The sequence below is a fragment of the Bacillus rossius genome, chromosome 1 (assembly GCF_032445375.1).
Source record: "Bacillus rossius redtenbacheri isolate Brsri chromosome 1, Brsri_v3, whole genome shotgun sequence".
Taxonomy (NCBI): domain Eukaryota; kingdom Metazoa; phylum Arthropoda; class Insecta; order Phasmatodea; family Bacillidae; genus Bacillus; species Bacillus rossius.
Genome location: NC_086330.1, coordinates 188,637,654 through 188,781,832, shown reverse-complemented (window position 1 = coordinate 188,781,832; position 144,179 = coordinate 188,637,654). Strand labels below are relative to the sequence as shown.

Here is a 144,179-nt window from a genome sequence, read left to right as displayed (position 1 = left end):
TTTTTATTTCTGGTAAAATGCTATAGTCAATATTAACCTAAATTGCTCAAAAACCCATTGTTGTGCAGTAGTTCCTTGTAATCCCTAATATGTCAGTCAATTATTATCGCATAGGGTAGAGTGGGGGAATTCCGATCACTTAAGCAAGATTGTCCATATTATGACAATTTGTTACGGAATGGAGGTGTAAAACAGAATATATATTCTCCTATATTATGACTTGACTTGTGGGTATTAGAAATAAAGAAATTGTTATTGGTTTGGGAAAAAAAATTTTTTAATAAGTCATATGTTTGGTCGGAATTACCCCGACGTTTGGGTAATTCCGATCATTTATATTCACCAATATATTTAAATTATTTTGGACATATGGCTGTCACTTAACTAATACTTAAAGCACAAATAAATGCATAGCACACTACAAGCAAATGAATTAAAATATTTTGTGTGAAAAAAAAATTGTTCAGACAAAATAAAAATTATGTAAATTATAGCTGATAAAATCAACTCTTAAGTGATTGGTATTTATGACTTCCAATAGTCACAAATATAATTGTCTGGTGAATCAAAACCAGTGCACTCTGCATGAGCCCACTCTGAACACGAAGTGCACCTATACCAAAGTTTATTGTCATGTCCTTCATCTCCACAAAGAATGCAAAAGTCTTTGGCATTGCTTATTGTTGGTTCTATGTCATCACAAGGATCAGCAACTGCATCATCTTCTGAGGAACTAACTGGAAGTATCTTTTTATGACTGTTTCTTTTTTGGCCGGGAATCTGGGCCTAATTCTCCATGAAGTCCTTTCTTCTTTCTTATTCGAACTTTTTTTTTTGCAACAGCCCTTTTTGCCCTAACATCTTCAAGACATTTATTTTGCGGAGTTGAAGTTAGGATCTGAGAATGCAATTTTTTCTTCTAGGCCTTGTCTTTGACTCTATTGCGACCCGAGAAATTATTTTTGGCACTGGAGCCACATCCTGGAAAGAACACGAAGGACCAGCACAACTGGAATGTGTAAAATCCATATTGTGCGAGACAATTCTGTTCCCAGTAGTTGAACTTGAAATAAAATGAGAAGTGACAGTGGTAACATTTTCAATTCCTCCTTCTATGATAGACCTATCCACTCTTGCAGGTTACTGGGAAAGAATTCCTCTTCAGAAAAAATATCTGGATCTAGAGGGAAAATTTCAGTTTTCCGAAAACCATTGACTGCCTTCTCAATTGTTGCTACCTTCATAAACGCAATGTTAAAGAGTCCTGAAAGTTCATCTGGACTGAGTTTTTCGTGGGGATGATTTACCATCCATCTTCTGCATGCTTCGTGGTAGGCCTTCTTCAGCGGTGCATAGAAAGCAACATCCAAAGGCTGGATTCAATGGGATGTTTGTGGAGGCAGAGACAGCATGATTATTCCATTGTGATGACAAAATTCATATGACTCGTGAGATATGTGGCTGGAATGGTTGTCCAGAACAAGCAATACTGGATTGTTAGGATCTGGTTTACAAAAGGCACTGAAATGTTTTAGCCATGCTAAAAATAGTTCCTCGTTTATCCAGCCTGACTTCGAACACTGATACAAAGAACCTGAGGGACCATCTGTGATTTCGGCACTTACGCCCTTATTGCCTTAAAAAAGTATGAAGCCGGCATCTGAGAGATGGGGACTTTTTAGGATCAATTTTTAACACCCAAAGGAACGTCTGTGCCAAATTTCAAACTTTTTTTTTTTTTTTTTTAGGTTTGCTCGATTTTTCCCCTAAAATGCCTGGGCTATAAGTTTTGGGTGGTAAATAAACCTACACATGTGTAGATCTAATTTACTATTCACTGTTATTTAGAATGCGTTTCTATATTAACTTGCGGTAAATTATACTATCTTGTTTTTACTTGTAAAATTAACTCTGTTTATTTTTGCACCTTACATAATATATCTTTGAAACTTGTAACTTAAGTTACTTTGCCCATACGTTTATTTCAATCAGTTTTCGTGTATTTAATAAAATGTAGAAGTAACTTTTAAATACATCTTTCATTGTGTGAAAAACTCTAGGCGTTAGTTATTCGCGCGACAATTTTTCACCCAGTGTAGGCCGACTTGTTTACTTGGAAAGGAGGGCTCCCTCCCCGGCAGACTTCTCTCTCCTGCCCTGGGGGTGCCGCACAGCTAGTACGACTTTCATGCTCCATATTATGTCTGTTGTACTTTTTAACAGATTAAAGCGGCTTAGCCCACCCATTCACGTTAGTTTATACAGTTTACATTTATTTTTGATAAATGTTTCGTTGGGTGCATGGTTACACGATTTGTTGATTAAGTTCTGTAAAGTTACAATTACGCCTAACAAAAGCTGTATGTAAAAATTTGTTAGAGACTTGACAATGACTGTTATTGTTGTTATTATTATTAGGTACGTATATAGTCTTAATAACAGCTTCAAATTATTATTGTTATGATTATGTATATCGTCATAATAACAGCTTCATATTCTAATGTTAAATGCATAATTATTTAAAAAAATAATCTTTTTGTAACAAACATTCTACAGGCGTAGGTAGTTTCGAAGTAACTATTCTTCTGGAAATATTTTTGAAACTTCTATAAAATCCTAGAGCATTTTAAGAACTTAATGTAGCTGACATAAATGCCTATCTGTTCGCCAATCTTCAAAAAGGATTGGTGTAACATATTCTCATATTACATGAAGCGAAAATATTTTGAATGTTTTTAACTTAATGTCTTAAAGATATTCATAATATGTCTACTAAGGTAGTCATTAAATTATTTTTGATTTTCAAACACTGTTTTATATATCTTACACTAATGTCATATAATTTTTTTTCGGACAAAGGTTTAAGATAATCTTAAGATTGTTATTAATAAATTCCAACGAAATTGATACTAAAAAATTTACTTTCTTTTTAAATTTCGAACCCTGTTTTTATGTTAATAGTTAGTTTCATCAAATATTATTTAAACCAATTGTTTTAGATAAAACTTAGGAATTTTTACAATAAATTATATTTAATTTGATAGTAAAAGTATTTAAAGAAAGTAATGTATTTTTGTTTTTCTACCCTTGTTATTTCCAGCCCTTGAAGTATTGGTTTGTATTATCAAAAATTGTTTCAAACTAAAGTTTTAAGTAACATTATATGATTAACAAACAATTTGAACGGATTTGAAAGTGCACCATTAAGGGAGTTATGAATTTTTTTTATTCTGCCCCTTATTTTTTTAACCCCTTGTAGCAATAGTACTTCCAATCAATTTTATTGTTTCAGACAAAGGTTTTTGATAAAAATTATAAGGTTTACCAACAACTTGAAGAATGTTATATTGTAACTAATGAGAGTTATGAGTTTTTTTTTTAATTCTACCCCTTATTTTTTCAACCCCTTGCAGTAATGGATGTTCCGATCGAAAATTGTTTAGACAAAAGTTTTAGATAAAAATTATATGATTGATACACAATTCGTACGAATTCTATGTTGTACCTACGAAGGAAGTTATGATTTTTGCCACCAACCCTTGTTTTTTCAACCCCTTGAAGTTGTGGTTGGTCGTATAAAAATTTATTTCAGATAAAAGATGTACTGAATACTTTAAGGTTTCACGATAAAGGGATTTATGAGTGTACATGGTGCATTATGATTTTTTTTAATTCAACACCTTTTTTTTTTCCACCCCCTGCAACAATGGTTCGACATATAAAAAATAATTTCAGACAAAAGTTTTAGATAAAAATTATAAAATTTACTAACAATTATAACGATTTTGATGGTGTACTTACTGAGGGAGTTATGAAATATATATATTTCTTAATTTTTATCGTTATTTTATTTACTACATTACTGCAATGGTTCGTCTAATCAAAAATTGTTCCAGACAAAAGTTTATATAGAATTTATAAGAAAAATACATAATTAGTACAAATTTGATGCCTTACCTACGAACACAGTTATGATTTTTTTTGTCCGCCAACCCTTGTTTTTTCAACCCCTTGGAGATACCGTCGGTCGTATCAAAAACTTATTCAGAGAAAATATTTTGGCATTACTCCTAAGAATTTTAATAAATTCAAAGGATGTGATATTTTCCATATTGCGTGATTTAGAACGATTTTTCTGTTTTTGAAAAAACCTTCCCCATTTCTACCCCTTTCTTCGGATATTGCTCATTAACGAACTCGATCGAGATTTTCCACATTTAGATTTTCTATATTAGTTTGGAATTGATTTGAGAAAAATTAGGACAGTTATCGCGTCCACAAGAAAGTGATATATATATATACACATATGTATAAATATACAAGCTTTTGAGTTGACGATGGTTTTGGGGTCTATGGACCATGAAACGAAAAACTATGTAAAAAAAATTCCGGAAGTCGCACCTTCGTAACGGCTACAATAGGTAGTACCTATTTCTTTGAAATCTACCTAAAATACGTAGGTATTAAAATTCTTCTATGCTAATGCACAAAGCTGTTTCGAATTGCTGGCTCCCTTGAGTCACGCGAGACAATTCATATGCTCCTGGGGTTCTCCTGAAACAGTAAAATCTGCAGCTGTGTACATCAATTTAATTTTACCAAAAGAAATGCATTTACCAGTGGTGATTCTACTTTGTTTCTAATTTCATTTTTGGTCAATGTTACTGCAGAAAATATTCTTTCAGTTGCTGCGTATGAATGAGGCAAGCATAGCATGGCTTTAACAAACACTGTTATAGAAGGGAACATTTGGTCTCCTACAGCATTTTTCATTCCAAAAACTGTATTCCAAAAATCCATTATATTTCTTCTCTACTGTAACTTATAGGTAGCTATATTGTGTGTAGGTGTTGACACTGCATTAATAATTCAATTATTAACTTAATTTGATTGTTAGGTAAAAAGTGTAGGACTAGGCTATATGTATGTACAAATCCTTATTTTACTTAAAAAACACAATAAACATTTATTCAACACAACACAGTACACTATAATGACACAAGGATTTCCAACAATAAAATATTAGAATTTTTCTTCCTAAATTTATATATTAAAATTATTATTTATATGAATATAATATCACGGATGAGTCAGAAGTAGATGATGTACACCCAGGACAATACGTTGAGCACTATTAGATAGAACTCCAGTCAACAATACAATATATGAAAACAAACAGGAAATCGATTAGGAAATATTCACAACATAAAATTAGTGTTATAAATTAAATTAATCATATATCATTTCCAGAGGTAAATACAATTTTTGGGTTATGTCAAGTGGCTTTAACTTGGTTTGTTCAAATTTCTATTACAGATGTTGTTGACAGCTTTTAAACATGAATGCATGTAGTTAATTGGCATTTAGACTGAGCATAAATAATAACAATCAAACGAAATAGTATGGTAAGAAAATAAATAAATAGTACTTAAAATAAAATCTGTGTGGGTCATTGTTACCGCACACCATAAATTTGTCGTCTTTCTTCAGTGCTTCAACAGTCTTTAATAAACGCCATTCCCTATCCAGGTTATCGAAATATTTTTCTTCAATAACATTAAGAAAACATTTGGCAAGTGGCATTATACTGTGATTGTCATCTGATTTATACTTTTCTGGACTCAGCAAGGCTAAACCTTTTAGAACAGAGTCATTAAAATTTATTTGTTTTAAAACTTGGCTCCAAAATACAACATAGAAGGCCAAACAATTAACTTTCAATAGTGTTAACCTACATCACTTGGTCTAACTATGCTCTTATCTAATCCCATCAAAAAGAGCTTCCACTCTCGCTCCTAGATAAACTTTGCTTATGTCTAAAACTGGCCGTTGTCAGCTGTATTTTCTTTTTCAATTGGATTATTTGAAACATATTGATGTTTCATGTAAGATTTCATTGTCAGTTTCATTTTTTCTCCCACCGATGAAACCAGAACATGAAAACGATATTAGTACATTGATAATCTAAATTTAAATTAATTATTACTGTCGACAGAATAAAAGCCAGGAACAAAAAATATGACTTAATTAATGCCGAACGACCGAATTGAGTTCCTGACCTGACTCGTCGTCAACTGAAAAATTAGATTCCCTTCCACTCCTGTGTGTGTTTGAATAACACTTAATAATAAAACAATTTAGTGTAAACATAATATTATATTCAAGGCAAAAAACTCGAAAAAGTACTAGCTGGGGACACCCTGATTGTGTCTGAGAGTTGGCGTACTTATGTTGTTCTTCTCCTGGTCACGTTCCCTTTCCCCTCTAGCTACCGGCCAATGGCAGCGAGGGGGCGGGGCTAGCAGTGATTCTGACACACTTTTCTCTGATACGGTCTAATGACCATACGGTCAAGCGGTGTCGCCCCACTAGCGACCTTCCCCCACCCTGCTTCGGGTACTGTTGTGTATAGCCTTTTGTAACAAAAAATTAATTAACTGATAATAAATACCACATTAAAATCAGTTGCATTTTTCAGAAGAAGTAAGCGGAAATAAAAACAAACGCGTACAGCGACACTGTTTTATAGATATTATATAGAGATAAAAGCTTCCTTGAGTAGATACACAAGAATAAATGGTAAATACACCTACACTACATAATTAAATCACTACACCCGTGCGAAGCAGGGCAGGATAGCTAGTAATTCCACAAAAAACGTTTCAGTAACAGTAAGTAGTAGGTTACTGACGAACAGTAGGTAGTAGGTTACTGAGAGTAACAGTAGGTAAGAAGCAACTTCTGCTGCTGCCCTGAAGATGGAGGCTGCAACGCACTCCGAAACGTCAGAAAGAACTTCCATTGTGACGCGGCTAGAACCCAGAAGACAAGAACATTTATTAAAATGTTTCTAGTTGATTTGATTACTTAATGTATTTAAGTAAATTCTTGCTTATTGCCATAATGTTCCTGATTTGTTATGAAATCGCTTGAAGTCTCGATTATCAGTGACTCCGACATCTTATCATGTTTATCATCGGCCAAACATTATTACATTTGCAAGAGGAATTACCTCACAAAATGTGCCAGCCAATTTCAAACTTACCATACATAGTTTATCAAATACAGACACAAATGCAGACTTATTAGTACCTATAAATAAACACATGATCTTTATACAAGCATTCATTTTTCAATTATTGTTTTTATACATTCTAGATAAAATGGCTTCTTACATTAAGTACTGGTTGAAATACACTCAGCCGAGTTAACACTGATATTGCAATTATCTTTTATTTAAATGTAAATACGAATAATGTTAAAGGAATATATCGCACATATCTATCGAATATTGGATTATTTCATATATACAATTTTGAGACTGAATCTCTCCCCACACAGTGCTGAAATAGCAAGTTAGAACACATCAAACGTATACTTAGTGCAAAATGAAACCTTTCTTACAAGCAGAAACACTTTCCCAAAATGTACATGTTAATAATTTATGCAAAACTTGATACAACGATTTTATCTTTAGTGAAATTCTATCACATGCAATGTAGTAAGCACATAACTAATAAGTTACACTATCGCACTGAAAATGTATGTATGTAGTTAAGAACTGAACAATGCATAAAATGACATACCCAAAAACAATACAGCTATATCATGCGTTTGTACTAAAGAATCAAATGCAAACGTCTTGTAAAGTTCAGGTGAGTGTAACATGTGGTATATTTATAATGACTTACATGAGACGATTTCATTATGAATAGTGATAAATCATATTCAAAAACACAAATTTCTTCTTGTCTTCTTTGATTCGGGTTCATCATTGTTGGCAATAGCTTGTACACTTTTATTTCTTCTGGAATTTGATGGTTTCTTGACACTAAGTTTGTGTTGTCTTGCAGCAAATTCGTTCATAGCCTTCCTTTGTAATATAGTCAAGATCTCGTATGGGCAACGACCGCGGTCGTCGCGGGTCTACAAGTTCTGGCAGCATACAGTTTAAGTAAAACTTTGTCAATTGCTGATCCATTTGATCCTTCCAGAACAGATAATCTCTGTCAATACGTGTGGTTTTAATTCCATTTGGAGTCCAGAGCCCGAAGATGCAGTAATTACGCCTTGTCACATGAAGTTGCCCTTGAACTTGGTAGAAAAAATGGTGATTCTTATTAATGTCTGTAACAGTTTTTTTTTTGTCTCGAGATATGTTCCAAAATGTGCATTTCCTTTTAAGAATTAACTCATCAGGACTTAGAACTTCTGGCTTTACTCCAGAAGATGGACATTTTACTTCCACGATACGATCTCTTTCAATCAGTCCATCTGGGCTGGCCCCTAGAAATTGTATTTCTTCATCAACAAACAGTCCACATGCCTTTACTTGTACATCACAAGTCTCTTCCAGATTTTTCACTACCTCTTTTTCGTGATCTCTAACCCATATCATAGCATCTGTATCGAAATCCTCATACAACAATGTAGCCACCAATTTTTGGCATGAAGTATGTGGTTTACGCCTACAAATAGTGCCAAAATTAGAAGATGTCAACAATTTTCTCCTAGTTTATTTCCACAGGCCGCACTCCCTTTGTAAAAGGGTACCATTCTGCATTTTCTAACGCTCTTCAAATGTAGAGGGTAAGGATTTAAAAAATCCTTCCTTAGCTAGGTTGTAACCTTCGTAAGTCATGTCTGGTTTTTGAGATTGGGGACTTTCAAAGGGAAACCTTGAGGATTTAGAGCTGTAGGTGGTAATCTTGCGCACATACTGGGTTATTAACATTTTGAGATTACAAGTGAATATAATGTCATATGTTGAGCGGACATAGGACTGAATTGTATATTTAGTTGTGAAGCCCTTTCATAGCAAACATTATATAAAAGCTATATTCAAGTTAAAATCTCTTAAATATGCTTTTATGGTATTAAAATGACATTAATTTGTGTAGCATAGGGTAGTAACATGTTATTATTATTGGTGACTGTAAGATATGGATGGACGCTGTGATAGTGTGAGTATGCGGAATTCCCCCGACCTCATATAAATATTTACTACACCTTCACGGTTGTACTGAAATAAGCTAAATGAGTATAGTTTCAGGTACATTGCGTATATATTACATTGATTTATAAGTTCTTTATTTATATTTAGCTCTCCGACTATTCCACGTTTTCCTTGTTTTTCTCGATGATGGACACAATGATTCAGCCACCTTGAAATAATTTTTTCTGTGTTTTGTTTTCAGATAGAATTCCTGAATAACTTTTCATTGAAAACCAAATTTTTTAACAGCCATTTGCTCTGATTTTTGTAATGACTCCCAACATAGATATTGGTGGAAAGTGTGTCTCATATTGTACATGTACACATGAGCATGTGTGTGTTCCCTATCTCTCTCTAAAGCTATCAAGTGTACATAATGGGAGTGCGTCGTTTGCCCTACAGGCGTTTGCCCTAAACGCATTTTCAAAGCATATTCTCGCAGTCCTTATTCCAAACAGGCGTTTGCCCTAAAAGCGTTTGCCCTAAAGGCGTTTGTCCTAAAGTCGTTTGCCCTACAGGTGTTTGCCCTACAGGCGTTTGCCCTAAAGGCGTTTGCACAAAATGTTTGATAATCACATTCGGACCAAGCTCCGGCATTTGCCCTAAAGGCGTTTGCCCTAAAATAAGTTTTTCGACAGTCGTTTGCCCTACAGGCGTTTGCCCTACAGGCGTTTGCCCTAAAAGTTTGCGAATTTTCAATAATCCGAAAATAAATGCTTGCCGGCGTTTGCCCTAAAGGCATTTGCCCTAAAGTCGTTTGCCCTACAGGAGTTTGTCCTACGAACCTTTTCGAAGATAGATGTCCTTACGTTTGTCGCCCCTGTTGACAAATATTGGAACCATTCTCCAAATGAGTACAAAGTACAAAATTCAAAAATTAGATGGCAGCACATACGGTTTGCTTTCCCAAAGTTGAAGTCTAAGAATGCAGCTGGTAATTGAACCTTACAACAGATGGTGCGCCAATCTCAGTGACTGGATTGTGTTTTTTAAATCATTTTTTAACACAGAGGTTGATCATGTAATATGTTCCAGGGTGGGGGGGGGGGGGAGTGTTAACTAGCGAACAAATTAACTTAATTTAATATTGCTGCTATATATAAAAACAAGCGTTAACGAAAGTAGCTTACAAAATTTTATTATCCTTGCCTGCTGGAATTTTCACTTAAAGTTGTCCTAAAAAACGATGACCCTAAAATAATTTAAGGCAGAGGATTATGCATATGCATTTATAAAAACATTTTTAGTGTTTAAAAGTTACTGTTAAAATAGCCTCCGAGACCTTCATGCCTATTTTCAATTTTTATATAATATGTGCCTAACTGAATCTGTCGTTTTATTAATATGTTTGTAGAATGCGGTGAAAATACTTCCATCGAGAGAGTGCATATTTTGCTAATTCGCCCAGATCATCTATAGCTTAACCCCTAATAAGTTTTATGGGAACAAGTGAAGTAGGTATAATAAAAGACTGATTTAATGTGTGACAGCCAATGAAATGTACAACTTTTCAAAATGCATTTAATCATATCATCCATATTGCCACAATATTTGAATGAATGTCATAGGTATGAGTGTAAACTAGGAACGATTTTGATATGTCGTGGAATGTACAATAATGAATTACGTAAAAGTATAATACACAAAGAAAGATCATTAAATATAACTCTGTTTCATATGCTAATGAATCAGCATATTCGCAAAAAAAAAGTGCAATTTTAGATAACATATTTTCAAAACAATTAAACAAACAGAATTTACTGGAAAATATGTTATTCATAACTTAGTAGGAGCAAGTGACGTCTATTCACCATCACCTATGTTTAATAAATAAATACGTTATTTGTTATTTTTGTTTTGTCTCATTGCTATGTACATGCTGTGCTGAAAGACTATTACTTCTAGATTTCAATGACAGTTTTTCTTGAGCGCGCGGTGTATGCCATGTCTACGTGTCGTCTTTGAAATCGTACAAATGACTTGTAGTTTTTATTAGTTTAGTTTCATATTTTGACATGGTTAATGAATCAAAACAAAACATCAATTTGTATACAACCTCAGTACACATAACATGGTAATTGTATGGTTTCTCAGCCGTATTTATAGTTATATGCGATTACGTAATGGAAAAGGTGTTTTCGTGTATGCTGCTGAAAGAATTCACTCCTTAAAATTTTATTTATGTGCTATGTGATAAATGCCCCATTGTGATACTTATGTAGGCCCTACCCAGCAGCCTAGTATCGTGAGCTGGGGTGGTTTAGCATTGAGCTTGAAACCATTGTCAACAAATCCCACTCGCAGAAAGCAGTTTTTATTTCGTTCTTATTCATGGACACTATTACTAAAATTATTTATTACCGTGAATTGTAATTTTTTTATAAGTATACATAAAGGTTTTTAATTTTTTAATAAGACATTTTTTTGTGACAGATATCTCAAAGAAAACAAAACCAGTAATTCGGTATAATTCTATACGAGCCTCGTTGCCAAATTTAATGGACGCAAAATAATAAATTACCTACACATAGACACAGCGTAAATGTTACATGGCAGGACAAGATTCAAGAAAGGTTTAGCTTGGGAGAAGAGTCCTTTAAAAAAAATGTCAGGTAGGAGCCCTGGTTCAATACACAAGAAAGTCATTCGTAAAAAGATTCGACACTGCACAACTCGGCGTAAACTGGCTTACCAAGAAGATAGTCGGATGAAACTAAAACGGCGTGAACTCCAATCGACTAAACCAAATGTTAACTATGGATCCTCATCAGGGCAAGCTACGGATGTACAAGGGTGTGATCTTCCTGAAAATGAACTATTAAGTAAGTGTGAACATCACATCGCGTCACTGCAAGTCACTTTGGAAGAAGGAAGGAATATTGTGTAACAAACAAATATGCATACAATCCCACAAGGAAAGTCGTTCTGTGTGCGGTGGACTAAAGTCACATTATTATTATTGAGAAATACCATTACATATCTTCATTATTTTATTTTGGGAATATAAGTGGAATACACTATGGGAATATGGGAAATATTAAGGATAAATTCAGGGTTTTCTTTCGCTTAAAACAGAGCGAACAGCCAACTCTGGAAAGGCAGCCCATCAGGATTATACAAACTGTATGCGTACAAGGAAAAAACCTGAAAGGCGGCCTTTCCGATGGGGCACAATTCAGGGTTTTCTTTCGCTTAAAACAGAGCGAACAGCCAACTCTGGAAAGGCAGCCCATCAGGATTTTACGAACTGTATGCGTACAAAGAAAAAACCTGAAAGGCGGCCTTTCCGATGGGGCACAATTCAGGGTTTTCTTTCGCTTAAAACAGAGCGAACAGCCAACTCTGGAAAGGCAGCCCATCAGGATTTTACGAACTGTATGCGTACAAGGAAAAACCTGAAAGGCGGCCTTTCCGATGGGGCGAAATTCAGGGTTTTCTTTCGCTTAAAACAGAGCGAACAGCCAACTCTGGAAAGGCAGCCCATCAGGATTTTACGAACTGTATGCGTACAAGGAAAAAACTGAAAGGCGGCCTTTCCGATGGGGCGAAATTCAGGGTTTTCTTTCGCTTAAAACAGAGCGAACAGCCAACTCTGGAAAGGCAGCCCATCAGGATTATACAAACTGTATGCGTACAAGGAAAAAACCTGAAAGGCGGCCTTTCCGATGGGGCACAATTCAGGGTTTTCTTTCGCTTAAAACAGAGCGAACAGCCAACTCTGGAAAGGCAGCCCATCAGGATTTTACGAACTGTATGCGTACAAAGAAAAAACCTGAAAGGCGGCCTTTCCGATGGGGAACAATTCAGGGTTTTCTTTCGCTTAAAACAGAGCGAACAGCCAACTCTGGAAAGGCAGCCCATCAGGATTTTACGAACTGTATGCGTACAAGGAAAAACCGGAAAGGCGGCCTTTCCGATGGGGCGAAATTCAGGGTTTTCTTTCGCTTAAAACAGAGCGAACAGCCAACTCTGGAAAGGCAGCCCATCAGGATTTTACGAACTGTATGCGTACAAGGAAAAACCTGAAAGGCGGCCTTTCCGATGGGGCGAAATTCAGGGTTTTCTTTCGCTTAAAACAGAGCGAACAGCCAACTCTGGAAAGGCAGCCCATCAGGATTTTACGAACTGTATGCTTACAAGGAAAAACCTGAAAGGCGGCCTTTCCGATGGGGCGAAATTCAGGGTTTTCTTTCGCTTAAAACAGAGCGAACAGCCAACTCTGGAAAGGCAGCCCATCAGGATTATACAAACTGTATGCGTACAAGGAAAAAACCTGAAAGGCGGCCTTTCCGATGGGGCGAAATTCAGTTCCCACAACGATCTAACGAAAACTAAAAATTTCTGAAAGGGAGCCTTTCCGATGGGGCACAATTCAGGGTTTTCTTTCGCTTAAAACAAGGCGAACAGCCAACTCTGGAAAGGCAGCCCATCAGGATTTTACGGACTGTATGCGTACAAGGAAAAAACCTGAAAGGCGGCCTTTCCGATGGGGCACAATTCAGGGTTTTCTTTCGCTTAAAACAAGGCGAACAGCCAACTCTGGAAAGGCAGCCAACAGGATTTTACGGACTGTATGCGTACAAGGAAAAACCGGAAAGGCGGCCTTTCCGATGGGGCGAAATTCAGGGTTTTCTTTCGCTTAAAACAGAGCGAACAGCCAACTCTGGAAAGGCAGCCCATCAGGATTATACAAACTGTATGCGTACAAGGAAAAAACCTGAAAGGCGGCCTTTCCGATGGGGCGAAATTCAGTGCCCACAACGATCTAACGAAAACTAAAAATTTCTGAAAGGGAGCCTTTCCTATGGGGCACAATTCAGGGTTTTCTTTCGCTTAAAACAAGGCGAACAGCCAACTCTGGAAAGGCAGCCCATCAGGATTTTACGGACTGTATGCGTACAAGGAAAAAACCTGAAAGGCGGCCTTTCCGATGGGGCACAATTCAGGGTTTTCTTTCGCTTAAAACAAGGCGAACAGCCAACTCTGGAAAGGCAGCCCATCAGGATTTTACGAACTGTATGCGTACAAGGAAAAACCTGAAAGGCGGCCTTTCCGATGGGGCGAAATTCAGGGTTTTCTTTCGCTTAAAACAGAGCGAACAGCCAACTCTGGAAAGGCAGCCCATCAGGATTATACAAACTGTATGCGTACAAGGAAAAAACCTGAAAGGCGCCCTTTCCAATGGGGCGCAATTCAGCGTCCCCTCTAGTTTGTGGTCGGCAAGTGCAAGACGAAGAAGGACATTGAACATGGCACTCGTAGAGAGTACTTTTTTGAAAAACAAAAAGGATCGATAATTACTGGAGCATTAGTTCTATTACAAAAAAGATTGACTTATAATTCCTTAAATATACCTTCACATATTTACTATAATAATTAAATTGTGAACACATTATTCATAATAGATTCAAAAAAAATACATTGACACAATAAAAAAAAACTTGATGTGTTCAAACATTTAAATTACACATAATTATAATTATTACAACTTCGTTCAGAATTAACTTTAAATATTTAAATAACACATTACCATTAACAAATACCAATATAGAATACTGAAAACGTGTGGAAACCAATTCGCCCAAAAAAAAAAAAAATTATAAATAAATAAGTTGAGCAAGTGCCACCAAAATTACAATGGCACAGAGCACATTACTTTCTACCCTGTAAGGCTATGTGTATCGTACTTGTTTTTGGATGGTAGTATTAACACGTTTACATAATGATTTTTAATACATTCAGTATTAAGGTTTTATAAATACTGTTAAATTAATAGTAAACACACACACAAACATAGGTATATAACAGTTTTACGAATAATGTAAAAGTTCCAAAAAGTAGTCATTTCACACAAAATTAAACACATTTACAAAGCTTCTAAAATAATGCAAAAAATTTTAAATTATGAATTTCAGTTTCCGTTCATTTAAAGTTTATAAGCTTGGCAAGATTTTGACGGACGAATATAATTTTTCTGGCAATCTGATTGGCTGTAGAATTCCGGACGAACGTACGTGATTCACTTTTGTAAATTTGTAAAAACAACTTTAAAAATTAACTTTCTCTCAGAAGTTAGTTCTTTTTCATATTTAATTATAAAAAGAATAAACATCTTTAAAACGATTTTTACAGTGTGAATGTCTTCGATATCATTATATAGTTTCATTAAATATTTCGGTTATCATTTTCTTTAATTTTACCAAAAATTCATTATTGGCAAATAAAATCGTTTTTTGGGACTAACAAGAATGTTGGAAAAGCACTGAAGCATTAAAAAATAATGGCAGAAAAATTTTAAAGATAATTTAGAAAATCCCCAGAATGAAAATATCGATGAAATAAATAATTTCTGTTTCTTGAATGACAAGATCACCATGGTTTTGACATCATAAGTCTTCGTCAGTTTTGATACAAATTGAGTTATTTTAAACAACATTTAGTAGTGTGAATGTGCATTCATTAGATGTACTGCGACAATATAGTGTATGCACAGATTTGTCTTACACAGTAGTATTGTTTAAAGACAGCAAACGACGTATCGCAATCTCTTGTATTTGATGCTGAACGTTTTCCTTGGAATTTTCCTTTGGCCACTTGCTCTCTTTCTTGTGCTTCTCTAATGTAGTCTGGATCTCTGCACCTTAGACCACGGCTGTGCCTGGAATCAGCTATTTCAGGTAATACACATTCAAGATAAAACCTTTTAGCTTCGAGAGCATTTCATTTGACCAAAATTTCAAATCTCGTTCCTGTTGGTATTAGTCAATTTTGACGTGTATGGGAATTTGTCTTTATGTTTAATGCTCAGTTGGTGGTACTGATTTGTGTATTACCTTGGACGAAGTGATGTTGCATTAAACGCATTCTTGGTGAAAGTTACTTGTCGTCTACATGTCTGTTTTGTGCTCCGACTTTCCCATAACAGTGGTTATGGGCCCAGACAAGCTTAGTGGCTGTGACTGCTTGAAAGTCGCAATGCATGTCAGGAGTATAATTTCCATTGCAGTGGTCGGTATATTTGCAATTGCTGCTGTTTTTTGTGATCGTGTGTGGTGTGGGCCATGTTTCCTGCAACAGTTGTAGGATTCCCACAACTTACGAATACTAACTTCTCCAATTGGCTATGGAGAGTAGAGACGTTTTTGACCAAAGAGGGAGTAGACGACGTGATAAATATCTCGGACATCACCAAAGCGGAATTGTCAGCGGAAGAAAGACGACAGTATGATGTGCGTGATAAAAAGGCTAAATGGGTCATAGCTCAATGTGTATCAGATAAACACCTGGAGATAGTGAAAGGGGCAACCTCAGCTAAAGAAATGATGGTTTCTTTAAATGTTTTTGCCCGGAAGAGCCCCATATCCAAATTATTTGTGATGAAGAAACTCTTGAAATTGAAGTTTTACTCAGGTAAGCTGCAGGAACATTTCCTCGTAGTTGAGACTATTCTTAGTGAGTTAGAAGCATTGGGGGCAGTTTTAGACGAAACAGATAAGGTCTGCTATCTATTATTGACTATGCCGGAGAAATTTAGCAGTGTTATCACAGCCATTGAGACGATGACTTCAAACATAACTTTAGAGTTCGTGAAGGGACGACTCCTGGATGCAGAACTTCGAATGGTGGATGATCATATGTCACCATCCCAGGTGCCTGGCTGTTCGTTTGCGGCGAAGAGATCAAAGGTGAAGTGTTTCGGCTGTGGTGAATATGGTCATTACATGAGACAGTGTCCAGTGTTAAAGCGGAGAGGTTCACTTTCCTATACGCCTCGGAAGGGTTTCCGTGGCGGGAGACATGATTTCCAAAACGTAAACGTTGCAGATGGAATGCCACCGGTAAGTGCTGAACAGAATGATGTGGTGTTTATAGCTTCAACCTCTTTGATGAGTAACGATGAACAATCTCACGCCATTACTTTTGTGTGTAAGGGCGCGGTTACACGGGAGTCTGAACTACTTCAGGTGAACATGTTCAGCTGTTGAGTGCGGTTACACACAGTCTGAACATGTTTCGTTCGAGGCCATTTCCCATTTAACTTAAACAGGTTGGCAAAGTAGTTCAGATCGACATATCTTCTACATTAGCCTCTGATTGGCTGTTTAGAATATAAACAGTCTTTTGCAGAAATTCAAGATGGAAAGTGTTTCTGGCACAAGTTCGAGTAATATTTTACCGAATGCAACATAAAAAATCAACAGATAATTATATATATATATAAATTAATCCTGACCTTAATTTTCTTAAAACTGAGATATGTACTCTCGCTCAAAAATAATAATAAAAAAGTTTAAAAATTTTACTGTGCATGTTGTTTGAATTTCCGATTTGTAAAAAAAAATATTGAGCAATATGAAAACACATTCCATTTCTGCTGATAATGCTGTATAAACAAGTGAGAAAATCCCGCGTTTTCTGGATACAATTACAAAATAGAGATCAACAACACAGTCATTCGTTGACAGTAGACAATCGGTTTTAGAGCTAAACACACTTTTCAGCAACTACCGTGTAACCGTACACTTTCGCGTTTGTAAACGTGTTTACTTAAACATGTTCACCTGAAGTAGTTCAGGGTCCCGTGTAACCGCGCCCTAACTCTGGTGCATCCGAGCATATGATAAATACTGATTATAGGTCTCTCATGACAGGCATTGAGACATTAAAGGAACCTGTTGCTATTGTTGTAGCAGATGGAAGTAAAATGTTCGTTGCAAATGAAAAGGGAAATATTGTTTTTGATACATGTACATTGACAAATGTTTTGATTGTAAATAACTTGAGATACAATCTTCTTTCTATATCAAGGGTGTGTGCAGTTGGGTATCAAGCAACCTTTCTTAATGATAAGATTATAATAAGTAATGAAAGTATACCTGTTCTCGTAGGCCAAAAAATTGGTAAACTGTATGTAGTAGGGCTGAATTGTTCGGTAGTTGGAAATGAACCTGTGCCCAGTGTAGGGATGTCTACTTGGCATGAGAGGTTAGGTCACCCAGGTGAGGAGGCAATGAGAACATTGGGTAAGATGACAGGATTTAAAGGTATGGAAGCAGTAAGAGATTGTAAAGTATGTATTGAGAGTAAGTTGACTAGACAACCATTTAATTCGATAAGTCCTAAAGGAAAAAGGTGTCTTGAGATAATATGCAGTGACTTGTGTGGTCCCATTAAAGCCTAATATGTTTGATGGGTTTAATTATTTTCAGACTATAACAGATGCATATTCTGGTTTTTGTATGGTGTTTCTGTTGAGGAGGAAAGATGAAGCCTGTGAAAATGTGAAAAGCTTTATAAAATCAGCAGAAAGGCAGTTTTCTTCTGATAATTGTAAGGTTTTGAAAATACGATGTGATAATGGGGGTGAATTTTGTTCTGCAAGTTTTCAAGGCTGGTGTTTAAGGAAAGGTATTCAGCTGGAATATACTCCTGTCTATACACCTCAGTTAAATGGACAAAGTGAGAGAATGAATAGAACTTTGTTAGAGAAATCCCGGTGTTTGATAGGAAACTTACCTAAATACCTGTGGGGGGAAGCTGTTAGGACAGCAGCATTCTTGTATAATAGAACCCCTAGGAACAATGGCCTAGTACCAGCTGAAACATGGTATTGGGGGAAAGTCAATTACCATAAGATTAGGTTGTTTGGGAGTAAAGCTTTCATTAAGGACAATCATCCATCTCTGGGGAAATTGGATAAGAGAAGCATTGAGGTTTACATGGTAGGGTACGCTTCAAATGCTTACAGGTTTTTTTGATCCAAACAAGAGACAAATTGTAGTGTCAAAGGATGCAAAGTTTCTGGAGGATGAGACGTGCTATGAATCACAATATGATGCAGAATCATTGAAAGTAAAGGTAAACGGCGTGGACAGGTTAGAAACAGTATCATGTGATATTCAAAAGGAGAGAATGTCTGATGAGGGTATAGAGGAAGGAGGAAGGAGATCAGAAAGAACTAGGGTACCTCCAGTGTGGCATAAATACTATATTACTGAGGACTATACAACGCAAATAGCATTGAATGCATGGGGGTTTCTCGATCCTAATGTTCCCTTGACAGTGTCTGATTTGAAAGATAACAGAGACAGGGAGGCATGGGAAGATGCAATGCACGAGGAGATACGTGCCCTAGAAAAGAACCACACTTGGGAGTTAGTTGAAAAACCAAGTGATAAGACAGTAATAGACTCCAAATGGGTTTTTTCCAGAAAAAAAGGTAAAAGGGAAATTAATTAAGAAGGCAAGATTAGTTGCCAGAGGGTGTTTTGCCCCTGTAGCTAGGATGCCTACTATTAGAATTTTGTTATCACTATCATTACAGATGGGCTGGGTTATTAACCAATTAGATGTCAGAAGTGCATTTTTGTATGGAGAACTAAATGATCCAGTTTTCATGAAAGTTCCTGAAGGGATTTGTGGGTCTGAAAAGAATAAATATCTTGTTTGCAAATCAAGGAAGGCTTTGTATGGTCTGAAACAATCCCCCAGATGCTGGTATGAAAAATTAAGCAAGGAACTATTAAGACTTGGTTGTAAGCAATCAAACTCTGATCCTTGCTTGTTTTTAAAGAAGGGCTTATACATTTTGGTCTATGTTGATTATCTAATGGTTTTTTATGATGATAAAGAAAAAATTCAAAACCTTATAGTGACTTTAAAAGAAAAATTTGAAATGAAGGAAATGAGTGAGGGAACTGGAGTTTTTAATTTCCTTGGGCTCAAAATTATTTGTACAGATGAATGTATATATATTAGGCAATGTAAATTGATTGAGAAAATATTGGAAAGATTTCAAATGAAAGAGTGTAAATTCTCAGACTTACCAATGGAAATTAAATTAGACTTGCAACCTTCAGATGAATGTGACAATAATGTGCCGTATAGAGAACTTATTGGGTGTTTGATGTATGTAATGCTGGGTACTCGACCAGATTTGAGTTTTCCTATTGTATATTTCAGTAAGTTTCAGAATTGTTTTGGAAATAGTTATTTTAAGTATTTGAAAAACATCCTAACATCATAAGATATTTAAACAAAACAAAGGAGTATTGTCTTAGATATTCTAAACAAGTGTGTAATGTGATAGAGTCATACGTAGATGCAGACTATGCAAATGATAAAATTGTTAGGAAAAGTATTACAGGATACTTCATTAGGATATTTGTTAATAATGTGATATGGAAATGTAAAAAACAGAGTTGTGTTAGTCTATCCAGCACTGAAGCTGAATACGTAGCCTTGGCTACTGCTGCTACAGAGTGTATCTTTGTGAAAAAGATGTTGGCAGAACTTTTAGAATTAAAGAATATTGAAGTGATTATGTATGAGGATAATCAATCCTGTATAAAAATGGCATGTACTCTTGAGACAAAAAGATCTAAGCATATTCATGTGAAATACAATTTTATAAAAGAGCTTCTACAAGAGAATATTGTAAAACTTGTGTATGTTGATTCAGATAACCAAATAAGTGACTGTTTAACCAAACAGGTACCCTACTGTAAATTTAACAGATTTGTTTATGAGTTAGGGTTGTCAAAATTAGGGGAAGGTGTTGGTATTAGTCAATTTTGACGTGTATGGGAATTTGTCTTTATGTTTAATGCTCAGTTGGTGGTACTGATTTGTGTATTACCTTGGACAAAGTGATGTTGCATTAAACGCAGTCTTGGTGAAAGTTACTTGTCGTCTACATGTCTGTTTTGTGCTCCGACTTTCCCATAACAGTTCCAAAGAAATAGATTCTGTTTTGAAATCACAAAATAAAACAAGAGTAGGTAGTATAATTTACACCACAAATATTGAGTTGCCTCTGCAGATGATAGAAATACGAGCTGTTCTTGTATGCTACACCAAGCATGTTCTATTGTCTACTGAAAAAGAGTGTGTTGACCTTCAAACAGGTTTCATCTGTATTCTCCCGTCTCCCGTTCGTCAACAATAGAGGGCCGACGCAGGGCGGAGTCATGGAGGTAATAGTCTATGGAGTGGAAGCAGGTGTACTTTTCAAGGGTAATCAATGAAGCCTGTACCCGAAATAAAATCTTTGAACTGCGTATGCGCACGACGAATGTTTACATGTACCGCCATATTGTGGGTGGCAAAAGAATAGCAGACAGCAATGTAATTTGTATGACGCTTTAGGAAATGTGTGTGCAAAAAATTTAAATATGAAACTATTCTTTTTATATTATTAGTAATAAATAACCACGCAGTAGGGCTAGCATAGCTTCCACATTTAAACGGTACCTATTATAAGTGATTAATTACGAACGATTTAATTACAGACTATGAGTGTATGAACTGCCAATACCACATCCATGTATTTACGATTCTGCATGTTTGTTTAATACAATGAGCAACTATAATACTTGGTTTTTAACATTGTATTGATATTGTTTTTTACTGTGAATATTATTATTGATGTACTGCGACGACTGATGCGAAGTGTTATGAAATCGACACTATACTTTAGATTACAACTAACGAATGTTCAATTCAAACGATTTTTTGGATTCCACGAAATGCTATGCTGCAAACTGTAGTCGAATAAAACATTTTTTTTAAAAACAGTTAATGAGAAAATTGTACAAAGGTTGCGAAAGTGTAGAGTAAGTCACAGTGTGTGTTGCTGTTTACATGTATGCTATATACTTCTCAAGATTCGTGCATTGTGAATACAAAAACATGCTGTTTTAATATTCCTTAAAATTTAATTTAAATCAACAGTTGAAAGTGCTTAGGGTAGGCCAACATGATTTTATGCATACTTAACATTGTTCATGCGCACATTAATTTGCTAATCAACTTACCTAGTACAAATGGTAAATATGTGGAGTAGCGGTATTTGCGAGAAAAAAAAATTTCTAAAAATCCTAAATTACTTTTATTATATGCTCTTTCACTTCCTCTTTTCATTAAAACTGGCAGAGATAAGAAATTCCAAATACTTTTTTGAAACGTTTTTGTCACTAATAGCTATATTAAAGCGGTAGACATTGACATATGCGGCGACTCCACCCAAAATGTAACAGTAGACATAGTCGGTGCCTCCACCCAATGTGTAACGGTGGGACATACTCGGTGAATCCACCAAATGTTGCGGTATGTCCTACCCGGCAAACTCCACCCAAATGTACGTGGGACATACTCGGTGTCTAAACCAAATAAGGGGGGGGGGGGTGGTAATCCGTAACTCTTAAAACCTACACTCGCTTGGCAATAAAAAAATAGGGTACTTTATAATCAAAACTATTCACAACCCGGGATCTTAGGCTCTGCCCCCTGTACAGGAGGTCTGGAGAGAGAAGGAATTACTTCAAATGAATTAAAACTTAATTCTAAAGAAAGTACGTTTATTACACGAGCTCTTAAACTCATACAAAAGTACATTTAAACTAAATAAATAAAAATCAAGGGCATTCTGAAAATCAGTCTTATTATTTACTTTACAATCTACTTTAACTTGAATGAACAAAAAGGGGACCTTCATTTACAAATGCTTTGATCAACAAGCAGGTAGAGGGTATCAAATCCTTTTACGATGTTACAACTCATTCTAAGTCCTTAAAGTTAACTTAAACATTATTTTAAACTATCTAAGATCAAAACGTAAAACTATACGTCTAGCACAAGGTCAACAACATCTGCTCAGGTCCAGCCTCTTCAAAAACAACTCAAACATTACTCCCACGACCCCAATCATCTTTACGGGAACGTATTTCTGTTGTGAGGCTTAACCTCTGCCTCAAAGAGCCTAACTTCCCTAACACCCTAACCGACTCGTTACCACAGGAGAGAAGCATAGCCTCCCCCTGAGTGAGCCTAACATCCCTAACCTCCTAACCGACTCGTTGCCACTGGCGAGAGGCATAGCCTCTCCCAGAGTGAGCCTAACATCCGTCAGATCCTAACCGACTCGTTACCACAGGAGAGAAGCATCGCCTCCCCCCTGAGTGAGCCCCGAGCAACCTCCAGCGGCTGCTTATAAACCCTCTCGGCCCCGCCGACCCTTCCAGAGAACCTTGGTTCGCCGACGTTTCCAGAGAGTCCCGGCCCGCCGATGTTTCCAGAGAATCTCGGCCGCCGCCCCCAAATTTCGCAATCAGGGCCCGAGTCCGCTGAACGAGCACCGCGCTGCGACCTAGTTACGCCAGCAGGCCGCCGCTTCGCGAGGGCCGATGACCCACGCGCCTCATGAGGCCGCTTCTCGCACGGACGCAGTGGCCCTCCCACAGCTCGCGTCATGAAAGACAGAAATCCGAATTCGGCCACACCGAGAAATTTCTGAAACGTGACAATATCCATGGCGGGCTATCTCTTATGGGAAAACAGCTTACAGTGTAATTAGTTTGAGGTACACCCACGTAAGTGCATTTGAGCACTAGTAGTCTGTTTTGTTTACGTTGACTGACATTTTTTCCCGCTTAACTGCTTATGAACTGTGCACAGTTTGGGTTAGCTTATTCCTGTTGATCGTGTAATTTATATTTAGTGTTTTTGTCGTACTTTCGTTATATCAGTATGTACTACACTAAAAACTGTTGTGTGCCGGGTTGTCAAAACAGGACAGAAACCCGTCACAGATTTCCTCGTGTTTGTGACGTGGAAAGATTTCAGCACTGGAAACGTGTGATTGCTTCGCTGAAATTAGCTCTCATTAGTAATGAGCATATTTACAAAGTCTACAGGATATGCAACAGTCACTTCAGTGCAGATTGCAAATGGGTAGGGACTGTAAACTTGAAAATTATGGTAAAGTAATACACAATAGTGATCAGATTGCATTAGAATTCAATAGGTTCTTTACAAACGTAGCTGACACACTAAATGTAACTAACAACACTCAATTAATTACAGCCATTGAGAACTTTAAAAGTAGGTGCCCTTCTAACAAAAAAAAATATTTATTTACATCTTACATCGATAAAAGAAGTAATAAAAGTCATAAAACAGTTGAAAAACTCAAACTCGACAGACGTATATGGTATATCAAACAAAATTATAAAACTTGCTGTGTATCAGATTGCAAAACCGTTATCAATCTTAATCAATGAAGCTTTCCTTGAAGGTGCAATGCCAGATTGCCTAAAAAAAAGCTAAAATACTACCTATGTTTAAAAAGGGAAATCCTCTAGACGTAGCCAATTATCGACCCATTAGCTTATTACCAATATTGGAAAAATATTTGAAAAAGTGCTATATAGTAGACTAGCATCATTTCTTAGAGACTGTGAAATTCTTAATAGTAATCAATATGGCTTTCAAAAAAACAAATCAATGCTAAACGCAATACACAACTTTACTAGTCAAATTCTAGAAACTCTGGAGGGCGGTAATGCAGCAATGGGAATTTTTTGTGATTTATCTAAAGCTTTCGATCTCGTAAATCACAAGATATTATTGGAAAAATTGACTCATTATGGGATCAGAGGTAAATTGCATGATTTATTGAGTTCATACCTGCTAAACCGTAAACAAAGAGTTGAAATAAAATCACACAGTAAACTAGATCTCTCAGGCTGGAGTGACATTAAACATGGAGTTTCTCAAGGAAGTAATCTAGGTCCACTCTTATTCTTAGTGTACATTAATGACTTGCCTTCTCACATTTTACAAGGGAGCACAGTTCTCTTTGCTGATGATCTTCAATATTAGTGGAGGGAAATAATGTAAATAATGTCATACCAAAAGCTAATCTAATACTTGGACAACTAAACAATTGGTTTGAAGCTAAAAAACTTGTTATAATCCATCCAAAACCAACTGTATAAATTTTAGTAATAAACATTGTATAGCATGTGATAAAAGCATTAATTTGAAGTTCAACGACAATGTCATCGGGAGTCACAAAGGTAAAGTTTCTGGGCGTAAACTTAGATGAAAAACTAAAATACAATGATCATATTAACTCAATAGTAAGCAGGCTCAGTAGTTCATGTAATGTGTTAAGACGACTAGCGGATACGGTAGAATTAGAAACGCTGAAAACAGTTTACTATGCCCAATTTCACTCTGTAATGTCGTATAACATTGAAATCTGGGGCAATGCAGTAGGAGTTGATAAAATCGTAAAAATACAAAAAAGAACTATCACAATAATAACAAAAGATAAAAAATAATCTCACTGTAGACCAAAATTCAAAAAACTTAAAATCCTGACTGTCATAAATGAATACATTCTGAGAAACCTTTTATTCATTTATAAGGAAAAAAACCAATTAAAGAAAACATAGATATTCACACATATAACACCAGAAATGCTAGTAAATTGAGGATAGTTGAACATAACACTAGGCGATTTGAAAATTGACTAAATTACATGGGAGTAAAACTTTACAACTTAATATCACAAAATAACTAACATAAACAGTTTACCAGTATTCAAAAAAACAATAAAACCTACTCTCTGAAGGAATTCTTTAATTTGATTGATAATAGAGAAATTGAACTGTTAATTTGTTGAATGGACTTGTGATAACAGCTGCTTCATGTTTTCCATAAAATATTAAGTATCACTATACAGTTAAATTGGGTAACATGTTCTGTATTTTTTTTTGTAACTTGCATCATGTAAATATTAATGTCTGCACATACATATTTGTATGTAAAGGGAACTACATGTATAACTTGACATGTTCTATATCCCGGAGCCTTGACTCCATGTGGAATCAAAGGAACAAAAATACAAAATAAATAAATAAATAAACTCCAATTCTGTACCAACCCTCCTATTGCCAGGTTAGTAATATCAAGTTATGCCCTAGTATTATCTGTTTCTGTTACTACAAATGTATTCGTTCATGTCGGCCTAATAAATGTCAATACAAATTGAGGGTGTACCGGTGTTACGATCTGAATAATTGGTGGGAATAGATAGCGCCACCACGTGACCCGGCTTGATACTCTTACTCAGGGCATTACGTGGCTCGTGTTTGCACGTACTTTATTACAAAAACATAATATATTAATAAAACAAAAGACACTCACTTACTGTCTTTTCGTGACATTATTTTAGGGGCGAAAAGAAAAGGTTACAATATTATTAATTACAAATAGGGGGTGCGGCGCACTGCAGCTAAGCGCCCACTTGCTGTAGTTCGTGGCGTGCAGTTTAAATCTCACACGACTATGTACGTCCTGGTACAAATTCCGGGTAGGAAAGGTGTGAGAAAGGGAACGGAGGATGATCAGGCTCATGGGGCGATGCCCCGGCTGACGTCAATTGCCCCCCCCCCCCTCGATTAGCCAGTCATGCCGACGTTTCCTTTGATGTCTGGTGGGCGTGGTCGCTCCTGGTGTGCGCCCTACCTTCCAATGTCCGTATCGCACAACAGCTGGGTTCCCGCGCGGGCACGCGGGTTCGCAGTTGGTATCGCGGCGCCGGGACTGGTGTCTCTGACGCGGGGTCCACTTCCTCCCTCTGCGCCATCTCGTCCTCCTGCATTTCCTCCACTGTCACGCTGAACATAGAGTCCACCAGAGAGAAGTGTAGCGGCCACAGCGGCTCGTCTGGTGACTTTGGTCTACCCCCCGTTTCCTCTGGTTCCCATATGAGTGGCTGGGGCTCTGGTTGGTCTGCCATTTCGGCCGTGTCACTGAGGAACCCCTTGAAAGGTGAGGCCCCTTCCCCCGAGTCCTTGAACAATCGTCTCGGCCGGGTAGTCCTCTTTGCCGCGGGCGTCTCCCGGTCCGCCTCTACTTCCGGGAAGCCCCTAAACCCGCCCTCGTCCGTGTCCGTTGTTGTGGACGTGACCGGTTGTGCTGCCGCTCTGTCTTCCAACACGTTCTCCACCTCATCCTGCCGCGTCACTCCTCCGTCATCCGTCACGCCCGCCGTCTCATCTCGCCGCGCCGCCGCTCCGTCGTCCGCCACATTCTCCGCCTCATCCTGCCGCGCTATCCTGATGTCGTCCCGATGGTATTTTGTGGCCTGGCCGGAGGGTAGTTTTATTACAACTGCCGTGGGTCCCACTTTGATCACCGTCACCGAGCTGAGCCACTTTGGCTCTAGTCCGGCGCAGAAGTTGCGACGGCCGGAGGAGAGTGGGTGAAGTCGGGCGTACATACCATAATTGTTTGACTATTTAAAATCATACTTCTGGAGAAATGTACTGAGTGGAAGCAGTGTAGTTCACAATATATTAACTCATTTTACACGGTGAGTTTCTCCAAGAGGCCTATTATACCATGCTATTTAATTTTCTAACTACTACTACTCCGTAGCCTGTGTAGTTTCTGGATGTCTGTAACTACATACTATGTCATGATTACAACCAACAAGTCCTTGTTAGAATCTTGAAGTATACTAAATTGTAAGCAAGGAAACTCAGTTCCAAATTTTGACTGTTAAGAGATATTTCCCAATGGGACTAAATTGGGCCAGGGAGATAAATGACCCAATTTGAAGTAATTGTAACAGAATTTATGGGTGGACTATTTTAATGTATACTTGTTGCCTTAAAATAAAATTCACATAAATAAACACTGTTGATACGATTCATAACACTGTCACCAAAGTTTGAAATTTTTATCTACTCTCTAGAATTACATTAATAAATGCAAGAAATGTAATACAGGAAAAAGTAACAGTAGGCTGACAACTTCAAAAAGAAAATTATTGCCTATGTAGGTGTAAATGTTTAACAGTTATTGTCAAGCACAAATTTTAGTTATGTATAACAAAATTTACAGCACATTTTCTGAACATTGGTGTGAGTACATAACCTTATGACAACCCAAAACTCGCACTTCTCATTATATTCCTAACACAAATCCTAAATTTTTAACATACACATCAATATTTAAATGAGCTAATTTATGTATAAGAAGCTGAAATCAATCATCATTGTAATGATTACTTTTGACATATCATTTTTTTTATTATTATTTGAAAGCTCAGATTACATTTGTCGGATTTTTAAAGTAAACAAATATTTAAAAATTAAGATAACTCCTAAAAGAAAATACACTTCAAAAATTATATTTTGAAAGTAAATTCAATCAATTGAACACATCTGTTCATTCATCACGTAATTTTACATAATGAACATAATTCATACTGTATTATTACTGTCAACGTACGTCGTCTGCTAAAGCCCGCCACACACGGTACAATATTCCTTACAATATTGTATGCTAGGAGTCGTACTGGCTCTACTACTTGTTTCTTCACTCGAATTCAAACTGGATACTAGTATTTTTTTTAAAATCCTAACCTAACTAAAACTAAGTGTATTTGGGAGGGGTTCGGGTTAGGGAGGGACCTAAGTGTGTCTCAGGCCGAAGCCTATACGCCTTAGTCATGCTGGGATTAGCCATGCAGAGAGAGGGTCGCATGCATCGTGTGCTAGGAGGGGATTGGCGCCATGACTAACTCCCCTCACTCTTAACTCTAGACTAAACTACTAGATAAGTTGGGCCCAGGTAAAATCTGCATAGACACAGGGAAAACCCTGGGCACTTTTATGCGGGATGCCAAATTTCATGCATTAATTTCAGGCAGGGTAATGCGGTAGAAAGAAGGATGGTTCAGGAAGAAGAGGTGGTCAGAGCAGAAAGAGTCTACCATGTGGGGTTTGGGCGCTTGGACTTAATGTCTGCATTGTTTGTTGTTCTGTAGTTCTGGATCTTCTGACCAGGGACACGAGCGCCCTTGGTGGTGGCTGGCCACACCGGGCCACCCACTCTGCCTCCAGTAGCACCTAAACTAAAAGAAGAAAATTAGAACACCTTACTTACTAAACATACACAAACAGAACATATTTCACTATGTGTACGCTCTGCTAGTGCGCAGCGTAGGCTACATTATTTAAGATATTTTAAAGCTAATAACTTATTATGAATTAAACTATTATATTTTTGGTATTTTATTTTTTTTTTTTTTAATTATTCTCTCTTAGGGCCGGTTTCACCAAGCAGGTTTAATTTTGTTACAAAACGAGATTTACAAAACTAGATGAAGTATAATCGTAAGTTTAATTCCGACGTGTGTTTCACCATCGTTACACAAGTTTAAATTAATCGAGATTTCCAAAACTCGATTTATAAATGCCTTCCACAAAAAAACGCCCATTACCTAGCTAATATACCCGAATATCTGTCGGAGATACCCGAATATGTATTTTTTCCCCTCTTGTAGATGCAGCTTTTGGCCGAGCGTAATTTATGATGGCCGCATCAACCTAAAAAGAAAAACTTTTAATTTTTTTTGAAAAATTAGTAATACCGTGTAAATTGTCATATCGCATATAAACATGATTGGCAATAGTGCAGTTTCAGCTGTAATTAAAGAAAAGCGACAAAGAAGTCGAAATCTTTCGACACATGAGAAGTCAGTTTTGTTATATCAGTCTATGTGCAGACTGTTTCGACAGACGGAAATGGGTTCTGAAGTCCACTTCATCATAGTTTTCAAAATAATTACTCCTTTCGCGAATTGTACGAGGTCGATGCAAGGGAATAAAATCATCTCCATCCGAATCTTCTTCAAATATAACATTGCAAGCTGCTCGAGCCATTTGTTTACCTACTGACGTCGACCCAAGTGTCTCCTCGGCTCCTTCAGGCCGTTATGCCTCGTCAACGTCCTCCCTTGTTTCCCCAGTGCAACATCGGCAGTGCATCGGCCAGGGACGCACCCGCGTGCGCCCTAGCATGCCAGTGGCTTCTTTTGTGCAATAATAATTCTGTGTTTGTGTATTTTCCCAAATGGTCACGGGCCTCAAAAAGTATGCAAATAATGTAATCATAATTTATTAATTCTGTAAATTTGCTTGTGATTAATGTTTCGTTTAGCTGTGTAAATATTCTGTGTTTTCTCAAGTGTGCTAGTATGTATTGCAGCCTGGCACGCCGTGGAGCGGGACCTCTCCCACGCCGGCCGATTTCTCCTCCCCTCCCCCGCAGCCCGCGGGCTCCAGCCCGCTGGCGGGCGGGGAGAGTCAGTCGTGTTCAGGGCTCGAACCGAGACAGTCGTGTACGCCGCTCCGCGCTGCTCGCGAAGCGCGTACCTTGAGCTCGTGGCCAGTTATACGTTTTAGTTCACGGATTGTCGCGGCAGCCGAGCTGCCTCCGCGAGTCATTCGCCGTCTTACTGAATTTACGAGTCTTTCGAGGGACGTTACCAGTCGAGAGTTCCGGAACGTGGACGTGCAATTAGGGGTCTCTGAACTTTCGTCGTCTATACGAAACGTTACGTAACGGGCCGCGCACGCATTGCGCTTCTTCGCAGAGTGTAACCTTAAACGGGATCAGTACAGTGAAACCTCGTTAATAAAATACCGGTTATTTCAAAGTTCGCGTTTATTCGAACACTTTTATTTCCTCCTCAGACTGGGATAGCATATTTAATGTCAATCAATACGGTTAATACGAAATATTCGTTATTATGTATTACGAAGTAACCTCACGTCCGCTCACGTAGTGTACTATTGTTTTATTATCGGATAAACCGAATGAAATTTTAGAACAAGAATCGCACACTTTAATCACGTGCACGCAACTTCACTATAATTCTGTTAACGGCAAATAATTTGTACGGTAAATGGTCTTCAGTCAAACCTCTATCTATCGAACTCGCATGTATCGATTGTCCGTGTTTATCGAATACTTTCTACGGTCCCGGCAAAATTGCCATACAACTAAGGTTAAAAAAGTCCGCTTGTACCGATGATCGAATTATCGTTTTGTCCGCATTGATCGTACAAAATATGTGGTCCCGTCACTATAAATTATAATAGATGATCGTTTAACCATAAAGATTTTGCAGAAATAACCATTTCTTAGAAAGAAACTGTCATAAAAACAGTAACGATAGTATACAGTAGTAAAAATCAACTTAAATCTGCAGCCAAGTAATGGAGCACGTAAATATGAAGAAAAGACAAATGAACAACAACTTACGAAGTAATTGGATGATGTACCATAACTACAGTACAAACCCAATTGTTATCCTAAGGTAATTACCATAAAAAGAACTAAAGATTCTTTGTCGATAACATAATTACTACAGGGCCCTATTTCATAAACACAGTAATAATATTAGTTCCTAAATAGTAGTGAAATAAAAAGTAGTTATTAGTGTAGAAATTTGTGTTTCATAAAAAAAGTTGAAGGACTGCTAAAATAGTTCACTAATTTTATTAGTTTAATAGTCAGCTGATGTTGGTGGGTGATATTTTGATGTTTACATTTTTGAACATTGTGTAAAAATGGCTAAAAGAGAACTTAAAAACAGGAAATATGAAAAAATTTAGAGAATAGAGATGTTCTGTTTGGTGCATTTTCTGGCACTTTAACAAAAGATGTGAAGAAGTTATGTTAGACAGAAATTCGTGATTATGTAGTAGCAATCGGTTTAGTCACAAACGACAAAGACTAAGCCAATTGACCTACAGACAGTAGCTTTTTAGAAACATTGTGCATGTCTGCTATGCAGTGGTATTGCACACCACTACCAAGCCAGTGTAGTGCTATTTGCAGTGGTTGCTTAGGTGAAAGTGCCTGGTTCCGTGCTGTTGGATGGAATAAAAAAGGTTAAATCCTTGTGAACACATAATTAAAAACACTACGTGTTAACCTAAAACGTTCATTGTACTCATATGTTTCCTCTAACTACATTTAGGTTTTCCTTTCTTGAAAATGTCTTGGACGTCTTACTATTACATCATCTTCACTTCCACTAGAATCTGAAGATTCCATTTTCATTGTTAAATTTTTGTACTTCACAAACAGATACCACTGCTGTTCTCTAAAAATTGATGACTCTTAAAATGATTTATTACAAAGCCAAGATTGATAAATTTCAGTGCTAATAATCAGTGAAATATATTTGTGTTTGAAGTTTATGAAACACTCTTGATTTTGAACTCATTTTATCACTGATTATTAGGAGTCCTACACTACTAGCTACTTTTTTACACTACTAGTTTTATGAAACCAAACTTATAATTAGCTGCTACTTCTATGACTCCTGACTCCTAATTATGAGACTAATAAGTTTTATGAAATAGGGCCCAGAAGCACGATAGCTACCACATTTGCACTACAGTTACCGTAACAACCGAGATGTATATTTACCGTGACGGTAATGTATTTATTTATGACATATTAAAAATAAAGAACATTATTGAAAAATAGGATGTTAAATTTTTATATGTACGTTTGGCACATGTTGGGAAGAAATAATGCGATCTGAAAAAATGCAGTACTACTACGAAAAGCGAAAAGGGTAATCGTGGATTTTTAGGTTATGGCAGTCTCTCGTTTTTCAGTAATATCGGCCGAAAATTAACAAGCGTATCGGAAGTCGGCAGAAATGCCGATTCAACTAAATATTGGCAAAATCGGCTTCTTCAGTACAGCTCTACATTTGATGACATGAGTAAACATATTTCAGACTTCAGGATATTGAAAAAGACTTTAATTTCCATGTTTTTTTTTGCAAGTGTAAATTGAATTAAGTAAAATACTTCCATTTTTATTTATTTTTCAACTGATGTAACTGATATATTTCTGACATTAATTTTGAGATTGAAATATTTTTTAAAAATTCTTAGAGTGAAGTCCACTTCAGCATTAATTGTCTTGGAAAATGTTCTGGCTGCTAGTGATGTAGACACTGATGTCTTGTCTTCCTTCGACAAACTTTGCAGTGCAGTAAAGGACATTTATGTAACTAAAAAAGTGCAGAAAAAAATCAATGAATTTTTCAAGCCTCTTTAATTCTCTATTTGACTAATTTTCGAGTAAAAAATCAATACTTGATATTGCCGATTATTATTAATGTGAGCATATGCACCTGTTAATACAAACCTCGTTAATACAAACTGCAAAATTTTAGGTCCCTTCAGGTTTGTATTAAAGAGGTTTCACTGTATTACGTTGGAAAATTCCCAATCCGAGTCAGGACGTCTTAACGGACAGTACGGTCTTACGGGAGTCCGGGTCGCCGCGGGAAGGGCGCTTGTTCCGCAACGGTTCCGCCAGGCTGCGGCAGGCTCCAAAACGTCAATAAATGAGGCTCGTGAAATCGTCAATGCTGAGTTATCCTTGGAACAGCCAACCACTATTCCTCCTCACCTGACTCTCCCTCCAGGTCCCGTATTTCCCGGTCCCGGCCACGTCGGCCTGGACCCACACCTCACCGACGAGAGCAGAACGGGCACAACAGGACTATTACGTAAACGGGGAATCAGAGACCAGAAGCCGAGGGACGACAATACATTAAGCCAGATTAGCTGCGCAAATTTGGAAGAACTTGGCCAGTTAATATAAAATCTCGTTTTACTCTGGAAAATCGAGATTACGCATGTAGTGAAACGCACACTCGACTAAACGAGTTTACATTGAAACTAATCGAGATTAATTTGCTTAAACTACGTTGGTGAAACCGGCCCTTAGCCTAATATATTATATTACTTTATTTAGTATCTTAATATCTACGCACTTAAATAGAGTGGTAGAACTGCCAACATATATAAAGTCACAGGCGAATGGGAACAGAGCACTCGTATTATTGTTTTAAATAGCAGTGCTACCCATCGGAAAGCAACATGCCACTCGTATCGGCATCCCCAGCTCGATCGGTGTTTATTTGCACTGACAATCCGTGCAAACACGTATCAAAGGACACGACTTCTACCACTAATTTTAAATTATATCGTCGCGACGCACCACAGGCCTACCATACCCGGCAGCAAGCAGCATACCACTCGTATCGGCATCCCCAGCTCGATCGGTGTTTACTTTCACTGAATGCGAGGGCAGAGGGCAGGTTCAATGCAGTACGACACTCTTTGTCGCTACGTTTTGTAGCCTAACTATTTATTATTGTAATTAAGTATAAATTAACATGAAGTTACGTTGTAATTCGCGAGGAGTATTTTCATTGGCCGGACGAGTCGGCCAACCACAGCGTAGCTACGGGGGCCTGTGAGCCAGGATTGAAACCGGCATTTTATATTTCCGATGCAAATTCGGATCTTTGTCGCCAAGGGAGGAAATAAACAGATTTTCACTTAATTTACATTTATCATAGAATTTCTGAGTAGTCCTAAGATAATAATCCTTTAATAATTCGAGTTTTAGCTCCCTATGCATGGCCCTGACCGGACAATACACAGGTGCTTCAGTCGCGATACGAATGCTCTTGTTCTGTATTCTCTGTAGCTTTTTCAGATGGGATTCTGCTGCTGTCACCCACACTGGTGCCGCATAGGTAATAATGGGTTTAATTAGCACGTTATATATGGTTAATCTGTTTTTAACTGAGCTACCTCGTCGTCGACTCATGACTGGATAGAGTGTCATTAATTTCGTGAATGCCGCCTTTCTTTTTGCTTCTATATGATCGCATCATAGTAATTTACGATCCATATGTACGCCTAAATATTTTACTACGTTTTTGTGCGGTATTTCTGCATTGAATAGGGTTAATTGCGGCCTATTTTTTAGTGGCGGGAGATGTTTCCGAGTAAAAAAAAATGGCTTCGGACTTTGTAGGATTAACTTTAATTCGCCATTTCGTGCACCAATTTCTAGTGAGTTTAACGCAGTTTGAAGCATTTCTGTTGCAAGATTTAAGTTGCGTGACCTACTAAACAATACTGTATCGTCGGCGTATAGGCCAAACTGTACTAGGTGATTTTCAGGTTTAGGCATGTCGTGTATGTAAATGTTAAATAAAACGGGTCCCAGTATGCTACCATGCGGAACGCCTGCTCTGATTCGTTTCTCGTCTGACAGTGCCCCCTCTGTAGTGACTCTGAACGAACGATTGGCTAAATATGAGGCTAATAATTTTATATAGCAGTCGGGGAAATCGGCTTGGTATAGTCTATAGATTAAGCCTGCATGGAAGACTCTATCAAAAGCTTTCTCTACATCTAGAAACGTTGCTACATTATAACTGTTCCATGTAAATGCTGTTACTATTTCTTCCGTCATGCCTACTAGTTGTTGCGTAGTGGAATGCGCGCTGCGAAATCCGAATTGTTCTTTCGGCAATATGTTGCGTTCTTTAATTTGAGTATTGAGTCGTTGCAAAATTATGTACTCAGCTACCTTGAACATTATACTTAGTAAGCTAATTGGCCGATAGTTTTGTGGCATTGTTTTATCTTTACCAGGTTTATGAAATACCATTACATTGGCCTGTTTCCATTGTGAAGGGAAATATTGCAATTTAAACATGGCATTTATTAATTCAGCTAAGTACTCTAGAATTTCATCAGGCAGTTTCTTAAGGACAACTGCCTATATGCCATCTATTCCCAGAGCTTTAGGCGGTTTCATACGTTTAATAGCCTGCTTAACTTCCTGCAATTGAGTTAGGTAAGGCTCTGAAGTTATAGGCTGATTTAGTTTTATTCTTAATTCCCTATATATCATTGTATTAAATATGGGGTCGCAGAGCTCGATATTAGGTTTAAATGCTTCTTCTAATGTGTTCGCGAATGCCTGTGCTTTATCTATTGGTGTATAAGTGACTCCAGTGTAAGTTTGTAATGGAGGAATTTTATCTGTCTTGTGGAGGAACCGCTTTGTCATACTCCAGGCGCTACCATTTTGCACCTGGAGCTGGGAGACTTTCGCCTCCCATTGGCTGTCCCTCCACAGAGTTATCTCATCGGAAATTATTCTTTGTAATTCATTGATACACGCTTTAAAGTCACGCTGTCTACGCCTAGTATGTTCGCGCCTCAGTCTACTTTTCTGTGATATTAAGTCCCTTATGTATGCCGGCAGCTCTCCCTGCTTAAACTTAACCTCCTTTTCTGGGATGCACGAGTTTATTGCAGTTTGTATATTTACTGTGAGTTCTGTTACTGCTGTTTCAGTACATTCTTTAGTTTCTAGGTTGGCAGCATCGGCTGCGGGCACGTTATCTAATAGATGCGTCTGAAAGCCTCGCCAGTCAGATTTTTTATAGTCTTTGATTTTTTCTCGGCGGATTGGTGTCAGTGTCCGCGTCATCGAATATTAATTGTACTGGGAAGTTGTCAGACGACATTTCATGGACGACTTTGAGTTCGAAACCCGTTTGGACTCTCTTATTTAAAATGATATCTAGTATGTCGGGGTTTTGCCTTAGTGCTCTGCTATCGTGCGTGGGCTCTGAGGGAGCATAAACTTGATAATTTTTATTAGACTCATGCCGTTGCAGCAGGAAGCCATTGGCTGTGTTGCTCCGACAGTTCCAATCCTTATGCTTGGCATTAATATCGCCAAATGCTAAAAATGCAGGAGCTGAGCCATATAATATGTCCAGCTCATTCAAAGTGAGAGATCTACCCGGCCGTGCATACATGGAAATAAGTACTATGTGTTGGTTGTTGATTTTAATATTTATTGCAACAGTTTCTTATCTATTAAATGCAGGTAAATAAAATTCTGTGTGCCTAATGCTTCTGTGGACCACTAAGGCCACCCCTCTGCTTCTGGTGTCACGGTCGCGCCTGTAAACATTATAGTTTAATATCGTTAATCTATCTGTTGGTATTAGGTGTGTCTCATTGATGGCCGCGATTTTAATATTATATTTTTGTAAATGATCTGTAAACTCGATTATTTTGTTTCTAATTCCTCGTGCATTCCAGTAGAGGATGGTACCTAAACTACTGTCTATGGGATTAGTGTTCGCGACAGGACCTAAATTAGGGGTGTGTGGCATTGAAGCTGGCCGCTAGTGTCTGCACGAAGCCCATGGTGGCTTGTATCTTTTCCTCAAGGGACATGGCCGCGTCGCACCATCTGGCCATGAGTTGGCACATCGGTTCAAGGGCCTGGGACAGGTTTGGGTCCTCAGTAAATGTTTTGGACTGGCCCACGACCTTTAGAAATGCCTTAGGGTCGGGACCTGGCTTACGAGTGGAGCTGGGCTGCAACGGAGCAGTTGGCAACACTGCAGGCGCTGACTCAATCTGCATTCCAGTGTCCTCGTGCTCGTGATTCACCCGGTGCGCCACTGGGATTGGCTTCGTGCGTGGTGCGATGGGGGGGGGGGGGGGGCGGGGTGCTGCGGGGCAGTCTGTACCTGCCTTGGAGCAGGCTGTTCCTCCGGGGCCCTCTTCCCCTTTCCATTTTTATGTCCCGAATTGTGTTTTTTCGGGGCTCTCTGGGGCTGTGGCTGCCCTCTGGACCTCCAAGAGTTGGCCACAACAGGTTATTCCAACTCGTACCTGTTGTCCAGCACCGAGTACTGGTTTGGGCTCTGCCACTGTTGAGGAGCAGGGCAGCTTTGGCCGTGCCATACCTGTCTGGGTGGCTGGGGCTGGTAACTGGACGAGCCAGCTTGTTGTGGCTGAAATTGTGTTTGTGCCGCAGCTGCAGCTCGCTTGTTTTCGCGAATTGCGCGCTTTGACTGCAGCTCCCTTTCCTTGTGTTCCTGCTGCGGGAGATAGCGCCAGTTTTCACTCTTGTAAGCCTGGCACCCTCTGTAGTTGGCGCAGTGCGGGCCCTTGCAGCTCGCGCACTTTGCCTTGTTCCTGTCCCCTCCCTCGGGGCAATTCTCTGTTTTATGTCCCTTGCTGCACCAGCGGGACACAGGGGATGCTCTGCAGCCTTTCGTGGGATGCCCAAAATGCTGGCAGTTGCCACACTGAAGGGGACCTTTCAGGTGGCGGTAGGCCTCGACACGAATGCTGAGGTTACAGAATGTTTTTATGGCGTAAATCCTATCTGAGTTTACGGCCTTCGGGAGCTCGACCACAAGTTTATTTATTGGCTGCCTTGTTTGCCTGTTGCATAGGAACCAGAAGTTCTGTACGGGCAGGCCCATTTTTACGAACTCTGCCTGGATAAATTATTTGTCGATGCTGCTGTGCACCCGACAAAAGACGAATTTATTAGGGATCTCGTCTGGCTGCAGTAGAACAGAGTGCTGCACACCTGCCTGCTCTAATGCCTGTACTGCACGATGGTAGTCCTCTATCGTGGCAGTGTGGATCATTAATTGGTCGTGTCCTCGACTTACGCACATCTATGTCATATGGAAAGCTGCGTCCAGTGCAGCTTTGATGACCGGGTAGCTGTGGCCTTAATCTACAAATACAAACAGGGGTTTTACCTGTACTTTCTTTGCCTGAGGGGCAGGGTTCTGTGGCGCAGGGATCGTGCCTGTATCAGCACTCACAGTCGGCTGGCTGGCTGAGGCGCCACCCTGTCGCCACGGTTGTTTACGCGCACGCTCAGCGTGCTGGCGCGCGATGGCTGGGTTGGTGAGGGGAAGACGCAGCCTGTCGCGGTTTTCTCCTCTTTTCACCTTCTTGCTCGAGACAGTGATGAATCCGTCATCGCTGCTCATCTCTGCCTCGTCCTCACTCGGCAAGGGCATAATTATTCCTTCCATCTGTATCTCTGTACTGTTATCTCTCTGTACAGTAGACATCCTACAACACACTCGCACTCACTGACCAACAAACTTGAAATTAATCGAGGTTTGCGGCTAGGCTGTAGGGGCAGCTACGCCCCGGGCGTTTTGTGTGCTTACACTCTTAGCCTATATTCTCTATACCACCTCTGGCCTGTGTACAAGTACACAGGCTATACTTGTGCGCAGAGCTCCTCTTCTCACGTCGGTCCTCTCTCGCGTCCCCCCTCTGGATACTAGTAGCTGTACTAGCTGGGCTACTGGTTTTGCGTAATAGACTGTGTCCTATTTTCGTTGCTTGCTGTGTTACAATATTTAAGGAGTGGCCAATCAGAACTCACGAAAACAGCACAAGGGATTGTTTACACTTTTAAGCGCGCATGTCGTGATAAACATAGACGGAAAGAAGTGGACTAGTGACCAAATTCTCATTTTAATAAATGCATACAAAGAAGAGCCTTGTTAGTATGCAGTAAAAATGTGAATTATAATTAAAATTTGTTGTGGAGAATATTCTCTTATCAAAACTAGTAAGGCAGCTAGAATCGTGTGCAGCAGAAACTTGTAGTGCGCCTAGTGTTTCAGCTTGTAGCCTACACAGTACAGAAACCACTAAGCATTCTAGTAAGCAAACTAGTAGAAAATATTGTACAATGTGCGGTGGGCTTAACAAAGCACTGTTTGCCCACCATTCTGTCAAATTCAATTGGAATCAAAGATGGCCTCCCACTAGCAGTCTATATATCTCTAGGTCATTGGTTTCTGTGCATTGTGGAGGTAGTAAAAATATGATTAAAGCCCACCGCACACAGTACAATATTTTCTACTAGTTTGCTTACTAGAATGCTTACTGGTTTCTGTACTGTGTAGGCTACAAGCTGAAACACTAGGCGCGCTACAAGTTTCTGCTGCACACGATTCTAGCTGCCTTACTAGTTTTGATAAGAGAATATTCTCCACAACAAATTTTAATTATGATAATTCACATTTTTTACTGCATACTAACAAGGCTCTTCTTTGTATGCATTTATTAAAATGAGAAGTTGGTCATTAGTCCACTTCTTTCCGTCTATGTTTATCACGACATGCGCGCTTAAAAGTGTAAACAATCCCTCGTGCTCTTTTCGTGAGTTCTGATTGGCCACTCCTTAAATATTGTTACGATCGCGCTTGGCTGCAGTGCTTGGCGTCGCCGCGCTCGTTCGGCTTGTCTGCGCCCCCTTCCACCCGCATCCTCTCCCTGGTATCTCGTGTCATACTATCTCGCGACATCCTGACCTTCGCAGCGCGCACCTGCACTGCGGCATAAAAGGACTCAGACATGTTTATCGGCGCGTTCTGTGGGAACCCGATGCTTGATGCGTTTATCGGCGTTCTTTGAGCAGCCGCCGTGTCCTTCGACAGGACTCACCACGCGTTTCTGGGCATTTCGACGGCGAAGGTCGCGCGATATCTCGGAGACACAGTGGCGTAGCGTGCCATCTCGGCGCCTGGGGCGGGAGACCCATTTTGCCGCCCCCCATACTAAATTCAATGAGTGCGAAAGAGAGGCATCGACACGAGCCGACGCGTGAAACAAAAGATTTTGTATGAGTAATTAACATAATAATGAGTGCCGCTCAACTCGGCTCGCGCGCGCCGGGCGGCGCGGCGTGATGCGATGTTGCCGTTCGTATGTAAACAAACAAACGTTATAAAGAGCTCTGTCAGTGATTTCGCAGTTTTTCTTTTAAATAAATATTAAAAAATAGTTGGTGCGCAAAATTTGAGATAAAAATGGAACATTATAGTGTGTCTGACATATGTAATGAATGAATCATAGATCAGATCTCAACCCGCTTCACCGGCGACCCGCCCCCGCGGGCTGCCGCCCGGGGTGGGCCGCCCCCTCCGCCCCACCCACGCTACGCCACTGCGGAGACATGCCCGATTGTTCTGGACGGGAACCCAAGGGCTATATAAGGAGGTTGGGCCGACCTTCGATTCAGTCTGAGCAGTGGCGTAGCGTGCCATCTCGGCGCCTGGGGCGGGAAACCCATTTTGCCGCCCCCATTCTATAGGTGCTTAATTAAAATTAAATTTCACATGCAATGAGGTACCTTTTATTGAAGTTAAAATAGGATGAGCGGTTTTACAAGCGGATTCTACGGGCCTTATGAGCAGCGAAGTCAGAAATAACTTTGTCAAAATCAATATTAGCAGCCAATTCTTGTTCAATCGACAATATAGTCAAGTTTGATAGTCTATCGGAGTTATGTTCTTATATATTTTTAACGCCTTTTTGGTAATTATATTTAATTTTCGGAGCTCCGAAGTATATGATCAAATTATAATTTTTCGGGGGAATTGTTAAAGTATTTTTTTAGTATTATTATATAGCTATTTTTTATAAGTAGTAATAGGGTATGTATTTTATGATGGATGCACCGATTTGTGATGAAACGATTTTATGATATATATATATATATATATATATATATATATATATATATATATATATATATATATATATATATATATATATATATATATTAAATGTTGTCATATAAATTTTGTGTCTTTTTAACTTGCTGCCTCCTCTCACTGTTCGCAACCTTATTAGTATTTTTTAAGCCTGCTATTAGTTTGGGTTTTAATATTTTTTTGGGTTTACCTGCGCTCGCGGTACGGGGCAATATATGAGTTTTACTGTGTCCCAGTTTGCGGAAGTTGTTTGGTTTGCCCTGGGTTAAGGTCAAACTTTACAGTACAATGCGTAGTACTAAATTCAATGAGTGCGAAAGAGAGGCATCGACACGGGCCGACGCGTGAAACAAAAGATTTTGTATGAGTAATTAACATAATAAGGAGTGCCGCTCAACTCGGCACGCGCGCGCCGGGCGGCGTGGCGTGATGCGATGTTGCTGTTCGTATGTAAACAAACAAACGTTATAAAGAGCTCTGTCAGTGATTTCGCAGTTTTTCTTTTAAATAAATATTAAAAAATAGTTGGTGCGCAAAATTCTAGATAAAAATGGAACATTATAGTGTGTCTGACACATGTAATGGATGAATCATAGATCAGATCTCAACCCGCTTCACCGGCGACCCGCCCCCGCGGGCTGCCGCCTGGGGCGGGCCGCCCCCTCCGCCCCACCCACGCTACGCCACTGAGTCTGAGTCAGTCTGAGTCTGAGTGAGTGAAATCGGGAGTTCTCCCGCAGCGGAGTTTCCGGGCGATAGTGCCGCGGGTGCGGCAGAGTGGCGAAGTCCTTGGACGAAGGTTCCAGGGCAGGGAGTAAGTGAGTTCAGTGGAGTCGGGAGTTTTCCCGCGACGAAGTTTCCGAGCGATTGAGTCGCGGGCGCGGCGGAGTCCCGAGTGAAGTTGCGAGCAAGGCGTCGAGTGGGATCCTCGGCGAAGGCAAGTCTCGGCGGCGGCGGAGTGTGGCGATGGAGTCCCGTGGCGGAGACCCACGAGGGGTGCTGCGGCGAGAGTTGCGCCAGAGGTGCGGCCCAGCGAGGTGTGTGGAACGAGTGACTGGGGAATTGACATTTCTTTAAGTGTAATTAATTATATGCCAATTTAGAAGATTATTTGTAAGTGACAAGTAGTGGCAATAAATAAAACTATGTGTGTGATAAAAATCTTTAATTGCTCTATCCTTTACGAACCCCCGCAGGAAAATCGTAACAATATTGTAACACAGCAAGCAACGAAAATAGGACGCAGTCTATTATGCAAAACCAGTAGCCCAGCTAGTACAGCTACTAGTATCCAGTTTGAATTTGAGTGAAGAAACAAGTAGTAGAGCCAGTACGACTCCTAGCATACAATATTGTAAGGAATATTGTACCATGTGCGGCGGGCTTTAGTGTTCCAAAAGTTCCATCTCCGCTACGTGGTGATTCTCCGATTCGGTGCTATTGTAGAACGCTAACTCCATGGTAGAACGCAATGACATATATATATACGTCGTTGGTAGAACGGATCTAAAGACGGCTCGGGGATGTAGAGATTTTTTTTCTTTACGTACACTCCTGTGATAGTGTGTGTGTTTCGATAAACCACCATTGCGAGCATGCCATCCACCTGGATTGCGGAGTGCCGCAGTGACAAGCGAGTGCTATCTGTGGTATTATTTACCCATTGTTTACCTTTCCTGACCACGTGAAAATAGTAGTAGGTATATAAGATTTTTGCACAAGAACTAGCTAGAACTGTTATTTCAGACCAGTACAATATAAGTCAAGAATTTTTAATGGATACAACATTTTTATGAAATTTTTGTAAGTATAGCACCATTAAATTCAAATTAATTTAATTCTGGAGAACCTGTATTTTCGAAAGAAAAAAAAAATAACTAATTAATTTAGAATTGTTTGTTTTTATTTCCTGGGATGTTTTGGAATTATTCTGTGAAAGTGTTATGTTAAAGTTGTTTACCTTTTTAACGAGTGGTTAGGTTAGGTGTATGTATTGTAATTTCTGTGATGAGCCATTCCATTTCAATTCAGGCAGGAGCGTGTCAGGTCACCATCTCGGATTTGCTTTAAAAAATTACAGCAGTTACAACCAGTGCAGACAAGAAGTATGCCAAAAGGATTTTGTCCCAAAAAATTTTTTCCCCATGTTATAGCCTTTTGAAGTTGGTTCAAAATCAAAAAAGGTGGAAAAAGGGGTGTTTTTTAAATGAGCGGCATTTCAAAACTATTATACTGATTTTGTTGATTTTTTTTTTATTTTGTACCTATTATAGTGAACTACAGAGTGGAATAGTTCCAATGAGCCCAACGACAATATCTTTAAGGGGGGGAAACTAAAGAATTTGGCAAAAAATTTGAATTTTTTTGAATTTTCAAAAAAAAAGTTTTATGTGGAATAATCAATTTTCATAAAAAGTAATTCTGGTAATATGTGGACCTATTACAGTAGTTTTACAGGAAAAATTGTTTTTAATTCTATGATGCATGGAATTATTAAAATTTAACTTTAAAATTTTCAAAATTTGACAAAAGTGCCATTTTTGATTGAAAATTACTCAAAAATCCCATATTTTAAAAATCTGAAAATTTGTAACTTTGTAGTCCTCACCTTTAGTAATAGCATGCACTTTGTTGGATAGTGTGTTTTTGCCTGTAAACATTTCTAGAATTTTTTGAAAATGTAATTTTCTTACATTTTCTAAGGTCTGCACACTCAATTAACAAATGTTTTGTTAGTTTCCAAAAAGTGAGATGTAATTTGTAAATTGGGGAAACCTTGGGAATTACAAAAGGAGAGTCTGTGTATACATTATCACATTAACATAATATGCACAATACATATACACACATATAATACATATGCATACTCTTTAACTTGCATGAAAACCAAAATTTCAAAGTAAAATTGAAACCAACAATATGTACCTATAATTAATTATATGTAGACTGCTTACCCTTCCTCAACTATATGTAACATATATTGACAAACTTCCTAAAATATTATTTGGCTGATTAAAGACAGTAGATCTGCTGGATCTTCATCAACTCAGCTTTGTCGAAAGTGTGGAGTCTTGCTGATTGTCCAAGTGGAGTAGGATTGCTTACTGCTAACAAAACATTTTGTAGTGGTACCGGACATTCATCCTTCTTCTTTCCAGATTCCTGTGGCCACTGAAACCCTTTAGCTGGACCATGGGGATGCATAAAAGACACTGTCATGTCGTTCAACTCTTTAGATATACCAGTGATCTGTCCCATCCACCAATTCTGATCGTATACACAAGCAACGAACTGGCCTACTTGGAAATCATTTATTGAATAATGTGTTTTAATCTGGTTAGATTGTACAACTATTTCTATTTTATCTTTAATTGTGTGTCCCATGTATGTCTCATTTTTAATCAGCCAGTAATGTTTAGATTGTATTCCAACAACTGGTTTTACAGTAGCCCATTCTTTTTCCTTAGATGACCTATACATTTGAATTGTTTTACTTTCAAGAGCCAATAGAGTTATCTTTGGTACAAGGTTACCTACTTCAGCAACAAATGAAGCAGAATCTCTAATGGCATTAACACACTCTGCCCGAAGATTGAACTTAGTTGCAAAGTGTTTACACAAACCACCTATTGCATCACATGCACTTTTGCCATGCCCTGTAGCAGAAAAAATCCATTTTTTTTCAACAGTTTGAGTATTTTTACATAGTTCATACAGCTGAAACCTATTTTTGAAATGTCCAGCTGCCCCATCTGTAATGTACACTATTGAACTCAAAAGTTCTAACTGACAAAATTTTGAAATTTCCAGTTTTATAACCTCTAAAGCACAGAGAACGTGAGCAGAGTCGTGAGCTATATCATCAGATACTATAACAAAACTTCTTATTTCCGCACCAAAGTATGCAACACAGGTAAACAGTGAAAGCTGATCAGTTTGCCAGTGGTAAGTTTGGATTTCATCAGGCAATACAACTGACCAGTTCTCAGCAAAATCAAAATGTAAAACAAGAGCATTATTTTGTTGGACAGAACTTCTTGCTTCAGCTATTCCTTCCCTTTGTATTTTCCTAATGTAACTGTGAGGAATAGCTTTTTTAACCCAATGCCTTACATGTTCCAGAAAATTATTTACAGATACAGTTTTTTTTATGAGGTCACCATGTTCCCAAATCGCAAATGTAACTTCTTCCCCTTCATCCAAGCCAAAGTTTTCAACAGTTAATGTTTCTGTGCCAGGACAGTCACCACACTCCTCGAGCCAGCAATCTTCATTCCTTGTTTCGTCACACAAACACTTCAGTAGAAGATAGTCTTCATCAATTTGGTTATTTGTTACATTTCGAAGAGCTACACAGATAAGTTGCATGTTACTGCAGTAAATACAAGAACACACAGTCTGTTCTGGCTGAATTTTCACCCATCTTGGTCGTAAGGCATAAAACTTTGAAAGACTAATTTCTATAAGAGGATTATCTTTTTTGAATGCTTTGTATGCCTCTTTGATGGACCTTGTCATGAATCTTTTAACCTTTTTTACTTTCTGGCCATTACCATCCTTAATGCAAATAACATCTTTTTTGTTTGGACTTTCCCTTGAACAGTCTTTACTATCTTCTAGGTAATATGATAATGCTAGATCTTGTACCTGTGTAGGTAAAGGATGTCCACTATAGGGGTCAGGTTGAGCATAAATTCCCTTATTTTTTATAACTGTGCGACATTTATCAATGAGGTACTTTGACACTGAAGGTAATTTTTCCTTCAATACAGTTTTACTAAATGTTTGTGGTACCAATGTTAGTAGCTGTACTTTTCCATTGTAGTTACAAGTATGAAGAGCTGAGTCAATATTCGAAAACCATAGACTACAATTGACACACACAGGCATTTCATCATCAGACTCACTTGAAAGATGCACGTGATATATGTCTTGTAATTTGTTCACAGCAGAAGTTTTTAACTCATCAACTATTTAATTTTATCTTCTTTTTCCTCGCATAACCTTCTCTCCTATCCAATCTCACCTCTGAAGGGGATTTCAATGGTGATACTTCTACATTTAATGTTTTAATGAGACTGCTATTTAAAACACTTACTAGTTCATCCTCCGGAATAAAATTCTCTGATGTGGATGTTTCTTCTGCATCTTCAGCAAGTTCCAGAAATTTCTTTTTATAAAAAGTAACACAGTTGCTACACAAAATATCATTTTTATTTACTGAAACAGATACACCCACAAACTTTTGAATATCATCTGCTAAATCATTCACCTTACACATCCTCACACATTTACTTTTATACACACTTTTTTTGTGCCTTTTAATGTAGTCCACACATTTAATTCTCTCCGTACTATGAAAGTCAGACATGATTTAGTTCACTAGCTGAACATCACCCATGAACACACACAACACAACTGTAACAGCAAAAGTTTGGGAATTCCCTTGTAGTCTTGTAGTTGATTCCCCCTATGGTCACCAGGGATTTCCCTCAAGCTACCAGGGATTCCCCTTACAGCAAGCGCCTGGGAATATTCAGATAGGGACTCCCCCTTCATATTTCCCAAGGTTTCCCCTCATACAAAACCAGTTACAAATTATCACATACTATTTAGATACCAACAAAACATTTATTAATTGAGCATGCACAACATACAAAAGGTAATGACATTACATTTTCAAAAAATTCTAGAAATGTTTACAGGCAAAAACACACTATCCAACAAAGTGCATGCTATTAATAAAGGTGAGGACTACAAAGTTACAAATTTTCAGATTTTTAAAATATGGGGTAATTTTCAATCAAAAATGGCACTTTTGTCAAATTTTGAAAATTTTAAAGCTAAATTTTAATAATTCCATGCATCATAGAATTAAAAACAATTTTTCCTGTAAAACTACTGTAATAGGTCTACATATTACCAGAATTACTTTTTATGAAAATTGATTATTCCACATAAAATTTTTTTTTTTGAAAATCCAAAAAAATCTAAATTTTTTGCCAAATTTTTTAGTTTCTCCCCCTTAAAGATATTGTCGTTGGGCTCATTGGAACTATTCCACTCTGTAGTTCACTATAATAGGTACAAAATAAAAAAAAAATCAACAAAATCAGTAAAATAGTTTTGAAATGCCGCTCATTTAAAAAACACCCCTTTTTCCACCTTTTTTGATTTTGAACCAACTTCAAAAGGCTATAACATGGGGAAAAAATTTTTTGGGACAAAATCCTTTTGGCATACTTCTTGTCTGCACTGGTTGTAACTGCTGTAATTTTTTAAAGCAAATCTGAGATGGTGACCTGACACATTATCTTGCTAACTGCCTGAATTGAGGTGGAATGGCTCTGATATTGTAAGAATTGACGTTTGGGTTAGGTTAGCTGTATTTAATAATTTTAAAATAGTGTGAATGGTTGGTTAGTTTAGTTAATATCCTTTACCAGGAAATGTCTGCCAATTAAATTTGATTATAATTTAGTCAAAACTTTAATTCTCTAATCCTTCACTCTAAAATTCCTGGAGTTATTTTAGATTCTTAATTATATTATTATCAACTTGCAGATTACATAATTTCAATTTCCCAAAGTTAATTAAATACATCATTTTTTATTCTACAAATTCTTTTCAATTCTTTCACAATGTAGCATTAATTGGGTAAAATTAAAATACTTAATTTCAAGTCAGTGAAGTTTATTACATACATCACTTTTTATGCTACATATTCTGTTCTAATCTTTTCACCATTTAGCATTAATTAGATCAAAATTAGAATACTGCTCTGTAGTTTAAAAAAAAATTGTTGCATTCAAATAATAGCTTAAAGCTGGAATCACAATGCAATTGCAAACACGACACACAGAGATTTAATCAGAGGTTTGCTATGTCTGCATGATTACATGGCAACCTGGTGAAGCCTTTTTTTTTCACCTCATGGCCTGCACCATGTTTGTTATCCGCCCAAAACATTTGGTTAAGTGTACTTATGTGTTGTGTTGTGAAAACTGTTATAATTACTTTATTTTATAGAAGTGATCATGGCAAGCATTGGAAATTCAATTTGGGGACTTTTATTAGCTATATTTTACAGTAATAATTTGGAACAAAATTATCTCGTACTAATACAACTCTTCAAAAAACACGTTAAACATATCAGTGTATTCGACCTGCAAATTGAGTTTAGTCACATAATAAGTATGATATGTCTTTTTCTCCAGTGTTTATCATGTTACATAATATTTATAACATGTGCCGGATTCCCAGGAATGATATTTATGTGAAATAAGATTTAAAAACCATCTACATGAGCCTGCCAAGATTCAAACACCCTCAATAGGAAATGCAGTTTATCACAATCACATTTACGAAACTTCTTGGTAATTATAGAAAAAGATTCATAAAAATATTTTTTTGATACTTATTAATTATGTTGCTAGTAGTAACTATCTCTGCATTATTTGTCTTCAATGAAGATTTTCGGGTTCGCCGGATTGATTGGTGTTGAAAGGAACTTAGTCCCTACTTTCCATACATATAAAACGAGCATATGCGTTATTGTGGGCTCTGTTAAAAAGAACTAAGTCCATGGACTTAGTTCTTTTTAATGCTGATTATTGATTTTGGAGTTAGTTCCTTTTATGGATGACAGGCTTGTTGATTGCAGCACATTTCAATCTTGCATTGCTATATGATGCATTAGTTACACTTTCTCTGTTAGATGGCTCTGCCTGTCTAGTTGATATTGCAAGTTTTATTGAACATCATAAGATTTTATGTTTTCCACCTTCTTTGTCTATGGATGTATTGTTTATATTTGGTATTGTTGTGATGTTGAATGTTTGATGATGGAGAAAAAAGGAAAGAAGAGGAGTATTAATACTATAGATTATAAGAGAAATAAAGTTAAAAGTGCTCGTATAAGCGGAGAAGAATATGTCAGTCATGGAAAAAAGGTTGTTGAAGCAAAGAAAACTGGAGATGATTGCGGGTATGTTTATTGATGTGACATGCAAATTAATTTGATAATGTTTTCATTAAAAATGTTTCTAAATAAATTTTTTTGCTAAACACTTCACTAATAATAACTATTGATAACATAACAGATATTGGTAAAAACTAATTCTTAATAGATTATTTTATAGGTTATAAGCCATATATAATCAAACTTAAGAGTTATATGATTATGCTTATGAGTACGTAAAGTAGCTGAAAGCACACATAGTTGAAGAGATGTGTTTTGTCAGCTGCAGGCTCCAATGCTTCCAGTAAATAAAAGAAGAAAATCGTATCACTATCCTTTCATCCTTCTTGGATCTTGAAAACAAAAACCACCAAGACCTTCATCTACAGCGACTTATATAGTCAAAACCTATTCAGCTTCGGAGACCAAGGATTGTAAGTGATGAAGGAAGGATGAGGAAGCAAAGAAATGGGAGTTTTAAGTTTCATGTCATGAATGGAGATACAATAGTAATGGTATGTAGAAAGGCTTTCTTAAGGTTGCATGCTGTGTCTTAGAAGAGAGTATTTAGGTTAGCAGCACTGCTGCTGAAAGGAGAGACTCCTAAAGATAAGCGTGGTTTGAATCCCAATCCCAAAAAAAATGTCAGACACAGTAAGAAATAACATCCAGCAACATATCAAGTCATTCCCAGTGAAAACTACTCATTACTCAGGCAAAGAGTGAAGTATCTTGATGGTAAGTTAGATGTTAAGCAAATGCACACCCTTTACGAAGATAAATACCAAAACACAAAGGTGTCTTACAAATATTACCTAAAATATTATAATGAGAATTTTCGGTATCGCTTTGGAAGACCACAAATCGACGTGTCCCACACGTGTGAAGAACTGACAACAAAACTGAAAAGTCCTCATTTTGCGGAAATTGTAAAACGTGCCGCTGAATTGGAGTTAGTTGTTCATAAACGCAGAAGCCAAAAATGTTACAAGTCTTTAAAACAAACTGAACAGCTATGCAAGGAAAATACCCATGTGGCAGGAATAGTTTTTGACTTCATGCAGAATCTACCCTTACCCCACATTTCAGTCCAAGAAATATTTTACCTACGTCAGTTATGGGTAAACTGCTTTTGTTTACACGATTTAAAATCCCATCATTCGTGTTTGTATGTATATCACGAGGGCGTGGCCAAGAAAGGTGCCAATGAAGTATGTTCATTTTTATTGGACTACATAACACACTGTGTGTCTAAAGATATAACAGACCAATACTTGTACTCTGATGTCTGTGTTGGCCAAAACAAAAATCATTCAATGATCCGCATGTGCTTAGGACTGGTGCAAAATAAAATGTTACAAAATATTGTACATTGTTATCCTGTAAGATGACATTCATTCCTTCCCTGCGATAGGGATTTTGGGTTATACAAAAAGAACATTAAAAAATGTGATATAATCTACATTCCAAAAGAATATGTTAGTCTGTTAGTACACAGTAAGTCAAACGTCACAGTAAAGATGGTGGAGACTGAAGACTTCAATACATGGTGGCCTCGTTTCTTCAAGAAAAACTGTGTGGTTATAGAATGTGTGGGAAGAGATACTCCTCGTGATTGTAAAGTGAATTTTACTCCTTCCTCTTTCAAGGAGTTCAGATATTCAGCAGCAAGGCCAAGAGTAGTTGAGGCATGTCCTTTTATTGGTGGACTTGTTACATACATCTTTCCTTTGGCTCAGCCCAGCATTAATAATCATTTCTCCGTGATTAAAGCATACCCTGCAGGAAAGGTGCCCATTAATCGTCTAAAGCTGCAGGACATCCAGAAAGTTGTAAAATACGTCGTGGGTGACACGAAAAGGCTATCATTTTATGAAGACATTTTATCATGGCCAACAATTGCAGAAGTGGAGAACGAATGACTGTAATAATTTCCCAAAAATGGTTGTTTAACATTATTGAATTTAATAACAATCATTGACTGTCTTATTATATTTAAATATCCGTGTTTACTTTTGTAAAATGCAATCATTTACATAATATTTTCAGCATTCACTGTTAAAAGGAACTAACTCCAAAGACTTTAGGTTTTATATATTAGAAACTAAGTGTAATCTGAGACATGACATCAGTTTAATACGTTTGTTAATGATAGAAAGTGATATATAAAAAATGTTAACATCATGACAGTAAAACATTTTGTTTAAAACAGTTTTAATTACTATCCCACAATTGTGATTTTTGGACTAAGTGCGTTTTTACAATGACGGATTCAATTATAGGAAGATGTGATTTTGTAGAGTAAAAAAAATTTGGTTAATGGTATTTCTTTTAGCACTACTTGTTCAATTACAGTGCTTGAAAAATTCCTCATTGGTTTTTAAAGTGTCATTTTCAGATGGCACATAAATTCTTCCAGTTGGTGTCACAGGATTTACTGTACATAACACATCTGTGAGAGGAATCCATAATACATCTGGTTTCCCTGGATAAGAAAAGGATGGTGATGGTCCAGCAGGTTGGAGAAATGTTACTTTCACTTCATAAATTTCTTCGTTTTTCTCCATAACATAAGCTAGCCACCAGTTCTTGTCATATACAACTGCAGTATAACCCTTTACATCTCCTATTTGCGGTTTGTCTAGTGATCTGGTAACAGTTACTTGTGATAAATGTGTAGCTCCAGAAAATATTTTCACAGTAATTTTTGATGTGCTTGAGTCAACAGGTATAAATGCATGATATTGCTGAGTTCCTTGGATGGTAATTGCCTGATTGAAACTATCTTTTAAAAATATTTCTGGCTCTATGTAATCCTCTTGTGTAGTGAAAGTGAAATTAATACCAGAAATATTTTCTACTGCCCATTCATAAAGCTGGAAAGGGGTCAAGATCTGGTTTTCGTAGGGCCGTTGCAAGCTGCTAATCTCTTAACCGTACCTCCAACTCCATCGCATTTACCGTGAGCTGTGACTGAAAAATGCCATTCAGCTGATATGTTGAAGTCTTGCTTGTGAAAACACAAATTGATGAAATTTTTCTTATTTTTATATTGGGCAGCAGACCCATCTGAAAAGTAAAAGAACTTATGAGGAACGTTTTTAAATTTTGTAATCAAAAAAGCAACCAAATTTCTTTGAAATGTGTAAACAGCAACTGTATTGTGCTCTAGGCAGTCAGAAATTACAACGCAGTTCAAATGTTCAATTCTTTTTTCTCCTTTATAATATATCACAAACGGGTGAACTGTGGCATGCCCCTTAGTTCAGTGTTAAGTCTGGGCTTCATCTTGTTCAACCATACTGTAGTTTTCTGAAAAGTCGAGTGTGATGGCAAATTCAGATTTTTTAAATTTTCCTTTAAGTGATTCATGAAAGAGGTCTGTTTTGCAATAAAGTCGTGGAGGACTAAGAGTGACAGCTTGCCACAGAGTAAATCTATGAAATCTGCTGATGATTTCTGCAGTGTCTCTAAATTGCAACGGTCAACTGAAATCCACTGCCGAAATGTGATCTTTCGTATCAGGTGCTCTTCAGATGACTTCTCAAGGACGGTCTGTATTGCTGCAGTACCAGGACAATATGTACAATGTCCAATATTGCAATCTATTGTTGGTGGATTGCATACCATTTTTGGTAGGCAATGTTTGTAGGTTTTGAATTCTCCATTTGTTAAATCATATAGTCTTGCATTTTCAATCATCAATTTGACATTTTGATGGATTGTACATACACACACTGCATGTGTCCCACTAGAACCCGCTAAAATACAATGCTTTGGACGAAGCTCCGCAAATTTTGAAAAACCTATTTCAATATTTGGAAATTTCTCCTTGAATAAAGTGTATCCCTCTTTCAGATTGCACAAAATAAGTCTTTTTGATATTTTTGATTTATTTTTATTAGGTTCAGTGACTGTTATGCAGTCTTTAACACCAGGCATCGCTCTACTGACTTCATCATTTTCATAAAATAAATGGACAGCTTCAACTACATCTTCTGAGAGGTGTTTGCCTGTTTTGGGGTTAGGACTTTCCAACATTCCTTTTTCAGCCAAGAGTTTTTTTGATTGTCGTACCATGTAGTTTGGCGCATCAAACTCTCACATTATTTTTCTTACTCCCCAATTTTGTGGTAAACAGGTTAATATCATTAACTTCTTGCTCCTACTAGTAGAACTCAAGAAATTGGCTTTGCAAAACTGATTCCTCTAAATCTTCAGCTATTAATAGGAGATTCTCCTAGCCCTTGTAGTGAAATATTTAATGAACCAATCACCTCTGAGGATGCAGAAAAACTGGGATCTTTATCAGAATCTGAACTTGATTCATTATCCTAGTGAGTATAAAAAGAAGAAGCAGCAGCAGCAGTTTGTAATGTTGTAATTTCTATTCTACAGCTATCACAAATTTTTGCTCCAGTTAGCAATCCAGAAAACAAACTGCACATCCAACTAGTAACATTCCTTAATTTTCTTTTTTCCCTAATGTTGTGATTGGTTTTTTTTAATGGATTAAAACACTGTAACTTCAAAAATGATTCACTGAGGGCGATTTCTTACCGTAAACTGCCCACCTTTTCATAGGGTTTCAGTCACTATCATGATGAACACATTACCTTTTTAAAAATAAATATCAACATTCTCAATTCAGAATGCATAAACTCCACTTAAAATATAAATCAAATGGTCACTTTTTATATAGGCGTAGCACTGATACTTGTACTAACAACTTTGATACTACATCAGAACAATACAGACTCCTACATAAACTAGCTGAAACCACTACTGTACAGTACTTTGAAAGAGCTAGGGGGGAATCCCAGGGCAAAGCAAGGGTATCACAGAGCTAAGGGAATCCCAAGGCAATGCAAGGAGAATTCCAAAGCTAGGGAAACCCCAAAGCAAATTGAGGGGAATCCCCAGTAGCTGGATGCTTGTCTGAACTAATCTTTGAAATCCTATATCAGAGACAAGCAAAGTGTAGCACTAGAATTAATTACAACTGTGTTATTAGTGATTTTTAATCAATTTTATGTGTTTATACTTCCAACATAACTTATAATTATAAAAATGGTTAAATATCATAATTGGGTAAAGTAAAGTATAAATATGGTTACAATTACCAATTAATTTTCTATGAACCCATTAACTCTCCACTTTGAAACTTTGTAGACAATTTAATATTTGTACAAAAAAATTTATAGAATTTTTTGAAAAAAAAATTAAATAGCACTTTTTCCAATATTTTAAATTTAAATTATAAAAATTATTTTGTTCTAGACATTATTGTGTTACATATCACATGAAAGGCCATACCGGTACCAAATGCTGCAAAATGACACCTGTCTCACCTTTCTAACTTAATTTGGAGAAGAGTTAGGGTAATTTTAAAATATGCCTGTCGTGCGATTTTGAGTGTTTTTTCGAAAATTTACAAAGCAATATTTTCAAAACGGATGGATATATCATTCTAAAATTTTATACTTTTGTTAGTCTGTATGGAGGTAACATCTGTGCAAAATTTCATCAAAATCTGAGATGGTGAGGTTTACTGCTTTGACATAGAATTACCCACATGCGTAGATAGTATTATGTCGATGGAAACGTTCATTGAAGAAGTACGAGAATAAATATGTTTATGCAATAAATCAATAAAAAAATATAGAAAGCAAAATATGTGAGATGATGACTGGGATTTGATTTCATTGGAGGTTATTAAGGAAATAATAATTATTGGTTTGAATTCCCTTTGTTCTTAATTTTCCTTTTATTTAGTTGACGATTAATCATTAAAGATTAATATTGTCATGAAATCATTGTTTACTGACCTCAGGCAAATAGTCAAATGTTCTGCTAAAATGAATGCTTTCCCTGTAATTTAGATTTTTCTTCTCAATTTTATTCTTGATAAATAAAATGCTATTAAAATGAGTTGTATTTATTCGGAAATAATCCATAAATTTGGCTTCGTCCTTGCGCACCTGCTTAATAAAATTATGAAATTCTTCAAATTATTTTCTTTTTGAATTGACTTCATGAACCCAATTCTTTTATACATTTACATACTGCGAGAGACAGCAAAATATTATCATCGACAGAATCATCACTCAAATCCCACAGCATATGTCTCAGACATTGTGAGTTACACTATCTTGTGTGGCCACCTGGCGCAGCGAACATAGCAAACATAGCATAGCTTTCTGTGTGGCCTTGCCTTTAGTGCATGATTGAAAATCAGGTAAGGAAATGTTACATAATGTAATAATTTTTTTCAGAAAATTGACTTCCATACAATTACCCTAAATTTATATTCTATCTATATCTCTCCAAACAAATCATTTTAATCTAGAAATAATTTTTAAATGTTCTTAGAATTTACCAAGCATGTATTGACATCAAATGGGCCTGCGCCCCAAAAGCCTGGTCATCCTCCGCCAACTTTCCCCTCAACCTGTCCCAATTCCCTCACTGGCAGTCGCACCATCACAAGTACGTAATCGTGTGTCCAAATAGCGCGCCACGAACTACCTGAAGAGGGCGCTGTAGCTGCAGTGCAACGTCCCCCTAAATATGTAATAATGTTATTGTAAAGCTTTTTTATTTTTTCCCCATTTGTTTGTGTTTCCACTGACGGGCGGGAGGGCTTTTGTTTTGTTTAGCATGTAAGTTAAAGACGTTGCCGGGCGGACCCGAGCGGACCCGAACACGAAGTTGACTTGTATACATAATTTAATTAATTAATAACTCTAGGTTAAATAGTAATAGAGCTGTGGGAGAACGTGTATTAATATTAGTAGTGTTTTTGTATTTCTTTATATAAGATTACAAAGCACTTAATCGGAAAGGTGTAACGGTAAACTGGCAAGGCGGGAAGGCGCCATGTTGCTTCGAGGGAGCCCGGCGCTCGATCAGTATTACGCCGCCAACGACCGAGGTAAGACGCTACCTTCCGCACCCAGGGACTTCACTCTTTGCTCACTGACTATTAATTCTCTTTCACGTATCCCCAGGGCCTGCCTCAATCGGGGGACTGTTTAACGTAATCAATTTTCAACTCTTAACGAGTCTTTTTACGTTCTAAGTAATCACTTGTGCAGGCCACGTGTGTGGGCCTTATTTCTGCGTTCCGATTAGGTGCCTGGGATCTTGGAGACGCACCTCATGACACCGTGTATTGGAGTACGCGCACGTATTAAACGTATTAATTCTAATTGTCTCCTTGTATTTTTTTGCACCGACCACGTGGCGACCTATACCTCATGAGTAGGGGTATGCACTTTTCGTGTTTATTTGTTCACAGAATTCGAGGTTATTTTTCTGGAAAATCAGTGTTATTTTTCTCTGAAAGAGAGGTTATTTTGGCTACCAAAATGGATAACAGTAATACCAATTTCATATCTCAAGTGTCATGAAAATTGTTTTAACACTTACTTAATACACACCAAATACTAACTACTTAATATTAAAAAAAGATGACATTAAAAAGGTATAATTGAAATTGAATGTCCAGTATTTGGAGAAGTATGAAGTCATTTCTCAATTGTTATTTAAATACTTACTGTAGCATGTTTCGGCATTTTTGTCAACAAAAGTAATTACGGTAATTAACACATTTTTGTTAAAAATATTTATTACTTCGGATAAGTATGTAGGCCTACGCCACGTAAGTATTAGAGCACAACTACCACGCCACGCAAGTTCAATTCATACAGTTTACAAGTTTGTTGTATTCAACCACGCGCAGGCACGGCCGTAAACAGCTTTGTTTTGTTGTGACTTTGTGTGAGTGTGCGTGAGCGTGACTGCGCGCGCAGCCTACCGGCTGCCAGTTGCACTGCTGCTGCTGATTGCATCATTGTGTGAGCTCAGCGAGTAACGTGTTGTGTAGCTACTGCGTATTTGTTTAAAGTTTTGTGTACAAGTGTATCAAACTATACTCACGTCTTTGTTTACATCGTTCAAGTTATTCAAAACATTCAATTTTGCCTCTATATGCCTACATGTTTACACCGTTTTTCGTACCATAAATACTAAAAACATCGTCACATGTCCGCGTGTGAGAGGAAGCAGCGCATCGTACTCTAGTTGAATTATGGCGGCCGTGTTGTGTTTACTAATCCTGTACCAGGTTAGGCCTACGTTACGGACTTCGTCAGAAGTACTTAATTTTAGCATAGTTTAATCAAATAGTTATGAATATCGGGTTTATTTATTTTCAAACGTTAAGATTCGTTTAAAAATGGTATCCTATAATGTGAATATCGGGTTTATTCGTTTTAAACTGTTAAAATTCACGTATAAATGATTTTTTGCAAATTCGTGATTATTGGCTTTAAAATGTCAAAATTCACGTAAAAAATTGTTTTATCGCAAATGCGAATTTTGCATACCCCTACTCATGAGCAGGCATGTGGAACGCCTGGAAAGCCCACTATTACGTGTTATACCATAAGCGTGCCCGACGCTAAGAGCGGGTCAGGTCTGAGTGTACTACGGGAGTTAACCGAGGGTCCAGTCTTGCCTCACACTGGCGACGTCACGCCCTGAGATGGATCTTAGCGGGGTCCATGTGCCCTTCCACGTGGTGGCGCCCACTATCAAACCACACCGTAGCGACCCTCTCGAAACCCCAACTGCAACAAATGGCGCCCAACATGGGACAAGACGTTAGCTACCGTAGTTGCCAGACCTGTACAAGCGAGCATGCGAGATAGGCAGTAGTGCACCGGAGCGTGAAGAGTTCCAGACGGACGGCGCGGATAACGGGAATTCCGGCAGACCACGTGACCGGCGAGCGCTCGTTTCCTTGAAACTTGCAACGAGGAACCACGTGACTCGCATTCCAGGTGCGGCGGACTGTTCGCAGTGTGTGTGTGTGTGTTGGAGGGTGTTGGTGTGTGTTTTGGAGACAATAGATCGGCCTTACCACGGTACACGGTCATGTTGGACAGTAATCCGGCGCGATGCAGTACGGGAGACCACGTGGCCACGACGGCGCCAACACAAACGAGACTAGCGGGACTGAAAAACTGAACCAAGTCCCGAACTTTGCAGATCAAGCAAAAGTCAGACTCATTCCATTAGGCCACGTCGAAAAGCCTGAGTTCGCCGGACGTACCAGCGACGACTCGCGAAAATTTGTAAATTCATGTCGGAAACGGCTTAGCCGGTACGACGTGCCAGACGGCGAGTGGTCAGGTCGCGTTGGGAATGTCCTCCAGGGCGACAAAAAGACATGGTGGGACATAGTGTACGAGTATGACATGCCCTGGGCGGAGTTTGCTAGGCGATTTGAGGCCCAGTTCGCGGACATTAGGGCGGTAACAAAAGTGCGGACGGAACTGTACTGCCTCGAGCAAGGGCAGACTGAATCGGCCGAAGCTTTTATCGTAAACAAAGTTCGTCTGTATAAGCGGCTGTTCCCTACAAGTGAACCGGCAGAGATGCTAGAGGGGGTGGTGGAGTTGATGCACCTCTCCACCCACACCTATGCTTGGTGACGCACCTGTCAGCCGAGCGATTCATTCAGCACGCCCGTGCAGTAAAGCAAGATCTGAAGGCCGCGAAACCCAGCACGATCAGTGACGCGCCGCCAGTCAAGCTGGGAGCAGTGATGTCAGCGGAGGAGAAGGCGCTTTTACTATACGTCCGACCTGTCAACACTCGACACGGCGAGCGTGATCCGAAGAACTGCTCACCGCCAGCCTGGCAGACACGCCATTGGCGAGGGCCCCCCTCCTCAGTGCCACACGTGCCCGGCAGGCACACGCCACTGGCACGAACACTGCCCAGTGCGGAACCAGAACCGACCGGACTTCACGACACCGCAGACGTCAGGAAACAAACAGCAGGGGGAGGCAAGCTAAGTCAGCCTACCACCCACGCCACACCCAAAGAACTGGAACCAGCAACGACAGGACCTCTTCTGGGACATGTGGGCGCAGCGGAAGCCGAGCTTCTTCGGATACCGGTGGTTGTTAACAGGTGCCCTGTCAAATCCCTTGTCGACACCACCGCCAGCTACAACTGCGTCGCTGCGCTGCTGGTCGACCGCACCAGTTTCGAGCCCCGACTGGGGCGACTTCACCTGGCCACTACGGGAGACGCCTGCCTCATGCAGGGCGCCGCGACGCTGGACGTGGACGTGAGAGACCAGTGGTCTACCACTACTGCCTTGGTGGTGGAGTACCTACGGGACGACGTCATCCTGGGGCTGCCATGGCTGTGCGACCAGGATGCGGCCATCGAGGTACGAGCCGGATGCATGCACGTCGGCACACAGGGACGCCGGACCATCTACGGACTCGGACGCTCAACGCCTCAAACTACCGCCCAGGTCAGTCTCGACGAGTTCCGACACGGAATTCCTCCTGAGTTCCGTGCCGACATCCAGACCTTAAAACAACAGTGTCACGTGTTCATGTCCGCAGACCCGTTAAAACGTACCAACATAACTGAACATGCCATTCCTACCCACCCTCACGAGCCTATGTTCACACTACCCACTAGCGGACGTAAATTCTCTAGAATTTCTACCCTGACGCCAGACGTGACTCTATGCGCTATCGCCACAGAGCCACGCCCACTTTACCGCCAGGCACTGAGCTGGATGACCTGGACGCTTACGTGCGAGCTGTACAGCTGACGGACGCTGGTGAGCAGGCTTTAATACACAGATGCAGCTAGGGGGAATGTGAGGGATATCGCATGGTGGACGGCAACGTAAAAGCGGGACCCAGAGGAACGGATGGACCATGGTGGATATATGCGCCTGTCACCACGCGGCACGAAGTGTTTAACATGCTGCATGTAAACAGACTCGCCAGACACCCAGGGGCAGACAAAACATTACGAGGCATCTGATCAGTGAGCTGTTTTATTGGTCAGGCGTAAACAAGTACAAAAGGGACTGCGTGCGCAGCTGTAAACACTGCCAGAGACGTAAGACGTGCCGGTCAGACGGAAACGCATAACAGCTACCAAGGCAGCCAACGAAACCCTTTCATACAGTTGCTCTTGACTTGATGGGCCCGTACCCGAGATACCCACGAGGGAAAAGGTTCTTGTGGTGAAGCTTCGTTGCGACTCCGTTGCAACTGTCTCTGAATAATGAGGAAAATATGGAAAAATACTAGGAACAGCATTTTCACAAATACGAACATGGCCCAATGACAGCGTGTCAAAGTCATCTTCACAAAATTGCTGTGAACAAGTATAGTAGTATAGTAGTTTTATTGTCCAAGTCGACTACAAAAATATACAATTATATTGTACTTGTAGTATAGGACTCGTCAAGAATATTAAACATTATGAATACACATTTAAGTACAATCATATACACATAAACAAAAATAAAATTAAAAAACAATAATGTACTACATCATATAATAATAATAATAATAATAATAATAATACATTTTTAGCATAGTTTTGCTTCCATAAAATCATTAATAGAATAAAAACTGAATTCCAACAGCAAATTTTTCAGTTTTTTTTAAATACACAAAGTTGGTTTTCTGATTTAAAATGTGGTGGAAGTTTATTATAAAAACATATAGCACATTATCTCGGACTATTTGCAAAACATTTGTACGATGTTGTAATATATGAAAATTATTTTTTGTTCTAGTCAAATAATTATGTAAATTGAAATTCTGCAGTTCATTCAATTGTGAATGAGCAAGTAATTCATAAATGTATAACGATGGTAATGTTAAGACACCTAAGCTTTTGAAAAGTTGTCTGCATGAGGTACGATAATTTACATGCATTATTATTCGTACAAATCTTTTCTGTATTTGAAAAATTGTAGATGAGTCCGTGGAATTACCCCAAAATATTATTCCATAACGTGAGGTTCAACATAACCAAAGTAAATAATTTTGAAAGCATTTAGATTAGTCAGTTTTGAAAATGTTCTCATAGCAAATAATATTGAGGTCATTTTTTTAGTTAAATGAGCAATATGAGATTTCCAATTAAGGTTCTTGTCAATATATATACCTAGTATTTTGGTTGAATTTGATTGAGATATATTATCACCATTAATCGATACAGTTGGGTCTTGCAAATTGTATAAGTTATTAAGTTTAAAATGCAGCCACGTTGTTTTTGTGTTATTAAGAATTAATTCATTAGCCTTAAGGGCGTTGACTGGTTGCCAAGAACTCCAGTAAAATATGAAAAATTGCCTATCTAAATGCACAGATGTATGACAAGTAGCATCTAATATTCAGGCGAATTTGGCCGTATAATCCACCTTTGTCCCTCCAGGCTAATGACACACCTTGCTGACCCTCGTCAACACAGCTGGGCGCTTCACTAATGGGGATTATCGTAATCCCTTGTTTGAAAAGAGGAAAGGAAGCATCTCATGCTACTTGTCCTGGGGCAAGTCGAGGTGTTATGGGAAGCTCAGGAAAAACAAATGGTGGAATTTGTGAATTCAATAATTTAATTCAATAAGTTATAGATATCAAAATGCTACACAGAATTTAAAAATAAATACTTTGATATTGTGAACTCTGAAAAGTGGTACATATAATTAAGTTTTCACAGTGCCATATGTGTTTATTTTCTCTTGCTTGTTTGATAAACTTCTCCGTTGAACATGCCTGTAAAAGGCGTCGTACACATTCTATGTGCGACATCATTTGAAACTAGTAGGTCTTTTAAAAATAACACCAAAAGTTCGCGCAGCGACATTTAGGCCCTACATAGTCTGCCTACCGATGTTGCAGTAAAATAAATCGTAAATAGTAATGGAAGGTAACGCATACGTGTATTTATTTATGTAGGGCCTATATCTACGCGTACCTACAGTTTACCTTCGGTATTTCTAGCATTACTGAGTATGTCTCCGTGTATATCTCCGACAAAAACAAGTTATTGTTTGAACGCAGAATCAAGGCTTGATCCCTGTGTGTAGTCGAGAAGCTTTCAAAGTCACGTGGAGTACACATTTGTACCACAAATAAAAAATTAATTAATGGGGTTGGGATTTCTAATTTATAAATGCATCACAGTTGCTTATAATAAAAGCGTCGTTTTTAAGGCCACACTAATTGAACTATTTAATTAGCAGTTTTTTCACATGAAAAGTTTATTCAAATAGTGGGGTTTTTCTTTCGGTCACCATTCGATTTATATGCATAATGTAGTTGCCTTGAGTAAGATATACGTTTTTTTTTGCTTTGTGGCATAATTAATTTTGCATGTCTTGCTATGATGTGTGATATCCACTTTATCAGTTTTTATGCCACGCAGGTGGCATGGATTTATCACCTAGTTTCCTGTCTGGTTTCTTAGCATCTTTCGCATTTGACCAATAATACTGCAGTTCTCTGTCTAAGGTGCATCCGTGATCACTATAATACTGTACTCGTACTTTTGACAAAATGCAATACATGTTAAATTTCCAGCGTCTGTGAGATTGAAAGTAATTAATGTGGCATTAAGGTATGTCAATACTAAATTACCACATATAATTATGTAATATTTAGTGTAATACACAACAAAAAATTATTGAAAATAATTTTGAATTTTATTTGACTTTAATTGTAAATATGTCGCACGACTGTGGTATTAAAGTTTTTTATAGGTGCCGCAATGTAACCTCAACTTTTTTGTAAGATATACTTCTGGCTTAGATCTACTTTGATGCGTATTTTGCATTTTCCGATTGAAAACATTTCCTTGTGGTAGTCACATGGCATTTTCTGCATGGCAATACTATTGTTAACGTTTGGCGGAATTATACATCATTGGCCTGAAAAAAATATCTAAACCAGAAGCAGATATACCACAAAGGCTGAAATTGCCATGTGGTATGTAAAGCGTGAGTGAATATTCCACCACTGGATTTTTATAAATTATTACTGGTGAAATAATTGTGTGTGTAAATAAATATTCAAACACTTCCCCTATTTGTTTAGTCCGTAGGCTGACTTTTTAGAAGGAATGAGGATGGCTTAGTAATCAAACAACATCAACCTGACATTAACACTCCCACCACGCTCATGCATGTCTCACGAGAAACTCGAACCCATGACCCCACCCTCCGCAAGCTGGTGAGTCTTCTACAGCGAAACGTATTTCAGCACTGTAATGATCCTTCTGACACTAGCAGAGATGACTAAAAGATCCGTAATTTTCTGTACCTGAACCAAACTCTACTTCGTACAAACTCCCACCAAACATCAAGTTAGATGAGCACGTACGTACTGTGCTGTAAATGTTATATTATTTACTATATTTTTTCATAACTGGTCATCCAGATATTTTTCGTAAGCCTATCTGTAAATACTAAGCGTTTGTAAGTATCGTTTAAGAATAAAAGTAAACAATAGTACTAAACTAGTCCCCAAATATATATAATACTTGAATAGTTGAAGTCGTTTACGTTTTATTGCACATTATAGGCATTTAACTTCCGAAATTTTGATTTGAATGTAAAGTGAAGACATTGAACAATGAAGCCTTCCTTTAATCCACAGTCAAGTTAATGACAACGTTGTTGGTTTGGTTATATCTTCTTGTTGTATATGTGTACTTGAACGTGGGGAAGGATACAAATGGGCAGGGACGCACTAACTTTCTTGATGACTTATGACGAGCGAGCTACATATCAATATCCTACTATTAAAACGGCATTGTTCATGTTATAATTTTCTATTTGAATTTGGAAAAATGTTGTTTTCTAACTTTACATGACAAATGCGACTTCTATTAATCCAATAATAAGTGTATTAAATTAGTGAAAATGCACAAATTAAGTGAGGATTTTTTTTTGTTTCGTGAAAAACAGTTTTAAATATTTAATACAATAATTTATTCAGATATGAGCTGCCCTAAAATTTAAACGGACGGAATTGCGATTATGCAATAGCACTGTGCATTCAAAACCACATATAAGAAATAGGCAACTGTGTTATCATTGTATGGTTCACGAGAGTAAAAAAATAATTTGCAAGCTGAATAAATTGTACAGTATGCAGCATACATATAATCTTTGCAATATTATTTTAACCTTTTATCATGATTATAATTACACTAATATATATACTAAATATATATAATTATGTAATTCTAATAAACTTGCATTTATACTGATATTGTACGTATATTTATTATACGAGCATACTTCAAAACGGTTTCGAAGGTCACCATAATGAGCAAGAAATTTCTTCGCTAGTAAATTTCCCTTTTGGTGAAATTCTTATGCCTTCGAAACAAAAATAAATACGCCAACGTATTACAAAGTGTGATAAAGTAATTTTTAAATTTTTTTTCATTATTTTTTCTGTTAAAAAAATTACTGTTCACACCTGTAAGAAACATAAATCCTTTCTCTTACCACAGACATAATCTGAAACACTTGCACGACCTAAGCCAAATATGTGTACCTAGTAATCGTTATTCCGAAGTCGGTAAAGCCTGAAGAAATCTACTTTTAATTGATAGAAGCAAATTATTATTTTATATTGATTTAGAACGGCTTGTTTCAAATAGTTTTTAACCGAAAATGTTTTTACAGAAGCTGATCAGAGAATGTGTGATGTAAAAAAGGAGAGAGAGAGAGAGAGAAAGAGAGAGAGAGAAACACGTAGGCTTTTAAATTGCATTATTAGTTACTTTATCTGTTGATAACCTTTTTTAGGCCTTCAAAAAAAGACATACCTACAATATCCACAATAGGCCTACATATCTGTACATACAGTACACGCATATCTAAGCTACACATTACCTTCCAAATCACATCAAATACTTTTTGTTCTTGTTTTATGTTTGTCAAGTTACAGTTTCTTCTTTGCATCTTGATCGTATGGCGGATCTTTGATGCTCAGCCCTCGAGCTCTCCGCGAATCTATTATTTCAGGCAGAAGACACTTTTTGTAAAATGTCTGAAGTTTTGGAAGCATTTTACTCAACCAAAATTCTCTACTTCTGACTTCGTCGATCAGTAAACCTGTAAAATAATTCATATTTTTAATATGAAGATGACTTGTGTTATGAGTGCAACTCAAACATACATGGGACTTGCAATTTATCAGAATAATGGCTGTTAATTGTGATTAACCAAAAAAATTCAAATATAATAATTTCATACTATATATTGGCCTACTATAAATAGGGTAAGCACTATTATTTTTAGATTAAGAAATATAAATTAAAGTTTAAGTGAGTTTTTTTATTATTTGTATGGCGTATGTCCAAAAGACATTACTGAATCAAGATTCCCCATTGCATCAAACATTCAATGAACGTATTATTTGTATAGTTTAATAACTTTTGTCTGATGAGATATTCACTTATTTTATTACCTTTGGAGGTCCAAACAGCAAATTAGCACAAATGTCTTACCGTAATATTTATATTTAATATTTAACCTGGTAGAAGTAGACGTGATCCTCCCTGAGCCTAATCTTTTCATCTTGGTTGTGTAAGAAGTTTAGCTTTCCTGCAGAATATGCTTCTTCTGGCGATAAATCTTTTATTGATGCAGGACATTTAATTTCCACAATTGCGCTGTCTGCAATGAGGCCATCTGGAGTTGCTCCTAAATAAGGATACTCTTTATGAATAAACAATCTACATGCCTCCACCTTGACGTCAAGAATTTCGCCAACTGATTTTATGGTAAATGGTTCATTTTCTATGCCCCATCTTGTAGATTCGTTCCCATGGAATGTTGGGTACCGAATTGACTCAACAACAGATGAACAAGACGTTGATGGCCTCATTTTACAAATTTTTCCGAAGAGGGAAGCTATTATACAATTACGCCTTTGGTCTCTCCATAAATGAGACGAAGATTGGTTTCTTGTAGTGATTTCTATGTTTATTATAAACTCATCTGAACACTCCTTTCGCAATTTCTTTTCATATCGTTTCTTTGATATCAGCATCTGATCACCAGGAATGTCTGGCATAGGTTGCGCTGCATCGGCCCCATAGTGTTCATCTGGCACTGTACTGCTATATGCCAGTGATCGTTTTGCTCTAGGTTTACGTCTTTGCTGACGTGACTGAGAGCTTGACTTTATTTGAGAAATGAATTTCTTCGTATGAAAACCTGGACTTGTATTTGTCAGTGTCTTGTGAACTACTCTATGCAAATCACTCTTTGCATTGTGGGAAATTACTACACACTGACTTCTACCCTGTAATAGAAAATAAAAATATTAAAATGATACAATTTGTAAATGATGTAAAACATTTGTAACACAAAAATCAAGTTAACTTTGACTTAATAGCACTGATTAGCAAAATTCAGCATAAATTACACGAAATATTTAATGAATGGTAAGTCTCCAAAATGCTTACTCATATATACTTACTTCATTAAACGTTTCGTGAAGTAAATGCAACATTATTTCAAATATAACAAACCGCGTATAAATTATATAACTATAACTTGTTCTACGTCCTCAGATATCACATTATGCTAATGTATGTATATAAAGTAGGCATGTGTGTATTCAGTAGCGTAAACTTATATTGCCGAAATAAAGAGCGATGCGACGCACATATGGTCCCGGTCCTACATTTTACTGTACCTAAACTATAATTCTACACTGTTCGCAATGCTGCAAAATATTTACAGCAATGTAAGTTATCGTATATACATATATATATATGTATATATAATATACAGACAGCTGGAGCAATGAAACATATACGTTTAACGTTTAATTCCGTATGGGTATACATTTTTCCTCCTTTTTTTAAAATATGAACGCAACTGAGCGTAATAAATAATTACGTAGTTTTCTGTCTGATTTATCAACAATCCTTGCTTTGCGCAATTAAGGTGAAATCATTCAAACATTGCAAAATAGTTTTCTCACTAACCCTACAATAACAGTTATGTATATGTTGTCATATAACACGCAGGCCCAATGTATTAACGGTTTGTAAGCAATTTTTTTATTTGTCTTTATGCTCACTCGCCAAGATTGCGTGCGTAATCACACTTAATCTGCTAAATATAATAAATATTTCATTTCTAAATAAGTATAAGGATTCGATAGAGGTATTTTAATGAATACTACTTAGTATGTTTAAGTTTGGAAAAAAATCCTACTTTACCGGTCCCTAGTTAAAAGCTATGACTATATAATTTGTTTTCGGATATTTAACATTTTGTTTACCATATAATATTAATGATACATGTTTTCAATCATATTTAAGTCCACTATGTGTAGATAAAGCAGTTAACGAATGTTTTGCTGAAGTTGTAATAACTTTGGCTATTCATTATAACTGGTTTATAATCAGTGGCACACCAAGTCTATAGTAAATTACATAATTTTATTTGCATCCTCAGTAACATGGTAATATACACTTATAATTTGGTGGCCCACACTGAGGTGATATGGTATACCAGTTCGCAAAATCTGTTTTAGGGTCTAGGATTCAAACTGAGTATTTCTCAAGAACGAAACAGCTCCAGGAAGGCATTAGTACCCTCCCCCCCACCCTTCCAGGCACCAAGGAAGCTACCTGACAGCTTGCCTCCCTTCCTGCCCTCATCGCCCAGATAGCCATCGCTCATCTGAGATATTTGCCCCTGCACAAATTGTTTCAATACAACAAATATAACATTTTAGCTTTCCTATTTCAGATAAGAGACATGTGGTCTGAAACTTTTTTGATCTAAATAATTTGCAGAATATGCCTTAATATTCATTTTCTATATAAAATGGGCAGCCTGTTTACAATAGAGAATTGAAAAATGAACAAGTCATTTAAAAACTATGTGAAAAGTTATTTAAAAAGTGGGTATTAACTCAAGTGTATACCTGCATTATCTGCGTTTTGGTTTTTATTTCACCTTTTTATCTTATTTAGTGCCTACATTAAACGTATTTTAGTTAACATTGATTTTCCTATACTGGCAAGATGCCAGCGCCCGACCATCCAACAGCCTTAAACCAATCTATGATGTCCCTAGTTAAAATTTTGATATTTGCAATTAAACTTAAAGGGTTATCTCCATGTACAGATAAATTAGTGTCGTCAGCATATAATACAATTTTCCCACTCTTAACATTTTTAGGCAAATCGTAAGTTCTTGGTGTAGCTCCCAGTTGTTTCTCCTCATCACAGCTATCCACACTTTTCTCCTTTCTTCATTACTAGGGAACGTAGAAAATATTCAAGCTGTCAGTGCAAAGTGAATTAAAATAGTACAAATGTGAATAACTGTATACCTATAACTAGAAAATTAATGGGGAAAAAATACTCCTCCACTTGTTATATAATGATTGAATAATAAGAGACAATTATGAACAACAGGTAGGTATAAACACTTGATACAGAAGTTTTTTAAAATCAGTAATTTTTGTAACATTACCTTAAAAAATCACCAGTGGGTATGTATTCTGTAAAACTATTCTCTTATGTACATGTGACAATAAGTAGGAAACTTTTTTATATCAATCATACAAAGTGAATACTGCAAGCAATTGCATAAGTTGTGTGATTCTGAAGGTTTTATATTGTTGCTACATTAACCATCCACACAATTTTTGAGTATTTTAATGTAGCTAATGTAACCAACCATTTACAGTATTTTCAAGTCGCCAACCTAACCAACTGTTCACAAGGTTTTATATTACGTAAAATGTAGCTAACCTAACCTATTTTAACTATAAATTAATGGTACAACGTGTTTAATACTGAATACTATTTAAATATGATCAAATATAATTAGAAGAACTCATAAATTCCAATTTGTAAATGTTGAATTTAGCCAATTTTTGTACCAAAAATTGCTAAAATTAAGAAACTTTTTATGGTATTCTGAAACTATATTACGTGATTCCTGAAAGACAAGAGAAATATGTGACATGGCTTTTTTTACCTCTGACCATCTAAATTTTCAAATAATTAAGTTAGCTCTATTAAAAATACTGTAAAATCATGTGAATGGAAGGATAGATTAGTTAAATTAATAATACTGTTAAAATTGTATTAACAGTTACTTAGGTTAGCAACATAAAACCAAAAAAAAAAACATTTTCTGGAAGGTTATCGTTAATGGCTACAATAGGTAATATTCCTTCGAAATCTACTTAAAATCAAAGATAGCTGCTTCGCTGTTAGGGGCAATGTCAACAAACATGAAGATGTTATTTATAAAAAAATTACATGAAAGTTAATTGAATTAAAACTTAAGTCTAGCTTGAAAACAAACTTAAAATTAGAAACATATTGTCCAGAATAAAATAAGTATAGTTATATAAATTTTACCTAGTAGTTGTTACGTCTGAACAATTTTTTTTTTAAATATCAATAATGATTACAGATATTCTGTGAACAAAATAAAAATTTCTGCTCAACTGTTGCAAATGTAAAAGCTGTTATTGCTTAGACATTTATATATATATATATATATATATATATATATATATATATATATATATATAAATGTCTAAGCAATATATATATATATATATATATATATATATATATATATATATATATATATATATATATTACATATTTGGGCATCTAAAACACATAGATAAATGAATGATAGATTTTCTTTTCTTATTGGTATCACCTATTTATGGTAAAATTTTTTTTACCTATATTGAATTTTTGAAGTTTGAGAATTATATCCTTTGCCCAAAATATAATATTCTTTATACTTTTTCTATACAAGGCTTAATTTAAGTCTCACATTACATTAATATTACAAACACTTCATTCTGTAATGTTGAGTTCACATTGTACTAGTAGTAATTATGTTTCTTGAGGAGTAATAATTTGCCATCTTCTTTAACTTCAAGAAAGAAGCCTTTCTTCTGTTTTGCAGATTTCTTTAGTCCAATTGCACTTTCTGAAGGAACACATTTCATTTAAATAAGAGCCTCTTCATCTTCCACTAATCTATCTGAACTGGCTCCTAAAAACCTATTATTTGTGTCTTATAATAAACCATACCTTCCATTTCTGAAATTAGTTTCTTTTTTAATTGTTTTACAGCCACACATTCATTCGAAGTAAATTTTAAGATAATAGAGTTGAAATTTATGAATGTTATACAGGACAAGATGATCTCAAATAAGCATAGTACTTTTTCTTATGTAAACGCAATGTAAGGCTGTTACGTATCTTACTTATCTCTCACTATTGCGAAGCATCTCGTTGAAAGTCCAGATAAAGTCAAAGTCGTTCAGTTGCTACCACATCACTCCAGCACCTCCAGCTCAATAGACTCGAAAACTAGTACTGCTCCCACAGGATACTAATTCCTTACGTAACTCGTTGGTTATCAGTCACTGAACTCGGAGATGAAATTAAAAATGTCTTATCACAAGACACTTTACTCCAAAAATATTCTATTACCAGTGTTCTACAAAATTTTAAGTCCCACACTACTGGTTACCACAAAATTCTATCTCCACACTTATAATAATAGTAATAATAGTGATGAAAACATACCAAAGGTCCTATTCGTTAAAGACATAAGTGGCAGCACGGCGATGGACATAGCTTCTTTCATGAGCTAGGGTGAGTGTAGCGGTCTTCAATTGGCAAGTCTCTCCGAGGGCTTCTGCTAGAACTCTATCCCCTCTCTGCAACAGCACACGGGGGTCTATATATACTTGACCAAGTTGCCTTCTCAAACATTCTATAACAGAGTGGCAAGAAATCCATTTCCAGGTTACATGACACACGCAATTTCTTTTTTCGGTAAGCAAGGTTTTTTTTTCTCTCTGTAGCATTTTTTATGTTGAGGCCTGGCCAGTTGTCTACCTCCCACAGATGATACACAGCACTGGCCACATTACAAACCATTCAGGCCCAAGTGTTACACCCTGCCTTTCACTTTGCTTCCAATAACATCTTAAAGAACAAAATGAAAAAATTATAACTGATGATTAATGCTTGCCCCCTCTAACAAACTTCACCTCATATTGTGAAAATTTATTATTGAAGGTTATTCTGTTATTTATATGTTCAAATGATTCTCTACTAGTAGTTTGCACCCAGTAGTGCAGTTGAAAAAAGTTTTTTTTGCAAGTTCAAATCAGATGTAGACTAAGACTTATTTTTACTACAAGTAAAAATTAAAGGGGATTTTTGCCTACCTAGTGAAAAATTACAAAACTGGACATATGTATTAAAAGTTATTTTTAACATTTAGTTTGAAAAATTAACAAGATATAACTTTCTTAAGTTTAGTGTTTAAAATGAAATAATGAGTTTTATAAACAGTAAAAACAATAATACTGTTCAATTATGTTATTTGAACCCAATAAGTGAATACATATATAGGTATGTATATATATCCGCTTACATATACATTGGGGGGACGTATTAAATAAATCTCTGTGATAGTAAAACAACCCTAGAATACATTTCATAAACTTTTAACGGCCACGAAAATAAATAATTACCTTTAGAATAATGTTTAAATCCTGGGATTACACCATAAATAGGGCTAACCGTAAATTCTTCGTTGTTTCATTTTCAGTCAGTTAGCTCATTTTTTAAATGCATGGTATTTTTTTTTGTGTGTGATAATGCCCATACGCAGTCGGCTATTACCTGGACGACTTTGGCTTGTGGAAATACCAGAAACGCACTACCAAAAATGTGATAAGACTTCAACTTGTCAAACTCCTGTGGAATGGTGCATGCACAGATCGTTACATATCCACCGCATTCTAAAATTTCCCTCTGAATGTGCCTAAAGATCTATATCTTTAAAAACTCACAAAATCACAGTTGCGATTTACTACATAATGCTGTACAGTTATTGCGGTAATATTTATACATTAATTCGTGCTTCTGTTATTTGTCAGTTGTAAACCAAACAGGCAAATAACGGTGGAAAGAGTGCAGTTTCATCAGATACTTGCAGACGGTCAACAACACATTCCGCGCATTCTAGTGGGCAAAAACAGAACATGTGTTTACGTTGTGGCACACCGAAACAATTTGTTTTCTATACAGGAAAGAAAATACCCATTATAATGAAACAGATAAAGCATTTAAGGAATCCTTAAAATTTATTTTACCTCACAGCATTCAATATTTGTATTATTTCCATTTCTTTGCATTGAAAATGTTAATTTTCACATGTTTTCACTATAATAAAGAAAACAATTTTTATCTCAATGTGACAGTCTGAACCAAATTGTAGCTATGAGAGCCTTTAGAGAATATACTTGACAATACAAATGCAATTAACTTGTTTGACTATCTTGCAAAAATAAAAAGTTATCAATAAGGGGTATTGAGCCCTAAATTAAAAGTGCTCAGATTAATCTCTTGTTTAGTAAAATTGTTCCTCACATTAAAAATGTGAGTTCCCGTATCAAAGAAAAAAAATTATATTTAATGTATTTTTGAACTTTTTAATTTAAATGGAATCATTAGTTGCAGAAACTCCAGCATGATACAAGTACAATATTTTTTTCAAGAACATTGTTTTTAATTAATAATAAAGTATATTAAATGCTGTGAGGTAATTTTTTTAAATAGTGCTTTAAAAATGCAAAATATTAAGTTTTAAATTCCAATGAAAATACTTTTTTTTTTTCAAGTTGAGCTTTAGCAACTTTCAACACTATTAAAATGATTATCGTATCAAAATTATAGAAAAACTTAAATGCACTGCATTTTTAAACATCTTAATTACGTTTATCTTCAACAATTTTGAAGTTTTAATGCGTAGATTACTTGCATTTTGCAAACATGTTCAAGATTCACAGGCCGTACAGTGCAGCTAAAAGGCAAACTACTTGGATTCACCACGCATTCTTCCACTGCCCCCTTCTCAGGGTTGTTTGAATGGAGCTGAGTTGTCGGCGGTTGGTAAGTCACGTGATCTGCTCGACTGCCGAATGGGTTGGGGGAAGGGGGTGTACAGGGCAGCGTTGCCTGATGTACTTGTGGCAGGAATGCTCAGCCACACGCTGCGAGGGCTAGACAGCTGAATGGCAAGCGGCAGTTACGAGCTATACTGGGCACAGTTTATTTTGTGTATACAATATTTTTTACTAATCTTGAGTGAGACATAATTCCCAACGGGTAATGAAAAGGGGTCGCAGTAGACTAATTAAGAAGTAAGAGATGTATGATATCCCAAAAACTTACACGTTAAACCAAAAAAAAATACCAAACTTACATAAAGTTTAGTGTTAGTCATTGCATTCATTACTCTGATGTTCATTACAAGAAACTTTTATAAAAGGATGAAACAACTGTGTTTATACAAATAAATAACCATAACTTTAACATATGAACGAATATGAAATATGTAGTACTAACATAATAGGACGAAGATGTAAGAATGTTTATAACTAGCGTATGAAGTCACACGCCACCGAAACATTGTCACTAATTTTAGTGGAATATCACCAATTGGCTTAGCGGGGAAAAAAATATTATAGCATGGAAACAAGTCCCAAATATTGGTTTTGAAATGTTTCAGCAAAAACTAGCAAAACAATGAAACAACAACTTAGCATTAAATTCAGTTTTCCTAATGGAAAATTATTTATTTGTAATTTAACGTAAACAACACACACAATAATTATTACAAGAAAAATTTTACGGGATTAAATGTGAAATAAATACACGCTTATTTGCATGACTTTGTTAAATTGGCAGCATCATTGTAATTTCGAAACACTTCAATGCATATAAAAGTTTCATTATAATTATTACATAAACAAACAGAATGTGTATTAAAAAGGCACAATTGAAATTTAAAAAAAAATCCTTGTACGACACTTTTGTAATCTCTTAATATCCTAACAAAAATACAGTAACATATTTGTCATGTATACAAACATAACTTGTGGAACGGTTGAGACAAAATTCAATAGCCCTTTAATTTTCTTAACAAAACAATACATACATACACACCCATGCACGCACACCCACACACACACCCACACATGCACACCCACATATGCACACACACACATGCACACCCACACACACTCACACAACCTCACTATCACACACTCTCTCACACAACCTCACACTCACACACCCTCAACCTTACGCACTCACACATTACGTGTTTATGATCCCATTAAATATTTTGTTACACATTTCATAGAATTTAATCTTACGTTGTATAAATAATTATCAGTCTGCCAGTTATTACTTTGCTTTGTTTTTCTTGGCTGCCATGATAAAATCTGGTTCCCGAACTTTCATGCCTCTCAGAATGTGACTGCGATTTCAGGTAACAAACAACACATGAAAAATCTGTGTAGTTTTGGCAGTATTTTATCTTCCCAAAACTTTTTATCTGGTTTTTCTCGCAACACTTTGATCCCACTATCACTAAATAAAATGAGATTGCAATATTCCTTCTGACTTATCAAAAGTTGTCCCTGTATCTGGTACCAATACTTATGATTTTTTTTTTTTTAGTTTTAGCGACCCATTTTCAATTAAAACACAAATTTTTCCCATTTTTTTTTTTTTAGTTTTAGCGACCCATTTTCAATTAAAACACAAATTTTTCCCATTTTTGCTGCTTCTGTGATTTTGTTTTTTCTGATTGATGGCAAACATTTCACCTGCTACACACTTTCTTCTTCACTGGTGTAACGTAAATGTCCCCTTTAAATAACTTTAGGAGACTTGGTGGATTTTTTAGTTAAAAATGCAAAAGAATAACAAATGCAATTTTGTCTCTATATAAGTGCCTCTATATTTATTTTACTGTTACGAATGTGAGCAAGGCCGGCTGCCACAACATGATATGCGCCGTGCGTGCCTGGAAGATAACAAGGATTGTCGCTTTCACCCCTCCTTCCCACCAATCCCTGCGCGGCGCCCTGTCTTTGACACGTAACGAAAACCTGACAGCTGTGGAGTTACGTGAGCCGCCCACACATGTTTCGAGAGATTTCTGCCGTCGGCGTGGAATGACGCGACTGGCCCCGGCCGCGCTCACGAGTTCTGGAAATTGTGACTGATATATAAAAAGAGGATGTCAGCCTTAGCAGAGAGAGTTGAGTTGAGTCAGAGTTCAGGCGGGAGCTCTCCCCCGGTGGGCTTTAGGAACCCCCGGTAAATGTAACATTATTGGTGTCAGAAGTGGGATAGCCCTTATTTAAAGAATTTAAGATTAGTTTATAGTGAATTAAAATTTAATTGGATTTTCGAGATTGAAACAAGTGTTAGGAACTGTAATTAGTTTTAAGTGTAGTAGTTGGGAAATTAGTGTTAGGATTTAGTAGGGGTTTTAGTTAGATTGTAGAAGAAATTACAGTGTCGTCATAAGAGATTAGTGTTAGGCTTGTAGTATATGTGGACAAGAAAAATGGCTGCCGATGAGCTTAAGAATGTCCTGGCATTCTTGGCTGAACTGTAGAGTGGCCAGGAGAAAATGGAAAATAGGCTGGACAAAATTGATAACAGCCAGGAAAAATTGAAGAATAAAATTGATAACAGTCGGGAATAAATGAAGAATAAATTTGATAATGGCCAAGAGGAGATGAAGAATGCTATTAAGACAGAGATAGAGGACATCAAGAAAAACCAAGAAGAGATGTGAAACGAAATAGTCGCTGCACAAGAAGAAATGAAAAAGAAGATCAATGGAACCAGCAACCAGTTGGAAGGAAAAGTACAGTGTTTGGAGCAACATGTAGCAGAACATGAATAACTAGTAGCGCAACAGCTGGCCCAACTCGAGCACACCGCAGAACAGCGAATGGCGCAGCAGTCAGTTCAAATTGAGCAGGCCACTGAACAGCGGGTATCAGCGGTAACCGAAGAGTGGCGTCGGATGCTTAAGGAATCTACATCTGCTACGAAACGGAGTAGTTATTCTGGAGACATGAAGGTGGAAGGTGCAACTGGTCTCCCGAAATTCAAACCACCCACCTTTGATGGCCAATCGTCGTGGGCTGTCTACAGGCGACAGTTTGAGGCAGCTGCTGAAGTAAATGGGTGGGACGATGAAGAAAAGGCTACCGCACTCGTCTTGGCTCTGCGAGGATTTCCACTAGAGCTGATGCAGACCATACCAGTTACGGACCAGAAAGAATATGGGGTATTAGTAGAGACCCTTGAGTTGAGGTATGGCAACCGACAAATGGGCGAGGTGTATAGAACAGCCCTGAAGACACGTCAACAGAGATCTTCGGAAACCCTCCAAGAGTTCGAAGCCGACATCGAGCGACTCGTGAACCTCGCCTACCCAGAAGCACCTAACAGAGTTCTGCCAGCAGCTGCCACTTGTGCTTTTATAGACGGGCTCCGAGATTAGGAGGTTCAGCAAACTCTTTGTTTGGCCTGCCACAAAAACATTCACGATGCTCTTGTTCACGCCCTAGAAATCGAAGCTGCCTGCATTGCATCAAGAAACATGAGTATCAGAGCGAGACGGGCCATGATAGAACCTTACCACCAAGCGAATAGCCGCTCAGATACTAACGAAGAGATTAAACTTGGAACACTGAGGAAGCTGTTGAATGGATAGCAGTTTCGGAAAACAAGGGGAAGACAGCGGTGCTTCGTCTGCAAAGAACTAGGACACATCCGGCACAATTGTCCGAATCGTGGTAGGAAGCCCGAGGGAGAAATACATCGCTGTGAAACAACAATCGAACAGGAGAAGAGTCTACCGGACCGACGGAGAAGAGGTCGCCCACGATGTTACACATGTCGAGAAAGAGGGCACATCCAACGTGACTGCCCGAATCATGTGAAGAAACTGAAGGAGGAAGGACATAGATGTGACAATAGGATTAAGGAGGGTGGTAACTCACTGGTCAAAGGAACGGGAAGTTGCCTATAGTGTTCTGTTTCTGTGTGCCGACAAGGGTATTCTCAAGAGAGGTGCCCAGAGTGGAAACGTGTTCAGCGGGGTTGCCTGATGGAAAGGGAAGCGCCACAGCAGCAGGTGCGGTAGAACGAGACCCATGGACACCGCAAAGCTGGCCTACGGGCCCGAAGAGTCGGAGGATGGCTGCGATGTTACTTATGTCAGGAAGTGGGCCATATTCAGTACACCTGCCCGCTGCGTAGGATGGCTTCGCCACATGGCTCACAAGAGCGCAGTGATACCTGTTCGGGACGAACAGGTTTAAGAAGGGGGCAATGTTACGAACGTGAGCAAGGCCACGACATGTGCAGGTGCAGAGCTGGCTGGCGGCTGGCGCAAAATGATATGCGCCGCGCGCGCCTGGAAGATAACAAGGATGGTCGCTTTCCCCCTCCTTCTCACCACTCCCCGCGCGGCACCCTGCCTTTGACACGTAACTGAAACCTGACAGCTGTGGAGTTACGCGAGCCGCCAACACGTTTATCGAGAGATTTCTGCCGTCAGGTCGGCGCGGAATGGCGCGACTGGCCCCGGTCATGCTCACGAGTTATGGTAATTGCGGCTAATTTATTAAAAGAGGATGTCGGCCTCAGCAGAGAGAGTTTAGTTGAGTCAGAGTTCAGGCAGGAGCTTTCCCGCGGCGGAGTTTCCGGGGCGATCTATTGCACTGGTGGGGCAGAGTGGCGAAGTCCTTGGACGAAGGTTCCAGGGCGAAGAGTTCGGTTTCGGGTTATAGTGTCCGGGCGCGGGGGAGTTCCAAGTGAAGTTCCGAGTGAGGCGTCGAGTGGGATCTCGGTGAAGGCAAGTGCGTCGGTGGCGGCGGAGTGCGGCTACAGAGTCCCGCGGCTGAGACCCACGAGGGGTGCTGCAGCGAGAGTTGCGCCAGAGGTGCGGCCCAGCGAGGTGTGTGAATTTTAGAAAACGAGTGACTGGTGAAGCAGCATTTTTGAGTGCAATTGATTATTTGGCATTTTTATAAGATTAATTGTTAGTGACATAAGTAGTGGCCATCAATAAAACTGTGTGTGTGATAAAAATCTTTAATTGGGCTATCCTTTACGAACCCGTGGTAAATCATAACATCATTAATTCAACAAACAGGTTAAAAGTAACTTAATTTGCATATATGTATTTCCAAATATATTAAGATTATAACTTTTAATGTATGGGTTGACAAATATATTAAAACCAAAAAATTTGATGTATGGGTTAACAAATTTGTTAAAATTATAACATTTAATGAATGGGCCGGCCCTAATTAGATTATTACTATTAGGTTTCATTTAGCATAGATAAACAGAATCAAAAACAATAAAAAGATTAAAATAAACAATCCCACAGTTAGTGTTTAGAGGTATTAAAGTCCCGTATGGAACATTTTTGGATGTTCCAGTCTCAACATAGTGATCTAATTATCACGCTGTAGACATTGTAGGCGCTTCTTAGCCCGAGGAGACTAAGGGACTACAAACCATGTGCGCTCAAGGGAGATAGACTAGAGACATGGCTCCGTTCCACTACGGAGTATTGGAGTAGAAGTTGTGTCTATGCTTACAAAACATAACAAAGGCTCAAGTTTCAAGGTGACTGGCAAGCCAGATTTAATTTCTTAATTTCTTTTCTTTATTTTCTTACACAACAAGTTACAATGTTTATAAGGCTCAAAGGCAATAATTTAACATCAAAACAGAAAGGCCTTAATCGCTGAGAATAAATAATAAATGAAATTCTTGACATACTCAGAAAATTTGTTACCTAGGTATCAGCAAGATCAATACAATTAAATACAAGTTATCAAACACTAGCATGTGAAACAATTACCTTTATATTAAACAGAGTAAGGGTCCAACAGGACAAATAATTTACATTCATAAACCCTCCAACGTAATACATTCCTACACCCACTCGGGCATGCTTACGGGTCATTTATAGCAAATAAAAATAAAGATTACTAGGAACACATAATTAAATATTGAAATGCCTATAAGCATAAAGGCCGGGTAGGAGGCCATAGCATGAGCAGTTGCAGACAGCCGAGGAATATACTGCTTCAACAGTTTTCTTGTTTATACATCGTAATTCCCATTAGTAGCAAACTGGTGTAGCACCTCACAACATGATTAGCACATTCTAGCTTAGTGACTTTCCATCCGAATGGAGCCCTCTCTCGGACACAAGCATAAACGCTTGAATCATCGTCACCAACCAGAAACTTTGCCCATTCTCCATGAGATTTAAATAAATGGTTAAGTCCTTTAATATTTACTTACTGTTCCATTGATGTAGCTGGGCCGGAATAATTAATATTGCATTCATGTTTCTCCATCTGTTCTGTCCCATTGCCAACTACACATTTGTAGCAGAATTTGTTTTTTATGTCCAAGTACAAGACTTTATTTGTTTTTTGGCCAATTATGCATGCCTGTAAACAAAGAAACATAATATTGTGGTTTTGAACTTTGTTCTTTTAAATAAATAATAAGTTAAAAAACTCTCCAGAAACATCTAATCCACAAGTTTTTTTATATGTCATCTGTCACTAATCTGGATGAACAAATGTACTTTGAAATTATCCTATATGAAATTAAATTTTTCCCAAACCTATCATGTAAAAATTTTTTGTATCATGTACGAAATTATATTTCGGTTTCGTGCAATATTTTAATGCCTATTTTTTCTTTTATATATATAAGTTTACCTTCCCACTATTGGAAGAGAATCCATGGCCATACGATCGTTTTGGCCATCCACCATTGACGATGTCAGTTATGAAAGGATAACCTTCATCAATGTCACCACATTCAATTGCCAGTCGATTCTCTTCATCTATCGCCGCAGCCATTTTCTTTGTTAGTTTTTCTTCCGAAATCTGATAACACAAATATGATTTTCTTTAGTCACGCGGTTCAGGAAGGATGCATGAGCAATAAAGAAGCAAATGTGTGCATTCATTTTTATTTTTCAGTTTGTTTCAGACTTTCATTTTATGTTAAACAATTTAATTTAGAGACTAACAAGTCTTAAAACTATTAGTAAATTATTTTATGTCTATGATCGCAGTCCTGATAATATGGCGTGTTGAAGACAATCAGGTGTAACTCATGGAATGTTTTTGCTAGCAGATGCATACCAGCATAGCTCAAGCTACTAACATGATAGATGTCAGTTGCATATCCTTTAGGTACAAGTATGGTACAATATGGTATGTTCCTGAACATAACCAGTAACAGAGCACAATATGGTATGTTCCTGAACATAACTAGTAACAGAGCAAACTGTAATTAAATATTATTTTACATTATTGTCACGATGTCCGAAACTTTATTAGATGTTGGATTAATACTATTATTACATATTCTCAGAAAATAAATTTTTATTTTTTATTAATTTCCATCTGAGAAGAATTTTATGCCAATATTGATATCTTGTTAGATTCCTCTTCAAAATTTAGTAATGTTTTTTTACAGCTCATGTTTATATTATATAAGGAATTAATATGACACTATATGTAAAATCATTATCGTGTAACACAACATGCAATGTATCGGTTTAAATTAAATTTGTTACATAGTCCAATCAACAGTTTGAAATTTATCATCGGACAAAGTCATATACAAACATAAATACATACATACATACATACATACATACACACATACATACATACATAGATACATACATACATACATACATACATACATACATACATACATACATACATACATACATACATACATACATACATACATACATGCATGCATACATACATATGTTGATCACTCTAGTTTTTAATGAAAAATATAGTTTCTTGAAGCCGAAACTCCAAACAGCAAATATTTTAAATTCAAAACTTACAGAATACTAATTTGTTAGATTTATTTTTGAATCAGGCAGAAGTACAACAATAAGAAATTAAAACAAACTTGTATAGATTATATTTCAAAATTTAAAGGTTTGTGAATTAATTGATGGCTTGAGTGAAAATCCACATGTAGTTTCCGACCTGAGGCAGGGTGTACATGGACGGATTGGGGCTGACACTCACTGGAGCCGGCTGCCCTACCCGAGGGACAGCCTGAAAAATGAATGAGGTGAGATGGGTTATGTTGAGGGAAACAGGAGTACCACAAAAAACCCACAGGCCACAGCAACGTCCCCCATGTTTCCCATTTGCGAAAATCTGTGTTTGACCCCGCCGGGAATCATACCTCTGTCATCTTGGTGGGATGCGAATGTTGTGACCACACGACCACCGCGTAATGACCAAAATAATCTTTAAAAATTTTAAAGAAAAATTTAGTATATATAATGATGGGAAAAAACTCAAAGAAAAGTAGAACAAATGATAAACTGAGTACAAAGAAAAACATTCATACCTTTTCTACCTTTTGCTCGTGCTTCATGAAATGTTTAGCACCTAAAACTGGAACATCAATGACAGAGAAAAACTCCTCTGCCTGACTGTGTCCTATTCCAATTCCAGTGGCTATAGCACCCTATGCAAATGCTGTGTTCAAGGTATTTTCACTTTCTTCAGAGACAGTGTTAATTATTTTTGTTTGGGCGCACATTTCACACTTAAAGCATAACTTGGTTACCAAGCCAATCCGATGGTCGCCTTCCAAAAGGTACTTTCCGCCTATACACACAGACTTGTGGCTTGCAATTCTGTCGTACTCTTCCCAGAAATGCATAAGATCTGCTAAACGACTGCCTTCAATTTGAAATGTTTCACATTTATTTTCTTTTTCAATAATCAGTGGAGGTAACTCTTCATCACTGTAAATAAATATAAATAACAACCAGTGCATAAATTACTTACCTAAAAAAATGATTTTTTAGAATAAAAATTGACGACAGCTGTCGTGTCTATCCTGGTCCCTAGGCCCGCTGTTGCCCATAGCCGTCTGGTCTGGGCATGAGTGTAAAAAAGTGCTTTTGAGCGGTGAGCGCACCCGAGCGCGGCGGATGGTGTGACGAATGACAGTGTTATCTGACCCGGACCGCGTACTGTCTCCCACGCATCTCGCCGTGCGCCGGTGCGTGGGAGGCAGTGGTAGCTCGCCTGTTATCCGCAACGGACGCGTCTGAGCGCTGCTCCGCGCTTCGCCGCTAGCGACTCGTGAGTGGTTCGCCGTTTAGCAGCCAGTGCCTTAACGACATAGACCGAACTAAATGGTGTCGAGCGGCCGACAGCTCAAAGGGTCGCTGTTGTCCTGGCCCCCTGTTGCAAGCCACAAGGTGAGAACCCGTTCACTCCCTGAGTTTTAGGCTGGCCGGCGCTCTCGTCAAGACAGGTAATCACTCGCAACAGGGGTCAGAGAGCCAGGTGTCATCAAAATTCTATTTTGTTTTTAAAAAATTATAAATCAAAGTTTAGCGCACTCGCAAAGTTTACCTTGATTCCAGATAATTCTCTAACGGAACTTGTGCTTGACACTGTGTACTAGTAAAAGGCTCGCTCTTAGAGTATGTTCTCTGTACACACGTCAAACGAGTCACCATGTCCAAGTCATCTTCCACTGGAAGCTGTAGGGTACTGGATAATTCTCTCGCTTCATGTTCAGTTTCTTCATTTTGTTCATTTATGCATAGAATACTGGAAGATCGTTATTTATTATTTATTTTGATTGATCAAGTTTCTTTAAACTAAATACCCACATTTTATCATTAACTCACCTCTATACACATGCACACACACACACACACACACCACACCAAACACGTCCTGAATAGCCTGGTTAAATAGAACAATGGTTTCTTTGCAGATGGCCACCAATTACAAGGAAGAAACCACTGGCGTGGACATATCTTTGTACGGCGTAATGAGCATTCAAATTATTTTGTGAAAAAAAAAACTTAACTCTACATATTAGATAGTCAGTTAATTAATTTTTAGATATGTTGTTGTTAAACATAAATGTGTGTTTATTCCATTCGCCCTAAAAAATGTTTATTCAAACTGTTTTTAACAATAAGTTTTGCTACAACTCACTGCTGATGTCTGTACAAAATTTTTCAACAGCTTTGTACTTTTGACACAGTTTTTCAGTTTTGTGACAAATAAAGAGCATTTTGTATGTTTTCATCCTTTCGTAACACCTTGCCACCACTTTGACATTTTGACAGAAAACGAAACGCGCCGTAAACTGCACACCAAACTCTCTCGCCCCATTTGAAGTTTGGCAACAATGGAGAGGTCGACAGCTGAGCCATGGAAAATGTAATCTAGGTAGGAGGGGGCGGGTCATGGGTCTTGTGTGAGTGGGGGGGGGGGGGGTGGAAGGAAAGGTTAGAGGGAGGCAGCAGAAAATGACGTGGCAAAGGAAGTGCGACTGAAGTGCTATCCTATGAGAAACAGTTGAACTTTTTTGTCAATCTTTCCTAATGTTTCTATGAATGACCAACAGATTTTTTTAGCATCGGAAATGCGTTCCATTGGCCGAAATATTAAAATAATGTCACTAACTGACAGCACTTTTAGCTCATACTCTAGGTTCATTTTTTTTTGTCTTTATTATTTTATCACATTAATGTCAGTTTTAACAGCAAGAGCAAAAATTTTAGTAATAGTGAACCAAGCAATGAGAGCAAAATAAAAAAACCTGAATCGCGCCCTAAACATAGCACTGTGGTGACCTGCTGTGTCATCACAGGTTGTGCTCCAACAGTGATAATGGTATTGACAGGGCTGGGACCTGAGCTCAAAATAAGAGCCAAGGGGGTAGGATGTCAAGGTCATTATATGAATGTGTAAAATCATTGATGAAGTAGTTCAATTTTTCACAGAAATCCTTAATTTTTAATATTTTTTGAGGGTAGGTTTTTGTTTGCCTACATGATCATAACTAAAATGAATGGTTGGTTAAGTGAGATCAGTGACATAAAAAATTCTGTGTGATTGTATGAATGATCAGTTAGGCTAGGTCAGCGATATTTAAAATTAGGCCTGTACGAATATTCAAATTTTTGAATATCAAAACGAATACTTTATTATTCGTATTCGATTCGATTTCGAATACTATCACTTCGAAAAAAACGAATATTCAGTCATTTACGAAAAAGGCTGAGCGGGATCACTGAAACCAGGAAACATTTCGTGATCACTGAAACCGGGAAACATTTCGGGATCACGGAGGTTTCTATCGTTGGGCGGGGGCAAAAGTTCCGGGGGATTTTTGTAATGTTTTAGAGTTATGTATGTGGAGTTATTCCACTACATCTGGCCACGTAAAGCCCATTTGAACACAGCAATTCGGAGCGATAACTAACGTATTTTATGTAGAAGAATGTGGTCAGGTCGTTTAAAATAGATTTCAACTGTCAGCATACTGATAAAGATAAATACGTGTCTGTAAAGTCCACACAACCGGTGTGTTATAGGTGACAGTTTTCAGATTAGAGGGTGAAACATGGTTTGTCGGCACTGTAATTTCGTTCCGAATGTGATGGCGAAGAGAAAGAAAATTGTACAGACCATGTGGAAAACATCTGGCCGCATACTTACAGCAAAGACTCCAAAAGCCTAACATGCTACATCAATGTTTTTCAATAGGATAATACACAGTAAACGACCGGATGCAGGCGGCCACCCCCCCCCCCCCCACCCCCACCACCACCCCTTCAAACCCTTCCCACCCTTCCCAAATTCCTCGCGTAGTGACAGCTTAGGCAATTATCCTGTCCCGCACGTCAAAAAAAAAAAAAGTTACACTAGGAGAGTGTTTATTAAAGTTCTTATTTTTTTTTCAGATCCTATTTTGATTCCCATTAGAAATAATTATTTCCCAGCCCGAATTACAGGAAATGAAATTCCATTCCTACACAGCGTATTTATGAAATGTATTTGCTGTACACATACAGTACCTTGTGAGTGTGTCTTATAGTAACATTGACTGCTGAGATTTTATCATTTGTGCTATAGTAAGGTGGCATACATAGCCATTACTTATAAGTACTTGCGCAGTGAACATCAGAATGGCTGATGTTCCAACAGTGGGACGATCTGCGATTTGGAAATATTTTTTGACAAGTCGCAAACAAGTAAACAAGAAACAATTTGCAAACGATGCAAGAAACGTTTGAAAACTCCAAAGGGTATGTACTAAATAGTTATATCAAGTCATTAACGTGAAACATCCATCACCTTTGCATGAAATTACCTAGATGATTTTTTTTAACAGTCCTTGAATATGATAAAGGATTACATTGTTATCACATGGATAGGTTAGCACTTCTGTGATTGGTAAGTGTAGTTTTTAAGTATTGTTTCTTTGTGCTAAAGTGTGCTTATGTAGATAATAACAGAACTGCACCCTTTCTTAACCTAATAAAAATCTCACACCTTATTTCAGTCTGGAACTTTTAATATTTTTAAAAGCAAGCACCACAATTTTAAACACACTCAAGACACTTATAATGATGTAAATGGATATTTCATGAAAATGGCAGATGTCTAGATTCATAGCATTTAAAACTTTTAAACATTCAAGAATTCAAAACTTTTTTTTGCTTGAAACAAATTATAGATCTGATCTTGATATGCTTAAGTGAAATTAATTTAAAAAAAATAAGTGGATTTATGGCAATTGCAATATTTATCTTAGTTAAAATCATGCAGTTTTTTTTTAATTTTAATTTCTATGTAATAAAATTTAAAAAAATTCAAATATGTTTTTCATACTGTATAAATACATTTTCCTTTTTTCAGGGACAACTACTACCATGATTAACCATTTGCAGCTACATTATGATGAATATTCAGATTATCAATCACAAGTCAAGAAACTTAAGGTTACAAGGACACAGATGGAGACTTCTGCAGGTTCATCACACACACAGTCAACAATTTCCAGCTTCATTCAGCCAACCAAGTGGGAGCCTTCAAACCCTAATGCAAAAAAACTGACAGGGTAGCAAATTTCATTGTAAAAGGTATGCATCCCTTTGCCATTGTAGATGAACCAGGATTTAGGGCAATGTTGGAGGAAGCACAACCCAAATACACTGTTCCAAGCCATACAACATTCTCACGCAGTATTGTTCGAAATTTGTACCAAAAATGCAAAAGTAAAATGCAGGAAACATTGGCTAATGATATCCAAGATATTCAGTCATGTCATTTACAACAGATTCTTGGACATCAAGAGCCTCAGATTCTTATCTGTCTCTCACTTGCCATTATACAGACACACATTTTAATTACAGGTCTCACTGCCTAAAAGTCAGCAAACTGAGTGGTGCTCATACATCACTTTCCATAAAAGCTTCTATTGTTGAAACTCTGGAGGAATGGGACATATTAAGTGAAGGAAACACTATCCCACTGTATATTGTCTCAGACAATGCTCGTAACTTTAGAGCTGCACTTGAAGCAATAAATTGCAAATCACGAACTTGTTTTGCACATACTTTGCAGCTGGCAATTGGAGATGCCAAGAAAGAAACAGAAGGACTTCAAAATATGTGCCAGAAAGCAAGGTCCATAGTGGGGTACTTCTCACGAAGCACTTCAGCAAGGCTTCATGAAAAGCAATAGAGATTAGGGGAACCTGTTCTTGAATAAATTCAAGATATTGAAACAAGGTGGGATTCGGAACGTGACATGCTGGCCAGACTTATTTTGGTTAGAGAATCAGTTGGGGCAGCTCTACAAGGAACTAATTTGGTCTCATTCACTCAGAATGAATGGAATCTCTGCAAGGCTGTTGATGTTTTGGAACCTCTTGCAGAAGCTACTAAAGAGATCAGTTCAGATAGTTTCCCTAATAGTTTGCTAATTTTTCCCATTCTCTTCTGCATGGAGAAGATGCTGGCAAACTATACTTCTGATGAAGAGCAAGCAGTAACTCTTGCCAAGAACATACTTAAAAGCTTGCGATCACATTTCATGGTGTAAGTACCAAGATTGTGAAGTAAATATGTTTTCTATGATGGTAGATCCACGGTTCAAAGATTCACTAAATGAGGATGAAAATAAAAAAAAATATGGGTTGAAAATTTGTGCAGGGAGATATGTAAGCTGTGTAAGCTGAACACAGTAGCTGAAACTATAACTGAGACAAGTGAGGCTACAAGTGAAATGCCTATTAAGAAGTCATCTCTGTGGCCCTACGTGAAACCTTCAACAGCAGCTCAGTCTACGCTTGCAAGCTACGAAGAAACTATCCAAGGAGAAGTAAACGAATATCTGGAGCACCCTTAATCCCAAAGAATGAAAATCCTTTCAGTTTCTGGTCAGAGAAGGGTCGCACTTGTTTCCGAAACATAGCTGTGGTAGCAAGAAAGTACTTGCCTATACCTGCCACACAAGTGTGCAGTGAGAGACTTTTCTCAACAGCTGGCAACATTGTGACGTGTAGAAGAGAGAGTCTACTCCCCGAAAATGTAAAGCAGCTTGTGCTTCTCCACAAAAATTTAAATTAGCTAATATTTAGTGATGTGACAATATTTTTTTTTAATACAAACTAATTATAAAATTGGAGAACCTTAAAATTTTAAGTACTGTCAGTTTTTTGATTCTACATACATTGTATCAGTAAATATGTACCTGTTATCATATTGTAATGTGATTGTGATATAACATGTTTTATGGGATTTCAATTCTCATTCCAATTATTCGAACTCAATATTCGTATTCGAGAATAATTTGGTATTCGTATTCGAATTCGATTTGAACTAAAAAAAACTGATATTCGCACAGGCTTATTTAAAATACATCATGTAAAATGGTTTTGTTCCCACTTCATGTAGTAAACTTGATAGTTGTGAAGAGTGTTAGGTAAAGAAAATTCTATGGCTGATCAGATAAAAAAATGAATATATATTTAAAACTTATTTAAATTAGTGATTTTAATATTTCAGCGTATTTAATAGTTTTAATTTGAATATTTTTTTTTGTTAATTGTTTTCACTCCACAATTTACATGAATTTTATTGCCCTACACCTACACTGTTAAGTATTTCAGAATCCGGTAAGATTTTAAAAAGCCACTTTCCATCCATCCATATGGTAAAGGAACATTAGCAGTAATCAAAAATACCATTTGTGGTTTTTGTTTTCACAGAAAAGTATAATTCGTAAATAATTACCATTATATAAACACTGTAGTCAAAAAATTTGGTCTTAATAATTTCCATCAAGAGCTGTTCCCATTGACTGCCTGCTAGTAACACACAGATGTATTCTTCAATATTGCAAATGCTGGGAACTGACTCAGTGTTTTGTTTTCAGCTGAGACTGGTAGGTGTCAGCTGACCACCACACTTTCAGCGATAATTGACCATGGAGGAAGTCAAAGCCAACCTCTCTGACACGGTGAAGCGCCGACTTAGGAGGATTAGGCGTGCCCAACTGCCCACCGAGGAGCGTGTGTCCGAGCCACTTGGGCCGGGGCTGTCCAAGACTCAGAAGAGGAAGTTGCGCTGTGAGAGGAAGATGGCTCAGCTCACAGAGAAGCAGGGAGACATGAAGACCTTCATAAGTAACCAGAATGGCAACCAGCACATGTGGTTTGGTGAGGATGAGGTGCCAGAGGAGAAGAAAACCAACAAGGTAGCTTCCAGACTGCAGAGCGGGCCAGTGAAGGAACAAGTAGTTGACAAGGAAGTGGTGGATAATACTTTCGTTTCTGGGCTTGCCAGTGATGACAGTAGTGCAGTTATTGAGCGCAGTACTGAGAAGAGTAAAGTAAAGAGCATTGGGAAAGTAACCACCAAGAAGACATCACGTTATGTCTTATTTGTTGGCAATTTGCCTTACGAGTAAGTATTTTTTTAAACATCTTTTTCACAAATAATATTTAAGATAGCTTAAATATGTATAGCAGCTGCTTCTGAGAAATAAGGCAGAAATTAAGTTAAGTGTAAGGGCGGTTCAGGTTATGTTAGATGATTAATATTACGTAAAATCATTTTTGAAATCTTTTAATTCTAAACTTATATATGTATATTATTAATGTAATTGGCCTAAACTAACCAACCTTTCACTCTTAATTATTAATGGCCTCATTACCCAAAAGCCACTGCTCTGCAAAATTACCTGTTTATCTAGGGCCCTCCATTGTACAATGAAAACAGCTCAGCTTTGTCACACTGACGAGCGTGTACCTTCTGCAGCCAAGACACTCCACCGGCTAGTAGGCAAGGGTGTGTAGAGAGACCACTTTGCCAGCTGCGCCAACTTGTCTCGCTTTCATTGCTGCACATAGTCTCACAGGTGGCTGCATGTACCTTGCATGGGCAAAAAATTATCCTAAGGCCTAATTAAACACATTGTTCAGGCAAATCATTTAAAAATTTAAGTGGTAATCCATTAAAAACATTCTTTTCAAAATTCTGTGGGGTATCTTCTAGCTCATTTAAAATTTATATCAAACACTGTTAAACTTGAAGACTTTTATGAGTAGCTTTACTTTCACAAAAAAAAAAAAAAAAAAAAAAAAACACACACACACACCGAGATATATTCCATAATTTTTTTCTTTTTTAATTGTCATGGATTATTTCTGTTTGGGTAATTCCATTTTAATTCAGCAAACATCTTGTACATCACCATTTTTTATTGCAATGAAATTTTGTGTGGAAATATATAATCCTTTTAGAATACAAAAATAATTTTTTTACAGTTATGAAAAAATTTCTTTGCCTGATATATAGGTAGTATAAATCAGTGTTGAGAAAAAAACTCAACATTTCAGGGTCTTTTTGAGGAGTTGTAACTTACCTATTGCATCGACAAAGATCTACCATAGCTCTTTAGAAAGCTTTAAATTAGTTTTTTTTAATGTCCTGAACAAATATTATCTAAAATGAAACATAACCCCTTTTTTAGGGTTGTATATGACTTAAAAACAACAATGTTCTTCATTTGTTTAGCTAAAAATTACTTAATTATGCATAATAGACACAAATGAGTACTAACTACTAGAGGAATAAAAAATTAAGTTTTTACTGGGTTCCCTTCACAAGATATATACTCCTGAAAATCACAAATTTTCTGCATTTACTATTTTCAAGGTCAAAAAAGGTAATATGGGGCAGAGGTAAAAATTATTACTGTTTTTTTTTAATGCTAGGAATTACCTATTGCTTTCTTATAAAAGAAATTAAAATTTTTTTACGTTGAGTGGTTTGGGTACTATAGGCTTCTGAATATTTATAAAACTGTGTAGGGCATATAGTTTTTCATGGTCACATAATTAATTTATTAACAATTCAAATAACAGCATTAAATAAACTAAAGTAAAACTCAGTTGTTGGTAAATTTTTTATACAATGTAGTTGACTATCTATCCACTTCAAGAAGGAAAACAAATCTCATAACATTATGTCCCGAAGTTTGTACAAATACATGAAAAAGAAATGCTCCAACCAAAATTGATAAGGTAAGACTACCCACGGTTTAATATTATGGCTAAAATATCATAAAATACTAAATTTCCATGTCATTGATTAATATACTTATCAAGGAACAATTACAAGTTCTCTGTCATTGTAGGTGTGACGATGAGCCCTCATCCAGGAGCTGACCATAGCTATGTAAGTTTCATAATTTTAAGTATGGTATGTTTTGAATTAGTATGCAAGTTTTGTCATCAGCAGACTTTTTGAATGATGTTCCAGGCCCCTTTGAAGAAAAAAAAGTGAATCCTGTACTTGTATTTCCACAACTTCCTCTAACCACCAGTTATCGTACACACAACATATGTAATCATGTAATTTAGGTTGTTTTTTAATGTATCTTGCACAATTTCACTGACTAATGAGCTGGAAAGTACTTGCTTGTTCAGAAAATGTCTACCTAATTTTAATAACAGAAGTACTTATAGGAATGAAGCAATGGAGTAAACTTGTATCTGGTACTGGCTGTGACACTTAAAATCTGTACTTGAGAGCATCTCTTGTATTGTCAACAGAAAAATGTTACTCCTTGAATATGATTGTAACAATGCTTGAAAACATCCATAGGTGTCATGATCTGGTTGTTATCTGCCCACTGCAAGCTAGCCTTCCTAACCAACCTCTTCGCAGCACTTAGCCCATCACATGGCCTCTTTCCATGTGCTTTTGCAAAGACGTGCCGTTCAACCATTACACCATCTTGCTGCAGAACTTTTGGAAATTTTTAAATTAATTTATTGTTATGATCTAGACAGTCACTAACACAGGCCTTCCAGACCTCCTACTTTTCCTACTTTTTAGTAGGAAAGTCGTAATGGTCCTACTTTTGCTAAATATGCCCTACTTTTACTACTTTTTGCCATCATTTGCCAATTGAAGTGTAGTCAAAGTATCCAAGTAGGTAAGTAAATTATTTTCATGTCAGCCCCAATGAAGATTAACTGAGGGGCACTTTTCTTGGTGCTCCAGCCCTATGCTGTTGAAGCACCATGCTAGAAATTTAATGTAGTAGTGGGTGGTGCAGATAATATTGTTTGAAATAATGCTTCTAACTTAAAACTTGTCTTTTCTTTACAATGCCATTATCAAGGATTTGTTTGTTTTTTTATTTATTTTGTATTGTAACATGCCCACCAACAGTCGTTAGCCTTTTTGGTGGGCACAACGAAACGACAACACAACATAGCAAGTGGATTTTAATGTGCTGATATAAAAATTATTTATTCTAAATTATGTACTTATGTTTGTTTCAGGTATATAATCTTGTGTAACCAGCCAAGATGCCTAGTCCCACTGGTCCATATTTACATTCTCTCCTAGTAAATGAGCTCGCCATTTACTCTTTCATATGATGAACTGACAAATAAGCAGATCAAGAAGCAACTAGATATCAAGATAAGCTATTGGTCTAAGTAAAACAACAAAGTGAATGTTAATCTCTTAAGTACTCATATCATGGGGCAAGCAAAAGCTAAAGATATTACAGAGTGTATAATGAAGTCAATGAATGAAAACAACTTGATGCTCAAAGATCTTGTTACATTGGGTAGTGATGGCCCAAATGTTAATAAAGCAGTGTTTGCTGCTATTTGTGAATATAAGAAAGCTCTAGATTTACCTTCTCTTTTAGATATAGGAACATGTCCTTTGCATTTGGTTCATAATGCTTTTGGGAAAGGTGTCAGAGAATTTGGGCAAAAGGTAGTTGATTTCATTATTGATGTACACATCTTCTTTAAGTTGTCTCCTCTGAGGAAAGAGGAGATGAATGAGATTCAAGTTGATCTTGAACTAGATGAATTGGCTTTCCTAAAGCATGTTGAAACACGGTGGTTGACTTTGTTTCCAGCCGCACAGAGAGTCATAAGCCAGTGGCCAGCTCTGAAAAAGTATTTCATCAGAGAGCTTCCAAAGCGAGATAAGACTTTGTCAAGCAATACACGATACACAAGAATTTTGAAGTGTTTGAAAGACACTCCTCTGAAAACTCTTGTTCAGTTGCATTTCATTGTTTATGCTTCAAGACCTTTCGAAAAGTTTCTTGTTTTGTTTCAGAGAGAAGAACCTCTAATACATGTGCTTTATGAAGAAATGTGCGCACTTGTAAGAAGTTATTTAGGATGTTTTGTAAAAACTAATGAACTGGAAAAGAGATCATTTCAGGACATTATATCATTGAAGTTTCCTTGTTCAGAGATTGAATTGGACAGCACCGAACTAGAAGTTGGCTATGAGACAATGAAAGTTTTGGATAAGATGAAAGAAGAAACTCGGACAGTTCTTCTGTACTCGATGAGGAAATTCTACCATAAGGTTATGCAGCATGCCATCTCAAAACTACCATTGGGGAATCCAATAATACAAAATTCGTCTTGTCTCAATTTAAAAAACAGGCATGATCTTTTGTCTAGTAAAGCTATGAAAAGTCTTGCAGAATCTGTACAGTTGGTTCCACGTGTGGATTTAGATGCTATTAGTGATGAATGGAAAATACTACAGTGTGAGAATATCCCAGAAGAGTGGCATGTTGAAGAGGAGAGTGGTGTAGAACATTCAAGTGAAAAGGAAGAATATTCTGAAAACATTAGAAGCACAAGAATAGATCACTGCTGGGGAAAAATTTTTTTCTTTACAAAATTCACTTGGAGGAAAAAAATTTCCAGAATTAGCAAGGCTGGTAAAATCAATACTTGTTCTCCCCCATGGTAATGCTGATGTCGAGCGGGGATTTTCTGACACCAGTAATTTCCTCACATCAAACAGATCATGTCTGTCAGCTGCGGGTGTTAGTGGGCTTCAATCTACCAAAGATGGGCTGAGAAAATTCAAAAATCTTCCCCACAAAGTTCCCATAACCAAACATTTCATCAGAAAGGGTCAAGTAGCATACAGGTCGTATCAAGAGAGAATTGCTCAGGAAACACTAATGAAAGCTGAAAAACTAAAGAAGAAAGCTGAAGAAAAAGAAAAACAGAGTAAAGAACTTGAAGAGAAACGAAAAAAAGAACATGAATGTGAAGAAAAAACACTAAAAGCCAAAGAGAGCATACAGAAAGAAAAAACTCTACGGAAGAAAGAGGAAGAAGTTGACGAGGACATAAAAAATTACATTAAAATGATGGAAGAAGCTAATACAAGGATAAGAAATGCCTTGATTAATAATGATATGAAAGGAGCGAAGATAGGACAAACCATGCTAGAAGCAGCAATTAAGAAGGTGGAAGAAAGCAAGTCAAGCTTTAAAGGAATACGAGTTGAACAAAGAGAAGTGGAAAAGAACAAGCGAACATTACTGGAATATTTCTCAGTATCTTCCAAGGAAAAGAAGTTAAAAACAAGTTAAAATAAAATTCACTTTTGGCAAAACATTTTGTGGTTCAAATCTGGAAAGGGTCTTGCATTTTTTAGTACCTATGTAACGTGTTTTTATTGATATGTATTTATATATATTTTTAGATACAATGATAGTTTAATGAACATTGTATTGCAAAATTTACTTTTTGCATTTTCTTTTACAATGTTTTATTGTTTAATTCTGTGCCAGATTCGTATTCATCTATTATTAAGTTTTCAGAAAAATATGTTCAAATATGGAACTTGTGTTAGGCTCATTATACTATATTGTTTTATCTTTTATATCTAAATAACAGTTACATTAAACTATGGAAATTTTACTATAACAAATATAGGCCATACCTCATCCAGGGTGAACTCAACTTCTTTGGAATGGTCTACAATAGGATAGGGTCTTAGGAGTATGGCTTTTATTGTTTTTGTGTTCTGGGTTTTGAGTCAAAGCTTTGTATGCCTTCGATTTTATTTCAGATTTAGGAACAGTATTTTTAACTTCTATTTTAAAATTGTGCAAGTCTAGGACTACTAATCAGTTTCCAATGTATATTACTACCTACTAGTTGTAATCTTCTAATCATAATAGGTTCAGAAGTTGAGTTCAGTTTAACCGGCCATTTGGTTGGGGTTATTTAAAAAGTAATAAGTAATAATATGCTTTATTTCCTGTAAAATCATAAAGACATGTGTTATGGCATTGCTAGAACTATATGCCGTTGAAAAATGATGCGAAAATAGGTTTCCTACTTTTGCCTACTTTTTGATAAAATAGTCCTACTTTTCCTACTTTTTGGCTTGGAAAAGTTGCTAGAAACCCTGCTAACAAAACAGAAGCTTTTTGAATATAATACTCCATCTGCTCTCCTGTAAACAACAAATAGACGCAATGTTGTTTGTTGACTTTACCATTGGAATGATTGGACTTTATCTTGCACAATGCAAGAAAAATTTTCTGAAAAGCCCCACAAAACAAATAGTTTACCTTCTTCAGACAGTCCTTTCATGATTTAAGAAATTTAGACTGGTTTTTTTTTTTTTTTGGCTATAAATTGATGGACTTTCAGTTGCGTCAACTTTTAACATAATTTTCCCACATCACTTAGAATTAGCACATATGAAACAAGCTCACAACTGTCAATTAATACCCTCTGTTTGAAAGAGACTTCCATTTGCTCTTCAGATTTTCATAATCTTCCAAGTATGCCTTTATGAAAGCATTTGCAGCTTCCACGCCATGGCACTACACACATCTGGACAGCATTCAAGTCTCATTTTCAATATTGCAGACCATGAGTTTCAGTAGTTCCTTGTAGTAATGTTGACTTTTGATAAAGCAAGAGCTTTACATTCTGATGATATAAGAAATGCAAACAGAATGGTGCCAGCACTTCCTGCTAGGACACAGAATTTTGGTTTAAGATCTGCACCTTATTTCTTGTTTGGGTATTTTGTATTGAAGGACTTATACGGTTCTTTAAAATCAAACCAAATGAGCCTTTTCTGGATGTTTTCTTTTCTCCAGTTGACTGTTGAACTGACTTGTGAAAATACTTCACTTGCAAAATTCTACTGTATTTATTTTCTAGGGGAAACTCTTATGCTGCATCAGTTGTTTCCAATTCAAGAATATTACTTGTCCTTTTGGCTTCTACTTTTGGAAGAACTCCTAGTTTCTGTACCAAATCACATGTTTATAAGCTAAGTAAATACTTACTCCAAAATCTTTTATGTATTTAGGCATATGTGTAAGATGAAGAAAGCATACCAAAACTGTTCACTTTTTCTTGGACAGCATATGCAGTTTTCATTCTTTCGTATTCAAATTTTCTATCAATTCTTTGCAATGTACACACAAGTTTTTTTATGTATTTGCATGGTTTTCAGTCAAACAATTTATTCAATTTGCAAGAGACAGTGTTTGTCATTTGTGGCACTTATTTTTAATAGCAGATGATTTTTCACCAGTAAAGAGTTTGGAGTTTTTGACATATCAATCCAAACATATAACTTGTAATACATTTGTAATTATCTTCTTGTGTGTAGGAGTTAGCATGAATTTCCATACAAATGTGTGCATATTTGTATAAACATTTTCTCATGGTAAGTGCAGACGCTTTAAATGTTGTCACAACTAGTTCTTACTCAAAGAAATTTCTTATCACTGTCATTAAGTTCAGAAAAATTGCATATAGAAATATCTGCTATAACTTAACTAGGTTCATACTGATAAAATCCCACTGAACATTTCATGATGGTGTGATTGGATCAACAGATGATTATATACATCTATCTTTTGGAACAAACTTTACAGTAGGAATAACAAGCCACTGATGAGCTTGTAAAGGTGTCACAACACCACTACGTTTTCTATCAGAGGTCTGCAGCAAACTGAACCAGCGGAGAGCAGAAAGAGCATGATCGTGCATCTTCAAACAGGCAGCGTCCTGATGCTACTGGCCACCCAATTCATTTGTACTTTTATAAGCATTCTGCTTACTACATTATTCTTTCATCATATAGCCTGCGAGGAGCCTCATGTATGGACCTCGCTGTGCGCTGCAGTTGGCAATTTATCAAAACTGACAACACTCATCCGGTCGGCCCCAAACAATGTCTGCCTGGCTGGCTGATGCAAGAACCAGCTCGCTATACGTCAATCATTCTGCAGCAGCCTCGTGCTGGACGTTGTCTCGCTATTCGGCTGACGTCCTGTCCCATGACGTACTTCATCACCGGGCGACACCCAAAGTCGGTTCTGATGTGTACCACCCACTCCTTTTGTGTGGTGTATATATACCCCTGTATGGCAGTCGAACAGTCACTTCTGCTCTGCCTGCCTCAGAGCACCTCACAGATTGTTGCAGCCGCCTACAAGTCTGAAGACATGCCTTGGGCCGAGATTCACTCAACCTAAGATCATTTCGAGGTGCTTCTTGCTTTAACTTTGATAGTGTTAGGGTACTGGTCAACCACCGTCTCAAGTGAGCACAACTTGTAATCAATTTTGTTTTGCTTTTAGAGAATAAAACTGATATGTATCCAAATCAAAATTTTCATTTCTTTAAATTTACGCCACAGCCGCTTGGGGCGTAACAAACTGGTGGCAGCTTACGGGATTTCACTCCAGAAGGCTGTGACCCGAACCATCTCTGAAGGGTGTTGCTTTTATTTTATAATTTAAATAATTTAAAATTTTTGTTTTCTTCTCTTTTCTTTCTTTTGCCATTTTAATAAGCCATTTTAATGAACGCAGATAGCAAACTTATTATTGACTTAAGTGCTGTGGACAAAAAGGCGATTTACTGAAATGCCTGAAGTTTTCAGGATTGTTGGAATTTCTGTGGCCAAAAAATTACTGTAGATAGAAAGAAGACTTTCAGGATTGTTGGAATTTCTGTGGCGAAAAAATTACTGTAGATAGAAAGAAGGCTTTCAGGATTACCAAGATATTGCTTTAGAAAATATCAGTTTGATATCCAATATGTATGTGGACCATGTAATAACAGGCAGACAGGTTCTGTCTATTGTTCTGTAAATCTACATTATATTACACCACAAACGTGGATAAAGATTACTTACTGCAAAACTTTCCTCGATTCTGCCCCACTTCTGTGTTGTGTACTACAGAATCATTAAGAAAATTTAAAAATATTTTTGAGTGATGTTCAAACAGCTGTTTTTACGCTGAGAAGGAGGTAAACAAGAGAATTTACAGTAATTGTGGTGAATGTTGTTACTACTACAAGCATAGAGGCATTGAAAGGACTCAAGGACTATTTGTTCAATTTAATTTGTAAATTTTTTCAAACACTTTTCTATTGACACGTTGCATTTCAAGCCTCGAGTTAGCATTTAAGGGCAAACCGAAATGTTCTTTCCTGACACCACTCGTGTCAATACTGTGCCTCGAGCTTATGGTGGTGAAGGTAGTCACCTAAATGGGAGAAGCCAGCAACCCCGGGCACCATACGGCGATAGATTTGGATGGGATTAGCATTCAAATGATTAAACTGTGTATGCCAGACTGTGTTCCCACTTTAACTGACATAAATTTTTCTATCAAAAATTCTGACTTCTCAAACGAGTACAAAACATTCAAAAATTATTCCTGTAGCTAAAACAGCACATCCGCGAAAGCTAAGAGACTTAGGAATACGCCCAATTAGTATTCTACCTGCAAAATCCAAAATAATTGAAAAATTAGTCCACTGACAACTAATTGTGTTTATTAAAAAAAGTAATATTGCATACTAAAGACATTCAGGATTTCATTCTGGCCATAGTACATAAATCATACTTCTGGATATAACGGACAATGTACATCAAACACTAGACGACTTAAACGTAGCCATTTTGTTGTTCCTAGACTTTAATAAAGCATTTGACATTCTAAATCATAAATTACTCTTATCTAAACTAACTGAAATCGGGTTGTCTAGGGCCAGCTGGCTGTGGTTCAAGAACTATGTATCAGACCGGCAACAGTAAGTTCATGTATGCTCCAATGCAGGATATACGATTCTGGGAGTGCCGCAAGGCTCTATATTAGGGCCTCTTCTATTTCCTATTTTTATATTAGGGATGCCACAATGCTTCAAGCACATGAAATGTCATCAGTATGCTGACGATACCCAGTTGTTAATATCTGTGCCTGCTGATAAAATCTTGCATCCAGGGGTCAAAATAAACGAAGACTTAAGTTTATTACACAATTGGTGTATTCAAAACGGTTTAAAATTAATCACTTTGAAATGTGTATACATGATAATAAGTACGCAGAAAAATATTAATAAATTTACTAACCCTATAGGTCCTGTCCCAACTCCACCTGCCAAAATTACAGAAATCTTGGTTTAACATTTGATTAAAATCTAACCTGGAACAAACACGTCTCTAAATGCCTACAAACAGGATATTACCACTTCAGCACCTGTTCATATTAAAACACATCTTGCCCCCCATTATTAAAATTAAACTTTGTGACTCACTTGTGTTATCACATTTTAATTACTGTGAAAGATTATTTTTCAGCATTGACAAAACACTGAATTATAGAATTCAGAAACTGCAAAACGTATGTTTACGTTCCACTTTTAATTTAAAGAAACACAATCATGTAAGTCAGAATCCAACTAAAACAAACTGGCTGAACATGGATCACAGATTGGAATTTAAATTTGTAACCCAATTAAAAAATATACATTTTAGAGCATCACCAAATTTCTTGTATTCTAAGCTATCAGAACAGTTGTTAAAACATGGCTACAACACCAGATATAGGAACAATTTTCAGATACCTAAGCACTATAGCACCTTCTTCAAAAGATCATTAAGTTAATTGGAAGCCATGTATGGAATAACATACCAGACTAGACTCCCTTCAGCAGAGCACGTCCATCGCTGTTTTCAAAACACGTTATCATGCACATAGTCCGGCAGAAATTGGCCGTTTTTTGCATGAAGTGAAATTTGGAGTCTATAGTTTTGTTTTAGGTGTCAAATGAAAGATTTAAGTGTCTTGTAACATAAAATGCTGGGTGACATCCGCTATCTGTTGAGCATTTTAAGATATTCAAAATGGTGGCCAATAGGGTGTAATATGTTCATAAATTGTAATAAAATTATATGTATGTCAAATTTGGTATCAAAATATATGTTTTAGTGGCACTGAATCGAAATACTAGCCTATACACTGTGTAAAAAAAAAAAATAGCAGATAAGCAACATATTTGCAAAAATAAATAATTCCTCAATTTATATTTGTGTTGTTAATTTTTTTTGTATAAATAAACATGTTTAGTGGCTTCATACTTGAAACTTGGCTGTACATCATATTTCAGGCATATGTCAGAAAGGGGAAGAAACTTGAAAAAGTGCGTTTCATAAATTCTAAAGCTCAAAAAATAAACATTAGAGATATACTTAATAATATTCTTACAAACATGTTATGTATTTCAGATATTACATTAATGAATAGGATATTGAATTATTGAACATGATTTAAATAACTTAGATATATCATCGGTCATATACCTAAAAGTATTCTCACAACAAAGAAATTAACAAATACATATTAACACTGTAAGACCATTGAAACATATATACTACGCAAGTATATTCTTATAATAACTTAAGACGGGTTATTGCATTCCAAATCTCTGCAGGCACAGAATAATGTGCAAGTAAGTCTTGAATAATAGCAACTACACTTTGAAGATTTGCAAGTAGTCAGTTTTGTACAGCCACATTTTACCAGCTTAAAAATAGATCAGGGGTGTAAGCAATCCCGTCTGGAACTGCAACAGGAACGAGTGATTTGTTCGCCACATCCTTTGACCAGCCATATTTTACTGGATCTAAGGTTGTAAGTTCAGGTTTGGTTGCTGTTCGCCAGATACAAGCTTGAAAATGTGCGCATTTTACATTTTCAAAAAATGATGCAGCAGTTGGGGTGAAGTGTACGAAAGTTTGGAGCAGTGACAGAACCTGTACTAGCTTTGCTCGCCCAAACTGTTACACGGGTTTCCGACATTTTTTTTACATCCACATTGACCATAGCACGCCGATATGAAGCTTGTTGCCTGATCTGTAACATCATTCATTTCTGCTCTCTCATCTCCAAGCAAGGAGAGCGATAACCCTGATCGAAGTACCTTTACAAATTTGCCTTTACCTATCCCAAAGTAGTACGCCACAGAGTCACTTCCCGAAAGTGCATGAGCAGCTAAAAGTTCTGAAATGATTGAAGAATGTTTTTTTTTTACTGTTTCTCCAATATCCACAACAGTCCTTTCTTGTACTGGTGATTCCATTAACACGCAAGCGGAGACATTGTACTGTTGATAGTAATGCAATAGAAGAACAAATACATCAGTGTCATATGATACAATGGATATGACTTTAGGGTTCTCTCTTGAAACAATCATTTGCTGAATGATAATTGTGTCAGCTTCTTCGTGTGCTGTGTACAAATCCTCTCGATTCTGGATGACACCACCAGGAGATATTTGATAAGGTGTTTTGTCCAAGCCAGTTATGACAAGTTTGTTTATTACATCTTTGTGAAATGATTTGTCTTTACAGAGATCTTCACAAATCAGTCCAACCAACTGCTTTTTGTTTTCAGTAACTGTTAGAACAACTTTTTGGGTTGGAAGAGGTGTATTTTCTGTGAGTTTATACACTCGACTAGCAGATGAAGATCATGTGCCCCTAGTTGCGGATTTTATACTGTAGTCATAGTACCGATCGAATATTAGGTACACCTCACTTCTATCCAAATTTAATTTAAGTAGATGCTTGAAATTTGATATATGTGTTGTGACTGTCCCTTGGTTTGGCCAGTGAACAGTCCACAAAAGAGACATTCCATCTATAATGATTATATCCCGTTTGGGTATCGTTCTAGTAGACACACTTACTTGTAGCACATTTTTTAGCATTGATTTGGCTTTACCTATGCGCATTTCTCCTTCCTCGGTAAACATTGATGTTGGAACATGTGAAAGCTCATGATCAAGTGTTTTGCCAATATATAATTCACGAGAACTTGCCTGTACAGTAAGTCCTCGGTTTACGTCGGGGTTACGTTCCTGAAAACCGCGACGTAAATAGAAACGACGCAAAATGAGCCGTGTTTCATGCCACCGGCCGACCACGGCCCAAGGTCGGCCGGAAGCGCTGGCATACAGACGTGACAACGGGCAATTTTATCAGCAAATGACAACCGACAGCGTGGGAAACAAGTCCAACTAGTACTTCTCAGCTTTATAGAATGGTTATTTAACCAGCTGCTTTATTACCTTTATTGATTGAAATATAAAAACAGATATATAGTACATACTGTACGTAATATAAACGCATAATGCATTCAAAGTGTAAGGATACAAAGTGGTTTAGCGCTACACAGATTTTACTTTGAGTCATTCGCGGGAGAAAACAACTGTTTTCTTTTGGAGGCTGGTAAGAACAAAGTCAAAAGAAATGCATACATACAATAAAAGTACTATAAGTATGACAAACATTGAGAGCCCTTGATTTAAAATAATCACATGAAGTAATAAACACCTAAAAGAGGTTATACAATAGCGCGGCGCAATTCTTACAATTTACGTACGGGAATAATTCTAATAAAAATCAATGTAAAATATTTTTTATGAGAAACACTACTTTAAATTAACGTCGCAAACAATATAAATTATATCATTTTACGTAACATTTTAAACGTTTAAAACTCCGGCCAACTCAATGATATCATAGCGACTGAAGTGCCAAGGAGTTGGACGAAAAGGGGTAGGAGAAAATGCTGTGTTGTTGCGGGAAGTAGATAACACTTCTACGTGCGAGATACGTGGGTGGCCGAGCGGACGGGCTGGTAGTATTGCATCACCGCGCGGAGAGCAGCGGAGAGCAGGAAGCGTCCCTCATGATGTATGATAAGATAAGGCGGTGAACGTGTAGCTTACGCTACATAGCATAAATTAACTACCGAAGGAAACAAAGAATTATAAACGAATTATATACGGTGTTTTGGTTAAAATAAAGATTTACGGTCATTGTAAACAACGTTATTGTGAATCGGCGACAACTTAAATTGAAACATGAGTACTCAAACATTAGCGACGTTAATCCGAAACGACGTAAATCGGTACGACGTAAATAGAGGACTTACTGTATTCCAATAATCCTTGAATAGATAACGTTAGAATCTGGTATGCCTTTTGAATTTTTCACAACACGTTTTTTTTTTATCAGCCATGGAAACCACTTTCTTTGCAATTGTCTTGTGAAAAATTTCAGGTAAACCTTTTTCGAACTCTTTCATCTGTGCAAGTCCAATTTCTAGAGAATAATCTACATTAACCTCTGCTCGAGAAACTTTTCCACTCGCTATATTTAACAGTCCATACGCATGTTGTGTTGCATTAAGAGGATTGATGCACAACTCTAGTTTCTGTGGAATACCTTCTCGATCTGTTTTATCACTCAACACTCTGCTCTTTCCTTCCTCTTTGTGCGACAATTGAATTACATCCTTAGTACTTTCAGCCATATCAAACAAGGAATTTTCTAACTGACATGATATATGTAGACTTAAAGCCCAGGTTTTTAGAGTTCAGGCTTTAAGGAAATCCCCATGATTCCTCCTTTACTATGCCCATACTTCATAAAAGTAGTCTCTATATACATGCCACTCCAAATACCGTTCCATACACCCGGGTTGTGTCTCATTACATGGTGGCCTTCCATAAAGTATTGACGAACTTATGCAGGCAGTGCAATAATTGACCGAAGGTAATATGTGGAATACCTTGCATAGTGTACATGGCCAACAGAAAAAAGTAAGGTAGCATTTCTCTTAATGCTTCAAGATGCAACATCCAATCTCCTTCTCTTTCAGCTCTTACAAACTTCATCATAATGAACACTGGTTTGATTAGGATATCAACCCATAGTTTACTCGTTTTGCTTTTTGATGTCAGTTCACTGAGAACATTAAAGAGCTGATTTTTGCTTGTGACATTATTCTCTATAGCTGTATGTCTTAAAATCTCTTCAGCTAGTAGGCGAAGAGCTCAGACATTCTGTGGGAACTTTTTCCCCAACATCATTTTTGGTACACCAGCGAAAACATCACTTAAAATTTATACAAGCTCACTTCCTTCCATCAAAGTACCTATTGAGCCACAAAAGGACATCAAAGTGTGCATACCAGCAAGTCGAATTACATTCTGAAAATGCTCTGGTACTGCCCACTTTATATGTACCGCAACACGATACAGCTGTAAGTCAAATGTACAAACAACAAACTTCTGACCAGTTTGATGCACACACTCTTGGCATCGATTGAAAGCAGTGAAGATGGTATCTGGATAGGAAGGTATCATGCCAATAAGGGGGAGATATACTCGTCTAGTTCTTTTTTTAACTTTATGACCTTGTTTCCGCATAAATATGTGTTGTATCCATTGAATTCAGGACACTCTGGGTTAGTAGTTACCTCTTTCATAAACTGAAAATCAAGTGCTCCAGCTCTTACACTGGCTATTGTCTTGTGACAAAGAAGTTTTAAAGGTAACACTGATGTCTGTGCTTCCTTCTGAGGCATGATTGTTTTTTGGGGCCATTAAATCGGTAAATTGGAACATCGTACTTTACATTTTTTACCATATCAGTTTTCGATATGCGCTTAAAAGTCTCTGTAGAATTCTTATTATAAGATTGCGCTGATTCTTCTTGGACTAGAAGTACTGCGAGTGAGTGAGTGGTACTTTTACCATTTTGCGGTGAAATTTCAGCATCAAAATTATCTGCGACAACTTGCACCATGCCATCTACTGCCTCAAAAAGTCCAGACTTCTTGGCATCTTCTACAACTGCTGTGGCTGCTGATTTATTGAACCTAAACACTTTATCATAAGAACATGTGATTCCAAACTTGTGCATCAGCTGTATAAGAGACTTCGTGTCACGAAGGACTATGCCTAAGGCTTGCAGTTTAGTTGGGAAGTTTTTTTTTGTACTTGTAACAATATTACCAATCAAAACTGCAGGCAGTGAATTGTTCAGTTTTTCAGAAATACTACATAGCAACTTCATTAGAGTATTACTGACTTGCTCTGAAGCAATGTCTATATTGATGGTACTTCTGTAATTCGTGCTTTTCTTTGGAAGTGATTGTATTTCTGTTGTTATTGTTTTGCTTACCATTGAAATGGCATTTTCAATATCATCTTCTTCGCTGACCACAAATTTTAGAACTTGTCTTGCTGTACTTTTAAAAATAATAATGTTGGCAACACCCGGAGAACTGAGGACAACAATATCACTTCCAACTTTTGCTGATATTGCTTTAGTTAGATGTTTTCTTGAGAATTCACTCCCTCCATTTTGCTGGTATATTTCATACAGTTCTACAGATGTCCACATTGTTGATCTTTTACTAGTCACTTCATTGATGACAAAATATAATGCCGTATCATTTTCACCTTCACTGTTTTCTGTTCTTGTAGCCAATTTAATAGATTTTGGTGACATAAAGTTTGATCTACAGTTAACATGATATCTTGCATCTGCAGCATGAAGGTCACTCAGTGATCCCAAAACACATATTTCGCACACTGAAGAATAGAATCTTTGAATGATATTTTTAAGCCACCCACATTAGCCTCTTTACAGATATAGGCTGGTCTCCAACGTGATGGATTTTTTTCATCCTTCGAGACTTTGCATTCTTCATCGCAAAAAATGCAATGTTCTTTAAATGAGAATAGGGTGTTTTCATTTTTCCTTGTTCTTTTTGGAGATCTCAAGAACACTTCTTGTTGGCGCTTCCTCTTGCAATGTCGTTCTAGCTGTGTCGCTGAACAGTATGTTGATACACACCTCTTGTGGCACTTCACAGTCAATTCGCTTGTTACAGCTATTTTTTCTTCTAGCACATTTTAGAGATCATCGTTGTATACTTTACTGCATTTTATAATAGTCTGAATTCTTTTATCACCACTTTCAATAAGTCTTTCGTTGTAGTTTTCACAATTAAATTTCCAGTCAAACAGGCATTTTTCTGCCATTTCCTTCTCTATATTACTTCACATTACACCTGCAATGATAAAAAAGTATTAGCCAATTCCTTCCATCATGCATGATCCACAAAAAAACAATGTTCATGCCACAGCAACTGGAAGAGTTACATTTTATACTAATAATCACATGTCATTAGGCATAAATAAAAAAAAATCTGGCATACATATTGAATATGTAATTAAATAAAATTTTACACAATATCTAAACACATATTTTGATTCAGGACCCTTGAAAACATGTATTTTGTTACCAAAAATTACCATAATATGTTTGTATTGCAATTTTTTAAAATATAACACCATATTGGCCGCCATCTTGAATATCATAAAATGCTCAACATATAACCAATGTCACCCGGCATTTCCTGTTACTAGACATAATAATCTTTTATTTAAGACCAAAAACAGAACTATAGACCACTTTTCCAACCCATACCTCAATTCTGCCGGACTAACAGCTTCACAAGAAACATCTGGAACCCTGCCACATTAACAGAGGCAGCGCACTGGAAGTGTAACCCTACCCAGTCAATATTACCAAAGACAAGTCATAAGATGGGGTATAATGTATAGAAATAAACTCTTAAGTAGGTTTTTTACAAATGTGTACTGATTTATTTTATTTATGGAAGGGCTAGCATTACATTTTTATTATGTTAGTTATTAAGTTTCTGTAATGATTTTCTATAGCATGGTTTAATATTTATTGTTAACCTGATATTTTACTTGTAATATGTAAAAAATTGAAAACCGGTCTAGTGCTGAATTTTGTTTGTGTATATATAAAATAAATAAATAACTGTGTTAGAGGATAAAGATGCCATCATATCTGTTCTCGTCGAAGGACTGTCTCACACATTCCTAATACAGGGTCAGATGTTTCACTGGTGAAACCTGGAGTTAGCAAGAACAATTAGGACCGAAAGGTGTAACTGGAGATGTGCTCCAGATCACCCAACTTTCAGTGAGGATAAACGACCAGTGTTATACTTACAGATTCCTAGTCTGTTTGTCAGAGTTGCCATTTGATGGGATACTAGGAATGTATTTTCTCCGAGATTATGATGCCAGAATCAATCTCCAGAAATCAACACTTTATCTGAAAGATACAATGTTTAATGAAATCTGTGAAACCATTCCTTGTGATTCATTGGGCATAGTGAAATGAACTGGGAGCCTGGCCAACTCCAAGATCGGATCCAAGCCTGAACCAACGAATAATACATGGAGATTAAGTTTAAAAGATTACACAATTCTGCCACCAAAATCGTAGAGCTAGCTTTGCACATAGAGGATTGGGACGTAAATCCTAAGCTTCTATTTGTAGAACCAGATTTTTGAAAATTCCAAGCATTAATGTCGCTAGAGCTATGTGTTACTTAAATCTTACTGGTAAGAGCGTAGGAGCGCCGACAAAGAGTCAAAGGTATGTAGGGAGCTATGATATTTTCAGTGTTATAGTGAGGACATGTAATCGGAGATTCTGTGAGACGAATCGTGTTAGTGAAGACGTGAGCAAACGTCAAGGCTCCTGTGAAGCAAATGAAAACTGTAAAATTAAAAGATAGTTATCCATTTGGGTGGGCAACATTTTAAATGTAATCCCTTTCTCTACAGGTGGAAAGGATGTATCTCAGTGTTTCATTTCCCATTGTGGTCACATCAAAGGGGACAAGAGTACATGGTGTCCTGGTGTGCGCGCAGAAAATGGTGGAGCTGCATGTTTAGAGGGTGGGCATGCAAGGATCGTTGACAGGGTCAGTCGGTCAAGTTTCTGAAGTGTTGGTTTATCCTTGGAGGGGTCTAAAATTTCAGACAAAATCGTGACAAAAATCGTGAAGAAAGCTTGCTGTGCCAAACGGTATGGTTATAGGATTTGCCACACTCGTCGCAAAAGATGCTGAGTTGCTACTGTATAAAGAATCCAATGTGTTAGTTTGTAATGATTAGAATGATTAGGGATCTGTAATTGAGTCGCCATGAGTGGTTGAGCTACCACAAACAGAAGCACGGAGAGAAAAATCCTCGTAGATGTTCCTCCGAAACTTGAAGAGGAGTGCTCACTTCCAAGCTCCAAAATAGATTGAATTCCCTCAGGATGAAACTGTAAGGAGAGTAGTAAATTTAACGAGGTCATGGAACAGGACTATCTTTTCCACTGTATCAAACCCCCCCCCCCCCCCCCCCCCCCTTTTCACAAGTTGAAATTAAGAGAGATCCGAATAAGAATAAAAAAACCAAATCGTGTTGAGAAAAATAATATTTATGTAGAATCGAGATATGGAAGAAATTCAAAAATTTGTTCTTTGACGTCACATTCACGTAGTTATCAGGAGAATTAACTAAAATTATTGGAAGAAGCCAGCATATTTTAGAGGTATCACGCAAAATCGCATAACGGGCTGTGCAAATATAGTTAAGGTTGCTACAAGTAATGGAGGTACAAAGTGTAATAGGTTAACCAAGGAGAAATTTTAGGAGACTAAAGAAATAATTAAGGAGAAATTAAAATCACTTAAGTAAGGAGGATTTTGATGTTTTTTTCCCACTGTTGTTAAAATATGCACATGTATTCCAATTGGACGGAAGTGCTAATTTTGGTTGCACGAGTCTATTGAGACAGCGGCCAGACCAATTATGAAAAATCCTTATAGAGTTCATCATGCTTTAAAGCCAGTTATTGAAGAACCGGTACGAGATATGTTAGAAAAATTAATAATTTCAGAAAGTAATTCCCATTGGCAGTTCCTAATAGTGATAGTTAAAACAAAGAAACAAAGATGGCACCTTTAAAATGTGCTTTTGTATCGATTATTGCGAATTGAAGAATTTGACCACGAAAGATCCCTACCTCATACGTCATCTATACTATAATATTATAAAGCTGAAAAGTTTGTTTGTTTGTTTTGTTTGTTTGAACGCGCTAATCTCAGGAACCATTGGTCCGATTTGAAAAATTCTTTCAGTGTTGGATAGTACATTTAGAATCAAATGTGTTGGAGGGGGTTAGATACAACATGCAGTACACGTACGAAGTGTGTGTTGACAACGCCGAAGGTGCTAGAAGTTTATTTCCTATTGCCTATTTACATTGTTGCCACACACTAGATGCCTTATCATTAGGGGCAGGAAATTTTCGCGAAAAAATCTGAACGCCTACTAGACTGCAACAAGGTATACCCACACCAGCGGTTTCTTCCTTGTGATTGACGGCCGTCTGCGAGAGAAGTCGTTGCCTTGTTTGCACGAGCCACTAAGGACGAGTTTGCTTCCACACTGAATTAGTGTGATTGGTTGTTGTAACAATCGACATGCACCTCAAAGTAACTCACCCAATCACGAAGCACAGACGATGCTACAGTGTTTTAACTTCCAGCTACTATCGGGATCTTTTCACGAAATTTTCATGGCCCTACTTATCATTCTTAATTTTCCCATACAAGTAAAAAACACCCGTGTGATATTAACAACGAAGCAATCAGTACCCTCATAAGAGTTCAGTTTATTTAAATACTTTTTATCACTTTAAATCGCAAACCTAAACTATTGTTTTTTTTCCTCTCTCTGTGTTTAATTTGTTTTTTTATTGCCCTTTTTTTCAAGTATATATATTTTACAGACTTGAAACTTCACAGTAATGTTCCTTATGTTACGCAGGATGCCATTTTCCGAAAATTAGATCCCATGGGTGGTTAAAACCACGCAACAGTGGGTACTTTGTCTGCATGAGAACAGGATTTTGCATTGTTCATGCTTCTGCGTCTCCATAGCAACGGGCATCGCACGGCAGTGGCGTACTACCCACAAGGAGGGGCATGTATAATGAGCGGCGCAAGAGTGATCTGCCTGTAGACTGTCGTAGCGAAGTACGGGTACATCAGTTGTACGTTGCGTGCACGTTTCGGGAAACCATCGGTGCTATTCATTTTCTCTCCGGTACATTATACAGTATTGTAATAAATTTTCACTTAATTTTTTTTATTTACCATTACTGTAAATGGGAGAGGTGGCTTAATTTTTTTCCATTAGTATAGCCGTTTGAAGCCGGGTCAGGCAGCTAGTACCAAATGTACAGGAAACACTTGATTCATTGCATGATTCAAAGTTTTTTTACTACTTTAGATTTAGTAAGTGACTAATTCCAGATAGAATTATATGAGAGTGACAGAGAAAAATGAGTTTTCCTACGTTCATGGGAAAATTTGTATTTACTAGATTACCATTTTGGCTTTGCAATGAAAAATTACGTACTAACTGGTTTATTAGATTCGGAATGCCTCGTGTATCTTGATGACATCATAATATTTAGCAGTTCTATTAAGCAACTTGCGGAATGCATGGATAAGGTCTTTAAGATATTAGAAGAAGCGAACTTGAAAATAAAGCCAAGCAATTTATTTTGTTCAAGACAAAGTAGAATATTAGGTCATGTAAGTTCGAAAGGATTCGAGCGAGACCCAAAGAATCTTAAGGGAATCAAAGAAATGCCAATTCCCAAGAATATTTCAGAAATTAGGTCGGTAGTAGGTTCGTTCCAGTTTTACAGGAAGTTTGTGCCAAATTTTTCCAAAATGGTGAGACCATTGACAAAATTAATGAAAAATAATGAAAATTTTATTTGGGGAAAAGATCAGTAGGAAGCATTCCAAATGTTGAAAGACAAACTTATGTCTTATCCTGTTTTTATTTACCCAGATTTTTAACAGCAATTCATTGTGAGTACTGATGCAAGTAATTACTCAATAGGTGCAGTCATCTCACAGATTATAATTGGAGAAGAAAAACCCATTGCTTTTTCAAGTAGACAGTTAAATAAAGCAGAATTAAACTACGGTGTGCGCATTATATCTAGAAGCCTGAGTGACCGTTACGGCCAGGGCAAGCAGAAGCTTGGAGGGGGTTAACCTTGTGACTGCGCATGCGCAGAGTGCTTGCGAGGGGGTTGATCACGTGACCGCGCATGCGCAGAGCGCTTGGTTTAGGCTCATACTATCGGACCAGAAAATATAAACCTCTTTCTGTAGTTTCTGTGCAGGATTCAGCCAGATTGGACTGTCCTATTTTTTTTGCGCTTAGAGTGATCTGAATTCGCTACATTATGTGCTTTTGGTGTTGTGATTAATTTATATTAAACATGGTTTTACTGTAATCGGTCCGGACTTTAATACACTTTGTCTTATAATTATTGTTACTAGTGTTAATTTCGTCTTGTGAATATGTGTGTTATGAAACCCTTTCGAGTGCGTTGCTAAATTAATTAATTTGTTGTAGGTTTTGTTATCACGATGCCACCGGTATTATCGATGGTGAAGGGGAAGAAACTGCATTCGCAAGCCCGTGAAATAATTTATAATGTATTGTCATTTATGGAGAATAAAGCTAAAACTATAGAACCATCTATTCCAAAAGAAAAGGCACAGTTGAGGACAGCTGCAGCTACTAGCGTGTCTCGTAGCGCAGTGCAGAAAATAAAAGTGGTGGCAAAAAAGTTGAGCATCGGAGAAGGATGTTCTTTCGTTACACCTGATAAGAAGAGACAGAAGACATGTAAATATGACCTAGATAATTTTGACCAAGCAGTACTTCGCAGAACTGTATATAATTTTTATGTAACTGAAAAATGTGTCCCCACAGTGGAAAAAATATGAATAAAACTGCAACAGGACATTAATTTCCAAGGTTGCAATGCAACTTTAGGGAAAATTTTAAAAAGGTTTGGTTTTCGGTGGCGAAAAACTAAGTCGCAACGTCTCATTTTTATTGATAAGTCCGATATACGACAGAAGCGAATCGAGTATTTGAGAAATATACATTGTTTCAGAAACGAAAATCGTAATATTGTTTACATGGACGAGTCTTATGTTTTGTCGTCCAATGTGCAACAGAAATCCTGGAGTGATGACTCGACCCACGGCCTGATGACACCTGTTTCTAAAGGACAAAGACTAATATTGGTTCATGCTGGCGGTGAAAATGGTTTTGTCCCTAATGCCTTAGTGATGTGGAAATCTCAACAGGCTACAGGAGACTACCATCACAACATGAATCAACAAAATATTCCTGCTAATACTGTTGTTGTTTTAGACAATGCACCGTATCACGTCAAGATAAATAAGTCGCCAACATATAACTCGACTAAACACGACATGCAACAATGGTTGCGAGAGCATGGTATTCCTTTTGCAGATAACATGCTCCAGCCAACACTTTACGCAATTATTAAGCAGCATAAGCCGAAGCAAACCCTTTATTCAGTAGATAAAATTTTGAAACGTTACGGGTATACAACACTGCATTTGCCACCATATCACCCTGACTTAAATCCCATCGAAAATATATGGGCATAAGTGAAAGGCAAAGTTGCATCGCACAATGTAACGTGTAATTCACAAGACGTAAAACAGCTCTGCGAAGAAACATTTAATAGTATGGGGGCAGACGACTGGAGACCATAATGCGAGCACGTGAACAAACTTGAAAACGATTACTACGACTGGGATGCACGTTTCGACATAGAAATTCATCTCATTATTATTAACCTAGGAGGTGTGGACGGTGACAGCGGCAGTGATAGTAGTGATGACGACTGTAATACGGGTTATTCAAGCGACGAAATGGAAGGCATCGCTCCATTGCCAGCGAGCAGCGAATAGGTCAGGTGAGAAGTCAATGTTTTTAGTTACAATATAGTCTCGATGGTTGCCTCCCCACTTTGTTCCCTCCCTCCTTTGTCGCACCCCCCACTACGGTAATTCTGTGACGTGTCCCAAGCTTCTAGATATCCTGCGCCTACTGTACAGCATGACCGAGAAAGAATTATGTGCTCTAGTATTTGCTACAAAATATTTCAGAGCATATATGTATGGTAGAAGGTTTACGGTTGTTACAGATCACGCCACCTTGAAATGGCTACTTAATTTGAAAGATCCTAGTTCTAGATTAATTCTTTCGGCTCTTAGACTGATGGAATTTGATTATGAAGTAGTACATAAACCAGTTTAAAGGCATTCCAATGCTCACTGTTTATCTAGAATGGTTAATACCATTGAATAAGTTTTATTTATTTATTTAATATTTGTTGCATGCCTACCTACAGCTTATGGCCTTGGGTGGTAGGCACGATACAAACAACACAGATACATGCAGACAGAACAAAACAATACAAAATACAAGACAACAAAACAAAAACAATACACACAACATGCAACATTTAACAATTAGTAAATAATTTCTTTACAAATTTATAATGTAGGAAATAAGAATAACACAAAAAAAATTAAGTTAGGAATAGTTGTATTTTTTTAAATTTTATTTTGCTATCTAATACAGGAAAGAACCTTGCATATTTATTGTAATTTTTAGTGATTCTGAATAATAGATAATTTGTTTTACTTAACATACAAATTAAAGATTGCTTACGACTATTGAAAGTAGGTATTCTAATTCCAGTATTGTGAAGAAAATAATTACAATTAATTGTATTTTTTAACAATTGTGTACAAATAATGTATCTAATATTTCTCTTCTTAATAATAAGGAACCAAGAAGTGAGTGTTATATTAATGTTACTTTTTAGGTTAATAAATTTGATCAGTTTGAATTGTATTTTATCCAATTTGTCACTATCTGATTTATTAATGGTATTCCAAATCACAGAACCATATTCAGGGTGTCTACTGACCCTGCAAAACCTGGAAAACCTGGAAAAATCAGGGAATATTGTAATCAGGGAATAATCAGGGAATTTTGTTAAAAATCAGGGAATTTTTGTTTGGTAGGTTGTAGTTGGCAATACGTTTTTTGTTTATTGATCTGCTTGCATTGACGTAGCATCAAGTGTATCGCATCCCATTATTTTATTTTTGGATGGAAAATAACGAACAGTTCCCACGTCCATTTTCTTTTATTTACCATCGGATTCGGAAGTGGCATTAAATCACGTGGTTCAAGCTGGTCTGTTATCCTGCTGACGTACGTACTGCAGCATGTGCTTCCCACGTTCGGATTATACCGACAGGTGCATTTAATTTTAAATATCTATGGATGCCCTCAACATAAACTGGGCATTTTTGTTAGCTTTGAAAATACATATCACAGACACTTTTGGTGAAGATTCGCCATCGTTGCTAGAAATTGGTAGCTGTGGGCTTCATACGGTCCATGGTGCTTTCAAAACTGGAATTTCTGCTATACAATTGGACGTTGTTAGTTTTTTCAGGCACAGTTACTATTTGTTTATGTATGTACCTGCAAGGAGGGCAGATTACATTAGAATAACTGGATCAGAGCTTTTATCCAAGAAATTTTGTGCAATCAGATGGATAACTGCATTTGCTGAGCGTGCCATGAAAACGTTACCCCACCTAAAGAAATTTGTTAGTGAAGTTTCTATTTCATCTTGTGTCTTTCAGTGTAGTGAAAAGTGCTCTTGAAGATAATCTTCTAGAAGTAAAATTTACATTCTTCTACTCTTTGGCATCAGAGCTGGAATATTTTCTCACAATGTTCCAAAGTGAAGCACCCATGGCACCTTTTCTCTATGATTCACTGGTAGACATTTTATTAGCTTTGGCAGGAAAGTTTTTGAAACCAGAGGTACTGAAGAGCTTTAGAGAGAAACGCAATATATCTCGATTGGATGTAGATAACCAGGAAAATCTATTGACTGCTAACAATATCAAGTTGGGTTATGCAGTATGCCATGCCATCAAGAAAGAGAAAGTACCAGTAAAGTCTGTCCTGTTACTGAAAAATGATGTTAGGACTTGTCTAAAGGTTATGGTAAAAAAACTTCAAGACAAAAGTCCCCTGAAGTACAAACTTACCAAGGGAATTTCCTGCTTATGTCTGTCTGTGGCTTTAAATTCGGGTGTGAGGAAACAGCGTGTGAATTACATTTTAGAATTTTGTCTTCAAAACAAGTGGCTATAAGGACAAGAAGCTGATAACATTGAGTGATCATATCAGTTGGTACATTCCTCGCAAGATTCTGCAGCACTGTTCTCGTCTTTTTCTCGAGAAGACGGGCGCCTTGATCACTTGTGGATGCTAATCCTTAAGGCACATACAGTAGCTGCCAAAACAGGCCTTCTAAAGTTTGTGAGGATGATGTTGGTACTTTCCAATGGAAATGCATCATTGGAAAGAGGATTTTCAATGAATTCTAATTTGCTGACTGAAAACTTGCAGGAAGAAATACTGATCGCACTAAGACAGATGTACGACTTTGTTCAACGTTCTGGAGGTGTAGAGCATGTTGATATCACCAAGTCCATGTTACAGTATGTAAGAAATGCTAGTTGTAGGCGTAAGTAAGCCCTGCAAACAAAACAAAAAGAAAAGGAAGCTACAGACAAGAAGAAGGTAGAAAAAGAAGAGTTGAAGAGGAGATCAAGGCATTGCAGTTGAAGAAGGCTCGAGTGTTGGATTTGGCTCGTTCTGAAGCAAGTGCAATAGAGGCAAAAGTTGAGTCACTGCGAAATTGATGGGCGCTTCCTTTTACTTATGTTTTTGCAAAAGTACGTGTGTGAAATATTTTCCATCAATTGAGTCACTTTGGCCACGTCTGGAAGAAGGTATTTTTTTAATAATTTAAGTGAGTTGAAATACTTTGAAACCCGTCAATGTACTGTTATGCAGTTTTTTCAGTTTTGTGGAATGTCGTAATTGTGTTACAGAAAACCTGGAAAAGTTCAGTTTTAGACCTGGAAAACCTGGAATAATCAGGGAATTTCATTTACTAGATCTGGTAGACACCCTGCATATTCAAATTTAGATCTCACCAAGGATATATAAAGAGTAAGTGTTGAATCTAAATTAGATACATGAAATGTGATATATTTAATCAACACTAACATTTTATTAGCATTTGATCTAAGTGTTTCAATATGATTGTGAAAGAATAATTTTGAATCTAGCAAGATACCTAAGTCTCTGACACAATTTGATTTTGCAATAGTATGATTGTCTAGTTTATATTCAAATACAATAGGATGAAGAAGTAATGATCAAGGAACAAGTAAAAAATAAAATGTGCCAGGAAAATTTCACAGATAAATCAAGACACAATTTCTTTAAAGACAGTAGAGGTATTTTATGTAAGAAAGATTGCAATCAAATTTTAGTTGACTTGCTAAACAAGTTATTGCTTATTATCATGAAAAGCCGTTTATGGCTCATCGAGGAGTAAAACTAACACAGGCATTGTTAAAACATCCCCCCACTTTAAGGGTGATTAATAGTAAATTAATGAAAACTCTACACTTGCAAAAGAAAAACTGTTGACAAATGCATACTGAACAATTAACAAGTTAATTGGTGAACTTGAGAACAAGACCTCTGATATAAAACTAATCTTGCCAAATCCTCAGAAGAGAGAGAAACGGGGATTTATCAATGTAGGAGGATCAATCTTAAAGTTTTTATTTGGGACACTCAATAGAAAAGATTGCAGACATATACACAAGAGAATGAGTAAAATAAGTAAAAATCTTGGCGAAATAACTCATATAATTGAAAAATGCTTAACGGTACTAAATAGAGTAAATGCAAAAGTAGAGAAAAATACTAAAGAGGTAAAAATCTTAGCAAATGAATTAGCTGAAATTATGAACAGAATGAATTTTGTAAGAGATCAGATCTTGATCTATATAAGCAGGATCTTCATCTATAATGTCGCGGTTCAAAATTTTCCACGTTTTTGAAATCAAATTTGGGGACTTTACTGATGGGACTCTGGGCTGGCTGCTCTGTTCACACATCGGCGCAAGTGGCATGACCAAGTAATTGGGGCACTGGGCTGGCACGGCATGTTGCTGGCTTGCAAATTGCACATTTTTTTGTAGTTTATTTGTCTGGCCGCGTGCTGGCGCAGCCACTGGCTCCAGTTACTGGGGCGCGCTGTCGCAAAAGGCCGCGCGGTGTGGCCACACGTCTGGGTGGAAGGGGTAGCTTGCTCAGCTGTCCTGGTTAGTCGTTTGTAAATTTGGCTTCAATAACCATGGATTGTGCTGGTAGGTGCGGCAGTGCGCAGAGATTTAGGTGGGAGTTAGAGAGAGGTTGATGCTCACTCTGGCGGAAGCTATGCTTCTTGCCAGTGGTAATGATTACCTTAGTGTGTGATGTAGACGTGTTTAGGCTCACTCGGACTGAGGCTATACCTCTCGTCAGTGCTAACGAGTAGCCTAGATCGTAATGTAGTCAGGGTAGGCTTACTGTTCGGGATGCTGCCCAACTTGATTGCAGTCGTAGAGTCCAAGTTTGAAAATGTAAAGTTCGTTCAGGTTTTCAAGGGCAGGAGAGGCACACTATGTCAGTTTTAAAGTGATGATCAAGATATGTTCAGCTTATTTAAAAATGTAAGTAAAGAACTATCTTTTCATAGCTATAATAATAAACTCTTTTTTTTTTTATGTTCTTAATTTAACGCATTAGAAAGGGTTAGGGAAGAGTTTGGTTGAAGCTCTCTCCCTCTTGCTTGTATGGTTGTTCACTAATTATTATGCTAGTCATAACTGAGATATAAATTTTAATTTTAATTGTAAAGACTACCTGTTGCTAAATACTGGGTTTGAACCTAAGAAATCCTACTAATATTATAAACGCGTAAGTTCGTAAGTATGAATGGATGGATGTTTGTTACTCTTTCACGTAAAAACTACTGAATGAATTTGAATGAAATTTGGCCTACAGCTAGCTTATAACCTGGATTAACACATAGACCCCATATTAATATGAAATTCCATCCCTAAGGGAGTGAAAAAGTGATAATTTCATTTTATAACAAAAAATCATAGGTCATAGACATACAAATAGTGAGTGAGTGTCATTTCTCTATGTCTGACACATGATCATACACATAGTAAGGTCTGGCAAATTAATATTTTTCTCCTTGGTGAGACCAGTCCGCTTAGTGGAGCTCGTAGCGGCCAGCAAAATAAAGGCGCTAATAACAGTTTTGTTCTTAACTCCGTCAATAGATAGAGTTGCCTTGAATTTTAAACTCACCATCGTTGGATGCGTTTGTCATGTCTTTAATTTTCGTTTGTTTATGCCGTATGCGTTCTTATACCATTCATCCGATTGCGATGAGATTTTGGTGATTTGTTATGCGCATGCCCATGAAAGTTACTGAGACGGCATAACTATTTTTCAATAGTTGGAGCACAAATCGTGTCAAAAAATGTGTTTATTTCATTTTATATAGCGCCACTTTGTCTGTTTTTGTTGTATAAGTGCGCACGCATGACACAATTTATTTAAATATAAAAGAGAGACAGAGATAGAGTGATATATATATATATATATATATATATATATATATATATATATATATATATATATATATATATATATATATATATATATATATATATATATATATATATATATATATAGTGAGATAGAGACGGAGAGATAAGTTGAGCGAGGTATATAGAATGAAATGGGTTAGATAAAGAGATATACCTATATATGTAGATATAAAGAGATAAATAGAGATATAGAGATACATAGATGTATATAAATGTAGATAGAGATAAATATATGTTTAGAGAGATGGATAGATGATTTGTATATGTGGAACTACTTCAAACATATTACAAAACAAAACTGAATGAGGCATTGCAATGCAGGCTGAGCATTAGCTAGATAATGGAATATTTTCAATATTGGTAATCTCTTATTCTTCAGCTTTTTTCTATATTGCTTTATGAAGTCTAAATTACATACAGACCAGGTTAATAACTATAAACTGACAGAACAATGTCTGTCGGGATCTGAAAGTGATATAAATTAATTTTCACACTTGACATTCAAATTAAGAAGACAATTACTAACTACACCCTGTGTTCATCCCGGGCAACGCCGGGTATTGAAGCTAGTTTTATAATAAACATAAGTTGGTTTTGAATATAATGTTAATTTATTTTTCAGTATCGCCATTTATATATATCTCTCTCTAGACATCCGGTATGGGATGACGAACCTATTCGTTTTGATCCTAGAGTGAAAACTGTTTTATCAATTTAAGTGGTACAGTCAAACCTCTCTGAAACGAGCCCTCACGGTTCCCAGGAATAGGGTCGTAATAGAGGGGGGGTCGTAATAGATGTTTTCCGAAATTTTCAGTTCATTTCAACCCCCCCTCCCCTTTCCCAAACCGCTACTCGCTAAGAAACCAGCCGTACAATGGCAGGATGCTGTCACTCACAATGCTAGACGGCTTTGCCTTAAACCCACTTCAACCTTCATGACAAGTCCGTCGCCCTACAGGCCACCTCTAAAGAAAATATGTCAAAAGACAGTTTATTTTTACTGGTTAGTTTATATGTACGTTTACTGCTTGCCGTAGTTAAATACACTAGAACCCCGATGTCATGAACGGCGGATTTAAAGAAGCAGCGATTTTACAAATACATTCTCGGGAACCGTCAAAAAATTGGACATTTTGACCAAAATGTGAAAATCAGAAAGGAAAAAAGAAACGAAATGAAAGATCATTAAAATCTGTTTATTTTAACACACAGCGTATTTTTGTGTCGGCTTTAACTCTTCCAATAATGTTCATGTAAGAATAACAAAAAAATTATGGGACATTTCCTTTAAAAATATGGCAGCTGTAGGTTCTGCAACGCGAGTGGGCGCACACAAAGCTCTCCCGGCTGGCTGGCGGCAGTGGCTTCATGATGCATAAGCTCACCCCTCCCTCCCCGCGGTAACATTCTTCAAGGCTAGCTCATCCCTCCCAGACACACAAACCATCTAGTGTCCTCCCTTATAACACCCCAACTTCGCTTCCTTTGAAAAACCTTCAGTGAGAAAATGCTCATTTCACCCTCCCTTCTCCCGTAAAATTGGGCTATTATGAATGGTGTATTAAAGCGGTGAGGGAGGGGTCAAAATATGTCACTTTTCACACCATGTTCGAGTTCAGTAATCTCTGGCATGGAATTAACTAGCTTTCAAACTTAAATATACAGTAGAATCCCGCTGATGCGACCCCTCACGGTTTCCGAAAAAACGGACTTATAAACGGAATGGTCGCAATAGAGAATTCGGGCCAATTTTTACCCTACCCCCCCCCCCCCCCCCCCCCCCTCCTCACAAATACATAAAAAATTGCCTTTGTTCGTATAGATTTCATATTCAAATAGTCTATGGTGTAAAAATGACAACTTTTTAAATTCATATTACATTATTTAAATAGCACAATGTCTCCCGAAAAAAACGATACCCTAGAAAGCAATATTGGTGCTCCCGTTGCCGAGAAAAAAAAATTTCAACACAGTGCAGCGTGTCCATTTTCGCCATCTTTGTATTGAAAAACATGATTTAGTGTTGAAATGATAACTTTTTATTAAAGGTTTATTATGTCTCTTGCGGGCTGTATTAGTGTGGCGTTTGAAAGGTTGCGTCCCGTGACAACGGGTGATCTGGCGGCGCTTATCGCTCTGGTCCGTCCGGCTGACGTGCAGGAATGCGAGAAGTAGGGTAAGCGCGTGTGTGTGCGTGTGTGTGAGAGAGAGAAAGAGAGAGTGTGAAAAGGGGGGGGGGAGGGGGGACTGAAGGTGAAGAGAGAGCGAGCCCTGTCAGCAAGTGTGTTTGTGGGAGGGGGAGACAGCAAGTGGAAGTAGTGAAGATCGACATTTACCGTCACTCTCTCGCTAGCTAACGATGCTGCTGGTGGCCAGCCTTCTTTATCTTATCTCTCACGCACACTTGAAGCACCTAATACTTCGGCACGGGACAGGGACGGCAATAGACTCGTGCGCAGATGCTATCAGGTGATGCGCGCAGTTTACCGGTATTGGCTAGCGTGGACAGTCTAGAGAGGTGGTATCTATTTTTAGCCGTCTTTTGTATGCCTGCCTGCTTACAGTACAGCGCTCGCCAAGATAAATGTGAACACACAGCGCCCAACAAAGTGTAACAGACTTGTTTTTCAGCTGATTTTACTCAAATTTTCGACTTTCTCTGCTCAAATTTTTCACAGTTCCTCAGAAATCGGTCGTATAAACGGAATGGAAAGGAATATACAGAATAAAATCAAGCTGCTGTCACCAAACAAAGCATAAAACGGCCAAATGTGTGGTCGCTTCGTTATTGCTCGCGCGAGAGGTGAGACGTGGAATGTTAGAAGAAAGAAAATTGCGGGGGAGACAGACGACAGCCAGTGTGTTTCCTGCGTGGGGAATAAGTGGCGTAGCTTTTTTTTTTTTATGCTGGGTGAAGCGACCTTTTTCTATCAACCCACCGGAAAAGATAATTCCTTGAGCTGTCAAAATAAACATCGCTGCGGCAGATAAAACAAGTAGGCACTCGGCAAAAGAAACGCAGTAACACGCTACTCACCACAAGAAACTTATTTTCTGTCCAATTTTCTTCGCATTTTCGGCAATTTTTTCATGGTTCCTCGAAATCGGGTTGTAATAAAGAGGTGGTCGCAATAAATGGGGTCGCAACAAAAAGGTTTTACTGTATTTTAAAATAAACCTCTTGTTAGCCTAAGTGAGTATGTCCTCTGAGTTACAGTTTTTCCCCCAATGAAGTTCAAGAAAATTATGATGTATAATTGCCGGACCCTCAAATAGTGGGAAGACTTGCGTTTTACTATCACTTAATCAGCATCGTAACGGAGTGTGTTTCAAGAATATTTATTTGTATAGCAAGAGTCTGGAACAACCAAAGTATAAACATTTAACATAGGTGCTGTCTAATGTCAAAGGGATTAAATTTTTTTCAATTGCGCCAAAATGAAGACATCATTCCACCAAGCAAAGTTCTACAAAAACAATAGTCATGTTTAGTGATATTGGGTGTGAAAACCAGAAAATAGCGCTACAGTTGTTTTCTATGGGATGACATATATCATGTGACTTTTTATTTAATTCAGATGTACAATCAAACTTGAAAGCAATTGGTTTGGAATAAAGCTAATAGGCAAATTTTATTTGAAATGGATTTTCTTATCATCCAACATGTTTACCACGAGCACGTCACAACTGACATGTAATTCGATAAATTTAAAGATATTTGTGCTCACTGTTGGAATAGCAATGACTGGTACGGTTTTATAGTCATAGCTAAGGATTTTCCTTTACATTAAGGCAGTTACCGCTGCGGCTTCTGACACTTTATAGTGCTATATTCGTGAAGAATGAACTTGGGCATCTCTAAATTTGAAAGTGAAGAAAATAAACGCCAGCAAGAGTCATACCTGACTTTAACAGAAGATGGCCACTGCCAGATTGGCATGAAACGTGTGTGTGGTGTAGGCAGACGTGAACCACGCATGCACTTAGTGCTATGGCAAGTAATTTAGAAAAAGGCATGAGTTTTAAAAAATGAACTTGCATATGCACAGGATCTTCATATCACTGAAGTAACATATCTACGTCAGGTTGAGGGTAAGAATAGAGAATCTTTCGCCAAGATTCTGGAAAAATTACCTGAGACCAATGTGAAATGAGACGTTTTTGAAGTGAAAACTCTGTTAAATACTATCGTGATGTGATGTCCAACGAGCTAAAATCAATTGTTAATGAGCTAAAGGAAATGGTGAGCGCATCATGTGACCTGCAAAGGGATTCAGGTAGCTACTTACGTCAGACGGATAGCGACACTCGTAACTCTCAAGCATTCTAGAGCTGCTGGCAACTCCACACAGAACTTTACCAAGTTGAAGGATATTTTTGTTATAAAACATGGTGAAACAGCACACGTGCAAAGATGTGACTATAAAACATTGAAAAAATGCTTTGGTCTTTGCACGTGATAAAGCACTCTGATATAACTGCATACCTAAGGTAGGTTGGTGCCACAAACCACGAGTCATTTAACGAGCTCTTGCAACTCGTGAGCAACCAGCCAAAGCTCATAAGTAAGGATATAGTGTCTGGTATGGAATTTCAGCTTGATACTTTGATGAGTTCTCCATGCAATGGTAATGTCAAATTTATTAGGGAAGCTCTGGCCAATATCAAGACAAACGTCAATAGTCTTGTTAGTGGTCCTAATTCATGTTCGCAGTTCCAACGTCGGAAACGCCTGTTCCTGGATACATGAATGTATATTCAAATGATGCATTGGGGCACATTTACACAGTTCATCTGAGCAAAGACAAATGCTTTTTACCTACGTTTCTTATTGGTTAATGTTTGTGGACTGACTTAATTTGAATTTTTAAGAACTTTTAATGGTAAGTTGTGCGCAACATATCAAGAAGCCTGTCAGTGTTTACATTTACTCGAGGATGACATTCATTGGAATCACACACTTGATGCTGTTATTTCATCTACTGCGCATCAAATTCAATCACTTTTTACCATCATCATTTCTACGTGTTTTCCATCAAACCCACTCAATTTGTGGAACAAATACAAACATAATATGGCTGAAGACATTTTGTATTGAGTGCGTACAACAACAGCGAATCCTCATATTGAATTTAACAATGAAATACTCAACGAGGCATTGATTTCTGTAGAGGATTTGTGCCTTTTGATGTCCGGCAAAATGTTTAACAAATTAGGAATCCCATAGCCGAATCACCCCATGCACGATGCATTAAATCAAGAATTTGAATAAGAACTGCAATCCGATAGAGATGCTTTGAGTCAACCAGTGCAAACAAAGCTCCCACTTTTGAATCAGTAGCAGAAAACCGTGTTTGACTCATTCATGATAGCAGTCAAAGACGGCTACGGAGGAATCTTCTTCCTTTATGAACCTGGCGGAACTGGCAAAACATTTATAATTTCATTGATTTAGTTTTGATTCGTGCACAAAGTCAAATAGCGCATCTGGGATAGCTACAAACATTGTTAGAAGGAAGACGAACAGCTCATTATGCACTCAAACTGCCACTGAACTTGCAAACGATAGATGAACCGATGTGCAACATTGCCAACAGTTCAGTAATGGTGAAAGTCCAAATAATTGCAAAATAATCATTTTGGATGAATGTACAATGGCACACAAACGAGCATTGGAGGAGCTCGATCGAACCTTGAAAGATTTGCGCATTAATCAGGACCTATTTAGAGGTATGATAATTCTTCTGGCCGGCAATTTTTGCCAAATGCTGCCAGTCATTCCAAGATCAACTGCTGCTGATGAAATAAATGCTGGCTTGAAGTCATAGAATTTGTGAAGATACGTGAAAACTCTCAAGTTAACAAAGAATATGTGAGTCACTTTACAAAATGAAGTATCATCCAAAGTGTTCTCCAAACAATTATTAGACATTGGCAATGCAAAAATTCCTATTGACGCTTCCGCTGGCTTCATTTCATTTCTAAATAATTTTTTGTCAATACACATTGTCAAAAGAAGAATTGATCATGAAAGTTTTTCCGAATATTGCTACAAATTACAAAAACCATTTTTGGTTAAGGGAACGAGCCATTTTTGCACCAAAAAATAAGAACGTAAATGATTTTAACTTAAAATTTCAAAGTCAAATCGCTGGCCAGTTGCATTCATTTAAGTCGATAAATTCTATTACCGATCCAGATGAAATCGTCAATTATCCGATTGAATTCCTGAACTCATTGGATTTAGCAAGAATGCCCCCGCACAATTTGCAGCTCTAGGTCGGTTTGGAGATAATCATGTTACACACACTGAACCAACTGAAACTATGCAATGGAACAAGACTCGCTGATAAAAAGCTGATGAAAAATGTAATTTAAACAATGATTATCATAGGAAATTGCAAAGGCGAGGATGTCCTAATTCCAAGAATACCAATGATTCCAACCGACTTGCCATTTCAATTTAAGCAGTTTCCGGTTTGCCTTGCATTTACAATAACAATTAATAAATCACAAGGCCAATCGCTGCAAGTGTGTGGAATAAAAGTTGAAATGCCGTGTTTTTCCCATGGGCAGTTGTATGTGGCGTGCTCGAGTAGGTAAAAACCATCGGCACTATTTGTTTTCTCTCCGGACAGAAAGACAAAAAATATCTTTCATATTATTTCAATCAATGCATTATTTTGCTAAAATTTTGTGTATATTTCAAAACAACTGAAAGGGTGCTGGGTTCGATAACCAGCAACCTCCGTATCTGCCGACGAAGAGAGTATACCAGTTTTGGTGGTGGGGGGGGGGGGGAAGGTGACAGCCATGCCGCGCAGATTCACGCAGATGACTATGAAACTCCTTTCAACTCCCCTGCCCTTGAGTGTCTGATAACGTGCCCTGAACTGTTCCAGTTGTCATTTCACACAAGTTAAAAAAAAAATCAAAGACAAGATTCTAATCCAAAGTTAGTGAAAGTTTTCCAGCTCTGTTATACAGCTACGTGGGTCGACACAGCTTAGATGAAGAAGGATCCACGAAGAAAGCGCTGATCCCAGGTTCAGCATCTCTCGGAGGTGCAGTCCGCAGCACAGCGCCCGGCGAGTCCGTATCACTAGCCGCACACCAGGCAGGCGGGAAGTAGTTCACGCAAGCTCCGAAGAGATAGACGTGCCACACTGCGCCGCGCCAAGGACCAGCCGCCTGTCCCGCTCAGCTCCGCCCAACCCTGCCGTGAGAGACACTGGGAGATAAACCAGCAGTCTGGGTCCGGATGATAGCGCCGACCAGGATTGGCCTTGGCGAGCACGACTGTCGAAGACGTGACGGCCTTGGTGCATACAGAACTATGCAGTCCGCGATGAAACACCCCCGGGCGGGCCCTGCCCGGGGGTCGGCCGCTGACCTCGTCCCAGTGGCAGCGCAAGGGATGCTGGGATGTAGCGTGAGTAACCTCGAGGCGTGTTGTGCAGGCACGCGCGAGCATGCCCCTGGCTGGCATTTGGGCTGCGAACCGGAGAGCGGACGGGCAGGCGAAGCGCAGACTCCTCGGGGAGCTGGACGGCTGCGGCAGCAGGCCGTCAGGCAGGCGGGCGGGCGAGCGGGCGAGCTAGCAGAGCAGACGGGCGATGACCTCAGTGACGTGGAAGGTCACAGCATCCAGCGAGCAGCAGAGCTGACTGGCGGGCAGGAAGGAAGGAAGGAAGCAAGGAAGCAAGGAAGCAAGGAAGCAAGGAAGCAAGGAAGCAAGGAAGCAAGGAAGCAAGGAAGCAAGGAAGCAAGGAAGCAAGGAAGAAAGGAAGAAAGGAAGAAAGGAGGCAAGGAGGCAAGGAGGCAAGGAGGCAAGGAGGCAAGGAGGCAAGGAGGCAAGGAGGCAAGGAGGCAAGGAGGCAAGGAGGAAAGGAGGAAAGGAGGAAAGGAGGAAAGGAGGAAAGGAGGCAAGGAGGCAAGGAGGCAAGGAGGCAAGGAGGCAAGGAGGCAAGGAGGCAAGGAGGCAAGGAGGCAAGGAGGCAAGGAGGCAAGGAGGCAAGGAGGCAAGGAGGCAAGGAGGCAAGGAGGCAAGGAGGCAAGGAGGCAAGGAGGCAAGGAGGCAAGGAGGCAAGGAGGCAAGGAGGCAAGGAGGCAAGGAGGCAAGGAGGCAAGGAGGCAAGGAGGCAAGGAGGCAAGGAGGCAAGGAGGCAAGGAGGCAAGGAGGCAAGGAGGCAAGGAGGCAAGGAGGCAAGGAGGCAAGGAGGCAAGGAGGCAAGGAGGCAAGGAGGCAAGGAGGCAAGGAGGCAAGGAGGCAAGGAGGCAAGGAGGCAAGGAGGCAAGGAGGCAAGGAGGCAAGGAGGCAAGGAGGCAAGGAGGCTAGGAAGCTAGGAAGAAAGGAAGAAACTCCTTTCACAATTTAAGAAAAGATTCAGTTAGTTCATTCCCTTCTCGACAAACTGACTGAATATATAGAATGAAAGAGGCATTGTAATGCCGGGCATTAACTAGTTTGATAAATAAAATGCACAAGAGACTTCCGACACATCTTCTAGTCAGTTGGATAGGATTTCCAGAATCAGTAAAAAAACTTTGGTGAATCGAAGTGATGATGAAAATTAAACCAAGTGCTTTCAATATGAACACACTCTTAATTAGTTGTGTGCTGCGGCAGCGAACGAGGAATATCAGGTGCGGTCAGCGATCTTGGGAGAGCTCGCTTCCTCAAGGGCTGCGGCCTGCCCTAACCCTTTGATAACATAATCGCCTTAGCTAGCTGCGTGTCGTCTCGAAAGAGCTGGCCGGCGGGAACGAGAGTTGCATACCAGATGTGACCGTGGGAGAGGTTACGGCCCGCCACCAGCAACTTAATGAGATGTGTAAGCGACACACCTGCTTGCAGCGCGTCCCCCAATGCCTCGACAGAGCTGGCCGGCAGGAAACGAGGAATGTTTGGCGCGGGTGGCAATATTGAGAGAGCACGCTTCCTCAAGGGTGCAGCCCGAGAGAGAGATTCGCGATATTTATCCTTGAACCTAGTATTTGATGGATTTAGACGGAAATGAATTCAAAGGTGGATCCGCCACCGTACCAGTGGCGGATTTAGGACGGCATTTGGGGATGCAGATAAAACATTATGACTATAGCTGCACAGATATTTTAGTATGGGTTTGGTTATGAAGTAAACACTATACATGCCTAATATATTTTTGTTTTCTGAACACGTTAATAATTATATTTAATAAAAATTACTTTGAAACACATAATTTTATTATTATTATTACTTAACAACATGATGAAGAATTTATATATTCAATACTGAACAATGTATACATCTATAACATACTGAACAATGTATGCCTATACGATAACATATTTTAAAAATAATTAAGACTAAAGAAGCAAACCCATTACACAATATTTTTATTTATTATTAAGAGCTATAAAAAAGAAATGAAGACCTTTTAATTTTTTTAATACTATAATTATATTAATACTTACTTAATAATATTTCTGTATAGTATTAAAATATATATATATGTATAAATGAATAAAACACAGTAAAATAATGGCTGTAAACTAGCCCTATGCATATAAGTAGAAGGCATTTATTATTAGCATGATAATGGTAAGCCTAAAACTCTGCTGTAAATATATTTCTCTAGCCACAGCATTCAAGTTAGTTGGGGCATGTCTTTAGTATTATAACAAAAAACTAGTACTATATAAAAAAAGAAGTTGGTCTGTAGCAGCCAACTGTATATATACTTCTTAAATTTTGTGCCAATGACTATAAAAAAAGATGACAGTAGCATGCTACAAAGTCGTCAGCATTCTATGGTTATTTTGAATTTCGTGCCAATACTATAAAAAAAGATAGTGGATTTTAGTATTTTTTAAATATGCCGCCAGGAACTAGTACTATAAAGAAAGATGGAGGCCTTCAGCAGATGACGGTATTTTTAAATAAATGTGACAGACTTTGGTATTTTTTAACATAACTAGTACTATAAAAATGGAACTTAAAACTTGGCATGTCATGAATTAAAAATATTCTTTTTAAGTTTGTATGTGGCACCAGCAATGAAGATGGCAACCCCTAGCAGCAGATGGAAATTTTTTCAAAGTTGGCGCCAATAAAAAACATGGCAGGCTGTAAGTTTAAACTTTGGCACGCCTCTTATGTTTGAATTTACCGCCACCGCCCACTGCTCAATTGAAGGCTATATTCCTGGGAGAACGGGGTAGGCGCCAGAAATGCTGATAATGTCTAAGCGCTAAGGACGCAGCCAATGTCTGGTTAGCTGAGTGAGGCAGGGGGTGATGGTGGTATCTATGCTGGGAAGGTTAGCCTCAGCCTCTGGACATAGCTGGATCTCTAACACCTCTCCTGTTTCGCGTATACGGCGTATCCATATCCACGCCCGTGGGGGCCCCAGGCCGGCAGGTCCTAACGGCTAAGAGGGCTGGGTTAACAAATAAAAGGGGAGCAATTCCTCAGACAGTCATGTCATGTAATTCTCCAACTCACAACTGGCGCGCTGCCTACTGACCCCGCGTACCCGGAATGGGGCGCGGTCTCCGCAGTAAAAAGATTTTTATTCTTGAAAATAACACCAGAACTCTACGCCAGCGCTTCATAGCTTCGGAAAAATTAACCAAAATGGCCACCTGTGACGTCACCAGCAGACGACTAACAAAAATCCTCGTCTTTTGGCCCGACCACATGGTGCCATGCCCCCTTCGCCGGCAACATGGTGCCATGCCCCCCTTCGCCGACTACATGGTCCCACACCCACCTTGCCAGAACAAAGATGGTGCTCGTTTGTTTATAGTGTGCCAGAACCATTACAGATAAATCCCTGAATAATAAAAGAAATGGCAAAATTAAAATAACCAACATAGCTTTAAGCACTAACACTTCTGTATAATAAGTTTACCTCATAATTAGAGTGTTTAAATACAATACTAGAGCCGCCTGAACAGACTTTACTTATTTATATTTAGCTAAACATGTTTGTTCAACCAAATTTATTCATAGATTGTACCTGCCATAGTTTGTCCCAGCCAATCCAAACATTTTTAAGTCTACTTCCTACATTGATTTTCTTCAGCAAAAGCACAAAATACAATTTGAAAATAGTCTTACACCTGTTCAGGCAACATTTTAGGGAAAGTACTTGAGTATTATCTTACTTTAATAGAGTACCTAAAATGTTACAGTGTGTATCAATTGTAGATATTGATGCATCCATTAATTGACCTCAGCACATCCCTGGTACGTTCCCACACTGTAGAAGCCTGATGGTAGCATGCTTCTTTACTCATGCTGAGCTGACTGGGCTCCACAAATCAGACTACTGTGACAATTTGTGGCATCACTGTTGGGATTGGTTAGATGGTTTCAGCACAATGTGCTATATAGATGAGTCATAAAAAATGTCTGCAATACTCACAAAAACATCATTGAATAAACGGTAATGGTTTTGGAAGTCTCAAAACTTAATTTCTAACAGCCTTCCTTTTGATTTTTGATGCATCACTCTCAGTTTATAGTCGCACATTAAGAGTCAGTAATACCCCTGGAGAAGAAGTTATGCGAGAGGTGATGTAACTTCCATAATAACAGAAAAACGAAGCTACCTGAAATTGTATAATTTTTTGTGTGTGTGCATGCATGTCCAATAAATGCTTCCATTTTGAAAAAAAAAAATATATTTTTTAAATTCTGCTTTAAAAAAATTAATAAAGTTCCCTTAAATCGACAATTTTGAGTACAATAATTTTGCACTTCTGCAACTGGTAGATAAATTTTGCCAAACAAAGAGCAAAGTCACTGAATTTTAAATAATGAATTACTTAACTGGAACTCTTAATTTTTTTTTTGTTAAGTCGTAATGATGGAAGGAGTAAAGTTCAACACCACCACTAGTGTCATGCTGATGTTCGTGGGCTACTCTCCGTCCGCATTCCTGAGCCTTGGACCGACAGGGTGATTGGGCGGGTGGGGGCGGGGGAAAGAGGAAGAGAGGGCACAGAGACAGGACAATAATAGCTGTCAGCTTTGAAGCGGAGGGAGGCTAGAGGTCTTTCCAGGTAGCAGTAAAGGGCGAAATCATTGGTGTTAGATGTGCCAGTGTCTTGGTACACTTACAAGTTTTCAAGGTGTCGAACTAGCGTAAAGATACTTTCATCATAGTACGCAAAAATACCACTTGTAATAAAAAGCATCACCCCTTTAGTTTCAGATCAGCGTGCTGATCACTTGACTCCGTGATGTGAAAGATTTTGTAAATTCTAATTACTAGGCGGAGTTATAAAGCAAATTTGGGAAAGGGGTCAATTTGGGGAGAGGAGATTTATTAGATCATTAACAAATAATAATTAGCGGAGAAATGTACCACTTTTTATAATACAGTACCTGTACACTTCATAATAAAAAATAATAATAAATAATAAAAAAACTAATTTCAATTTTCATTTGCAATATTTTCCTCTTAAATGACTATTAGTACTTTTTTTTACATGACTGTAAGTATTCTGATTTTTTTATAAAATCATTAACAAATAATAATAATTAGCGGAGAAATGTACTACTTTTTATAATAATAAAAAATAAAAACTAATTCCAATTTCATTTGCAATATTTTCCTCTTAAATGACAATTAGTACTTTGGTTGGGAAAAGACTGCGCATCACGAGATGGCAGAAGCTGCCAAGCTAGAAATACAAGAAGCCATCAAAAGAGGACATGTTGATGAAAATGGAATTCCACTGTTGACGGTGGTTGTTGGTGGTAGTTGGCCCAAACGTTCATATCGCACTAACTACAACTCTCTTTCATGAATGGTAAGATATATCAACTCATTCTTTACATTCTCATTTCAGTATTTTAGTCTCGATTTCAGTGTATTTCAGACGACGACGCTGATTGGCGTGTTTTCTTGGGGATTTTCGCATACATTTTTTCCCCTTCATTCTGGAGCTGCTTTATTAACACCTCATTTCACCTGTCGCGAATTTTACTAAGGACAAAGGAAAACCCTAACAAGGAGGAAAAAGGGACGTTTGCGGGTGGTTATGAAATTAGTTGCTAAGTTAAATACGATCCAATAACAATTTATTGACAAACTTAATAACACCAAAAGGAATTGCATTGATTCTCAAACTGACATAACACTTAAACAAGTCGGGTTCTCGTGGAGACGAACTGCTGTGGCAAGTTCCCACTAGAACACAAAACGCACGAATTAACGCTACGTGCTCGATTCCCGAACAATTAAAACAAAACAATACCCTTAATTGTGGCGAGCCGTGTGCTCGTCACCGCTAACGATCAAAACGCCGTCAATTTCAACTACTAAGGCTATACCATTTACAAAGTTACAAGGAACATACCTAATCTCAATATTACTCAATGTTACACGTAATGTAAAGACAGATAGTTAATACCAGAGGTTACAAATATATACACGCAACTAGTCGTGTAACGCTGTCAATGTTTATGGGTAGGTTTTCGTTACTCTTCCCCCGGTACCATGTGAAGCTCTCTCCGCATTCCCGTAGTAACGCGTAAGTTCGTTATCTTGTTCACTGTCTCTTGGGGCTACGATTCTTCGTTACCGGCGGTAGAGTTAGAGTCCAAACTGTGTAGCGATCTGGTCGCAATAGTGTCCTGATAGTGTCGTGATTGTGTCAATACTTCCGCTCGCTCGGCCCTCACGGAGTTTGCTAATGCCCGCCCTCTTTGCCCTTGTGGCTGAACCATCGTATTTTGTTAATGTTCGTTCTGAAAGATTTTATGCTTACTCCAGCGACGCTTCCACTTGAACTGTCTATATCCTGGGTTACAACTCTGAGAGGTCTCACCCAGTCAATGTCTTGTCGGTCCTCGGGCGGCAGCAACTCCGCGGCGATTGACGGTGTAGGCCGGCGAGCGGTGTCGGAGCAGCGAGGCAGCCTGCTGGCTGGATGTCCCAGTTGTTCTGCTTATCGATAGTCTGGGCGCATTCCCTTTTATACTCGAAGGCTTCCCTGACGAGCTGGAAGAAGAATAGTCTCGTCTATTCGGGGGAAGCCTGCCCAGCTCACTATGTTGCAGGTGGTATGCCGTGAAAAGTCAGGGGTACAATACTTTGCAAGTGTACGCAGGTACACACGTTACACACCTATATGGGTTTTCAAGACCTTAGATATCATAATCTACCCAAACATCTTCACTCTAGAGTATTATGACAAAACTACGAAGTGCTTATTGAACCTATGTATTAAAGTTATGATAAAGCTATATGTAGTATGGTTGTTGCGGTACCAACTGTCGACATATTTTTCTGCAAAGTTCATTGTTGAAACTTTACATCTAATAAAAACATAATGTAAGTAATTGGATACCGATGTGCAATGCACACTGAGAGAAAGGTTTCATTAAGCTTACTAAATATGTGTTTGTATATGATGAAACGAATACATACATTGTTGCTCTAATAAAATATTTAATTGAGCACTACAATTACCAACTCAATGCTCAGCACTCATATGCTCTTGCCTCAGACTACATGTTAAAATGTTTATGGTCTCGTATCAATGAAATATAATATGCAAATAATATGTTTTGTTTCAGTATTCTTATGCATTTGATATTTTTTATTTAAAAAATATATTTGTATTAATGTTTCCGGTAATTCTTTCACATAGCTATATCTATTAATATTCACATAAGAGTTATATCATGCGTTTTATGATTTTCTTATGTACTTAACAGTCTACAAGTATACTTATGGTTTCATTTTTGAAGATACTTTGATTACCATTCGAGATAACATTATGTTTCATAAATCCTAATTATTATTATCAAGTACAGGGCATTCTGCTAAAAATAAACCTAACTAATTTTCTTCGTTTGATTTTTCAGGCAGCTTTCGTGGGTTTTTACACCAAAAAAGTAATATTTATAGGTGTCAAAAATAATTATTGCTCATTCTGTCACCGTGCAGAGGTGCGCAGTGAAACTCCAAAGGAACATACCTGTTTCAAAAACTGGAATTCTGACCAGAGTTCTAGTAGCATGGAGGCAGCAATCATCGCCGAGGGGTTCCTTTCTAGTATGGACATGTACGGATGCATATATGCTAAAGTAATTGCAGATGGAGACTGTAGTATCTACAAGTTGTCACACAAGTTGTGAGCGTCTAGTGAAACAAATGTTGTATGGCTATTCGCCCAATACACCTCCTATACAGCATGGGAAGGTTAACGAAGAACGTGTACTCAGGGAGGTAGAAAATGAAACCGGGCTGAAAATAAGTCAGAGTGGACTTTTTGTACATACTGATATTCCGTTCATAGGAGCCACACCCGACGGATTACTGGACAACAGTTCAGGAATAGTAGCAGTGAAGTGTCCGTATGGTATAATGTCTGCGCACCCTACCGATGCCATAATGGCGGTAAAATTTAAAGCTGTGAAATTTTTGGAAGGAAATTACAGTATGAACCAATAACATAACTATTACTATCAACTTCAGATCACAAAAAAAGATTATTGTATTTTTTCCATTTGGACTCCTCTCGGGCTGCACACCATTCACGTAGAACATGATGACAATTTCTGGGAGAACGAAATGAAAGAAAAATTTTGTACATTTTACATGGAATGCCTTCTCCCCGAGATTGTTGATCCCCGCTTTCCATGCTCAATGCCAATTAGGAATCCCAAGAGTATCGAGGAAGCACAGAGAAATCGTTTGGCCAAAACTGCAAGAAAAAAATAATGAAAATCAAATGTATTTGTAGAAGCCACGTGATTTTGTTTCATTGCATTTTAAATATGAAATTAGCTTACTTTAATTAAAAATAATAATAAATAAAATGTGCTCATCAAACACTACTGTATTCTGCATATCTTTTTAATGCATTATATGAACAACGACTTGTGTGTATAGGCACACAAACGCATTTCAGTTTTTTTATGTCAGTTATTGTTAATATGCACTAGGAATAAATAATTATTATTAGTAGTTGTTGTATTGTTGCGGTTAACTGATGTAGAATAGCATTTGTTTTCTCATTGTGTGTTATATGCTTGTAAAATTGACATAGCTTAATACTTTTAATTTAAACTTTTGCCAAGTGCTGAAAGCAAAGCGACCAATTTATTTGTCTATTAAGAAATTAATTACTAGCTCCACTACCCGGCGTTGCCCGGGCTGAACACAGGGTGAAGGGGATCTTTTTCGAAATCAGATGTAGTTAATAATTGTCTTCTTAATTTGAATGTCAAGTGTGCCAAATAATTTATATCACTTTCAGATCCCGACAGACGTTCTGCCAGTGTATAATTATTTACCTGTATATAATCTGTATGTAATCTATACTCTATAAAGCATTATAGAAAAAAGCTGAAAAATAAGAGATTACTAATATTGAAAAGATTCCATAATCTAGCTAATGCTCGGCATGCATTGCAATGCCTCAATCAGTTTTGTTTTGTAATATGTTTGAAGTAGTTACACATATACAAATCATCTATCCATCTCTCTAAACATATATTTATCTCTATCTACATCTTTATATATCTATGTATCTCTCTATCGCTATTTATCTCTTTATATCTACATATATACATATATACCTCACACTATCTCTATCTCTTCTATATATAAATCTCTATATAGCTCTATACATCTATATATCTCTTTATCTAACCCATTTCATTCTCTATACCTCGCTCTATCTCAACTTATCTCTGTCTCTCTCTATCTAACTATATATATATATATATATATATATATATATATATATATATCACTCTATCTCTGTCTATCTTTTATAATTAAATAAATTGTGTCATGCGTGCGCACTTATACAACAAACACAGACAAAGTGTTGAACAGGAATTAGCCTGTAAATAAAGTGGTAATTGGAAAATTATAAAAAATTCAAAATATTTTCAAGGAAAAATATACGAAATCGCACACAACCGTTGCGTAGGGACCCGACCGACCGCGTGAGTGAGCCGCGCGGCACTTTATTTTGTGACATTGACTCCCCTCCCGCACCGCAGTGTCGCTTAGGTCAAATGCTGCTGCCTAGCTAGCCGAGCGGGGTGTGGGCGGGGCGCGGGAGCAGAGGCAGGCGGTGGTGGGAACGCAAGTGTCAAGAGAGACACGACGACGACAGACAGTTGCTAGTTACTGAATTACCAAGATAGAAAAATTAAAATATGTTGCTTAAATAATGTGGTTAATAAATAACGCGGTATAAAGTAGCCTATGTTCATCAGGGATAATGTCGGCTTCTAATGGAAAAAGAATTTTTCAAATCAGTCCACTAGTTTCGGAGCCTATTCAATACAAACAAACAAACAAATCTTTCCTCTTTATAATATTAGTATAGATGTGGTTATAGTACTCAAAATTACCTGTTTTATATAACAGAAAATTTTCTATTTTCGTCTACGAGAACGTTCATTATGCTGAAAACTAACAGTACTTGTATTGGACATATTTTATTTGTGTTTTGTTTGTGACATTGCTTTTTATGACTCCTACATTTATAAGAGTTTTTCCCGTTTATTTTGGTTGTGCCATACACATTTCTTACTCCTAGTATCTAACTATTACAAAGGATTTGCGAATTTGCCAACTTTACTACAAGATGTGGTTATTCTAACAATGCTTTGTTTTACTGTGTACAGTTTAAATATTTGATCTATGAATTAATATATTATGACTTCAAGATTTGTTTACTGTCAAAATAGGGTACCTATGTAAGGTTTGGCAGATATTTTGGGAATTTATATGAAAATGGATATGCTGGCTTGTTTTTTATTGTTAGGCTAAATTAATTTGAAGTGGTTATTACATTATTTAAAGTACTTTATATCAATACAGAAAATAAAATTTTTGCGAATGTGTTAACATGTTTTTATGTATAGGCTACTTAGATAGCCAATTCCTACCCTCTTTCTTTAATATGGTATTCTTAGTCCGTACTCTTTATCCAAATAATTCTTTATAAAATAATTTATGATAAAATTAAATGACGAAGGTGAACGTAAAAAAAGGCAGTCAATGAAGTAAAGTTTATTGGCATAAAGCTGGAAATAAATAAAATTTAAAAAATGTTTTCAAGTAGGCTAATGAGGGCTAGAAGTTTTTAGAATTCTCCCAGAGATCCTTTCGGTTAGATAAGGTGCATAAGCTCATGGCGTGAACTGGGTTAAAAGCTGGTTTTCAAAATCTCAAAGAACACTTAACTATAATAAAGCATTGCTACTCTAAAAATCAATATAGTCTTACAATCTATCAAGGTTTTCTTTTGCACACACTGCTTTATTATTGAAAAGCACATACCTCAACGACAAAGTTATTCAGAAGTTTATTAATAACAACACATACCACACTAAACTCAAAGAACGCTGATTTACATAGCGCCATGTAAGCTACAATGAAAATTATTAAAAATAAAATCAATATCATAAGAAAATAGCATTGCTTATAGAAAAAAAATTGTGTACATCACTAATTTTTAGAGTCAAATATTATGGAATTTTTAAATAAATAAGCATAACATTCCATCATAAAATAAAAAAGGACTAGCAATTTATGAAAATTTTAAGTTCTGTCAGTTTAGATTTAACGTTTATCAAATCATAAAATAAGAGCAATTTTTATGAGTAGGCTTTACGTCGTCTCGTTGACGGTGAGGTGATTATAGATGGTTACGCACAACTCTAAACAAGAATAGGGTTTGGAAAAATAATCGGCCACGGCTTGTGCTAAGGAATCAACCCAACATTTGTATAGAGTAATTTATGGAAACCATGGAAAACCTAAAGCAGGATGGCTAGACTGAGAGAACCAGAGTCTCCCTAAATGCGAGTCAAATGTGTTACTGTTGCGACATCTCTCTCGGTATATAAATCCCTTCATCAATGTCTCACGCTGTGTCCAGCCCCTGCCCCGAGCTCCCGGCAGGACGACAACTGTCATTCATAATGGCCACTCAAGTTTGTAGGGGCAGACAACCGGTTTGAGGATGGCTGGTCAAGGAAGAAGTGGAGAGAAAGAAACAGAAGAAGCAAGTCTGCAAACTAGGTCCCCACCACCCCCTACCCCCCTGTCACATTCCAGTCCCGCCATCCAGCCAGCCATACAGCCACGCTTCGGAGTTTACCTGGGTAGTGTTACTGACTCTTAAGTGTAAATAGTTGGAGACTGTGACTCAAAACATGTGGAAATCCTGTCTAAAATGGTTTCATCTTTTTAATGTAAAAATCAGCACGTTCCTTTAAGTAGTAATATTTATTTAATTTTTTTGTTTTATACATACATATATACACACACACATATATATATATATATGTATATATATATACATATATGTATATATATATATGTGTGTATATATATATATATATATATAAAATCACTGTGGTGTAAAAAAGCTGTAAAAATATTTTATTAATAGGTCCTGAAAAAGTCCTGAAATTGGTTCACCAGGTATATTTGTAGTCACTCTAAAAAAACTTTGGTGTGCCTTGTTTATGGTATGGACTAGTTGGTAATTACCAGTTCAGTAACGAATGCTTCTGTTGATGGCCAATGCTCGCAGGTTAACAAATGAAGCGTTGGCAGCGCACTTCAGTAAAACAGGCCTCCCACCTCGGGACGTCCGCCTCTCGATGCAAGATAACAACACGACTGTGAACAAGGGCTTTGCTCACGTGGAGTTCAATACTGAGGAAGGCTACTTGGTAAGTCTCACACTTAGGGGCAGTTAGGAAAATGGGTGGTACATTTTTGAAAGTCAATCCTGCAGACTAAAATATTCCTAAAAATTCAAAAGTTAGTACTCACTTTTTACTGTAAACAAGTTTACTTTTTAGTTAGGGTATATTAAATTTTTACTCTTGCTTTGGAATGTAAAAAGAACTTAGGTTAAATTCCTGAGAAAATGAGTGCTAAGAAAAACTTAGTATAATCTTTGCACTATAAAATGTTTTTCCACTTAAGGAAACAGCATGTAAAATTTAATCTAATAAATTTGCCTTATCAAAAAGATATGCAGACAAATAAAATAAAATTATTTCTACTGTTTTTAAATACAATAAAATGGTGCATATATTTTTGCAATAAAGTTTAATAACCAATACATAACATTTATGCATTTGTTACAGCTCTGAAGTGCATATATATTAAATGGAAAATTTTCCTTAAAAAAAAAATAATAAAAAAAACTAATTTACCTCTCAAACTTCTTATTTCCCACCACTTAACCTTTCAGTGATATAATATATTTTGATAAAATATTAATTACACACATACAAATTTTAAGTGATAAAATTAACAAAAAAAAGTGAAGTAAATGAGATTTATGTTAAAGTTATCACAAATTGTTGGATACTTGTATCACATTTTATTTACAGAACAACTTTTAATTTGTAAGTGGTATCTATGTAATTCAAAAATTGCATGCATCATTACATTTCCTAAAAACTGCAGTTCAGAAAATTGAAAACCATGTAGCTTTTATAAATCACTATATCTCTTAGAAATTAATTTATAGAATAAATAAATACATATTTAATAAAGGTCTAGTTCATTATCTTCCCATCTACAAATTGATGACTGTTTCTTAACTTGGCTTTCCAGTAAGACGAGTACACACTCAGCTGTTGCCAAAAATGTAGAATTGGTTCCTGAGTATAGAGGACAACCTTAGCATGCCTAGTCTTTCCCAGAGCTTGCTATGCCACTTTAGTTCGTGACTTCTTCCTGAGCCTCAGCACAGGCATGACAGATGAGAGATGCAGGATGCAGGAGAGGGCGCAGATGGAGTTAGTCACTGGGTTCTTTCTACTTCTCTTCGCTGTGGCTGCCGGGGAAGGCACCCCTCTTGTTTCCCCACCCAGATGACCACCATGTTTCACCACAGTCTTTGCTTTCTGACTGTCACTGCTTTTTAACTACAGTCATAAATACTATTTTTTTTTCTATCTGCAGCTTGGTGTTTTAATAGAGATCATGTAAATCACTCTACTGAGGAAAGTGACACTAGAAAGGGTATAGTAAATATGTAATCAATTTGATAATTGAAATAATTTTGAAGTGCTATGTACTTAAATTGCAATATCCAATCCATAAAGTCTTTTTCATAAAGTCATAATCAAAAAGTATGAGGCCACAATATTTTCTGGTAAATACGAATCTACAGAAACAAGGCCTGAATCTTGATTACCCTCAGAGACAGGTGATGAACTGAATCCACTTTGAAGCAAGCTCCTTCTCAGTGCCACCACTGTGCAGTCAGCCCTAGGAGTATCTCAGGTTCACCGCGCATGTTACAGCATTGCATTGCAGCTCCAAGCTGTAAAGTAGACACACCTAAAAGCCGTGATATTAGACTGCCTTGAGACCCAAACCAAGATGGCATGTTTTGGTACCTCTCTCTTCCTGTTAAACCTATTGAATTATTGATACAGAATGAGGAATATGCTTTAGCATTTAGTTCTTTTACCCTCAAAATTAAATGCTGAAAACTCTTTATATATTTGGTTTTACAAAAACAAATCTCTAGGAATGTTTTCTTTAGAATGTTGTTTCCACCAGCCAAGCTTGACTTGAGCTACTCGTAAGAGAGACTTTGTGAAAGTGCATTGCGATTCATGTCTGACACTTTTGTGAGTTAACTGTGTTCGGGTTCTTACGTGTAGCTGGGAATTCTCCGTGCGAACAGCTGCATGGTTTTACACTATATCTCTGACACTTGTAAGTCAGTCAATGACTGGTAGCGACACTTGTAGTATGCCACCACCTTATTCAATGGGAAATTAAATTACATGTTTTAAGTAGTACTATATAAGATGTTCAAATTTTGTGGTAAGTACATTAGGGGGTGATAGAACATAACTAGACAAGCACAAGTCATCGTACATTATATCGTCGGAGCTCGTGAAGCGCAATTCACAACCAGATGGATGCGTGCAGGAACCAAGAGAAGGCCGACATGCTTCACAAGTATGGGCTGTGGACGGCAGTGCAGCGGAAGCAAAGCACAGTGTACGGCAGTCATTACATGTACGGTGTGAAGTCTGCCTCACTGTTGGCAACCACAATCTTGAACAGTTGTGATGTGGCATATGTGCTGTTGGAAGTTGTGTAATAAAACATTTTCCTTAACTTCATTGGTGACCTGTCATTCCATCTCTTTCTTTCTTGTTTCTCATCATTTTGTAACACAGCACTACCACTTCTCAGTGCTTCACAGGTTGAGTTCCGAGCATATATTTTAGGTTACTTGTGCTTGTTTATCTTTGTTCTATCTCCACCTAAAGTATTTACCACAGATTTTAAAACAGCCTGTAAACCTCCATGCAGGTATGGGTAGTGTAAAACTTTCGGTATTAGAAGTAGCATTAGTTGCATCTTGCTCAGATTACTAGAAGTGCATTGTATTATGTTGTTTAAAATTGTAGAGAAGTAATTCAGCTGTGCAAAACTTTTTTTTTCAGAATGGTTTAAAGCTTCATCATTCATTTTTGGATGGACGCAGGATAAACGTTGAATACACTACAATTATTAAAGGAAAAAAAGCTAAATCAAAAAACTTTGTTAAGAAAAAGGACCTGAAGTTAAAAGCACTTTATAGCAAAAAGAAGAAAATAAACAGCTGAACACGTGAACAATGTGTTTTATGTCCTATCTGTAAGATACATAAATTTAAAACATAAAACATTTTGGTTTTAATGGTTTGGTAGTAGGACTGTGCGAATATCAGCTTTTTTGGTTTGAATCAAATACGAATATCAGCTTTTTGGTTTGAATTGAATATGAATATCAAATTATTCTCGAATATGAATATTGAATTTGAATAGTAAGAATAAGAATTAGAATCCCACTAAAGATTTTTTAGCATCATGTAACAACTTTGGAAAATTAGACAATTATTACTGAAGTGAAAGGTTGGCTAAGTTAAGTCAGCTACAATAATTATATGGAAAATGTTTATTAAAATATTTAAACTATGAATTAACATATTTTAATTGTGCAGTTAACCTAACCTAACTTATCCTAAACAACAAACCTTTCATTTCAGTTTCTGATACTCTACCTAAATTATGATCCAGAAAATTTTCGCGAACCGCAAAATACCGTGAAATCCATTGCAATCTATTTTACAATTTTTTTTTAAAATCCTGTATATTCAAATTAGTGATTGAATGCGCATATATTTACTTAATTAAACCCTAGTTATTTATGATTTTTCGTGGTTAGCAGCAACCAGCTAAATTGTATCAGTAATATTATAAACACAATTTTCGCTAAGTTCATCTTGCATCTTAAACCATTACTTAACGTTTTTATGTACGTTTGAGCAGTGTTGCCAATGCAGTTGTTAATTTTTACCCTTATGTGAAAGCCGAAATACCTGCTTTAACCCGCAATTTAAAAAAAGTAGTAGTATAGTTTTACGCCAGGCAAAATGGAAACAAAGTAGCAGTGAAACTAAATTTTTGTGGTTTTTTATTGCTTAATGCAAATAAAAGGATAGCAAATTTACTGTACACACTATTGAGGATAAGATGTACCGATTTTGACAGTTCTTGAACTGACATTTCTGCTTTGACAACTGAATATACGTTTAAAATAAACAAAACAAAGAATTCTACATGTAGCATTAGCCTAGGCAACCATGTGAAATTGTTTTGTTTGTTTTATGAGAACTGAAAGCTGTCAACGTCAAAATGGTAGTTTAAGTAGCTTGAGGTAACGTAGTTCAATCATAGGTATTTTTGTATAAATGATTACCAGCTGTGCTAAAAAGTAACTGATAAATTTTCAAGCTATGCATATTGAACAAGGTTAGATCTGCAACACATATTTCTAATTTCAGAAGTGTTATTTTTTGTAGTACAAAAATACCTTCATTTTACCCAAAACCAGAGAATATTTGCAGTTTTCTCCACAGTAGTTAATAATACTCAAAATTCGGGGAATTGCTCACAAATTGGCAACACTGCTTTTGAGTCACATCTGTTTTGTCATAGATATATGCAGCAAGTAAGGTGCTTCTGTATCACAAGGTGTTAGATCGATTGTGTCTCTTGATTTATACGCCATTGAAACTATGAAAATTACTTCTTTAATGCCCATCTCAATGGAATGTCCGTTTTGTGGTGTCGTAGTCCATGGTTGTTAACTTTTTTTTAATTATTTCCCACTTCTGGTGCATGTGATGAATAGAGTACAAATAATAATTTGTTTTCTTTCAAGTTTGAAATGACAAATATGCCGTGTTTAGAATTGTGTACTTGATTTATTCTGTTACTGTTTAATGTGACAGTAGCAAAAAAATTTTTTTTAATACTTCTTGCATGTTTAAAACTTAGCTTATTGTTTATTTTTTTGATTATGAAGTCCCATCAAACATCAAAAAAGGGTATTTATATTGCATAAATGACTTCATCTCACTGAATGTTCGTATATGACAAACTCATGAGGTATACTATGTCAAGTATTCGTAAGCAAACAAATATTTGTTATTTCAAAGTGTTAGTATTCGTGGTCAAATAGAATATGAATACTTTATTATTCGTATTTGTATCTGAAATTCTGATATTCGCACAGGCCTAATGAGTAGCCATAACAGTTTTTAATAATTTATTTTCTAATTTTGACTTACTTAAAGCATAATATGTAATTTGATGGATTGCCTCAAGTGAATAGTGACTCGTTGCTACTAATACTTTCCCGTGTAGTTAAAGCATAATATGTAATTTGATGGATTGCCTCAAGTGAATAGTGACTTGTTGCTACTAATACTTTTCCGTGTAAGGTTATTGGCATTTAGTATTGAATTTATTTTTGGGAATGACTATTATAACTTGCCTAACAGATGCAAATTTTTTCATATTATACTATAAATAATTTTTTGCAGTGAACAAAATCTCTGAAAGTTTTGGAGCCAGTCTTACTGTCTTACGCTTATTTTGTACATTTATCACACCTCGTGCTGCGGACAAGTAAACAACAGTTCAATGCCAGTGTAGAGCCATGCCCGCCATGCTCGTTTGTTTTAGGTTGCACTGCTGTCTAGTTAAAATTTGCAATGTTGCCAAGCGTTTGGGGCAAACAGGTGCTGCTGTCGCAATGTGTGAGTGCCACTGGAGATACTGACGACCAATCTATACAAAGTACGTACTTTATTAATCTATGAGCTGCTGCACGCCACAGATGAAATGTACGTGCACTTGTTTGATTACCATTGTAGTAGATGATTTGTATATGATATGACATGATCATAATATCATCCCTTTAGATTTAATGTGGATAAGTGAGCAAAGACTTATTGTGATTAAACATGATAAATATATGGGTGCCTTGAAAAAAAATAGTATCAATGTTCAGTTAGAGGTAATCAATAATGGCTGATGGCCGTTAATATCATTTATAGATTGACAGCACCATGGACACTACTACTTATATTGTTAATAAAATTATTAACTTAGGTACTGTACAAACACAGCTTGTTAAAATTGAACAGGATTCAATTGTTAATTGAATTTGGAAGATTGATCTAAAATGATTACAACTGCCAAAACAATATGTAACAGTGAGTTTAAGACTATGATCTCATGAGTCAGTGGCAATCTTAATGCAACCCAGCCATGTACCCTTGTGTGAGAGTACCTGATACCAGTTCTGTAGGTTTAGTGAATAAAAAAAATATAAATGTTAAGATTTTTTAAGACAGGTATTTAACACACACATTTTTACTGATTGATTTACCATTAATTGTTCTGATGATTCACAGTTGTAGAACAGAGAAGGTACTTGTACAAGTGCGCAAGGTTATCGAAATGAACAGATGTTCTGAAGTGATGTTCAGAAGACTGCATCTCTTTCAGCAGCTGAAAAGTTTACTAATGCATTGATCTCATTGATGAAGACTCTAGATTTGATGACTGTAAAGGGCAAGATTGGCTTTACCTATGGCTCTGCGTTGACATGTAGTCGGTATATGACGCGTGGGAGTTCAGCTGATATTGTCGGACTCCCTTTGACAATATTACTATATCCAATATTTGGTGGAACTAAATCAACACCACTAACTACATGTCACGAAGCTGGTAGCTCTTCTTGGTTCGTTGCGGGTCTCGAAGGGTTGTTGTAAGAAAATTACCAGTTTCATCCAAAGAAGACTGTTGCAAAGAAGATTGTTTTCAACCACTATTCCTACTTGGAAGCAATTACGGACCAGTATAATAAACTATGAAATATTATAGTGTGATAATAATTCCTCTGAGAACAATGATGAAACTTTAAGAAAACTAGCTACAGAATGACTGGGTTACTAACCCAACCCATTTACACATAATAGAACAATTTTAAAAATTAGCACAATGATAAATATAAGAAATAAATTAAACAAGCAAAATCTATCAAGTAAGCATTCCCAATGCTTACATCATCTTGGTTTCTTGGAACCAGTTATTACTGTACAACACGATTTTGTTACAACTAAATTTGCTGATGGTTTCAAAACCACCTTATAGTAATAACTTGGCAGAAGTTAGTCGCCAGCAAGGAAGCATTAGGCGTCATGGCAACCTAGCACCTGGGGATTGTGGAGCCCTGGTAATGTTCAAGTGGTATCAAATTGTTTCAAAAGAATGCAGAGTTAACTGGAGCTAGGCCCACAATGGTAATGTAATGATAAGTCTTGGTCAAACAGTATTCTAGGAAAGTTAATGTTTCAAAGTATTCTCTGCTCCACCCTCATGTGTTTGATTGACTAGCGACCTTGCAAGTAATAAACGAGATGCCTAGGGAGGTCTGTGAAAATGTCCGGAGGGGACAGGGCTCCAAACATCTGTGTCACAGCAGCCAAACAAGCATCAGGGGAGTCCTGAACTCTACCGATGAGTAGGGACAAGATACTTTAGTTTAATTATTAAGTAAT

The 144,179-nt window shown here is 37.4% G+C and overlaps 1 protein-coding gene across 3 annotated transcripts; it reads left to right on the top strand.

Annotated features, from left to right (window-relative positions):
* Positions 1-42,415: 42,415 nt before the first annotated feature.
* LOC134527156 (uncharacterized) lies at positions 42,416-142,955 on the top strand. 3 transcript variants are annotated; one of them, XM_063359552.1, is made up of 5 exons: positions 42,416-42,635; positions 87,843-88,372; positions 136,830-136,971; positions 139,729-139,921; positions 142,297-142,955. In XM_063359552.1, the coding sequence occupies exons 2-4, from the start codon at positions 87,894-87,896 to the stop codon at positions 139,888-139,890; spliced, it is 783 nt and encodes a 260-aa protein (XP_063215622.1). In that variant the 5' UTR covers positions 42,416-42,635; positions 87,843-87,893; the 3' UTR covers positions 139,891-139,921; positions 142,297-142,955. The 3 variants fall into 3 exon arrangements, with proteins under 3 accessions (XP_063215622.1, XP_063215621.1, XP_063215623.1); XM_063359553.1 differs by adding an exon at positions 51,191-51,310 and having other exon boundaries at positions 42,468-42,635; positions 139,729-142,955; XM_063359551.1 differs by having other exon boundaries at positions 139,729-142,955.
* Positions 142,956-144,179: the final 1,224 nt, after the last annotated feature.

Coding starts and splice junctions, on each gene's coding strand:
- LOC134527156 (XM_063359552.1), top strand. CDS start 87,894: ATGGAGGAAGTCAAAGCCAACCTCTCTGACACGGTGAAGCGCCGACTT. Junction 88,373..136,829: donor GTTGGCAATTTGCCTTACGA/GTAAGTATTTTT, acceptor CAATGCTCGCAG/GTTAACAAATGAAGCGTTGG. Junction 136,972..139,728: donor ATACTGAGGAAGGCTACTTG/GTAAGTCTCACA, acceptor TTTTTTTTTCAG/AATGGTTTAAAGCTTCATCA.